The sequence below is a fragment of the Amblyomma maculatum genome, chromosome 5 (assembly GCF_055883805.1).
Source record: "Amblyomma maculatum isolate TAMU_Amacu chromosome 5, ASM5588380v1, whole genome shotgun sequence".
In the NCBI taxonomy this organism is placed as follows: Eukaryota; Metazoa; Arthropoda; class Arachnida; order Ixodida; family Ixodidae; genus Amblyomma; species Amblyomma maculatum.
The window spans coordinates 122686058-122830236 of NC_139348.1; the positions used below are offsets into that span (position 1 = coordinate 122686058).

General features: G+C 46.1%; 3 protein-coding genes across 3 annotated transcripts; 2 read left to right on the forward strand and 1 right to left on the reverse strand.

The window, feature by feature from the left end:
- Positions 1-13720: 13720 nt before the first annotated feature.
- On the forward strand, positions 13721-20544 carry LOC146189396 (pancreatic lipase-related protein 2-like). The gene is made up of 4 exons (XM_084605260.1): positions 13721-13960; positions 14521-14770; positions 17882-18073; positions 20273-20544. Exons 1-4 carry the CDS (start codon positions 13721-13723, stop codon positions 20542-20544), a joined length of 954 nt encoding a protein of 317 aa, XP_084461386.1.
- A 19377-nt stretch (positions 20545-39921) lies between these two features.
- Positions 39922-110759, forward strand: LOC146189397 (sodium-coupled monocarboxylate transporter 1-like). Its single transcript, XM_084605261.1, has 16 exons — positions 39922-40035; positions 48053-48316; positions 51677-51742; positions 56358-56409; positions 65569-65636; positions 74207-74364; positions 78586-78726; positions 78806-78935; positions 82543-82631; positions 92543-92652; positions 96362-96429; positions 99745-99831; positions 101999-102183; positions 103555-103655; positions 105962-106056; positions 110040-110759. The coding sequence occupies exons 1-16, from the start codon at positions 39922-39924 to the stop codon at positions 110199-110201; spliced, it is 1890 nt and encodes a 629-aa protein (XP_084461387.1). The 3' UTR covers positions 110202-110759.
- Positions 71669-73649, reverse strand: LOC146189398 (uncharacterized). The gene is made up of 2 exons (XM_084604228.1): positions 72065-73649; positions 71669-72000 (listed from the first exon to the last, which is right to left on the reverse strand). Exons 1-2 carry the CDS (start codon positions 72376-72378, stop codon positions 71709-71711), a joined length of 606 nt encoding a protein of 201 aa, XP_084460354.1. The 5' UTR covers positions 72379-73649; the 3' UTR covers positions 71669-71708.
- Positions 110760-144179: the final 33420 nt, after the last annotated feature.

Below are 144179 nucleotides of genomic sequence, written 5' to 3' on the forward strand. Positions count from 1 at the left end.
AGCAGCTGCGGCAGAACAGCACACCGAGGGCACCTCAAGCAAGGGGGTATTCACTGACGCGCTGTGCGCAGTGCATTGTGGGTAATTGAGGCGCAATCGGCCATTTTTGTGTCCACGGAATGAACAGGGCGAACGTACGTATCAAGAGCTGTCGTGCGGTTCTACAAGCAGTGGCATCCGCATTGAGCTATCGTGAGTGTAAACAACGGAAACTGAAGAGCTGCGCGAACGACCTCGGCATTTTGAGGTTCCGGAAGTACACAGAACAACTCCACTCGAACGAGACACCTCACCGAGATGCGACGTCACGTATGGCTGGGACGGCTCAACCGCACAAGTATCATGGGATATGAGAAATGTATTTCAAAATGGGCTGGACTGGAATCTTCCGGATGTGCCCTAGCAGCCAGCTCTTGTCACTATCCGGGTACGACTGTTCTTCACGCACTCGGAAGACACATTCCAAGAGCAGCGCGGCAATGTATCGCTTCTAGTCATGCGCATGCATGCAGCGCGCCGCCAACACCTCCTCGTCGTGTTTTGCTGCAATAATAGCCTTCAAAGAGGACTCGCTAAACTTCGTGTTTGCCGTACTTGCCTCATTCGATCAGAAGTCGGATGTTCGCGTGTCGGCTGCTAATCAAAGCAGACCGCATGGAGATTCGGCGAAGGAACGTAGGCGGGCAGAGTTGTTTTGCAGAGGGTTTGAAGAACTTTATAAACTTATTTATCTTTAATAACAAATCAAGTTTAGCTTGGCCAAAACTGCGCTGTATTTCCAGAGTTTTGTTGCAAAAAGTTATTTCGAGCCCGCAAGGCAACGAGGTGGCGCCACCGGTGTCATCCCTGTGGCCTGTGGCAGCGGTTTCTTTTGCTTCCTTACCCGCGACAGACGATGCAAACATCCGACTTCTTCGGACCGATTAAGGCAAGCGCATCAAACAAGTTTTGTATAAAAGATCCTGACTACCAAACGCCATTTATATGCAGAATATCAGCTACAAAAACTCAGTGGTTTAGTTGGTATAAACGTTGGACGGCACGCACGTAATTGCACAAAGAGCGAATTCGTCTGCTTCAACCACGGCTCTTAACCCAGCCGCTTGTAACGTAGTTGCGTTCTTCGAGTGGTCAGTAGGCTTCGATTGGTTTCTTGTGATGAAGCTCGTCCATAGGACAAGGAATTCATGAATGCCGCACATATTTATGCGTGGGCACAGGCCGACGCTTACCGTGCAGTGGCGCATATCGGCTGCACACGGGTTGATACCAAAGTTTTGTTTCGTACAGGTCTCTGTCCGCATCGCGCACACTTTGCCGATAAATCGAACTGTCACTCATGAAACTGATTGAGTTTTCATAACAACGGTGCTGGCATGAGGCAGAGTGACAGCGCAAACGGACACGCACGAACAGCTAAGCTAACCGCCGCCCCGTAAAAGTACTAGTCAGAACAGGACGAAAAGATGACGTCGGCTGTATACTGACGTCAGCTGTGACGTCACGTGAATACCCCCTATACCAGCCGACACATATTCGATATGGACGCGATACCCTGAATGGCGACTGTACTTGCCCGCGCCACATTTTCCTTAACTCCTGTGTGCTATCGCTGCGCCACATATCTCACGATCATGTTCTCGCCGCCAAGCATATTACGGCACCATGAACTATCCTAGGCAGCAGAATTACAACCCTGGCTGTTCTCGGCGTTCGGGCTACCCTCCTGATTGCGGGGACCTAGGGCAAGCACCTTTGCGGGAGCTTTCACCGGCCTCGAACAGAAGCATCACACCACCTCCAGCTTTCCGCGCACGCCGTTCTCCAATGAATCGCCCCGGCGCCGCTCACCGCCGCCGGTTAAAACTAGTCGGCGCGACCGATAGGGGGTGATATGGTCGTTGGACGTTCGCTTCTGATAGAGGTACCCTCGCCTGTGCTGATGTTACAAAACAATATCCAAGATGGTGTACCTGTGATGAGGGGGGGGGGGGGGGGGGGGGGGGGCTTTAGGCGGGGCCACCATATCCGTAATGAGTGCTGAATTTAAGCGTCGCCTCGGAAAAAGTGTTAAGTGGGATAAAAGTGTTCAGTTTTGTGGTGTGTGGCGAATCACATTGTTTGCTGTTGGAGTGTGCAGTGGTTAAAGTTTCTTTGATTGGTGAAGTGTTCCGTGCGGAAGTGGCTAGTGCTCGCCCTATCAACGCACGTCATCCTTGGGCTCAACTTTTTGAAGATGTGTGGCGCCAATGTCGACTGCCAAACTGGTGAGCTTATAGCGTCAGCAAATGCGTTACCGCTGTTTTGATGAAAGGCTCGTGTAGTGATGTATGTTTTGTGTTTCTGAAGATACCGTTGTTCCTCCTCCTTCGGCTGTATGTGTACAGGCTTCCTACAGGTACAGGTACTCATTTGTGAAGGGCGCCGGTTCGTCAACCAGTAACAGAGGCCTGATCATAAGCTGCGCTTGGTCGCGAACGACTCTAGGAGTACAGAGCTAGGGTCCCTAGTCGCGACGCACTGCAAAACTTGTGCAGCTCATCACGCACAGTGGAACGGACTGGAGTGGGTCAGTATTACGGCTGAATGCTGGGAGGGACTGCTAACTTAAGCGGCGAGGATAAATTGGTCGTATAACATCGGACCGCTGCTGAGCGACTTGCTCCATCGTGAACGCCTTCGTTAAGAGCTCAGCAACAGTGCCTGGTGGCTTACGCACGAGATCCGCAAGAAGGGTTCGCAAGAAGCTCTTCTTTAACGCCACGTATTAGGTGGGGCAGTTTTTTTCTTGCCTCCGACATGACCGGGTCAGGTCGCCAGGAGAGCTGTGTCATGTCTTCCAGATACGTTGCCATGGTTTCTTGACTGCACAGCCATATCAGCTCATTCTCGATGATCTGCGCTTATATGTGCTTCGATCAATCGACAGTGGAACTCGAACCATAATCTCGCGTCTTCGCGGTTCACGCAGCAAGTACGAGCATCGTCCTCATAGTTGAAGACGCCACCGTATCTTTCCGATGTTGTACCCATGAATGAACGCAGCGATGCGTTCATACTGAAGGAGCCAGTCCCGTACGTCCTCAAGCTAAGTACTGTGGAATGGCTTCGGTACTAGTGGGTTGGGGAGGTGCAACATCTAGAACCGTGTATGGCTAGTCGAGGCCCAGGCGCAGATAGATTCCAAAGGCAGTACTCAGGGGGCAAGCCGAGTTTTCCGCGACTCGCTCTCCTCCACCACCAAGAAATCTGTCATGGGACAGAAGAGGCGAGCGAACTGTCAGCGCCTTCCCAACTCCAAGAAGAGCTCGTGTATTTTTCTTCCTTAAAACGCCATTGTCTTTAGGTTCTCCTCATGAAATTAGGAGACGCCTGCTTTTGGGAAAGAGAGCAATGGTTAGCCTTGACCGCCTAGTAAAGAGCAGAGACATTAGTCTGCCAACCAAGATCCGTATAACTCGTGCTATGGTTTTTCCAGTTGTGATGTATGGATGCGAGAGTTTGACTGTGAAAAAGGCTGACCGCCGAAGAATTGACGCGTTTGAATTGTGGTGCTGGCGAAGACTCTTGAGAGTTCCTTGGACTGCCAGAAGATCAAATCAGTCGATATTGTCGACCATAAACCCTGACTGCTCATTGGAGGGTCAAATTCTAAAGTTAAAGCTCAGCTACTTTGGTCATCTGATGAGAAGAGAGGAGTCGCTGGAGAAAGATTTGATGTTGGGAAAAGTTGAGGGTCGCCGGAGAAGGGGTAGGCAGCGAACGCGATGGTTAGATGGCATCCTCGAGGCATTGCAGATGAAGCTATGTGATGTTAAGAAGATAGTGAGAGACCGGAAAGCGTGGCGTGACATGGTGCATAGGGTCACGAAGAGTCGGACACGACTGAACGCCTGAACTGAGCTGAACTGATGACACTAATTGGCAATATCTTGGCGTCGTGCAAGTGCGGCCTCCACCTCCCTTGAGGCGTTGTATCTGGATAAATAAATAAATGGACGGCGCCCAGTAAATCATCTTCACATTTTGTCTTTCTTATGCTGCTGTCGTAAAGGGATTTGGTGGTGCCATTGTTAGGTACTACGGGCACTGATTAAAAATGATTGACAGAAGATCCTTTTACAAAATCGGCCTTCACGAATGTCACTTCGTTAGAACTATAAGCTGCGAACAACAGATGAACTTAACGTAGTGTTCCCAGTCAAAAAAAGTCAATGGGCCCAATTGGAAATTTCCCAATTGAAATGAATTGGTCAAAAACCAATTGTGTTTTCGCCACCCATTGGGCCTGACCATTTGATATGAATTAGTGCTCCCCATTGGAAATAATTGGTCACCCATGAAGTCCTAATGGTTCACCAATTGAACTCAAATGGCATACCCATTAGCCCAAATTGTTTGAAATCACATAGCTGAAAAAAAGAGAATGGAGATGTAATTTCAATGTTTTGTGTCCAGAAGTTATAGGGGAGCCGACTTCTATACAAGTGGAATGAAATTACAATCTTTTATAGAAATTATATATGAGACAAGCAAGCATTACACACACGGAACTAACACAGATTCGATCTATATATCCACAGGCTGCAGACTTATATACTCCATTCTTTGAACAGTGCTGCTGGGACCAGTGACACATCTTTGTTATTCAGAGTTAACTTATTTAATTATGCCTGCACTTAGAGTGAACATGATATAATCAATTAATAAGATTAAGCGGTATAGACTTTTTATAAGAACTTAAATTTTTCACTGTTGTCTCTTTATAGAGGTATGTATATCTGTGCACATCTCAGTCAAGGATATCACTGACTTGACTTTCCCAATTGGGAATGTTTGCTTAGGACCAATTAGAACCAATGGGAAGCCCAGTTGGAAGCCCAATTCGTTACAAATGGGTGTCCCAATTGGGATGCCCCATTGGTTTCCACAGTCCCAATTGGGAGTCATGAAACCAACTGGCCGTCCCAATTGGGAGTGAAGAAACCAACTGGGCTTCTCAATTGGGAGTGGAGAGACCATTTGGGTTGGACAGTACCCATTGGACAAACCATTTGGGATTGGCAGAACCAATTCAATCTGACTGGTCTTCCCATTGGACCCATTGATTTTTTTTTTTTACTGGCTGCCAGTTTCTGCTGCGGATTATCTTTAGCCACCTTTTCCGGATGTAAGCCGTCAGGAACTTCGCGAAATGGAATTCGCTCACTGAACGTCCGAAAAGGAACGCAACAGCCGCGCCTTTAAATCGCTCGCTACTCCCTCCAGCAAGTGTAGTCATCGATACGCCAATAGTTCCATGGTTGCGCGCTAAACACATCACACACGCAATACCAAAAACAGCGCACCACAATGCAGTACTTTTCTCTGCAACGGCAGTCACAAGCGCCTTCTATACACCTGCATGTCGTCAGCTAGACGGTCATCTGGCAGCGCCGGCACATGACGAACAGAAACAAAACCCTAAGCCTGGAGGCATTTTCTTCAAGAGACATTCGCCAGAGTCACGTTCGGGATTTTTTGATCACAACACCAACAACAACCGACGCCGGATTCTTACCTTTATCGAAAGAGGAACCTACGCTGTTATCTAGACGTAAAGCTATGCTAACAAAATACTAAAAAAGGACAGCACAGGACACCAGCTCAAAACAACTCCACTAATTCATTTCCGTCTTCACCAACATCAACGATTATAAGATAAAAGGAAGACCAAGAAAGCAAAAAAAAAAAGTATTCAAATACAAAACATTAAAAAGCTTATGACAGTCTTCACATCACCCTCTCTTCTGTTTCGATAGGAACACTTTTTTTCTTTCGCACTCGACGCAAGTTAAGGATGGTGGTATGTAACACAAAATGTTCAGAAGTACATGATTTGCACTCAGAATGAAATCTCTTCTTTCCCAAAGGCAGTTACATCACAACTGCAGGCCTGCTTTTATTCTAAATTCTGGCGGCACTCGCTGTATCTCGGCATTTTCATGTACTCCTTTCAGACGCCTTTCGTTTCAAACTGCAGGGCGTGCAAGAGGGAATCTTGACTTTATTTTTGCAGCATGCTCTGGTGAACCCAGGACTCTTATTTCCTTTCTATTTCTCCCACTGAAAGGCTCCGCGTTCTTTACGCTCCTGCTGCCCCCCTCCCCGCCTTTCCCCCGAATGCCCACGAAGACCTTCACTGTTTCTCACAATAGGAGACATTATTTCTTCGTCGACACGTCAGATGCTGTATTCGAGTTCGTATATCCTAGCCCCACCGCCTTCTTCATTCCTCTTGCTGCCAGATATTTTGTACAACTCCCTTGTCCTTGCATGCGTGCATAAATGCCACTAACGAGCAAATTAACCCCTTGGTGTGGCTGCCTAACCATACCATGAGCAACCTTCCTCGCTTAAAGAGCGCGCACATGGCGTCCCCTTGTTGCTCCCAAGCCATAAATATCTCCATCGCGACGCAGGTGTTGAATAAAGACGTCAGAGTACTTTACGAGCAGTCGCACGCGACAACTTCGGCACTCAGCTGTCGCCCAGTCTCGCCAAAGCACGTTTCTTTCGCCCTCTTTTCCGTCTAGCTTCCGTCCCTTCATGGCCAAGATCATGGACTTTCACAATGGCCGATCCGCTTGTCACACCGTGATTGCGCAAGCCTCTCTTTTTTATCACCTGTTCCTTGTATTTTGTGGCCTAGTGAAGAGCCACTCCCTAAGGTCTAATCATGTGGGTCACCACGATGCCTCTTCATAAGAAAGCGGTACTAGCTATGGGACATGTATCAAGAGAAAGTGAACCGTGCTCCTAGCGTCACGGCTTCATACGTAGAGACAGGTGAGTGCTTGACTCTGTGAGATATGATTCAAGTCCGGAAATTTATTGATGTTTCTTAAGTTTCTTCGCCAGTACGGAATAACAGAAAATATTTTGATCGAAGCTGAGGGGTGCAACAGTTAAATATGCACATGAAATTGAATGGTTTTAGTGTGCTCATCCGCAACGGGACGAGTCCATGTCTGTTACGCATTCTTTTCATGAAAGAAGACGCGTGCTCCTCTCAGTTAATATTTTTAAAGTTAGGGGCTTATTCTGACGCGCACGATGAAGCCTGTTACATATGTACGCGTCACTGTAAAATATTTTGCATTTGCTGCTATTCGTTTCTCAATAGAAGCTACAAAGATAAAATATGTATGCTCTTACCTTCTCCCAGATGTCGAGTCGAATTATGTGAATTGCGTGATACTATTTACTTAAGACTCAGAAGCCATGATAAATGGGTCAAATTTTATAATTAAGCCCGTCACCTAACATAAGAGAGTTAACTGCGGGGCTGTAGTTGGTTGTCAGACATAATTACAGCATATTCAGCTCAACACCCATATGCTGGTGGTGTCCTCCTCCTTTTGTGTGTCTGTGTTGCACTGAATACTTTGTAATATATACCTAACATAAGTTTCGCCTTTGCTGCAATGACTTCGATAAAGAAGAAATTTCTGACATTTCATTGGTGCCTTAAGCAGCTCCTAAGATCTTTTAATGAGTCGTCTTATGAGTCTTTTTTTTTTCTTTTTGTAATCAAGCTTTTTCCGCTGATAATGAACCCGAAGGCGTGACGATGAAGATTTACCAAATGTGCTATATGCTTTGAATTTTCGTTCTTTGTCTAAAAAATTTAAAACGTAATCACTACAACACTGGCTGGTAGCGTATGCCACGTTTTGAAACGATTCATCGCAGTGATAAGGTATGAATGACGTATGAAATAACTTATGAGATTTGATTTTCGCGTTAACTTTATTACTGCTTTCAGAGAGGGAAACCTGAGAGCATATTTTAAGGGTTGCTTATGCGGGCGTTCCTTGGAGGTCTTCTATCACTTGTGACGTTCGTTGCGTGTAAGTAACGTTTAGTCGTTATGCTTTGAGTGATTAAAACAGACCGCAACAATGCTATCATGTACGAAAAAGGCACAACTTAATATCGGAGGCCTTCAGCAAAGAAAATGCTACGCAGTTCGTAGCTGCACTGCTATCTGAATAATGCTGCTACAGTTCTAACGTGCGATGTTCAAAACTAGCATCATATTGAGCGACAATGAAGGTCAGCCTGCATGCATATAGCTTTAAGGCTTGCCAAAAAATGCTTTAAAAGCTGAGGAAATTCCACGGAATTACACTGCCTGTATACGATAACATAGAAGAAGCTATAAGTTATAATCTCATAAAAATTGTTGCGCTTGTTCCTGGGTTCTCCACACACTAAAGGTACTCTTGTGGTTCAGGCTATATGAGTAATTATTGCTGTCTCCGAAGTTAGCTAATTCTCGGCTCTTCGCATCTTCAACGATGTATAACCTGTACACGATTGCTCAAATCTATCGACTGGTCACTGCTCAATAGCTTTCGATACATATATCCAGCCCTTTTGATTGAAGTTACAGATGAGACAAGCCTTTGCTTTCTTTCAGTGGAGTCACATCCAGCTTTGTGTGGAAAAGTTGGCCATGGCAGAGCAGGAAAATATGGTTTGCGTGACGCGGTTAGCGACATTCGGAGGCTTAATAAACAGAGAAATGGCAGCAACCGTACATCAGCGTCGACTGTGAAGACCCAACGGGTAATAAAAAATGTTTTCTCGCTATTCTATAGCATTACTGGCAGGCCGCTAAAGGAATATGATTAGGATACAGTCATTCCTTAGATGTATGAAGCAAGTGTGCACGTCCGCCTCCGTTCTCGTGTGTAGGCTGAGCAATCAGTACAGATAAGAGGAACGGCGCACTTTTCAACGATGCATCAGTGAAAAAACCTCTAGCCTGTGAACACCACTCAGTGGTCATTGAATAGAATTTTCAGCAACCAGAAAACCTTGAGAATAGGCTGCAGTTTAGATGCAGAAAAACACAGCCAGCTCTCAAAAGGAATACGTGCATAGTAAGCGGCTGAAAGAGCAGTCGAATGGGTCAGGGATCAAATGCTAGGTTATGATATCTTAGCGGGACTTAAAGATAATTTATTGGGACATTTATTTAGAACAACAGGTAACATTTTCTTCTTTGAGCCGAAGGAGTAGATTGAAATAGACGGCAAGCGAGGAGCGCTAGATAGTCAAATGGTTGGCTGTATTGAGAAAATATGCGGAGATGGGATGGATGCAGCTAGAAAATGACCGGATCTCTCCGGATAGTGTGGTAGAGGCCTTTGTCTTGCAGTGGTATACAGTCAGGCTCCACCTGCTGATGATGGTGGGATGTTGATAATGAACCCCAAAAAGTGCTGTCACGACGCAATCATCAATCTGAACGGCGGAGAATATCAATTAATGCTAACGGTGCGCAGAGACCTTTTGGCTCCAAAGCCGTACTGCTTATACAGTATTCTGCAGCTTTATCGGAACCGTTTTAAAGATTCTCCCGCCTCAACCGGACGCCCATGCATTTGCTGTAAAACCACGCAGAAAGATTGCGTAGTGTTGTCCCTTTTGCGTAGTAAGTGTTACAGTGGTGCTTACCTGATTTGGCCGCGCATGATGAGAAACCCCAGAATCGCCTGTGACGAAATTGAAGGAGCGGGAGATACGAACACCCATTTTCCGGTGAAGGGCAAGGGGGGGGGGGGGGGGGGGCGCTATCTAGCATCACTACAAAAACGTGCCACACTTGCCTGGGCGCTTTCGAACAACGGCACTTTCAGCGACGCCAGATGGAGCCACAGCTGCCTTTTTCTGGAAACTCGGCGTTGGCACCTTTTGTTCATCAATCTGGTAGCAGACGTTTCTTGTTTTTCGTCATGCGTGGCCAAACGAGGCAAGCGCACCATGGTCAAACATACTACGCAACAAAAGGGTCAACACCGCGCAAACTTTCTGCACGGTTTTACTGGAAACGTGCGTCCAGTTGAGGCGGGAGTACTATTTGAAAGTGCCCAAGAATAATTATAAATTAAATAAAACTTGTTTTCAGTGTAACATTACCGCATTCGAAATAACTGCGGAGTAGCAATGTATCTCTTAACTAGAGACAAACAGCGCGACGTATCAGTCCGTGCGTTGTTCATTTCATAATCTCTATTCTTTACGCTGCTGGATTGTTCCTGATCTTCTAGGACGTTCCATTCAAGCAAAGAACAATACGTATGTTCTTTTCTTTTCGCTGATTTGTTTGCGAGTTGGAATCCTGTAACATCACTGCATGCCTGGGCTCTCAATCGACTTTTCTTTGCTCAAAATGTCTCGTGATATCCTACATCTATTCTGGAAGCGATGACACATATTAAGTTACCTGCTTTCGGTTCTTTCAGAAGGCAGCCGATCGCACAGAAAGCGACGTGGACCTGTTTCATACACACCTGCTTTCACCGAGGACAAACACAAATAGCGCAGCGAAGAGACATTCCCGAGTGAGGCGGTTTGCTCCCATACGCTGGTTCTACAACAGAATGAAGTCTGCATTGATTACGGAGGTATCACATCGACATTACACTTTAGATGTGACACTGTGCCTTGTAGCTTTAGCCCTACGTTGCTGACAAAATCACATTTCGAAATGTGCGCAGCGGTCGCATTTCGACAGAGCTAAGATTCCGAGACACCCATTCTCTTGCTGATGTCTTTCATGGTTATGAACCCCAAGCGGTCGACATCAATAGAGAGATTTAGCACACCGTGATCCGCGACCCGCTACCGTGATCAGCCACCGCGCTTTCCATTGCCCCACGGCCGGTCTCGAGGGAGAGCGCGAGAAGAGAAGCGCGCTCTCCCTCGAAACCGGTCGTGACTGCGCATGCCCAGATCACTTTGATGCCGATATATGGCGCCACATATACATGATGTCGGCACATTGACCTGCCGCAACGGAACCAATCAGCTTGTGCGCCCCGCCCACGAGTGGTAGAGGGTCACGGTGGTGGATCGCGGATCATGGTATGCTAAATCTCTCTAATCAAAAGCCTTCCACTACGCTGTCTCTTTCTCTCTTCCTCGATTATCTTCCCTTCCTTTTCGTGGGACCTTACATAACCAAATATTTGGATGTCTTTTGGAGCATTATCTCTGGATATCTTGTTCCTCAGTTTCACGACGTTGTTGGCGTCCGCAATAAAGTGGCTGGTGTGACGGTGGGGAGGGAGCTATCCACTTCTAGGTGGCAGACAATGGATAACCTACAGGCTTAATTAGGAGGTTGAGGGGAGGAGGGAATATCCGAAAATTGGTTGCAATTGAAAAAAAAAACGAAATGTGGCCGCTATGCAGGGACGAGGTCTTTTTTTAGCGATGGGGCTTCTACAAAAAGCGCGGTACGCATGCTACTCAACGTAGCCAGTTCTATATACAGCAAAATTACTTCTGAAAAATGGTTAAATCAGATTATTAATTGCTAAAAATAGTGAAAACCTAATTAAATGACATTACTGAGTGCATATCCCAGAGAGTAGTGACATTGCATAAACGTACTTCACCATAGTATTGCAGTTACTCTTATGGGAAAAGAAAAAAGACGGGCTTACGCTCGAGCCGCATAACCAGCGCCTAGTACACGAGCGTGGTCGGTCTCGCTGATCTCAGGCTGCTGTTACGCTTGTTTCAGTTTGCAAGAATTTAGAAATAAACAACCACTTTATACAGAGCACCGGACGCGATATTCGGAGGTCGTGGGTTCGGTTCCCACCATCGGCACGTTGCTTTTTCTTCTACTTTGTGTTTATTTATCTTTCCCCTAAACAGATTACATTACCAATTTATGTGATTACCGAAGTAAAAAATTAAAAAAAAAAGACAAAGTACAATCCCCAATGCTTTCCTTGGCCTCGCCGACTGTTGGCTTCTTTCCTTCTTGTATCATAACGAGCACCCTCATTTTCCCTTCATTTATCTTCTTGCTTCCAGTCACGCATAAACTAAGTAAATATTGTAAACAAAAGAACCTCACTATGGACGTGATGTACCCATTATTTCGTGTTCCCGCCAATTATTCCGCCCCTGTGAACTGTTTCCTCCCCTTTCTTTCCTACATCACACACCTTTACAACATTAAAAAAAAAAAAAAAGAAACATAGGATACTGGCATCAAAACAAAGAAAGCACATTCGTTGCGCTCAAGGCAGAAACGAGCGGCGAACTTCGGGTCTCACTGGTACGGAGCTATCTCTACAGTTTGAAGCCCCCGAAGAAAGTTATCGCTTCGGTGGTCTCTGGAATCACCCACAGCAGTTTGAGTCTAGTAGCTTTTACACCAAGCTATTTCCGCCTGTTTCCCCTCGTCCCTTACCCCGTGGCGATGACTGTAACCATGCAACACTGTGCGCTAGCCAACGCAAAAGAAAATGATACTGCACGTTCTCGATTAGTTTTGAACTCAGTCTTGCCCCTCTGTCTTTTCGATGGCCCCTTGATGCCTTAAATCTTGCGCCCCACTGCAGCGACAGTAGTTAGGATGCTCGGCTGGTGTTCCCAAGGATCCGGGATCAAAACCCGGCCGCGGCGGGCACTTTTCTATGGAGGTGATGTCAGTGTATGTTAATGAACCCCAGATGATCAAAATTTACGGGGCTATCCGCTACAGCGTTTCTTATAGCCCGAGTTGCTCTTGGACATTAAATCACATGAACCAAGCACGGTTGAAAAAAGAGAGAACAAGACACATTGTGCTTCGATCATTATATGTATTGACATCACATTACTAGTCATAATTACACGACCTTATTTTTATAACGTCATACATGACTGAGTATTACACCATTATCGATGATATATGACTGACGAGACAAAAGGTCATGTGACAGACCATAACTTCCGGCGCACATTCTACTGGCGCATTCTGAGGACATATTTCGTTAATGAGTGCGACTGCACCATCAACATTGTGTTTGTTTATTTTAACAAAAAATTGGTTTGGTTTGGTTTGTGGGGTTTAACGTCCCAAAGCAACTCAGGCTATGAGAGACGCCGTAGTGGAGGACTCCGGAAATTTCGACCACCTGGGGTTCTTTAACGTGCACTGACATCGCACAGCACACGGGCGCCTTGCTTTTCGCCTCCATCGAAAAGCTGCCGCCGAGGCCGGGATTCGATCCCGCGTCCTCGGGAACAGTAGTCGAGCGCCGTAACCACTGCGCCACCCCGGCGGGACACAAAAAATTGCATACTGGGCATTTAGGGTATCTGAATAAATAAAAATAAATAAATAAATTTTAATGAAGGCTTTTCTCTTTCGTGAGACAAAGCCTTTAGCCTTGATGACCATTGAACCACCTCGGAAGATCTTATTTGTACAACTTCGTTTTCCGGATATTTATGCATTTGTTTATGTACGATCGTGGACGCCATTCGCCGGGTTAATGAAACATGATCTAAGCGCATAGATACCGTGTATACAAACTATCACCTCATTTTTCAACATTTTTTACGACACGTATAGTATAATTAGGTTTTATGAGCGTGTACGAGAGAGGAAGAAGGATCGGATTTTTCAGAGAACGCCGCAGAATTTGTCGATGTTTTCGTACTTCCATCGGCTGTTTTCCGATAATCGTTGTTATTCTTAAATTATAGGCAGCAGAAATAAATTGAATTTGCAGGGGTAGAAGGGAGGCATTTCTGTGATGACGGAATATTTGTATTGTCGCGTCCGTTTACGCAAATCTTCTAGGCCGGGCTCCAAAAGCGGAAGCTGGGCTCCGACGGTCTCTGCTATCGCGATCTGGGATGCTTCACGCTTCGCGACAGGATGCGACTGCCCTACGGCTTTCCACAGTCGCCTGAGAACGTCGACGCTCAATTTTGGATGTACTGCGCGCGGGATGTCAGTCGTCCTCTCAAGATCAAGGTCACGATGCCCTACTCGGCGTCCAACACAAATGGCTGCCCCGCAACCAGCGAGCAGCGCCTGGCAGTGATCATACACGGATTCAGCGAGAGCGCGGAGGCCCCATGGGTCATGGTCATGGCGAGAGCTCTAATGAAGGTGGTAAGTTTGGCAGGGAGCCAGGGTAGACATTTGCGGAAGCACCCCTTGAGGATAGGCAAGAGGAAAGGAGATGTGAGAGCATCACATTGGGAGGGACTATTGGGGTTGGGAAAGAGGAGGCGGAGATTTTGTGAGGAGGTTGCAGTGCAGCTTCTCATTGGACGTGTGTACTTAATGTACTACAAGGGCTTAACCGAATTTACTCCATCAGTTACATTTTGCAAGAAGATGCATCTAGGCTATAACATAGGTACCAATGAAGAGCTGCATTTCTTACAACATATTAAACTGGCCTACCATCCCACTTTCCTATCAGAAAGGCGGTACGAAGACGTCTTATTCGTTGTTCATCGAACTACGTAGCAGTAATAGGTTGGCTTGCCAAGGGCAAAGAGAATGCTGAAACAGTTATCTTAGACGCTGGCGTTTCCTTCGTTCCGTGGCTACCTAACTTCACTCTCAGTACCCGTGCTTTATCCCCGTAGTCCAGAACACAGAACTTTATTATCAAGACGGCCTTCTTTCACTCTCTCCTTACCTTCTGTTGCCGTAATTCTTAGGTGGGCGCGAACGTCCTGGTGGTGGACTGGCGCAAGGGAGCAGCACCGCCATTTTACTCCTTGGCCGCCGCAAATACGCCCATGGTGGGCGCCCAGCTGTCGGTGGTGCTGCAGCGGCTGATGAAGGCTGACGCCAGTTTGACGCCGGCGAAGGTCCACCTCGTGGGCTTCAGCCTTGGCGCGCACGTGGCGGGGTTCGCCGGCAGGCACTTCCTGATGCACACGGGCAACAGGGTCGGCCGGATAACAGGTGCATTTTGAGCGATCGCTTTTCCCACGGATTGATGAATGCATTCGGGGCTTCTTTGATTGTCTTCGTGATTTATGCCTTATCTCAGCTATTTATCGATGAACTGCGACTTTATGCCTGATACAAACATATAATAAACAAGAGGAGGGAAAGAAGCTGTATTCCACTAGAAAACGTCTCGACGAAATGCGTGTCTTCGTGTGGGCACAGAAGGGCCCTGAAGAAAATGAATACTTTGGTCGAAATGCTGACTAGTTTACTAAGGATATCTGCCTCCTGTCACTCATTTTGTGTTTTCCGAGAATCCAATCGTGCCTCTCTACAGTGACTGAGGGGGTGAGTGATCTCTCGTTCGTTAATCATGGACATTATGCTGGGTGAATGAAAAATTTAAGTAATAAATAATAATAGCAATAATAGTAATATTAATATTATTAGTAATGAATAATTCAGTTTATGTTTTATGTTATTCACATAGGACCACTCACACTGAATTCCTAGGAGGACAACTCGGAGCGTGATACGGCCCAGACGAATGCAACTGCATGCTTTATCGCCCATTGGCTCAAGCTCTTCCGATCTCAACGTGCAATGAATGGATAATGAAGTTCAATCCTTTGGCTTGCATAATCTGAATGCCTAAAGAACTTCATGTAGATATGTTGCTTGGCTTAAGATATCGCATGTATCAAGATAGAAAACTTTCTCGACTTGCTGTTCTTTATACTGTTTACTTATAATATTACTTCACTGAACAAGACGCAGCCAAAAAAAAAAAAAACATCGTTGGTGGGAGATCGACGGGCCGACATGAAAAGAAAAGCCTCTTATTAGATGTCTTCTTTATTGTGTGACACGAAACATTGTGCCCATTTTTTTAGATCCATCTTTACAGCAACTTAGTCGTTTCTGTACTTTTTTACATTTGTATGCTTCTACTTGTCTTTCCCTGGAGAGTGATATTTGCCTCCTAGCAGTGAAGCGTTTTTCTAAGACGTTGCTTTTCGGCTCACCGCACGTCTACGACGTTTTGTACGCCGCTCGTTGAAGGTGAGACCTATGCACAAGCCCCCGCAGCGCTGTTAGAATATCGAGAGAACCTCGGACATAACAACTCAGCAGACGCAGCTCTGATCTCTCCTCTCGATTTCTTTCAAAGATCACCCTTCACCTTCTCTGGTAGCCTCCTGCCAGAAATTTTTCTCACAGCCGCCACGTTGCGCCCTCTCGATTCTATCCTCTGAAGTGAAGAATTGAATCTCCATCTCTCTTTTCCCGTCACCTTTCAACCATGGCCGGCAGTTCCGGATACTTCAGAGAACGCCGGACGTCGGGAATTTTCTCTCGAGATGGGTTGTCTAAAGTTATCGTATTAATACCCCCCAGCGAAGGCTTGCGTGGGGCTGTTTATCCTTGCCTGATTAAAGGTATACTGAATAAATATCTAAGAATATTCAGAAAGCACCACAATTGCATTCTTAAGACACGATTTAACTAGTACAGACATAATTCGGGTTAGTTTTGACTGTATTTTTGACGTTTTCAGAGCAGTCGCCGGGTCAGAGGCAGCGCGCTCCCGACTGTGAGCCGGCGGGTGTGACGTCACAACTACCCTCAGCAACGTCATGGCCTCGCGATCTCGCTGCCGCCGCCGCCGCACCTGAAGTTGGTTGACCGGCTACACACAGTGTTGGTTCCCCCGCGTCGCGCCGTGCACAATGCTGCGAAGTGTGAAATGCTGCACACGAGAGAGGTCGAGGGGAACGCGTACGGAGGGTGCGTATTGCAAACAATTGTTTACGCGGTGAGAGGGAACTATGAAGTGTGCGCAGCAATATGAGCAGCAAAAAGAAAAAAAAAACGTCCGTCCCTGCGCTTTGTGAGGGCCACGGGAGAAATGAAAAATGAACAGGTGCGACCGGCCACGATGGGGGCAGTTGTGACGTGATATCCGGTTTTGTCAGAGCTTTCACAGGAGCCCGCTAGGTGCGGCGATTTGAAAAATATTCATTAAAATACTTACTTTCCGCTCATTTCTGTTCATAAAGTGGATTGTTTTGGTCACCCCCAAAGCGATAGCTACCACCTGCGCTGGAAATCTCGGCGGCAATTTTTTTATTTAGTATACCTTTGAAGCAGTCGCGTTATACACCGAAAGGCAAAGCTTAAGGGTCCCGGAACTTTTTCTGCGATTTATCTAGTTTGGACATATTCTTAAAGTTTTGCTTCCCAATTATCGATTGGCAGTATATGAGTATTGGCAGCAAAAGGGAGTTGTACAATAAGCTTTAATCGCGACAGACAAGAGGATGATTCTTTCCTCCTAATGACAACCACACATTTTACCGAAAAAAAATTATGTATATACTACTACTAGCTAGCAAGAGTTTTTTTTTTTTCTGTTTGTTTGAAATAAAACTGATTTAGTTCTCACAATGTATATTTCAAGTGATGCGTTTCTGCACATATTTTATTGAGTGTTTTGTTGGCACTTGTTAGTTACGGGTGCTGTGTCGCACTGTATGCACTATGTATGGTTTACGCCGTGAGCAATATGGTCACTTCATTTGCATAAAGTATACACTTAAATTAGAATACCACAGTCGATGGGCTATTCAACTTTTCAAGCCATTGGGTTAAATGCTATAACTGATTTGGTTCATACGGTTTAAGTTTCTAAAGCGTCAAGGGCTATGCGTAACGCCGTACTGTAGGGCTGCAGAACTTTCGACCACACAGGGTTCTTTACCATGACTAACATCGCACAGCACACGGATGCCTTCCGTTTCCTTACCATCGAAAAGCAGCTGCCGCGGCCGAGGTTCGATCCCGTGATTTCGATCTCAGCAGTCGAGCGCTTTAAGCATTGGCAACCATGGTGTATGGTACTGTTGTAAGTGATGATGCGGACGTCTAGTACCACAACTATCTTTATAAAGCTCGAATAGGTCGGAAAGAAGGATGGCCTGTCCTCTAGTAATATGCAGCATGGAGGATTCCACATGAGGCCCAATATGTGTTGTAGAAAGAAACTTTCGATCGCCTAAGAACTTCGAAACGGCGCGGTACGCCTTAAATGGCACCTGTTTGCTTCGCGACTCTATGGCTCAGCTCTGGATCCTGCTGGCCCTCTCTTCGAAGGCACCAACGTGACGGTGTCTAAGGGAGACGCCGACTTCGTGGACGTCATTCATACCAACATGGGTCAACTGGATGGCTTCCGGTTTGGCCTGGCCGCGTCGGTAGGTGACGTGGACTTCTTCCCGAACGGGGGATCCCTTCAGCCTGGATGTCAACGCATCGGTATGCCGTGTTCTTCCCCGTGACATTTCAGGCGCAAACATAAACAATAATGGTGCGAGTTTTCTTATTTTACCGATATGGTGGATGCGCCACACGCTTTGCCCCATAAAGCAATGGAGTCAGGGACCGCATAATGGGTCCGACAGTGGCGCCACAACTCTTACTTCATTAAGGCATAGGGAAAGGTAGCGACGAAAGGCAGCTAACGTATTCAATGTTATTTAGCTTTAATATACTCAAGTGTAGTTAAGAATATATGAATGGAAGGAATTTAATAAAATATTACCGGGAGACTGGCCACCATATGATGCCACAGTCGTGAGGATAACTTTGATTTACCCTCCGTAATTACTTTCATGCTTCGATTCTAAGCCTAGCCTTCACGCATGCGACAGTTAAGGTGAGCTGAGCAGAAGTGAACCGAAGTTGGACCTTTGCTGAGAGGATGCTAATGGAGGTGACTAAAGATGGAGGAGGCTGAGCGGAGCCTCATGGAGCAGCCCCCATCATGGTGGGCAATGATCCATGAGGGCTGATGGGTGGTGCTCCATGAGGCTTCACATTGCGTGATTACGTAGAACGCCGGCATTTTCTGAGTGTTACACTGGTATTGCTTTCGTTGTGTAAAACATCTGTTATATGTTGTTTAGAATTCTACTTCTACAATGAACGCTTATTGCTGAAGGTATTGTTAATTTGAGCCCAGGGAAGCCTGGGTGCTTTCCCAGAATTTGTGTATTAAGGTCGTGCTAAGAGCCTCATGCATATTTTAGGAGGGGTTGCATCAGATATAATTCTGCGCACACAAAATAGCAGGAATGCGGAGCAGAGGAGCAAGCAAAGTGCAAGAGAGCGAGTAATGCAAGTAATTTTCTGCCCCGTCTCGTACTGCGGGTTAGCGGTGATAATCGCATTGTGTTGAGCCCTTCTGAGCGTCCCTATCTCTTAAGGTTAGAGTGTGACAGAGATCCAGCTGATTTTGATAACAGTCATCCAGGCCCAAGGTTTGCAGATCTTTACTAGAAAAAGAGAATAACGACGAAAATAGAGAGAAAGAATAATGAAAACAGATGGAGGTTCACTATGCAATGCCTAGTTCAGATAGAGCAGTAATGTGGTAAAGCGAAAGAAATGGTACACATAAATTACAGATAGCTCAGCATGGAAGGTGCTCATTGTATAAACTGTTTCGAATATGTTCACTTTTCAAGCCGTCTGCCAGGATTATATTGTTACAGACTAGACGGACGACGAAGACGAGTGTAGTGTAGGGGGACGAAGAAGTGTGTGGGCGTTCGGGTGTATGTATGTATGTATGTATGTATGTATGTATGTATGTATGTATGTATGTATGTATGTATGTATGTATGTATGTATGTATGTATGTATGTATGTATGTATGTATGTATGTATGTATGCATGCATGCATGCATGCATGCATGCATGCACGCACGCACGTACGTACGTACGTACGTACGTACGTACGTACGCACGCATGCATGCATGTATGTATGTATGTATGTATGTATGTATGTATGTATGTATGTATGTATGTATGTATGTATGTATGTATGTATGTATGTATGTATGTATGTATGTATGTGTGTGCGCGTGCGTGCGAGAGCCAGAGAGCTGTGGGCATACGCGCAAGTACCCATACGTAAGGAAATGTTGTTTTACAAATACAGCGAGCACTCGGGTGCACTTGTTTTGTGCGAGTAACGTTGGTTTACGCAGTAACATTTATAGTGTTATACAATGTGTTAATAAAGAATGTTCGTGAATGAAGGAGCTAAGGATAAAAAAATAAACGTAAAGTCAGGCAACCGTACGTCCAATTAGTGCTCGGCCATATCAGCCGCCAGAAACCACCTGCCGCCGCCATGGACGTGATTTTTCGCTCACAACATCAGCCCCGAAGCTAGCCGTCGACGCCGAATTTTTGGTGAACAGGGCTTTTAAAGCTGTGTTAACTAAGCATTGCTTGTTACGGGGAATGCGTGTCTGAAAAGTGAAATTATGCCATGAGTGTTTTCAAAACACTAATCTGGGTTTTATATTCAGTTTCTCATCTGCCGTGCCTCCAAACTTTATCTTCTTTGTTTTTTCTCACAGCTTTGGTCTCACAGGAATCATCCGTTACTGTAATCGGCATGGTAGCAGTTGGGAACGCTAATCGCAACGTCTTATCTGATGCAGGTTGCAGCCACAGAAGAGCACATGCTCTGATGATCGAGTCCATCACCAACCACGAATGCGTCTTCGTGTCGCGTCCAATATCTGATCATAGCAGAGAAAGCAAGAACGGGATAAGTTCACGATCAATCACGCTTGACGACGTGAAGGCACGCGGGGCGATGGGCTACGACAGCGTCCGAGCCGAGGGCCGAGGCACTCAGTATCTCAAGACAAGAAGCAAACCGCCATTTTGTTCCAGTGAGTATGCAGAGCATAATTACATTATCCCATAGACATTTGAAGTCAAAAGATTGACGGAACACCGTCTGCTCGAGGTGGAACATCTCAAGAAATAAACGCCACCAACCAAAATGAGGGATGACACAGCTAAAAATACAGCAAGAACTTATTTCCCTCACTATTTAGGGATTCGAGACTGCTGACACCAATTTGGACGTCAGCTCTTGTTGCAGTATTTTTGTATCACCAGTCATTTACATAAACCTGACTTCCTCGTGCTGCCAGCAGCCGCGTGGTACTAGAGAATGTGCTGGTGTAAAAGGCGGCGCAACATAAATATTAGACACAACAAGTAGTCACTTCTGTCTTCAGTTGACTAATCTAAAAAGGGCTTATATGACTATTAAAGCTAGATTACAGTTCGATGAGATTAAACGGTTGGAACATGAGACGCTTGCTGATCAAGCGTGTGATCTATTAGGTGCTATATTATTTTAAAAGGCAAAGTAACACACGATGGCTTTCAGTCTTGTCCGCGGCGCACTCTGCCAGTCGGAGGCCTCGTGATGATGTCAATTGCGGCGGCAGAACGCTTTCTATTGAGAAACACTTGAGCTAGAAGAAACTCAAAGTCAGCGATGGCAAAGGGTCATACGCATTCTTTTAACGCCGTCCGATGAGGCACTGCAGGAGATATAAGCGGCAGCCCGCATTAGTATAGTGACTAGTTAATTCATAGCTTTTCAGCGGAGTAAGAATGAAGTTAAACTGTTACGACGGCTTAATTCTCATTCAGTCGTGTCTGTACGTGTGCTTTATGTATGTATGTATGTATGTATGTATGTATGTATGTATGTATGTATGTATGTATGTATGTATGTATGTATGTATGTATGTATGTATGTATGTATGTATGTATGTATGTATGTATGTATGTATGTATGTATGTATGTATGTATGCATGTATGTATGTATGTATGTATGCATGTATGTATGTATGTATGTATGTATGTATGTATGTATGTATGTCATCATCATCATCATCATCATCAGCCTGATTATACCCACTGCAGGGCGAAGGCCTCTCCCATATCTCTCCACTTAACCCGGTTCTGTGCTAGCTGCATCCACTTGACCCCTACGAACTTCTTAATCTCATCCGCCCACCTAACTTTCTGCCGCCCCCTGCTACGCTTTCCTTCCCTTGGAATCCAGTTTGTTACCCTCAGCGACCATCGGTTATCCTCTCTTCGCACTACATGTCCTGCCCATGTCCATTTCTTCTTCTTAATTTCCACTAGAATGTCGTTAACTTGAGTTATTTCTCTGACCCACTCTGCACGCTTTCTATCTCTTAATGTTACCCCTACCATTTTTCGTTCCATAGCCCTCTGGGTTGTCCTCAACTTAAGTAGAACTCTCTTGGTTAGCCTCCACGTTTCAGCCCCATAGGTGAGTACAGGCAAGATGCAACTGTTGTATACTTTCCTCTTGAGCGATACCGGTAAGCTGCTAGTCATAATCTGCGAGTGCTTGCCAAATGCGCTCCATCCCAATCTTATTCTTCTTGTTATTTCCTTTTCATGGTCCGGATCTGCGGTTACTACCTGTCCTAAGTAGATATATTCGCTTACTACTTCCAGTATTTCGCTACCTAATGTAAACTCCTGTTCCTTCCCGAGGCTGTTGAACATTACCTTAGTCTTCTGCATATTGATTTTCAAGCCTACCTTTCTACTTTTCCTGTCTAGGTCATCAATCATTATTTGCAGTTCATCTCCCGAGTTGCTTAGCAAGGCAATGTCATCAGCAAATCGCAGATTACTGAGGTATTCTCCATCTACCCTTATCCCTAACTGCTCCCATTCCAAGTCTCTGAATACTTCCTCTAAACAAGCTGTGAATAGTACTGGGGAGATTGTGTCTCCTTGCCTAACACCTTTCTTTATGGGAATTTTGTTACTTTCTTTATGCAGAACTATGGTTGCTGTGCAGCCACTATATATATCTTCCAGCACTTTCACGTACGGCTCGTCTACCCCCTGATTTCGCAATGCCTGCATCACCGCCGAGGTTTCAACTGAGTCAAATGCTTTTTCGTAATCAATGAATGCTATGTATAAGGGCTGGTTATATTCCGCGCATTTTTCTATCACCTGATTGATGGTATGGGTATGATCGATAGTAGAGTACCGTTTCCGAAACCCTGCTTGATCCTTTGCTTGATTGCAGTCTAAGGTTGTCCTGATTCTATTAGCGATTACCTTAGTAAATACCTTATACGTAACAGACAGTAAGCTGATTGGTCTGTAATTTGTAAGGTCCTTAGAGTCCCCTTTCTTGTGAATGAGGATAATGTTTGCATTCTTCCATGCTTCCGGTACCGTCGATGACACCAGGCACTGCGTATACAGGGTGGCCAGTTTTTCTAGCACGATATCCCCCCCGTCCTTCAGCAAATCTGTAGTTATCTGATCCTCTCCAGCTGATTTCCCCCTTTTCATAGTTTCTAGTGCTTTCTTGACCTCGTCCTTCATCACTGGTGGAACGTCTGACTGTTTTTCCCTGACGCCAATCTCATTACGGTCCTGACTACTTTGGCTACTGTAGAGATCTGTATAGAACTCCTCGGCTACTTTGACTATCTTGTCCATATTAGTGATGACGTTGCCCGCCTTGTCCCTTATCGCATACATCTGGTTTTTGCCTATGCCCAATTTCTTCTTTACCGCTTTAAGGCTTCCCCCGTTCTTTACAGCATGCTCAATTTTCTCCATGTTATACTTCCTTATATCGGCCACCTTGCGCTTATTGATTAGCTTTGATATCTCGGCCAATTCGATCTGGTCTGTTGGATTGGAAGCTTTCATACTCTGCCGTTTCTTAATCAAATCTTTCGTCTCCTTAGACAGCTTACCGGTATCCTCTCTAACTATCCTACCGCCTAATTCTACCGCGCACTCAGTAATGATATCTCTGAAATTATTGTTCCTTGCCTCTAGGGTAATGTCGCCATCCTCAGTTAGAGCTGAATACCTATTCTGTAGCGAGATCCTGAACTCTTCTGCCCTCCCCCTCACCGCTAATTCGTTGATGGGTTTCTTTCTTACTAATCTATTGCGTTCCTTCTTCAGATTTAGGCTAATTCGGGACCTCACCATCCTGTGGTCACTACATCGAACTTTCCCGATTACCTCTACATCCTGCACAATGGCGGGGGTTGAACACATTATGAAGTCGATTTCATTTTTAGTCTCTCCGTTAGGACTTTTCCATGTCCATTTTCGGTTCTTCCGTTTGCTGAAGAAGGTATTCATGATTCGCAAGTTATTGCGCTCTGCAAACTCAACTAGTAACTCCCCCCTGCTATTCCTAGAACCAATGCCATAGTCACCTACTGCCTTGCCTCCTGCCTGTTTTTTCCCTACCTTGGCGTTGAAGTCGCCCATTAGTACAGTATACTGCGTCTTTACTTTTCGCATTGCCGATTCTACATCTTCATAGAAGCTTTCAACTGCCTGGTCATCATAACTATACATGTAGGTGCATAGGCCTGTACAACCTTCAGTTTATACCGCTTATTAAGCCTAATTACGATGCCTGCAACCCTCTCATTAATACTATAGAATTCATCTATATTACCCGCTATATACTTATTGACAAGGAAACCTACTCCTAGTTGTCGCCTCTCTGGTAAACCTCGATAACACAGTACATGCCCATCCTTCAGTACAGTATATGCCTCATTCGGCCTCCTAACCTCACTAAGCCCTATGACATCCCATTTCATGCCCTCTAGTTCCTCTAACAGCACTGCTAAACTAGCTTCACTAGCTAGGGTTCTAGCATTAAACGTTGCCAGGGTCAGTTTCCAATGGCGGCCTGTCCAGCGGAGCCAGGCTTTCTTAGCACCCCCTGCTGCGTCACAGGTCTGACCGCCGCCGTGGTCAGTTGTTCCGCAGCCGCTGGTGACTGAGGGCCGAGGTTTTATGGAGCTTATCATAGGAGGTTGTGGCCAATTACTGCACCAGGGAGGCCAACTCCTGTTCTGGTGAGGGAGTGCGTTGCCGGAGGTGTTCAGCGGCATCAGGTCGCACCCCAAACCTGTATATGCAATTCCATCGATACGCGGATTTTTTTTTTTTTTTTTTTTTTTTGTCATCCGGTGGAGAATTGCGTGGCACCGGGATTTGAACCCCGGTCCTCTTGCATGCGAGGCGGATGTTCTACCGCTACGCCACCGCTGCACGTGTGTATGTATGTATGTATGTGTGTGTATGTATGTATGTATGCATGTATGTATGTGTGCATGTATGTATGTGTGTGTATGTATGTATGTATGTGTGTGTATGTATGTATGTATGTATGTATGTATGTATGTATGTATGCATGCATGCATGCATGCATGCATTCATGTATGTATGTATGTATGTATGTATGTATGTATGTATGTATGTATGTATGTATGTATGTATGTATGTATGTATGTATGTATGTATGTATGTATGTATGTATGTATGTGTGTATGATTGTATGTATGTATGTATGTATGTATGCATGCATGCATGTATGTATGTATGTATGTATGTATGTATGTATGTATGTATGTATGTATGTATGTATGTATGTATGTATGTATGTATGTATGTATGTATGCATGCATGTATGTATGTATGTATGTATGTATGTATGTATGTATGTATGTATGTATGTATGTATGTATGCATGCATGCATGTATGTATGTATGTGTGTGTGTATGTGTGTATGTATGTATGTATGTATGTATGTATGCATGCATGCATGCATGTATGTATGTATGTATGTATGTATGTATGTATGTATGTATGTGTGTATGTATGTATGTATGTATGTATGTGTGCGTGCGTGCGTGTGTGTGTGTGTGTGTGTGCGTGCGTGCGTGCGTGCGAGAGCCAGAGAGCTGTGGGCATACGCGCAAGTACCCATACGTAAGGAAAGGTTGCTTTCCAAAGCCACCTGCAGTTTCATTTCATCCAGCAGCTGCATTTACCACTGGTCTGAGTTTTTCTCTACTTCATAGAACACCTGTTCACAGCCACGGAATGTGCTCTCTTTTTTTTTTTTTTTTTTTTTTTTGCTTGCCGCGAAGAAACCGGGTTAGGAAGTCCCTGTCAACCACGCGATAATTTTTATTGGCACCAGAGCGGAACCTAAGCATGCTCTGTGTTTCTACAGAGCGCAATGTCAGTGTAACTTTACCGGGGCGAAGGCCTTATAAATTTTAACTGCTCCGATAAAAGAGAAAACGGGCTCCGCATGACCTTGGCAGAGCTTCAGCTCTGCAGTACTTTCATGCTTGGTGTTCAGGGCTGCTGTATGGCTCTTTACTGATCGTTGATGCTGACACCTTTTCTGCATGATGATATGGTAACTAATTTTCTTTTTTCAACTTTAGCTCAGCTCAGCGCAGGTGCTTCTTGAAGCGCGAGTGGCGGCAGCTGCCCTAGGGATTTCGCTTCAGAAGCGCACGCGGCGAAAACAGGGAAATCCCATCCCGCGGCAAGTGGTAAAAACTCGAATTCCCGACTCATCGCTTGTCGCAACTAAAATGAATGACCGAACGAAGAACGGGAGTGGTTCACCACCAGCCCGCTTTGCCAGAAGCACCGCCATTCTGGAACAGAATATTCCAAGTTGGTACTTTGACCACAGTCAGCATAAGCCAACAAGTCAACGAAAACAGAGAGAGTGGCTCTCCAGTGAAATAAAGAGTATGGTTATGAAAGCCAGGCCACTTTCGAAGTAAAGATGCATGCAGTGTGTTTAAAACGTTTGAAGTGTACGAGCAGCTGTATACAACAGTCGTTTTCATAAATGAGCAATGCGTTTCGTTAATGGGTTATGCGGCTATGCGTATACATAAGCGGTGACCATAAATACCATTGTAAACTTCACAGTTAAGCAAAATTTATTATTGAATTTATTCATCGCAGTTACCGTCCATGCTTATGTACAACTTAGAGGCACTAGCATTCTAATACTATTGTATAGTTCACAATGTTATTAACGTGTTTTCGTCTGAAGATGGCTGCGTCTTAATTTTGAACGCAGCCTGTCTGATTATGCGTACGAGACCGAAGCACTCGGCATGCAGTTAATGCCTAATGGGACGCGGCTGTTTGGTACAAATGGCGCTTTGGCTAGCGAGGATGTGGAGCCGCAGACGACAGTGATTGAGTTGAGTTGTATGCTACAGGTGGGATTAGCCTTGCTTATTCTGCCGGTAATTGCTCCACAGTAGCGTCACTTATGTGTTAAAATAAAGTTCTAATATTCACGAAATCTGCCCTACTACGCACACAGTCACTTATAATAATACATATTCCACTCCAGAAGTCACCATCTATGCACACATTCACTCACAGTATAACATGGTCCACTCCAGAAGTCACCATCTATGCACACAATCGCTCACAGTTAACCACACTACATTCAAGCTGCCACCATCTATACACACAATCACTCACATTATAACATAGTCCACTTCAGAAGTCACCATCTATGCACACATTCACTCACAGTAAAACACACTACATTCCAGCTGCCACCATCTATACACACATTCACTCACATTATAACATAGTACACTCCAGAAGTGACCATCTATGCACACAATCACTCACAGTAAAACACACTACACTCCATTCAGTCACATTATAACATAGTCCACTTCAGAAGTGACCATTTACGCACACATTCACTCACAGTAGAACATATAGTTCATTCCAGCTGTCACCACCTAGAGTCAGGATCAGTGTCCTGGAGATATCGTAAAAGAAGGCGTGAAGCCTCCCTTCTGCATGTCTGGCTTCCACTCGGGTAGACAATGTCCTGACATGCTTTGTGAAGGGCTCCTGTCGTCTCGAAGGAAGCGGGCATCGCACACCTTTCGGCGTTGTACTCTGGACGGCGATGACTTTCGTTCATGGCTACCGGTGTGGCATCTAGGCGCTTGGCGCGGTCTTAGCGGCACCATGTCATACCGCCCACTGTGCAAACAACCGCTTAGGGAACCAGCGATCGCGTCACGCCGTCGACACGGTGGTTGTACCAAGAAAATACGAATATTTGTGAGCGCTTCCTTGCCTCCTATATGCACGTGATTGTGTTCTATGCATTTCTCTGCCTCCTGATTGATGCGTGAATGTGTTCATTTGCTGAGTAATCTTTGCGAAACCGTGTTTTGGTTGACTAAAGTCTGCACTTGTCCTCGTCTTATAAGTGCTGACCCTGTCAAGCACCTTGCCAGCATATTTCAAGTCACTGAGCTGTCATTTCATATGGATCCACATGCCGCTAGCTATCTTATGTGGTTCTGTGACGGTGGAGGTCATGAAGCATTGCGTATGTAGTGTGGCTATATTTTTTTCTACCTAAATCTTTCCACCGTAATTCAAAAGGCGGAGAAAATAGAAACGCACACAGGGTCAAAAAGTTTCTTTTACAATGCTCTTTCATACTGTGTAGCTATCCTCTTTCGGCATTTCTACCTTGCAGCATTGGAGGCAGTTAAGAATCGTTGGCAGGATATTGAATAGCATTCGAGTTACCTCTATTTTATGTGCGTGTTTGCGTTTGTTTGGCTGCTGCAACCACCACCACATCCCCTTAAACCTTCCATCGTCCAGGTGAGACCCGAAAATATTCGTGTGGGCCAGAGGGTCATTTTTAAAAATGTGGCTACTGGGGATGGCTCTCTCTCATTGGATCTTCGTTCTAACGCAACCCTTATAAAGTCTGCGGTTTCGACCAGTCAGTAATAAACCAGCCAAAGTACGAGACACAGGAAAGAAGAGGACAGGACAAAACTGGTCCTCTTCTTTCCTGTGTCTCGTCCTTTGGCTGGTTAAGTATGAACCCCTACCAACGTGCCCAGTCGTCAACCTTGTTGAAACCAGTCAGTAAATTGCGCCTCTCATGACGGCAGGTTTTAGAGCACAGTTCTTGCCGCCCGTTGCTGGTTTGAGCGATGTAGCAGTAAGTATAGGTGTTGCCACCCGCGTACCAGTCGACATAACCGGTGAGTAGCAATAGATGGTTTGCACCGACGTCACATCCCGGAGCATTGGAATATCAATCGGCCATGTCGAAAAGCCATCGACTACATATATATAGATTCCCCATCGCCACCAGCCTGTCTACTGTGTTTAAGCCCGGCCGCCGCTTCAGATGGTTATGCGCGCCGTTTTTTTTTTGCTGCTGCAAGGGTACCGAGGTAACCGAGCGATAGAAGCCGACAAATACGAACTTGTCTCACATTTTGAAGATGCTGTAGATCAGTGCGAGCAGATACACTTACTTGTTCGCCTTGGTCGTGCGGGATCGCCTGCACGGCGGCAGCGGTTCCAAGTTCATCAGTTTGTTCGACGGGCCATTTCGAGCCATTTCAGCGCTGCGCAGCCCGTCTCCCAACTCTTTCTCCTGCCGTCGTATTACGATGCGTTGAATCCACGCGTGTAATTTTGTGTGTGCGTATGTTGGTGCGAACGCTTGTGAAGTGACTGAGTCACCGCTTCAAGCCAGAAGATGGAGCTGTATCAACCTCCGCGCTTTGTAAATCATACCCCCTTTCCTTCTGAACCCTCGGGCGTATAAAACCGTGGTCGCTCCCATCCGAGACTCGCTGTCGAAACAACTTGTGTGTAATCGTGCCTCCTTTCTCGTGTCTGTTTCTTTGGCCGTTGGTGCGGATGCAATATTAAACGTTGTTTTTGTTTGACGGTGCCTCGTCAGTTGCCGGATGCCGCAAGTAGAGCATATCTCCCTCGGTTTCTCTGACCTCATGGCTTCCTAAATTAAAGTAAAAAAAAAAAATGTTTGGTTGGTTTTGTGGGGTTTAACGTCCCAAAGCGACTAAGGCTATATGAAAGACGCCGTAGTGGAAGACTCCGGAAATTTCGACCACCTGGGGTTCTTTAACGTGCACTGAAATCGCACAGCACATGGACGCCACTCCGTTTCGCCTCCATCGAAACGCAGCCGCCGATGTCGGGTTCGAACCCAGGTACTCCGCCACAGTAGTCGGGCGTCTTACCACTGCACCACCCCGGCGGGGCCAAAGGAAAAAAAGATCAATGAAAGACTGGGGAATGAATGCAACTATAAAATATTAGTATGCAAATAAACTGTGCTCGGCAACTGTGCGTACCTGCACTACTCTCTACAATTGTTTGCCTTAGTAAAGCGCTCAAATTTCGAATTACCTAATATTACAGTTGGCGGATTTTTTGTTATTGTGATCATGATAACCTACAGATGTTGAGAGCATGAGCATCATTAAGTGGAAATACATGTAGGACTCTCAGCAGCTGCAAATTCTTTAGGAGTAGTTTATTGTCGGTTTTAAAGAAAAATAATATCGTGATAAAAATGCAGGACTATATAATTTTGCAACACTATCAAAGCTAACTTGTGAATTCAAAAGCGAGTTTCTGGCACTGCAAAATTCAGTGCGTATCTGATAACATGTTTTAAGATGCGCATCCTCCAAACGCCTTTTCACATTGGGCTTTAACGTACGCACACGTTACCTACGCTATTTCCAGAGTATAGCGTTCGAGCCTTTTTCCTATGTTAGAATACCTTTACCAATATGGCGGCGCGCTTCGAAGCAAAACTTCTCGTTTCGAAGTGAACTCATCATTGTTACTGGGGTTTTAAGTACGCTCATTGGTCATAAACAGCTTGTCGGGCTCATTGGTCTCATCTCACCAACGACAACTTCCATAAGCACAAAACGCCTTTAATTTTTTGGGTTGGCTATTGTGCCTCTCCTGGCCCTAAGGGATGAAAGCAGGTGGTAGTTGATAAGAATGAAAAACAAATGGCGCTGGACTGAAATTACCACCACGCGATAGAAGTTTTCGCCTCATCGCACTTTAGTGGTCAAAAGTGCACCCCTATGACATAAATAAAGCTGAAACCATAGAGTAAACTACTATGCGCAAAAGCCATGTCTTTACTTTCAAGTCGAACTTAAGCGTAGCTATGCAGACAGTTCTCGCTTAACTCCAGGTTTAACCACAAGCTAAACCGCAGCTATTTTTGCTCCTTTCCAAAATAATACGCCAAGAAAGCGTTGGTACGAAGGCAATTTTCGATACAACGGCTGCTGTAAAAAAAAAAAATGGATGTGTGTTGATACGCCCTGGTCCACCTGGCGAGGTAATAGTTCGATCCTTCCAGTGAGTGCAAAGGAGAAAGGTTCTCCCAACTCCGACTGAGTGTGGAGCGCCAAGCCGTTCAGTCTGCTTTGACAGTGTGATTGCGACCTGACCACTTGCCGATCGGCGCCTAACAGTGCCTCCTCCACAGAAACTAGGGACAGCACTCTCCCACCGACCATCCCCTCCACATACTGTGAAGCGGGCAGAGGTCTCCTTCAGTCACCCACACAGTCGGAACGGGATCGAAACACTAAGGCTGCACTCTCGTCGAACAGTTCGGCAGGCCTCTACGACACCTGAACCTCAGCACTAAGGCACAGCGCATGAACAGGCTTGAGGTATCGCGAAACTTTCGGGCGAACGCGGCCAAGGTCCTCTTTACGAAGGGAAGAGTCCATTGCTGCCGCGCCCACTTTTCGGCCCCCGATTTCGGCAAACCGATCTGGGCTACATTTTCCACCGGCAACTGGGTCATTGAGATCCAGCCGCCTTCCATAAGCATAAACCTCACACACTGCCTCGCCTACACAGGCCACCATGCTTCTGGTGCTTTGCTAAGGTTGACAGTGACCCTATATATGAGCAATTTCTGACGTTCAATTCTCTCTTGTCAACTCCTGTCTTTCCTGTTCAATTTTCTGAAGACATGTGGGATCAAAAAAGAACAATGTCCAAAGAAAAAGGCTATGGGTTGCATGATTGCACAATGGAGCAAGTTTATTGTTTCCACAGACTTGCTGAAGTTGGGTGCATTGAGTACTACCCGTAGCACTTGCGTGTTACGTGCTATTATTACGTCAAGAATGTGTAACTGAAAGTCGACGTCGAAACATTGACCTTGTTCTTTGTTGTCGGTACTATGCTGGACCACTGTGATATATCCTTGGGCCGATAGCGCTCTTGAATAAGAGAGCATGTTACGCGAAGTGTATATAGCTCGTTCGGCCGAAAAGCCACCGCCGTTACTGTAACCCAAATTCAGAAAAATGGATTCGGAGGAAACAAAATTGTGATGCAGCCGTACATTGGACCCAAGGATGGTGTCATGCCATTTCGCTTCCCATTTAGCATCCATCTTCTATAGTCTGAAGTTACTTGCAACATGAATTTAAACCGACGATACATGCACTTCTCACAAGGATGGCATATGGTTGAGGGCAGTTCGGACAGTCAGAACGCGCCCAGAAGAGGAATAACCGTTAAGAAGAGAGGAGTGGGTCGAGCTGATTTTTATACAGGACGTGGTTGTGAGCTATGGTGAGATGCGGGTGGGGAGAAGTGCCTGTGAGGATTCGCGCACGTGAGAGTAGTGCTGCGGGATTTGCTTCTTTTAGACCAAGTCTTCGCCGACTTGACCACGAGGTTGCAGAGTCCCGGTGTAGATTATCGCAAGCGAGCTCGTGTAGCAGCTCGTTAACTGTAATCAGAATGGTCAGGTGTTCATCTAATGATTTATATGACGGGTCTCAGGGAGAGAAGGGCGCCACAGAGTTCATGCTGGAGGCCTTTGGGGGAAGCGTGGAATTAGATAGCACTAACTGCAGTCATTGAGTCTGTGCATGATGTTTACAGGGGAGAGGAGGAATGTTGGGTCAATCAGATGACAGCGTGAGCGACAGGATGGCATGAAACGGTGTTTGAACGAGGGTAGTGCGTGGAACCGGCGTGGGGTGATAGGAGAAATGGAGTGGGGTTCGGAGATGCAGTACGCGGCTACTCCGATAGACTCTAGGAGATAGGCTGGCGTCCGCCTAAGCAGTGGCATGGGAGAGAGTAACGCCACGATAGCGTGACGCTCTGGCTCCTATAGGTAGGGGATTTGTTTCGTGGGATGGGGGCGAGGTGGACATTTTATGTGAGCGGGGACTACAAGGGGAACACGCAGCCAGCAACGTAGAGGTCCGCACCGCCGGAGGAAGCGTGAGAATCTGGTGTCGCTGCACGGGCGAGCTATCGCCTTTCTACAAGCTCGAAGATTATTTCTGTATTCCTGTCTAGGGCGATGGTTCATTTTCTTGTTCTGCGTTCTGGTGGGCCACTAAAACTCCTTTAGGCGAGCCTATACTTCGTTATTAACGTCCACGTCCCACTAAAAGGAGGAGATACTTTGGCCGCTTCACTTTCCTTAGTAACAAAATATAGCTCTCAGTTATACCTGCAGAAAATCATCATACATCTATGGTATTCTTCAGGTTTTCCATATATGCTTTTGTACCACCTGCGATAGGGTCATTAAATGGCTGTCTCTCATGTCAACCGATCTGCCGCCTCGCTTCGTTGGCTGAATTATTAGGCACGTGACTGTTGAACCTAAAGACGCGCATTCGATCCTGGTCGCGGTGGCCGCTTTTCAATAGAGGCTAAAAGAGAGGCGATAGTGACCTGTGCGCTGTCAGTGAACGTTAAAGAACCACAGATGGTCGAAATTTCCGGAGCCCTACACTACGGCGTCTGTCATAGCCTGGCCCTATAATGCAAACCCGGATAAAGTACTCAATTTCATCTGCACGCGGTTTGGATTTATCGGCTTTTATATAACCATGAATTACAATTAGCCTCTCATGGTAGGAAATAATACTACTCGTGATTAATCCTCCCTTCTCTGTTGATATCACATCCAGTCTTTCATATCAATCTCCAGATATTATGAAGTCAGTGTTGGAATAGGAAGCGGCGGTCGATTCCCAGTTGAGAAATGCCTCGCGTTTCACCTCACAATTTAGTATGTTCAAGCCTTTCTGCTCAACCATATGCTCCAAATGTTCCTGGTTCTGTCTCGGTGTCTGATTCTGCAATTATTGCAATTGAAATTACACCTCACCTTTGGTTAAGCACTAAAAGTTTTCTCGTCTTGCTGTTTTGCTTACCATCCATCAGCACGCTACTCTTAACAAAAAGGTTTTCTTTTTACCTCTGTTCCAAGCAGTTCGTTCACTACTTGCCAGGTAAGCCCAGCCCGCGCCTAATTAAAACGCCTACCCCATCCTTTTCCAGGCATCTTGCCTGAGTACTGATCATTTCAAAATATAGTTTTGCTTTATCGGAGCTTCTTTGACGTCCGAAGACACGACGCATGGAGAAAAGCGTATCAATATCACGGCCATTTTCACTCGCTCTCTGCCGCAGCCTATGTCCAGCTTTGACATTTCTCACGATTAGTGCTCGAATAGTGATCTATCGCGCAACGTAGTTTGGAAATTTCCTGTGAAAGACCTCACACTCACCTTGGCCAACATCGAGAACCTGAAAAACCGGAAGTTTCAGAGAACATTTTCATTTCCTCTTTCGGTTCTTGAACATATCCAAACTTCTGCTTCTACTGTATAAATTACATGTAGTTTCTACGTCGGAATTTGTCCCATAATGGTAATCAGTGCGAGCAATGGTTTATCACGGTAGAAAGAAAATTACACGTTTGTTCTCGCGTTTCGCGAAACTTGACTAACACCATGTCCTACATTTTGTATAAAGACACTTTTGCTATAGACCTCTGGATATGTGACAGACTCCTTTCCTTGGTGCTCTTTCTATCCTTTTTCTCCCTTTGTTCCCCTCTCCAAGTGTAGGGTAGCCTACTGGGCATCGCCTAGTTAACTTCCCTGCCTTTCTATTCTACTATTTTTCTCTTTATCTCTTCTTTGAACCTCTCATTTACCAGTAGCGCGGAAGCCTTACTCGTGTATCTCCGTTGAGACTTTCCAGTGCCTCGTTTGAACTTTATAGCTACCTCAATACAGGCTCATTAGGTCGCTACTCACTGCGTCGAAGGACAAACCGGCAGCAACTCCACTGCCAGGTGAAGTATAAAGGAGCGTTCTCATCGTTTCTTTACGATGCCTTTTTTTTTAAACAACTGGTGAGGCGGGCACCCCTCTTGTTCGGAAGTTGACTCAGTTTACGGTGGTGAGCGTGCTCGCCTGCAAAGTCGAATGCGCTTATTTTTTTTTTTTTTTAAAGAGAGGCCGCCAGAAAACGTGGGCCGTCTTCATCTCTAAGACATTTGCAAAAGAAGCTTTTGACAGTGTCTTCATTTTCTTTACTCACCGCCTTTTGAAGCACGGGGGGGAGACAATGCCGCATGAATTAGATTGTAACGGAATCATGGAAGAATGACGGCGTCATAAAGAATGGCACCTCGAGGGCTTGAAATATACCTACAAGGTACTTTCTAGGGCAGTCGCTAATAGACCCAGGACAACTGTAGTCTGCAATCAGCCAAAGGAACAAACACTTTTTGGTAAGACTACTACGCAAATGGACATATTCAGAAACCGAGTTACAAAAAACATCACTCATTAAAAAAAAAAAAAAACTTTGTGTGCTTCACTACGTATTTTCTAAATCCAGAAAATAAAATTTTGAACAGGTTGCATACACTTTTACTTTCAAAGTGGCCCAACTTTGCTCTTTATTTCACGCTCCAGGGGGTCCAGTCCTTAAATTTTGGTCTGTTTATGCACACAGTGGTCAAAGTAACTATAAATGACGTACTTTATCCCAGGATGGGCTGCTTCAGGCAAAGCGGGTGAATCATCCAAGGCCTTCGTTTGGTCATTCATTTCAGTTTCATCAAGCGAGTTGCACAGATGAGTCAGAAATTGTGATCTTTTACCAAATGTAGCGGGGTGGTATTTCGCTGTTTTGGTCGAGTGCAGTGCTGAGGCAAACCCTGCGCTGTGCTAAACTAAAACTGAATAAAAGAAAATGGGTTAGTTATTACGTCACGCAGAAAGGCGCCAACAAAAGCAGCTCTGAATGAAACATGCAAGTACTGTAGAGCAGAAGCTTTGCCAAGGTCATGCCACGCGAAACCCATGCCCTTTTCGATCAGAGCAGGTAAAATTTTAAAACTGCTGCGTACCGGTACAATTACACTAATATTCCGCTCCGCAGAAAGAGGGTGCATGCTTAGGCTCCTTAGCCTCCGCTCCATTGCCAATGAAATTTAGCATGTGGTTGAGAGAAATCTGTCAACCCTGTTTCTTTCTGCCACATAAATAAAGATGAACACATGGCGTGATGGTGAACAGGTGTTGTATAAACTGGGGAAGGGGGGGGGGGGGGGGGGGGAGTGGAATCAGATTAGTGGAGCTGCTGACTGAAATGAAACTGCAGGTGGTTTTGCAAATCAACCTTCCTCCTTGCGTGCGGATACGTGCAGACGGACGCAGAAACATTCACAGACCCTTTCTCACTCACTCTCTTTCTCTCTCTCTCTCTCTCTCACACACACACACACACACACACACACACACACACACACACACACACACACACACACACACACACACACACACACACACACACACACACACACACACACACACACACACACACACACACACACACACACAGACAGAGAGAGAGAGAGAGAGAGAGACAGACAGACAAATCCGGGGACGAAAATGCAGCCTTGTAACAGTTAAAGTTCTTTCTTACTCAGCCGAAAAGCTGTGGAAAAACATGTTCACTGTACTCAATGTGGCCTGACGGTTCTATTGTCTGCATTTCGCCTTCGGACGGCGTAAAAAAAAATGCTTAAGACGCTTCGCCATCGATAGCTTTGGTTTTCGTCTAACGCAAGTGTTTTTTTTTTTTTTTTAAAGCATCTCGCCACCGCAGATAGCACCTTCACGAGGTCTCCGACTGGCAAAGTACGCCGAGGCCAAAGCTGAGAGCTAAAGTGGCGTTATTCCGCCGTTGAAACGCTATAGGATAAAAGTTATTGCATTCTTTACCAGCCCGTATCGCGCGTTCTAACCATTTACTGTCATCGAACTGTTATACAACATCGGTAGCTATTTAAGCACTTTTTAGATTAGTTGACTGAAGACAGAAAGGAGGGCATGTTGATTCCAAATTCCGATATTTATTTTGCACTGTCTTTTACACCAGCATGTTATCCAGTACTGCGCGATTTAATGCTCACTTTATCTAAAGTTTGCGCATTTATCGTACGTAAATAGTCAAGAGCACTCCGTAACCTTTTTTATGCACTGGATACTTCGCTCCGAAAAACGGCCTACCTGCAGAGTTAAATTTGCTAAAATTGTCTGAAGCGAAGACATGAGTGTGAGTCAGGACATGCTGCGGAAAAAAATGGCGGCGAGTTTACAGTATACACAAATGCGCACAAAATGCTCCAAAATGTTTGCAAACGTTCTGTCCTGAACCTCCGTAGCCTGACCGGCGACGTGAGTCTCGCAGCAAAACATCGGATGATTTACGCCATTTCCCATAAAGGAAGGAAGATATAGCTATACCTACGTTCTGTATATGGCAATCCCCCATAATTTTGAACGTTTTTTGCGTGACTTCACAACACTCCAGTTGCTTTCCGTATATTTATCTTTGTCTCATTAGGGTAACATGAAATAAATAAGCATTACGCGCACAACAAGTTTTGAAATGTCAAAAAGCATACAGACTTTCCATGGGAAAGTACATCCGACATGCGGAAATTACACGAAAACACTGAAATTTTCTGTACCTTTTACGCATTGTGTACTAACTTTGCATCCGTCAAAATAACCCCCCCCCCCCCCCCCCCCCGCAAGACATCTAGAGCGAGAGGAGATAATTGATAACTGCCTATAGTTGTCAATTTTCTGGCCAGATTTACTACAAATCTACAAATGTAGTAGCCAAATGTCCTAAAAAGGAGAGCAAACGTAGCAGGAGGCTGCAGATGCATTAAGTTAGACAGTTTTCGGGAAATAGAAAAGCTGCCACTGGATCTGGAGAGAGTAAAAATCGAAGTTATATGGGAAAGGCTCTGCAGCTATGGCATAGATATAGGGCATCCGCTTCGTATACAAGAGGAGCGCGGCTTTAATCTCGGCGCCACGTAGTTCTCCACCGGATAAAAGAATATTCGCGCGTAATAGAAATAAAATAATCTCGGTCCGGCCAGTTTCCAGTACCCCCCCCCCCCCCCCCTCCCTGACAGCAACGCACTCCCTCGAAAGAACAGTATTCAGCCATGATGGACAGTAATATACGTGCGCAAAAAGACGAGACAAAGAGGAGAAGTGGACAACGACGGCGCAGTATTCAGCCACCCTGTAGTACTTGGCCCCAGCCTCCAATATGGATACTCAACTTTACCCCAAGCCGTCTGCAGTCCTCGATGGCTGCGGAGCAAATCACGAAGGTGGCACTCAGATGTGTGGTGCAATGCTGTGTGCTAAGAGTCTATGACTTTATTAATTAATTACGTTTATGAAGAGGTATAAATTGAAATGTCCTAAAGATCTCAATACTTCCAACTATGATGACCAGTTATCCAAAGCGTCTCTGATGATGTGCAATCGGCACTGAATAAAGTGTATACACAAATGATGTTCTAAAAATAGTTAAGCAGTAAGCGCTGAAAGCGAGATGGTCGAGAACATGGCCGTAGGTCTTCAAAATAGCGAGGAGAAGCTAAATGTAGAGGTTTCAAGACGAAGCGATTTATGAATCAAGAATGCATTGTTCCGCAAAAACAACAGCTGGTAGTAGACGTGGAAATTTCCAAATTGAGAGAATGAAAATGAAATACACTTCATACCTTTCGCTAATCCTGACGTGTGAAAGATGTCAGGATGAGTCGCTAGGCGAGGTGCTGTATAAAACCTGTCAATAGTAATGTCTCAGATTACGCTATACCTGATGAGGGAACGGAAGAAACTGGTCAGAAGCCGATCATCGATATAATAGTAAGACGGAAAGTAAGGGAAATGAGGATGTTCCCGAAAAAGGGATATTCGGCTCTAACCGAAGACGACGACCTTGCGGTTCAAGAAATGAAAGATAAGTTTGAAGATATCACTACGGTGTGTGCAGCATTAGGAGGCGGTGTACTGTTATGCAAGAGACCGGTGAGTTCTCTCAGGACACGAAAGGTCTGATTAAGAAACGCCAAAGCATGAAAGCCTCTATCCCATAAGACGTAACGTAACTGGCGTAGCGTACAAAGTTTATCAATAAGCTTGAGATGACCGACATAAGGAAGGAAGTGCAGTATGGAAAGGGCCGAGCATGCTCTCACTGTAACATGAGTTAAATACTAGTTTTTGCCCAACGGAAAGTTCCTACCAGGGACCGCTTTTTTTTTTCGATTTATTACTTGGCCGCAACCATTAGCCGTAATGCGTAGGTGCTCAAAACTTTCAGAGCATTGATCTTCATTATACTATTCTGGTCATTGACGTACGTCGTCACGTTTAGCGTCCCCGCGGCCTGTAGTGGATGTATGCAGCCATGACTTCCTGCGGCAAAAGGCAGTTGCACCTTTCTCCCACAGCTGCAGGCTAGGGCGAAATGAGTGTCTGCGCTCATTTTTCACCCTCATAACGTCAGTTAATGGGGGGTAACAGCGGATGGTGGGCGCCATTTTCTGTTTTTGGCCGCCTACACACAGCTTTTCTCGAAAGCGGCCACGCATCACAATGCAGAAGAGTCACATATATCGTTTCGCAATACAAAACGGCGCCAGATTACCTCCTGATTCGCCGGCGCTCATCTCGCGACGTCGCTGGCCTGACCTGGTTGCGTGCGCTACAGAAGCTCGTGGAAGACGTCCTGACAACGGTGGGAACGAATCAAGACCTTTCTGCTGTACGCTGCCTAAAGGTGACGAGCATTCGCCGGTATCGAGTCAGCCTTAGCTCACTGTCAATTGTCTCCGTCGCTAACTGCGCCCGACGCGAGAAGTGACTATACCCTTCGAAGTAAGGAGCCAATTGTGAAGCGTTGTTTCGTGTTCATACCATTGCGGGCAAGCGGAGTTCGCCAACCAACACCGCCGGGCCGAGATCAGTGCAAGTCATAACGCTCGCGTACAGCATCTGAGTTTTCAACAGCTTACTTAAATTCCGCGAAGAGACTTTATTTAAGAGAAGCTGGAAAGGCCAACTTGAACAAGGGAGAATTTAATTAAACGTTTCTGCAAGGAATATACCTGAGAAGATTAAAACAGTGCGGCGAAAACGGGAAGTCCAAAAAGCACGCTGATTTGTCGCCTGTGATTAATCTGGCATAATCGGCGAAGCAACAACCCGGAAAAGGGGAAAAAAAAAAAAAAAAAACTTCACGTCGACTAGGGAACGTTTTGAGTTGCCAACGATACTCCCATTATAGTTTCAAGCACAGCAAGAAAAAGTGTCCAAGTGCGAATTTTTAAAGGGTGCATTGAGCAACCAACGTCAGAAAGTCTTGTAGGAGTACAAGACCGGAGGAAGATGTCTTCACCACCCAAAAGTCTGGATGCCGCTGACTGCGCCGTGTTCGGCGTACTTACCATACTTGGGTACCTGGTCGGTCTCTACTTTTCCCTGGCTCGTCGACGCCGACAGGTACGTTTTAACATGAAAAAATTCCTATCGATCACAAAGTCAAATTATTAATTCAGTTTAGAAACCTGTACTTCTTCTCTGATAGTAAGCGCACGTTGTTTAACTTCATGTGGTTTCAATACAACGCAAGGCTATGTCATAACCATGGCGTCTACATTGTGTTTCTCTGCAATGTTAGCCCTTATGACAGTTTCTCTTGCCTAATCACGTTCCTTCAGCCGGAAATGTATAGACTGAAAGCGACAGTGCTGCCTTGCCTACGTATTCCGAGCGAAGATATCTTCGCGTACGAATTTCACGAAAAGCAAGAAGGCGGATATTTTATGTCGTGTACCCTCCGTTCATGTATCAATACAGCTTGCTGGTCAACGTAGTGCAGACTCACCAATATAAAAATTGTTCTGCTAGTTACGTCAATACAGCCTAGAGGGAGGGCGCTTTTTCGAGCACAGAATGTTTGTCTACCATTGCCAATTAAAAAAAAATAGACAGCAAAAGCAATGTTGTCATGTGTCAATGACCCAGTTTACAAAGTACTTTTTCTTCGAGTTACCAGGGGATGTACTTTTTGGTGTTGTTTGCCCTACTTCATTCTCCCTCCTGGGTTATTTCGGCCGTTTCTCTTCCCTCTCTTCAACCTTTTCATTATTCCACCTCTGCAAGGTCAGCCGTTCCTCGTCCCCTTTCTCAACTATTTCAATCCCTTACCTCTGCTAGTTTAACATCTCCTTTACACGTTTCACAGTTGGACTGTGAAGAAGGCTGACCGCCGAAGAATTGACGCGTTTGAATTGTGGTGCTGGCGGAGACTCTTGAGAGTTCCTTGGATGGCCAGAAGATCAAATCAGTCGATATCGTCGACCATAAACCCTGACTGCTCATTGGAGGGTCAAATTCTAAAGTTAAATCTCAGCTACTTTGGTCATCTGATGAGAAGAGAGGAGTCGCTGGAGAAAGATTTGATGTTGGGAAAGGTTGAGGGTCACCGGAGAAGGGGTAGGCAGCAAACGCAATGGTTAGATGGCATCCTCGAAGCGCTGCAGATGAAATTATGTGATGTTAGGAAGATAGTGAGTGCCCGAAAAGCGTGGCGTGATATGGTCCATAAGGTCACGAAGAGTCGGACACGACTGAACGACTGAACTGAACTGAACTTACACTCTTCCTTTTATACCCGAATTGAAAAATTGCCCTTCACGGGTGTCAGCCCTGTCGGCAGGTGTTATAGATATCCGTCAAGAAAAGCAAAATATTACTACAGGGTCTCTTAAGATATCTCTTAAGAGGTGAATGGCGAAACCATAGTAATAGCGGTAGTAGTAGTAGTAGTAATTAGTAGTCGTTTAGTAATTTCTATTCATTACTAAGCATTTGTAGTCATTCCTAGTCAAGTGTAGTCGCCACAAGTCGCGTTAGACATATTAGTTATTACAAGTTATTAGTAGTCATTGCAAGTCATTAGTAGGTCATTTAGTCATTATTACTCATTACTAAGCATTTTAGTCATTTATCGCTTTCCTTGCGCAACTTACTCCTCTCGCTCCGCCAGGAGCACCCAACTGAATTGTTCTTCTCTTCACTGCCGTAGTGTCAGAGTAGATATGATTTTTCTGTACAAACTCCTTCATGGCCACATTTTGTGCGCTCAGCTCTTAGAGTACATCCTATTGCGCGTTCCGCGTAATAACATGAGGGAATTCAGACCATTTCAAGTTTCTCTGTCTCTTCATTCCCATTCCCCTCTGGACAGAATACAGTGGTTGTGTGGTTGTTAAACTCTTTTTGTCCTCACCTTGGCATCTTCCAAAACTCGCTCTGTTCATTTATATTGGACGTCCGTAGCGTTGTATTCTAAACAGTACTTTATTACATATAACTTCCACTTTATAGCCTAAATATTGTATTTACTTCATCTTTTGCTTTTTCTCCTATTCGACGCTGTCTGTATCTTGAACTGCTTTTTATCCGTTTCTTATTTATATTTTAACTTCAAACTTTATATTCGAATCTTACTGTCCCGCGTTCAACTCTATTTCTTTATTGTATTTCCCTCTATTTCTAGCCCGTGTTTTAGACACCAAACACTTGTTGCGTCTCGAGTGGTTGTTTATTTTATGTATACTTCTTTATTACTATAGTCAATGATATTTATTTGGTTTTTTCTCTATGTATCGTTTTTTTTTTTTTTCATGATTTGCTCTACAATTCTCTCACAGTGTATACAAGACATGCTATTCATTGATTTCTTGCTCTCTGTGACTCATTCTGTCTTAGTTTCATTTCGTGTGATATTTGTTACTTCTTTCGTGTTCTATCTGTGCGTGTAAAACTTGTGTTTGCATTTTTTTTTGCACTGCAGCACGAAGACCACATGATTGTTCTTGCGCACATTAAATAAAGATTGATTATTATTATTATTATTATTATTATTATTATTATTATTATTATTATTATTATTATTATTATTATTATTATTATTATTATTATTATTATTATTATTATTATTATTATTATTATTATTATTATTATTATTATTCCAAGATGGCGCCCAGTAAGGACGCATGTGCGCTGTGCTCCCGCCCGTTTTTTGGCAAGCAGCAGTTTTTACGATGTGCCGACTGTGCGAAACGTGTTCACACGAAGTGCGTCACCTGGGCGGATGACGAGCTGCAACTTCTGAAGTCCGGCTCTCGGCCATTCTTGTGTAATTTGTGTGCGTCGTCGTCGTCTGACGGTGTTAGTCTTAGCGACGGTGGTGCTAGAGTCCCTGGTGCCCCGCTCCTGCCCAGCCACCCGACCGGTTTTCCCCCTTCAGCCGCGACCGGCGAACATGGCGGTGAGTTTGCCTCGCTACGGGCTCTCCTCCTCGACGCGCTTGAGGGAATCTCTTTTCTGAGCGATGAGGTTGCCCAGCTACGGGAAGAGAACGAGCGCCTTCGTGTAGAGAACTCGCGGGCTTTCGTACAACAAGCCGAGGTTATCGCCTCTTTACGTGCCGATGTTCGCGGCCTACGCCAGGAGCTTGTGCGGTGCGCTGCTTCGCAGTATGAGCGTCCTCTCGTCGAGCGTCCTCTCGTTGTCTCTGTGGGCAATCCTACCCGTGAGGAGCAGCCATCTGTGGACTACTCCGCCGCTCTTCATCGAGGGATGACTCCTGGAGATATTCCCTGTTCATCTTCTGCCTCTGCTCCTCGCCGTGCGGTTGACTTACCCAGTGAGATGAAGAAGCACCGAAGTCGAGCCATTACTGGCGCATCGAGCTCATCTGTCCTGAACGTTGCCATTTACCAAAAGAAGCGTCCGAAGACTATTTTCGTCTCTAAACTCAGTCCCGATACTACATCGGTAGACCTTACCAACCATCTAAAATCAGTGAATATTACTCCCATTTCCTGCCGGCAGCTGAAAACAAGGTACGACTCCTACTCGTCCTTCCATATTGAAGTTGATGAAGAATCCTACAGTAAGCTTGTTGAGCCTTCGATGTGGCCGATGGGTTGCATATACAAGGACTTTCGTGGGAAGCTTTACAACGATATGCTTCATCCCTCTGAACTGACGCAAAATTGCAGTGGCCCCTAATTTGGATATCTATTATCAAAACGCCCGAGGTCTTCGGACTAAGGGATCAGAATTTTTTTCTAGCGTCTTGTCCTCTTGTTATACCGCTGTTGTGGTTACCGAAACCTGGCTGTCAAGTGATATTCCTTCCAATGATTTCTTTCCAAATAATTACTCTGTTTTTCGTAGCGACCGCCCTGAAACAGGTCCCAAATCAAGAGGAGGTGGAGTGCTCATTGCTATTGACAGTTTCGTGAAGTGTGTTCGACGTTCCGATCTGGAAACTGTTGAAGAATGTGTGTGGCTCGAGCTCACTTTAAATCGACATGAAAAACTTTTACTTGCAGCTTTCTACATTCCTCCGAATCTACCTCCTTCAGCCTATGATGATGTTCTGCTCTCAATCGAACATGTTATAACCTGTCATAGCAAACACAAACTTCTTATTTTAGGTGATTTTAATACTCCTGGTATCAACTGGAACTCACTTATTTCTTCTCACAACAATCATTACATATTAAGTAAGTGTAACGCTCTACTTGATTTCATAGCCTTTAACTCTTTGCAGCAACACAATTTCATTGAAAACTGTTGCGGTAATATTCTTGACATCTGTCTATCGAATTTTGAAAGTGTTCGAGTCTCGAGTTCGGACATACCGCTGACTCGCTGTGACAAATTTCACCCTCCGCTTCTAGTTACTACTGCTGTCTCTGCCTCATCTTCTACTAACTCAGATCGGGTGGGGAATTCGCCCCGTTTCGCGTATGCACGTGGTGATTATGTCGGTCTTTTCAATTTCTTCTCTTCCGTCGACTGGTCCCTTTTAAATGACATTAATGATTCAGATGGACAAGTCAGTCGCTTTACAGAAATAGTTCTTGATGGTATGCGTCGGTACATACCTTTGCATACTCCTACGCGTAGGAAGTTCCCTTCCTGGTTTTCAAGGGAACTAAAAACGGCGTTAAAGCTCAAGGAACGGGCCCATCGTAAAGCGAAACGCCCTGGGTTTCACAATTGGGCAGATGAGTTTCGCCGTGTGCGTTCTCTTTGCAAACGCTTATACAAGCGGGACTACGACTCCTATCTTGAGTCTTTAGAGAGGTATGCCTCAAATCGTCCTAGTCAGTTCTGGCGTTACGTTCGCAAGCGTTCCATTAAATCAGATTTAAGTATCAGCTTAGTTGACTCTCAGGGTTCGGAAATTCGGGATGTTGCCGACAGTTTTGCACAACATTTTTCCTCCGTTTACAAACATCCACATTGTGATTCCGTTTGCCTCCCATCTGGTGCACTATCTAATTCCATTCTCTTTGACGAGGAGTTGATAACTGAGAGTCTTAAGCGTCTGAGACCATCTTTGTCTCCTGGACCTGATGGCATTCCAGCTGCCATAATAAAAGCCTTCAGTTATATCTTCGTACCAGTACTGACTGCCATATTTAATAACTGTTTAAAAAATGCTGCCTTTCCTCGCGTGTGGAAAATGGCACGCGTGTTTCCTGTCTTCAAGTCTGGAAACAAAACTGATGTTTCCAATTATCGTCCGATTTCTCTTCTATGTGCAACCTCTAAGCTTTTCGAATTAGCTTTGCACAGCGTACTTTCCTTCCATCTCAAACATATCATAGTACCGAATCAACATGGCTTCATGTCGGGTCGCTCTACTTCCACCAACCTAGTCACGTTTATGACGTATGCCTCTGCAGCAGTCCTTCAGAGGGGTCAGGTTGACACTGTGTACTGTGATATGAGCAAAGCTTTCGACGTTGTTACTCACTCACTACTTCTTGAAAAACTTCTACTCTCTGGCGTTGAAGTCTCTCTCGTAGCCCTCCTACGCAACTATCTCCTTGATCGCTTCTGCTTTGTCAGTGTCAATGGACAGACTTCTTTCGTTTACCCTGCAACGAGTGGAGTTCCTCAAGGTTCAGTACTAGGCCCGCTTCTCTTCTCCGTTTTTATTAATGATGTTTCCTCGGCGATAAAGAACTCCTCGTTTCTTCTTTATGCTGATGATATAAAAATATTCAAGGTAATACATTCTTTTCAAGATTGCGTGTTGTTGCAATCGGACATATCTGCTTTTTCTGATTGGTGTGCGATGAATCGACTTACCCTCAATTCTTCCAAAACTAGGGTTGTGTCCTTTACTCGTAAAACACATAGCTTTCTCTACCATTATTCTGTCAATTCTGTGCTGTTGGATAGGGTTGATGAAATTAATGACCTTGGTGTACTTTTTGACCGCACCCTCAGCTTCTCCTCTCACACTAAACGCATTGCTCAGCGGGCTATGCGCATACTCGGATTCGTTTGCAGACTTTCGAGAGAGTTCCATACTCCACTTCCGTTCCTAAAACTGTACCTGTCCATATGCCTCCCGGTCTTGGAGTATGCGTCGGTTGTTTGGAATGGCACTTGCAAATCGAACTTGGACAAGGTTGACAGAGTACAAAAAAAATTTTTACGGATATTTCATTATCGCTTTCCTTTCGCAACTTCCCCCTCTCGCTCCACCAGGAGCGCCCAACTGAATCTTCCTTCCCTTCACTGCCGTCGTATCAGACTTGATATCATATTTCTGTACAAACTCCTTCATGGCCACATTATGTGCCCTCAGCTCTTAGAGTACATCCTACTGCGCGTTCCGCGAAAGAGCATGAGGGAATTCAGACCATTTCAGGTTTCTCCTCTTCATTCCCACTCCCCTCTGGACAGGATGCAGTGGTTATTTAACTCTTTTTGTCCTCACCTTGACATCTTCCAAAACTCGCTCTGTTCATTTACATTGGATGTTCGTAGCGTTGTATTCTAAATAGTACTTTATCACATATAACTCCCACTTTCTAGCCTTAATATTGTATTTACTTTATTTTTTGGTTTTTCTCCTGTTCAATGCTGTCTGTATCTTGAACTACTTTTTATCCGTTTCTTACTTATATTTCAACTTTAAACTTTATATTAGAATCTTACTGTCCCTTGTTCAATTTTACTTCTTTATTGTATTATTCTGTATTTCTAGCCTGTGTTTTGAGTACCATGCACTTGTTGCGCCTGGAATGGTTGTTTATTTTATGTATATTTCTATATTACTATAATCAATGTCATAAAAGAGAAGAACCGAACAAGGGTAAGTAGGGTACGCCTCAGTTCGCAGATGAGCCAACGTTTCGACAAGTGGACTTGTCTTCGTCTGGGCATGCCCAGACGAAGACAAGTCCACTTGTCGAAACGTTGGCTCATCTGCGAACTGAGGCGTACCCTACTTACCCTTGTTCGGTTCTTCTTTTTTATACCGTGCAAACCATCTTCTTCCTTTCGTTCTATATGAATAATCAATGTCGGTTATTTGTTGTTTTTTTTTTTTTTTCTCTCTTCTATCTGGTGTGCTCAAAAATTCTCTAACTGTGTATATAAGTGATGCTACTCATTGATTGCTTACTTTCCGTGATACTTTTCGTCTCAGTTTCATTTCATGTATTATTTATTTATTTTTTTGTGTTCTCTCTGTGTGTGTAAACATGTTTATGCTTTTTCATTTTCCTTTCTTTTTTTTATTTGTGCTGCAGCACAAATACCACATGGTTGTTCCTGCGCACATTAAATAAAGATTGACTGACTGATTGATTGATTGATTGATTGATTGATTGATTGATTGATTTTAAATGTAATGTCAATACCGCAGCAAATTATAGCACGAAGGACACACGAGTAATACGTACAAACTGCAACGAAAAGTAAAATAATAAAATACCGGATACAAAGCCGTGTTAATTATGACACTTCAATATGAACATGAAGAGCGAATAATATCAACGATACCTATAAACTAAGTGCTAAAGGCCAGGTAACACAGAGTGAGATCTATGCAACAATTTTAAGCTTTTAGACAGATCGGAAAATAATACATTGTTTAATTTATAAGGGGTACAAGACTGCATTTAGAACAAAGTAAAGAAAAAGGCAAACAGTTAGCGAACAACATACACTTAGCACTAGAAACTCTTACAAACTAAGAACACGTCGAAGGCTTTAATTTTAATACAATACAACCACTCTACAGTACAATACAATGTTAAAGAATAAACAAATCATTGAAGTTTTCCTTATTAGAAACGCTACAGAGTACAAAAAATTCTAATCAATCTAAACAATTGTGTTCCCTTGAACGCATAAAAGTTCACTGGTGTTCTATAATCGATTTACAGGAAAGGAAATGCGCAGTATCTGTCCCTCGCGGAATCTCACCGACACATCTCGTGGCCAAATCTCGCCGAAGCGAGATTTTCGCCATGAGCCTAGAAATACTGCAGCACACGGATCCAAGATTCAGAAGCTGCACCCACCGCGACATTGCATGTGACGCGTGCGCATGGATACCACTGTATTGGCAATGTTCTTTTTAATCTGCAAGCACTGAACTTGAAATATGTCCTCCTTGTTTGTGTAGGTGGCTGACGGCGGAGCGAGCGGGAGCGATAGCGCCGTGGTAGATGCATTCCTCGGTGGGCGCAGCCTTCCCGAGGTTGCGCTCATCATCTCCGTCTTGGGCTCCGTGGTGAACGGGGTGTCCGTGGTGGGCTTCCTGGGCCACTTCTACGCTTACGGCTTCCACATCCTCTGGCCGCTGGCCTCGACACCGTTGGCTGTTGCGTTCACGTCAACGGTGCTGGTGCCTTTGCTGTACGACATGAGGGTGGCGTCCATATTCCAGGTAGCTCCTTCGGGAGAATATTGAAAAGTTCGTAGTGGATAATGAACAAAGAAAACTATTATCTGAACTATGTTTAGAACATTCGGCAAGAGCCGTTCTCCTTTTTTGCAATCTTCATTAACTAAAAAAAATCCATGAAGAGGTCTTACATGAGGGGTCAGCTATATACAGAATTCTATCCGATAGATATTGGCTCAGCTAAAGCTGTGATTATAGCGCATGGGTACATCCAAGCCAGTGGCGTTGCTTACTGCTAATAGCTGTAGAATGTCTATGCGGTTTAGATATAGTATTCAAACAGATTACTTCATATATCCTGTTCAAACGCTTTCGCCGCTTTACCCCAAATGGCGGATGATTTATCCCAAATGACCAGTGGCTGGCATTGCTGATTGACGGCTGCTTCTTGATTCATCCTGTGCTTACGACATATGCAATGTAGCGCACTGTTTCGAGCGCAACCTGCAGTTCACAGCAGACGGCTGGGAATTGGCTTCCAAGAGATAAGGTATGATATGATAAAGATAATAATATGATAATGTTAAGATAAATGTGATAATATGATAATGATAACATTGTGATAAGATATGATAATGATAAGATATACAGCTCTCGCTGCAAATCAGATATGCTAGCATACCTCCTCATAAGCGAATGCGCCTATGGAAGACATATTTGTGTTTAAATGATTTTAACTGGCATCATTTCTCTCCCTTATAATGCAGTAGGTATTGTCACGGTTCATTTCTCGTCTTCGCTCAACGCTGATCGCAAGCGCGTGTCGAGGCCTTACAGTGTGAACATATATGTAAGACCGGTTTTATATTTGTACAAGTCCTTTCATTGCAGTGGAAACGTCGCACACTTTATAAAATAGTGTATCATTCCTTACAGGTTGTGCGATTGTATTGCATTCAAACATGGTGTAAATATACGAATCACTTTCAAAAAGTCTCATTAGGTATGTTTCTGCAAAACAAGGCGTTTTCTCAGCTAACAGAGGAAAATGGGCTAACAAGCAGCTCGCGTTATCGTTACGTTAAATAAAAAAAATAATGAATTTAATACAACCCCACTGAAAAACTGTAAGGATCAATAACCTCACATTTTCTCACACAATCTCCCTCAATTCACATAAGAAATCACGTACAAGTCGCATATAATTGCATAGGTTCTCATAGTTTCTTGTACATTATCATAAATTATGTACGATATTTTATGATAATCATGTGCACCGTGTGAGACTCTATGCGATTAAATGAGATTTTATGAGGTTATTGCCCCATAGAACTTTTAGTTTTTCAGTAGGGAAATGATAACAATATGCAAACCATAGTCTTCAGCTGGAGTGAAGATTGCTGGAAAATGTATCAACAACCTTAGATATGCGGATGATACCACTTTAATGGCAGAAAGTGAAGCGGAACTCAAGAGACTTCTGATGCGCGTACAAGAAGAGAGTGAGAAGTTTGGGCTTAAACTGAACATTAAAAAGACAAAGATCATGGCGTCTTGCCCTATCAAGTCCTGGAGCATCAAGGGACAAGAGGTGGAAGCTGTGACAGATTTTCTTTTCTTGGGCTCCAAGATTACCTCGGAAGGAGACTGCAGCCATGAAATTAGGAGACGCCTGCTTCTGGGAAAGAGAGCAATGGTTAGCCTTGACCGCCTAGTAAAGAGCAGAGACATTAGTCTGCCAACCAAGATCCGTATAACTCGTGCTATGGTCTTTCCAGTTGTGATGTATGGATGCGAGAGTTGGACTGTGAAAAAGGCTGACCGCCGAAGAATTGACACGTTTGAATTGTGGTGCTGGCGAAGACTCTTGAGAGTCCCTTGGACTGCCAGAATATCAAATCAGTCAATATTGTCGGCCATAAACCCTGACTGATCATTGGAGGGTCAAATTCTAAAGTTAAAGCTCAGCTACTTTGGTCATCTGATGAGAAGAGAGGAGTCGCTGGAGAAAGATTTGATGTTGGGAAAGGTTGAGGGTCGCCGGAGAAGGGGTCGGCAGCGAACGCGATGGTTAGATGGCATCCTCGAGGCACTGCAGATGAAGTTATGTGATGTTAGGAAGATAGTGAGAGACCGGAAAGCGTGGCGTGACATGGTCAATAGGGTCACGAAGAGTCGGACACGACTGAACGACTAAACTGAAACCGTTAAACTGACCCAGTTAAAAAGTTCACAAAATCGGCTGCAAAGCACCAGGTCAGTAGTCGCGTGTCTTAACCATGGAGTCACTGCGATGGCGCTGTAAGAAAAAAGAATATGTTAAACGAATCAAACGTCTGGTCGTACGAAAAAGGTCGGATTCATTCTATGCGTTGCCCCAAATCAACCTTATATAGGTCTCGTCAGCAACTTCTATGGTAAGCCAGGCATACAGGCGGGAATTTTCTGGCACGGGCTGATTCTTCTTTTTGACGAGTTGGTTCCCTCCACCGAATTAAAGAGGTAAGGAGCCAAGACGTTAATCGGTGAATTGAATCAAGGAACGACCCACAAATTCGGCCCTGAGTACCACCGCTGTAAAACGTTAGTTTAGGGCACAAGCATTTTATGTTTCCAGTTTTAAATTCCATGAGAACAGAGAGGCAAACATCTTTTTACAGATATCTTGCCCCCTCGGCTCGTTCACTTATCATTTTGTGCAGTTCACAATTATTTATTATTTATTAATGCTATAAGCCTCCTTCTGGCTCGTACAAGAGTGAGTCAAGTCACTCGTACATAGCAACAGTACAAACATAAAGGAACACAATGGAACTGGAAATCACCGGTAGTCAAATAACATCTGTTTCATTGGTGAAAAAACTTTCAACGTTTTGGGAAAAGACATCAAGGTTAGCAATGCTAACAATTTCACTTGGTAACGCATTCCACATTTCGATTGCCTTAGGAAAAAAAAAAAAAAAACGAGTATTTAAACGTGTCACAACGCGCTAATTGATACTGCATAGCTTACTGAACCGCACGTGTAACAATTGCGAACATCAATAATGAAATGATGAGACGCACGCGAAAGCCACTCGCGCCCATTCCTGACAATTTTGTTAATAGCTTATTCGTTACCGCTTCAGTTTCATTTCATTATAAAAGACACCTTTCGAAGACCAGGGGTATAATCGAGGGAAAACATTTGCCATAACGGACTCACCGTAATGAGTGAAATTCGACGCAACTGATGCGTAAAAAGGAAAATGAAAATAAACTTTAAGCTACGCTAAAGCGATAGCACCATAACAGAGGAACATCTGCGGAACAGTATAAACATCGCCGTGCAGGTTTGCCACCACGCCATATCAGCTCATCGCTGCTTTCATTGCACTTTTTGCTCTTTTTCATGGCCCCAAGTACCTGCGAGTGCGGTTCGACAACAAGGTCGGCATCACCGCCTGCGTTGTCTACTTCGTCCTCAGTGTGAGTAAACAGCCAGATGCTTGCGTGGCGCAGACACCTGCGCGTCGATTCCGCCCTATTTCATGATCTTATTACTGTGTGACGGAAGGTGCCGTTAGTATGGTTGCACTTACGCGATGGCGTATTGGGCTCGTTCAGCCTCCATCGTTGTATCCCAGAATTGAGAGCTGTAATCCAGAAACGTGCCGGAAAAAAATAAACAGTATAAAATTCTGGGAGGCACTTAAGGTTCCCTAAGAACAATAAGGGCGAAAGCCTTAGGCACTATACTCCGTTTCATACATCAAGTGCAACACTGCCAAAGCTACAGCTCTTGCTTGCGCTCTCCGAATCCGCTATGAAAAATAGTGCCTAGTCTTTACGAGAGGAAATAATACTTATTTTGTCTGCAAGCTTAATACATCTTAAATTTGCCACAAATTTAATAAAAAGCACCTTTTTTAGGAAGAAGGGATCAGATTCGGTGAATTTGATTGTTCATCATGTCGTTTTCGTTCGTGTCGCGTTTTCGCTGCCCCGTAACCTTGCCAGCTGTGTCACTAGATGGCGCTGGCTGTGCCCTCCGCGCTGCGCATCTCTTTCTGAGCAAATGGTTCTTCGGTGCGCATTTTTTCTATAAGGTCCGCATTGCGAAGATGTCTAGGCATGCGAAGCAAGTTATTGCAAACGCGTATGCTCGGAATAGAGCCCGTTTCCGCAGGAACCACTCGGCCACAAAACGAGCGCTTAGTGATACGCCTCCTTTTTTCTTGTGGAATATTTGCGTAGCTTTCGCTGCGTTGCATCTGATGTATGAAACGGAGTATAGTCCTACTGTAATGTTTGTAGGACATAGCTCTTTATAGACACAATTTATTTATTCGTCTTGCAGTTGTCAGATAGGAAGAGGAGTTTTGCTCATGAAAGTGCCGCGTCCCAAGTCATACATAACCCATTTACCTATAATCATCCATTAGACGCCCCCGGCAAGGCCCCATTCCCCTTTCAGGAGGAGGGAAAGAGCTTTTTGTTCGGGGCGAGGGTCTAATCCGGACAAGGGCTGTGACGCGGCATGAAGGCGGTCACAGTCACGGGGCAGCTGCCCCGTCCTAGGAAGGGGAGATCAGTTCACGGCAATTGCAGCGAGGCGCTCCCGCAGATGACACACGCAGGGCAGGGAAGCGAATACTCCGATGGCGGATCAGAGGTGGGCAGCTCCACTGGAGGCGAGGGCGCGCGCTCGTTGCGCCACTTGGTCTACTAAGCTTCCGGCAGACGGCACACGGCATCGTCGATGCACGGCTATGGCCGACCAGACTTCCTCCTTCCCCGTCGTCCGCTGCTGCGTCCCTCTCTCTCCCTTATATCCATAGAGCTAATACACCGATTCTAGAGGGAAAGCTGAGCAGGGAAACGCGCTTCCCAATGGTTCGACGCCATCATCAAACTCATCATTGTTGCCAGTACAGTTTCTGCTCACCGCGTCAAAAATGAATAAAAGTTTGAACTAAAGTTTTAAAAACCGCTGCAGATAACACAACTGTAAAAAATTTTACACGTTGGTTTCAAGTTTCAAGCATATGATATTTTAGGCACCTTCTTGGTCGTAAAGGGATGATGTATAGAACCATTTGAAACCATGTTTGCGAGCAGACACACAAGGTAAATCAACAGTAAACGCATATGAGCACCCTCTGACATTTACTGTATGCAGCACTAGCCATCCCGGATAGACCAAGAAAGGCCGTTGCCGTGGAATTCGTTACTATTTTTTTAATATACTGTAAGCGTCGTCTTGCGCCAAAGCAAATTTCTGACGTGTTTTCAGGCGATCGGGCACAGAGGAGATGTACAGACGAAATGCACGCGAAGCGCGTAACATTCGCAGGGATAGCTGGCCTTATGATAACAACTCAGAAGAAGTGGGACACCTCTGTGATGTTACAGTAGGTACGCGACGCAACATACCACCAGAAATGATCTAGACGCGACGATTTTGCCGTTGGTTACAGCCCCTACTCTACAGTAGCCGCCGGTTAACTGCACGCCGCCATCTTCCCACGATCTATGCTGCCAGCTTCAGACCATCTTCATCGGCCAGATTTAGTAAGTAAAAATCATCTGGCAACAATCAAACAGTATGATGATGGCGGCAATCACGCGGTCACCACTCGAATGTATTAACTGCATGGGCAGCTTTCCATCTAAAGTAAAAATCATCTGGCAACAATCAAACAGTATGATGATGGCGGCAATCACGCGGTCACCACTCGAATGTATTAACTGCATGGGCAGCTTTCCCTCTAGAGTTTGTGTATTAGCTCTATGCTTATATCATCTGCCGAGGTACAGGGCTCCCCTACGTTACCATGGATACAGAAGGCTCGCGCCCGCTAGACAAAGAAAATTGCGATCTGTTTCACAGGAGCCCGCCGTGGAGTAGGGGTCTGCGCGCTCAGCTGGTGACTGATGTGGTAGTGGTTCAATTCCCGATGGATATATTTTTTATTGCGAAAGCAATACTACTTTCACTTTTCAGCCCTTCGCGTAGCGAGGCGGTAGCTACCATTGACCTTTAGCGTGACCTTTGGCGCGCCGCCAAGCACAGCTGCGCAGAAACAGGGGCCCCAACTCGCGCCTTCAACTCGCGAGGCGGTAGCTACCAACCGCGGCCTAACTCCCGCTCCCTACGTGAGGGAGCGCTACAGCCGGAGTGGCGTCATCCCATCTGCCGTAAAAACAGGGCCCCCAACTCGCGAGGGGGTAGCTATCAACCGCGGCCTAACTCCCCCTCCTACCGCAGCTACCACCGGGGGTGTAACGTTGGATACTATAGGAGGTGGCCTAGCGGCAGGTGGAACCAACGCAGTCTCCAGGGGTGCTTTCGTTTCTGCTGGCGTAAAGAATGCCGTTGCAGCCGATGCCGGAGCGGCAGTTGTACATTCTGCCTTAACCTCACCCACAACCAAGTATATCGTTGCAGCCACGGCACTCCTTGCCTCGCTACTAGTTATACATAGAATAACCAGGTAGCACCCCGCAATAAACAATAGTTGAACCATATGCCGTGGCCAGAGTGAATCACTGCATAACCATAGCATAACCATAGCATAACCATAAGCATAACCACAATTACCACAACGAGCTACACCACTATCTGAACCTAGGCGTAGCCATAGCTATTGCTTTCGCAATTACCAGGCTTAACCAAGTTAAGCCACTGCCAATTTTTTCTTTAAGGGCCACTACGGTGGACACTTTCTGTTCCCAGATTCTTATCACTCCACTCATGAGCCAAGAAAGGTATAATACATTTGTCGCTATTGAGGTTTCCAGCCCAAGCCATCTGTATGACAGGGCACGCAAAGCTTAGATACTGGTATTATAGCAATATAAAGTATTAAAATTGCCCAATAATTGCAATTCAAGCAACTTCGTCATCCAAGGCTGTATGCTGCGTATAGTGCACAAAAAGTACAGCCCGTGAAATATCGCAAAACTGTCACGCGATGGCGAGTAGTCCAAGAATATAACAAGAGTTGGGATAAATAACATTTATATAAAAGATCAAAACATTATTTATTTATTTATTTATTTATTTATTTATTTATTTATTTATTTATTTATTTATTTATTTATTTATCTATTTACTTATTTACAAAATACTGCGGACACTGAGTCCAAGCAGGGTGGGTGAACAAGTCAATCAAGGCACAAAAGAAAACGCAACACTTCAAAAAAGACAACACAGTATAGCAGCAATTGGTGCTATGGATGGTGCTATGGTGCTATGGAATGGGACAATGGATTAACTAGCTGATTCCAATCTGTTACTGTGCGTGGAAAGAACGAAAATTTGTGTCTGTTCTAGCGAATATAGGAATTAGGGAACTGGGATGGTGTTGAGGAGTTTGTCTGGTTGGTGCCGGCGTTAAGTATGATGACGGATTCAAACCGAGTTTGTTATGTAATAACTGATAAATAAACTTTAATCTAAGCTTTCTTCTTCGATGTTCAAGTAGTTCAATTTTATTTGTCTCCATTAATGTGGTTGGGGAGTCAGACCTTGCATATTTATTTAAAATAAACCTGACAGCTCTTCTCTGTATTCTTTCCAGATTCTTTTACGTTAGATTTAGTATACGGGTCCCACACTATGCATGCATATTCGAGTTTAGGTCTAATTAATGAAGAATAACAAAGTAGCTTAATGTTATAAGGAGCATTTTTTAGTTTATGTCTTAAGCAGCACAATTTTCTAAATGCAGCAGAGCAGATATTGTTTATGTGCAAGTTCCACGATCGATTGCTACTTATGGTTACTCCTAGGTATTTTTAGTTGGATACTTGTTGAAGAGGGAGAGAGCCTAATCTATATATGTGTAGCTATGACGTATGGTTTTTCGGGTTATCGGCATATAAACACTTTTATCAGCATTCAGAATCATACCCCATCGGTCGCACCATTCGCACCATTGATTGCACTGCTACATTTTGGAATCAATTTCATATAGCAGGATAAAATGCTAGTTATTTATGTGTAACATGTATAGCATAAATAATCGTCGATTGTTAAGGGAGCGCTGCCTTTCCTTGCTTCCAAACGGATGACTGTTTGCCACGCTTTGAAACGCAGCAAACGTTGGGTGCTGTGGGCATCTACAGCGCCGCCATTGGAATTTCAACGAGTACGTATTTCTGCCCATCTGTTCGCTCTTTTCAATGTTTCAATGTTGACTAAGATTGGCCAACCCGATTCGTTGAAATAGAACAACAGCCCAAGACGGACGACGTAGAAAGGAAGCGACGTACACCGGCAGTGCGCTTCTTTCCCCGTCCTGTGCTGTGCTCAATTACATTGTTTACGCTGAATTCCTAACTAGCCCAAACAGCTGTACTAGTTAGAGCGCATGCAGGTTAATATGACTGATTGTGTAAATCAAACGCTTATACAACGCACAAACAGAAAAAAATTCTAGAGGGCACTTTGGACCACTAAAGTGCGATGAGGCGAAAGCCATTATAGCACGGTGGATCGCAGCCCTCCACTGCGGCGCCTCTATTTCCTTCTGTTCTTTAACTCCCACCTTCCTCCCTTCATTTACGGCGTGGGTGCACATGTGTCCGCGAAGGGTGGTGACAGATAATGCGTCTTTTCTATTCTATAAATTCAAACACCGGGGTGGTGTAGTGGTAAGACGCCCGACTACTGTGTCGGAGTACCCGGACTCAATCCCGACCGCGGCGGCTGCGTTTCGATGGAGGTATGGTGTTTCGATGTAGCGCGCTCGCCGCTAGATGGAGGCGAAACAAAGTGGCGTCCGTGTGCTGTGCGATGTCAGCGCACATTAAAGATCCCCAGATGGTCGAAATTACTCCGTAGCCCTCCACTACGGCTCCTCTTTTTCTCTTTCTACTTTCACTGCCACCTTCCTCCCTTTCCTTACTGCCCGGTTCAGGTGTCCACAGAGCAAGTGCGCCAGATACTGCGCCTTTCCTTTCCCGTGAACCAATTATATATAACGCCGCTGACAGTGTTAGCTAGTCCCTTTGTAACGGGTGGACACCAGATTGGTGTAGCTGATGCCTGCTGTATTAACGCTTCCTAGATGATGGAAAAACTTTATTTTCGTCAGAGAGCATGTATGGATGAATCCGTGTTAGATGGCCATCAACCCATGGCTGACGGCGACCTGGGTGGCCCACTCCACCGCCCTGGTCTGGACGACCGGGTCTGAGCTGGCCAACACGGCCTCCCACTGCTCGAGGGAAGGATCACGCATAATATCCGCCGGTGACGGTGCTATGCTACAGCTCCATAATATATGGTCATAGGTTGCCAATTCCTGACACCATTTGCACTCCGGCTGAATGTCCGGGTAGATTTTGCTCAACACGTATGGGTTGAAGAAACATCTAGTCTGCAATCGTCGCCAGACGCATTCCTGCGCCTTCACCAATTGCTTGTCCGGGGGTGGGTAAATCCTCCGCTCAAGTTTGAAATGATTAGTAATGTCATGAAAGGATACCAGCCCATCTCTCGTGGACCTTCCCGGAACGTCCGGCTCACCTACTCGGCTGACGAAACCTCGAGCATTCATGTGAGCCGTCTCGTTCCCAGGATTCCCAGAGTGTGCTGGTACCCATACAATTTCCGCCTCCGTAGTCCCTCGCCCCGTGGCCCGATTCAGCAATCGCGCGAACAGTTGAAACTTTTATCTATATGCATGTTTATTCTGTCTGCGTTGAACATTTTTCCATAGCACTTAGTGGCGCGATATTCTGCCCCTCGCCAAATTTCGGATGGCTGTTTTGGAATCGCTGAAGATCAAGTCAGCATTACTACTAGTAATAGCTAGTGCTATCGCCGCTTCCTCTGCAGTTTCTGGGGAGCGGGTTTTGGCTGATCCGGGGGCGATCAAGCGTCCCCGCCCGTCCACCACCGCAACTGCAAATGCGTCCTTGTCCTTATACTCGGCGACATCTACATAGACTGCCCCGTTGTACTTCCCTACTTAACATGTAAAGCTTTGGCTCTTGCCTTCCTGCGGTCCTCGTGATGCATTGGATGCATGTTCTTGGGCAAAGGTTTTATGTACAAGCCCTTGTGCATTTCCCGCCTAATCTGAATTTTAGTGTCACCAGGTGGAGCGTCAACTCCAATGCCGATCCCTTCCAATATGTCCCTTCCTGCTTTTGTTTTTGAAAGCCTACCAAGCTGCATCACCAAGTGCGCCTCCCGTAGTTCTTCTAGGGTGTTGTGCACCCCTAATCCCAGCAGCCTTTCGGTAGAGGCATTGTGAGGCAACCCAAGGGCCGCTTTATACGCCTGCCTAATCATAGCCTCCACCTTGCCTTTTTCCGTCGCGTCCAACTTCAAATAAGGCGTCGCATACACTATTCTACTGAGCACAAACGCCTGCACCAGCTTACACAAGTCCTTTTCCTTAACACCTCTCTTACGATTGGCGATTTTCCTGATTAGCCTCACGGTAGCATTGACCGTATTTTTAAGCCTTTTCAAGGACTCGCTATTCTTCCTGTTAGTCTGCAGATACATACCCAGGATCCTGATCGTTTGGACCTCAGCGACCGGTACGCCCTCCACTTTGACCTCTAAAGGCGGTGGCGGCACATAGTGCCTCGCATATATCCCTCTTGGTTTGTCCCTCAGCACAAAAAGCTCGGACTTGGGCTGAGAGCACGAGAGTCCTGCTTCCCCTGCTAGCTCCTCAACAATATCCACTGCGTGCTGTAGAGTTTCTTCCAAATGTGCGTCACTGCCCCTTGTTACCCAAAGAGTAATGTCATCCGCATAAAATGTATGTTTAAGTCCCGATATCCCTTGCAGCCTGGGTGGTATCTTGATCAAGGCGAGATTAAACAGGAACGGCGATAATACCGACCCTTGCGGTGTCCCCCTGCCCCCCAATGGGAAGGGATCCAATTTCATTTCTCCGACTATAATCTCCGCAGTCCTACCCTCCAGAAACGATCTGATGTACCGGAAGGTTCTACCCCCCGGTCTTATGTCCGATAGGTTCCTCAATATTGCCTCATGGGTAACATTGTCAAAGGCCTTAGTTAGGTCGAGCCCCAAGATAGCCTTGGTGCCCGTGCCGTACCCAGGATCAACCACGTCTTTTTTGAGCTGTATCATGACGTCTTGCGTTGATAAATTAGCCCTGAAACCAATCATTGTTTCAGGTATCAACTCCTTGTCCTCTACATAACCCTGAAGCCTGTTCAGGACCACATGCTCCATCAATTTGGCTAAACACGACGTTAGCGAGATGGGACGCAGATTCTCAATGCAGAGCTTCTTCCCTGCTTTAGGAATAAATGTAATCCTAGCATGCTTCCACTCTGGCGAAATCTCCCCGGCCACCCAAAATTCATTCATCAAATTCGTGAGTGCCCCTACTGACTTGAAATCCAGGTTCCTCAGCATCTTATTAGTAACCCCGTCCGGACCCGCTGCTGACGTGGTACGAAGCTGACCCATTGCAAACTCCACCTCCGCCACCGTAAAGTCTGCATCTAATTCAAGGTTTTCCTCTCCCGAGTAATCCGGCAAGCAACCGCCCGCCTCTGCGTTTATGTAACGTCTTCGGAGTTCATGTATAAACTCCCCAGTCATGCCTTGATACCTATGCACTAACCTAGCCATTTGCCCCTTCTGCGCAGTTTTGTTTGCCGTCGGGTCTAAAAGGTGCCTCAACAACTGCCATGTTTTTTTGCATCCGAATTGCCCATTCATCCGGTCACAAATCTGCCCCCACTGTTTGCACTGCAACTCCAATGTGTACGTTTCGATTTCTCGTTCTAACTTGGCCATCTTTCTACGGAGCACACCATTATGCCTTTGTTTCCTCCACCTCCGAAGGAGACTCGCATGTGCTTCCCACATGTGTAACAATCTGGAGTCAGCCGTAGAGCCCTCCTCCTCCGCTGGAACCTCTTTTGTGGTACTCTTTACGGCCTGCTTGAGTGTCTCAACCCAGGCTCCTAAGTCCTCGATTTCCCCGGTCACTGTGTCATTCCTGACTTCCCGAAATCGGTCCCAGTCCGTCACTCGAGTTCCTTTCACCTTGTCTTTGTGCTTAGCAGCACTAAATATCGTGGAAAGGATATAGTGATCACTTCCCAGTGGCTGTCCCGTGTTTACCCACTTTGCATCCCTGATACCATTCACAAATGTGAGATCTGGAGAGGTGTCTATGCTCACGCTGTTGCCTATCCTCGTATGATCTAGCGGGTTGTTCATGATCGTCCATCGCAGGTCCTGGGCAACCTGCCAAAGTTTATTTCCCTTCGGGCTGGCTCGGATGTAGCCCCACTCCGGATGAGGCGCATTGAAATCCCCCACCACGATGAGTTGAGACCTAGCCGCTAGCCGTTGCGTCTTTATCAGGAGGTCTGGCAAGCCCACCCCCTTATCTTTTGGAGAAGAGTATACATTAAGAGCAAAGAGACTCTTATCGCCTTTTCTTTTGGGTAAAATCTCCAGCAGGACGTAGTCCTCCCTGCTGCTATCTATGGTATGCTGAATCACTGTGGTGTTACGATGGACTAGCATGGCCGTAAAGACGCTCGATACGCCCCCTCGATCAATCTCTGGTGGTGTAAATGTCTTAAATCCCGGTAATTTAACCGAGCCGCTAGCCTCCTGCAAAGCTATAATCTATCTAGATTTTGTATGTGCAACTGCAGGTTCCCCTGCTTGCGACGGAAGCCCCTGCAGTTCCACTGCCAAACCTCAATTTGCTGGCGAGAGGCCATGGTGAGGCACTAGGTTCACTAACATCGGCTCCTGGCCGACTACGGGAGGCAATCTAGCCTCTAGCATAGCATTTAGGTGTTTAAACATACCCATTACTTGGGTCTGGAAACCCTTTAAGTCATTGGTGAAGGCGTCAAGACGCTCCTCAATCTTGCCTAGTCTGGCTTCGATCTTGTCGATCCGACCTTCCAACCTATCCTGTCTTTTTCCTACTCTCTCCGCAAGGGTAAGCATGTCCCTCCTAAGGCTAGTGACTTTAACTACTGGCTGCGGCGTGTCCGCCGCCGAAGTTTCTACTATTCTCTTTGCATGAGCTCCCTCATCTGCTGGCGGCGGCCTTTTGACCGTCCCCCGATTCTCCACTTCCATAGCCGTACAGTTATCGTCCACGCTAGAAGCGTTCGCCTGCGCCGCTTTCTGTGGGGCCTGGGCCAGCGGCGTCTGTACCCTTTCTACTCTGCCGGTTTTAAGCGCGCGTTCCATCTGTGCCATCCTAGCTTCCATTTTTTTTTTTATAGTTTCGGCTTGCTGCAACACCTGCCTTTGCAGCTCCTTCTCTCGAGCAGTCTCATTTTGGGAGCCCGCGTTTGGCCAGCTCACCTTTTTCCTTGTGGCACTTGGACTTCTTCCATGACCGGAACCTTGCCCTCCTCCTTTGCCAGGCTCGGGTCCGGGCAGCGTATTTGGGTTTGCTCGGTACGGTGGCTCCGCAAGGGACAAAACGACAAAAGAGACGAAGAAAATGGGCTGTTCCGACTAGCATTTATCGCCCCCAGGAGCCAAGCAGCCTAGCGATTAGCGGCGCATGCTTTTTCAGTGGGAGTCTTGTTGGACGCAGCACTAGCTTGAGAGAGCCTATAATACAATTACTACTACTACTACTACTACTACTACTACTACTACTACTACTACTACTACAACTACTACTACTACTATTACTACTGCTACTACTAAATAATAATGATACACAGTAATATTTTCTGCTAATTATTATTATTATTATTATTATTATTATTATTATTATTATTATTATTATTATTATTATTATTATTATTATTATTATTATTATTATTATTATTATTATTATTATCATTAGTAGTAGTAGTAGTAGTAGTAGTAGTAGTATAGAGGAAAACTCGTTTCACGAAGTTGGCACTAAATTGTCTAGTTAACGGCCGAATGAACTGGATAAATATTATCTCCACAGTTTTAATTAATAATAATAATAATGATTGGTTCACAGGAAGGGAAAGGCGCAGTATCTGTCACACTTGTGTCTGTGGACACCAAGGGATGAAGGTGTCCACAGACACGCGTGTGACAGATACTGCGCCTTTCCCTTCCTGTGAACCAATTAATATTATTATCATTAATAATTAAAACTGGGAAGATAACATTTAGCCAGTTAATTTGGCCGTTACCTACAGACAATTCAGGGCCAACTTAGTGAAACGAGTCTTCCTCTATACCACTACTACTACTACTACTGATAATAATAATAATAATAATAATAATAATAATAATAATAATAATAATAATAATAATAATAATAATACTAGTAGTAGTAGTAGTAGTAGTAGTAGTAGTGGTAGTAGTAGTAGTAAGAGTAGTAGCAGTAGTATAGGCTTTCTCAAGCTAGTGCCGCGTCCAACATGATGCCCATTGAAAAAGCATGCGCCGCTAATCGCTAGGCTGCTCGGCTCCTGGGGGTGGTAGATGCTAGTCGGAACAGCCCGCTTTCTTCGTCTCTTCTGTCGTTTTGTCCCTTGCGGAGCCACCGTACCGAGCAAACCCAAATACGCGTCCGGGCAGTGACAGGAAGGAAGATGACCGGTCCCTTCTCTTGCTATCGCCTCTCGCACCACTAGATGACCGGTTCCTGGGCCTCGAACGCCGCTCTTTCTTGCCAGTTTGGCTCTTGTCCTCGTTGCTGTGCTGCGAACGCCGCTCTTCCTTGCCAGTTTGGCTCTTGTCCTCGTTGGCTTCCTAGACATCTGGGTCTGCTTCTATTTGCTGTGTGGTGCGGCATTCGAGGAAGCGGCAAATGAAAGGTGCCGCACGGACGCCTGGATCGGACGCCCGGCGGGGTCAGCTTCGTCTATGCATGAATCGCCTGGTGACGTCATGACCAGTCGTGACGGTACATGCTGTACAACCAGCATTCCATTGAACGCATCAACGTTCACCGGCGTTCTATAATTCGTTTACAGGAAATTAAAGGCGCAGTATCTGTCACTCGCGGAATCCCGCTATCCTTACGGTAGACAAGAGGAATCGTGATGAACGTTTCACGATCCGGAACGTTGCGCAGTTGGTAAAGCGCTCGGTTGGGGATCCAAGGGAAGGACGTTTGATTCCCAGTGGAGACAAGGTTTTTTTATTTATTTGTAACTATCTCCCTCGGAAGTGTGACACCCTCTGCCGACAGCCTCTGCGACAGCTCCTGTTGACAACGATGAGGCCTTAAATTCTTTCGCCTTAAAATGGTCAGCACCAACTGCAGCTGCGTCACGCAGTGCATATGTCTACAACAAGTTCTGGCTGTGAACAGTTCTGGACAGTTTCTGGCTGACGAAATTCGTGGTGCTCGCTTACAATGCGGCGCTTTAGCCAACACTTTTTAGAGGCAACATTAATAACGAATTGCAGGGCAATCCTGAACTACTCTTTAATAAAGCATGAATAGAGAAAAGATCAAAATGACGCAAAGGTTTATTTCCAGCGTCACCGTGTGTGGCGTGAACTGTAAGCGGAAACGCTGCTCGAAAAGCAGACTTTTGTTTTTCATCCTTCCATTACCGAAACAGTAACACCGATAAACCGGCCTGCATGGCAGGCTCGCATACATGTTGAGAATCGGTTAGCGCGGACGCATGCGCAATTGCCCGCATTGTCACCTTACTGAAGCGAAGTACTAACTGGATAGTTTTTGCAGCGCGTAGCCGGACAAGGACAAAGACGGAGGAACATGTAAGACGCACAGGCGCTGAACTGCAGCTTTTGCAGCGCCTGTGCGTCTTACATGTTCCTCCGTCTTTGTCCTTGTCCGGCTACGCGCTGCAAAAACTATGGAAAACCAACTAGCCCGACAGCTTGTCCTCTACTAAATAAAGTTTGATGAAATTGAGGGCTAGAGGGAAATTTGCCATCTGGTTGGGAATAATCATGAGTAAAAATTGCCTACAATCGCAAAAGGAAAAGTCTGAAGCCAAACACTTAAGACCGCTCACATGTTGCAAGGCGAAATTTTTGTAATGACTGTGTACATACTTTACACCTTACAGTACGTTACTTGTAAATTTGCGAACAATGCTACGTTACCCAGTACGGATTAGTCAGGACTGCATCAAACTTTACGTTTTGTTATTCAAGACTGTACGCTTGCAACCCTACGGAGGCTGATGACGCCCTGACACTCGTACATTCTACTCACGACGACAACATAACCGAAATTTGCACCAAATCCCAAGCTGCCTACCGCCTGTAGTTGCAAACACTAATACCTCAACCACTAGATTCATTCTCACATCAGGACAAGCATTTGCTCAAAAGATAACCCTGACGCAGATTCCCGGGCAGGCCTCGATCCCCGGTGATCAGCGCCTTCATGCGCAGGCCGCCAATTATCTCTCCGGGCCCTGGAAGAGCGGACACGCAAGAAGCATAAAAGGCTTTACTCACATACCAACAAATCAATTACAAACACAGCCGTCGTACCCTCCTGTCACCTCCCTTCACACTGAATCAAAAATACAGGGTTGTGTGGCGACAACTGCAGGCAAACTACTACATGACATTTGTCATGGATAGCTTACCGCCTCCACTGCTACCTTCTTGCTTTGATCCACCTTCTCCTCAACATGTAGGGCTGCTAAGACCACCCTTATCTATTACCTGTCAGAATGCCGCCAACCATTGGCTGTACCTCTATATCCAGCGTACACTTCCACTTCCTCATGGGAGCAGCTGAGCTCTTTACCTAACCAGCTAGGCAAAAATGACTGTTAGACAAAAAGCTGAGGCCCGCGGGATCCAGGACAAGTAGGAGCCTATCTTTGATAACGTTTCTTTTCGTTTGCTCCCTTTTATTTTCGTTTATATCCAAATAAATCTTACCACCACCAGCACCACCTGGATTTTGTGCCATGGACGCAGTAGCCGACTTTTGTGCTAATAGGACATGTAATGCTTTCGCTTAAGAAGAGTGGCTCCTCTGTGGGGGCTTTAATCGTTCAGCCGGACAACCGAGGCTCAACCCGAAAAGTGACGGCCACATTTTGGTACGAGTGAAGCGTAAAAGGCTCCCGTGTGTACTGTGCTATGACTCCGCCCGTACTAGACTCCTTCCTCAACCCCCCCCCCCCCCCCCTCTCCATTCTGGCCAGCTGAGGTAACTAGATGGAGCGTTCTCGCTATCTAATTGTTTAGAAGCACAAGGTTACCAGTAGAGCATCCTCTTTGCATGCCAAGCCGATTAATGCAACAACCACAAAGTTCATTCAGTGTAGATCTGGTAAAATCGAGTATTTTCCACCGTCATTCTAATTATTTCCTATTTTTTCAGTGTTTCCTGTGCCTCTGGTGTACTCAAGCATTGCTATCGGCTTGGCAGGAACAATCTACACAGCCATGGTAACTGACATTTTGCACTTGTTTTAAGGACTATACGCTTCCAATAGGACATGAAATACTAAATTTTTTTTCCGCTGTGCATATCAGACGCTATAAACTCCAATTGTCATAAATTGGACAAATTTTAGTGAGCGGCTTCTAGACTCATACTTGATAAATACCCGCATGTGCATTCTCCACCTGAACCATGTAGTCATGCAAACCTTACCCCTTTAGGACTCCGGACTAAGTATGACAGATTGAACGTTGTCATTATTATAACCAAGTTGAAATTAATTTATTCGAAAACTACATATCACCGGATCCACACTGCAGGCATGGACACAGTTTACAGGTTCAACCATCAGTTATGCCCAGCGATACGTTCATATACAGCTTTTCCTCTGAGAACAATTAATGAATGAAATTCATTACCAGAGTTAGCCATCACTTCTTTCTTCTTTAGTGTTTTTGCATAATGTTTGAAAAATCTTATTTTTATTGTAATCTTAGGGCGTATCTTTTTTTGTGAAGCGCATGAAGTGAGTGTTCCCACCGCATGACAACCTTTATTTATGAAAAAATATAATCATTGTACTGATTTCTTTTTGTTTTCCCGCGACATTACAGCACAATTTTGTATCTTTTTGTTCACCCACTCCTCTAATGGCCCATTCTAGTGCTTACAGTACAATAAACCAACCAACAAACAGACGTGTTTCTTGTCACGAAGCAAATCAAGCTTGTGCGGCGTTGACCGACGCCTAATTTGACAAGTGCTGAGGCTTTATTGCCTTGCGTAGCTGCAGAATAAAAGTCAATTTATTATTCTTTCTAATTTCCAACCTTTTAATTTAGGAATGAAATCGCTCGCTGCGCCACCGTGCGGATTCGTGTTTCACGCTAGCTTAAGCCGCGAGTTCGAATATATCGGTGTCAGACAGCATCGGAACACGAATAGCCCGGAGCTAACTTCCTGCGTTACCGTCTCGATGTGATGACCTGTAATCCGCCTTTTTCACAAAGCGGCTCTGCGCATGCGCGCCTCTCCCCTGGTTGAAAACAAACCACCAGCTGCACATGCGCAGTTCCTGGCCTCCGTGATCGACGCAGCCGTAACTTATCTCGGAGGTCATGTGTAGTTAATATTCTTGACAGGCGTATGCGACAGATGGCGGTAGCTGTCCAGAACACACACATCATTTCGCTGGCACCAAGGACGTTTTCAACCAGTAGCAGACGATTTTCAACCACTCCCAGACGGCGCCACATTTTGTGAAAAAGGCGGATTTCTCGGGAGTTCTTTAATTTTGCGTGAATATTGTTACAATATTATTCCAATGCACTGTGAGAAAAACATGGGTGCGACCTCTATGCTGCATCAGTAGAGGACCAAACTAGCGGAGCGCAACAAAGGTGGATACATAGGAACAGTAAGAGAGTGCTGAAGGTCAGTGTGTAACGGTAACTCCGAACCAGTGGCCAGCGCTCCTTGAACAGGCTCGTGGCACTGCAGCCGAGGGAATCCTTGATGTCCGAATTTGAACTTGAAAGTTGAAGGCTCCGCCTTCTAGAATACGGGTTCGCGAGCGATGGTCTCGCCCGACGAGTGAAAACCAAGTCTTTCTTAAAAACACCGGTTTATTCCGGATCAACAGAAAAGTATAAAATAGAAAAGAAACAGCATTGGTCAAAACTGCGCTGGAAACATGCCGTCGAAGTTCGCGACAATGGACTACGATGATAAAACGGAACAAGGGTCAGGGCTTCACCGCGACAACACAAAGCACACTGCGGCGCGATGGGCGAGTAATAGGGCCAAAGCGTTGATCACGGTACAAGAACATTGCTACTCGCGTGGCAGCACTCACGCTAACACTCCTAAGGCTTCCTTGAAGGCGCCGCTTCCGTCTTCGCCTCGCAGGACTCCGCTCCGTCGTCCGTGTACATCCCGCCGGCTTGGGACGCTGCCACGCCGCCCTTCTGTGGCCGGCCTCCCGGCGAAAAAGCCCCGAGCCTTGCTTCCAACGCGCTTATCTACCCTCTGTCTCGCGCCGATAACATGCCGCCCCCGCTCCGGGCAGCTCGCTCATGCGTACTCGCGCTGTCCGGGCGGACACCAACACAAACAGAAAAAAGCGCGCGCGGTTCGAAACGCTAAAAGGGGCTGTGGGGCCCCACACTCCCCCCCTCTCAAGACGGGACACCTCCCGACGTGTAAAACAACAATAACGCGGGATAAGGGTGGAACTGGTACTGCTGCTGGCGGGGCGCATGCTTGGAGGTATCCGCCGAGCGTGGGTAGCCGTAGTGCCTGGTAGGTCAAGTGGTTCTATGTGGCTAGTGGACGGCCGTGGTAAGCTCGGAGATCGGCCACGTTGACTGGTCCGGCTTCTCGACCACCCTGCACATGGCGAATAAAGTAAGAAAGCCGAGACGCGCGCTTTGTTATCGTGTAAGGGCCAGTCCATCGTGGAGCGAGAGAAGCAGCAAACCCTTTTGCTGCATCACTTAGTGGGTGCGTGCGGCGAAGGACTTTGTCGCCGACTGAATTCCAAAGGTCGCCTTCCCTTGTTGTACTGGTTACAGTGTTCCAGGCGGGCAAGGTCCAGGTTTTCCCTTGCCTCCTTCAGAGTCTCGGCCAAGCGGCTGGAAAGATCATGAGCAAATTTAGAATGGCTAAGACCCGGTAAATCAGAGCCATTCAGAGCATGCTCAATAGGGAACCTGAGCTCACGACCAAGGAGAATGGCCGCTGGCGTAAAACCTGTTGACCGGTTTACCGTGGTTCTTGTGGCGAAGGCCATCTCCTGGATACGAGCGTCCCAGTCCTTGTGTCGCTCCGTGAATGCCACCATCATAGTCTTGAGATTTCGATTCACTCGCTCTGTAATGTTTGCTTGAGGATGGTAGGGCGTAGTCTTTTTGTGCTGCACGCCAAGAACTTTGCAAGTGGCAGTGAATATCCTACCGGTGAAATACGTGGCATTATCAGTGATAAGCTGAGCTGGGAAACCAAAGCGAGTGAATGTTTCTAGTAGCTTATCCCAAATTATTTTCGAGTCTAGCCTACTCAGGGGATACAGTTCTACCCATTTCGAGAAATGATCAGTAATTACTAACAAGTAGCGATTCCCTTTCACTGATCTGGGATAGGGACCCATTATGTCGCAAGCTACAATTTCCCATGGGTATCGGCTCTCTACAGGTTGCATGAGGCCCGGTGGTTTTCCTCCCCTTGGCTTCGCGGTCTGGCAGGTATGACAAGTGCGGACGAATGTCAGGACATCCCTTCTCATGCGGGGCCATGTTGCAACGCGACACAATTTGTCATATGTTTTCTTGCCATCGCTGTGACCTGCGAGGCGTGTATCGTGGAAGTACTCTAGAAAATGCTTACGTAGGCCCTTAGGAACGACCACACGAAATGCGGACTCACCACTGTCGGTGTCCGCAGCAGGTATATACCGCAGGATCAAACCATCTTCTGCTTCCACGTAGCAGTCATAGCTTCCGTTAAGCTCCCGGCTCCCTGCAGGGCTGGCGCTGTTCAGGCTTTGGCGTATCTGGTTGCACTGGTCGTCTGAAAGCTGAGCGTCAAGGAGCTGTTGACGGGACACCAGTGTGCCCCAGGTGTCGGCAGGAGCTGTCACAGCATGGACCGCGGGTGCTCGCTCTCCCTCGCCCGGGAGTGGAGCTCGTGACAGGGCGTCGGCCACTTTGTTGAAAGTGCCTCTTCTGTATTCTATCCTGTAATTATACTTTTGGAGAGCGAGTGACCAGCGGGCCAGACGGCCAGCTGGATTTTGCAACCTCGAAAGCCACGATAGGGCCTGGTGGTCGGTCTGAATAGTGAATTCTGCACCATCCAAATACATGTCAAATTTCTTGAGGGCAAACACAATCGCGAGACACTCTTTCTCTGTCACAGTATAGTTCCTTTCCGGTGCCGTCAGTGTATGACTAGCAAATGCCAATGGGCAAAGCTTTCCTTGATGTTCTTGAAGCAATACCGCCCCAATTCCGTACTCACTTGCATCCGTTTGTACCGTGAATGGCCGGTTAAGGTCTGGAAGCCGCAGGCGTGCAGTATCCGCGATGGCTGCAGACAGTGAACGGAATGATCCCTGCTCGGCTTCTGTCCATGACCAGCGGGCACCCTTCCGGAGGAGCTGATGGAGGGGTCGCGCCAGGTCAGCGCAGTTCGGGATGAAGTGGCGGTAGAATCCCACCATGCCCAAGAAACGCTGGAGGCTCTTTATGTTGTTTGGTGGGGGGAGCTGCAGAATGGCTTGAAGCTTCTCTTCATCCGGGCGAACTGTGCCCTGTTCCACCATGAACCCAAGAAGATTGATTGTGCTTGTCACCAACTGAACCTTGCCGGGGTTAATGGTGATGCCCGCCTTCTGCATTCGTTGAAGGACATTCGTTAGATGACGGAGGTGCTCTTCTAAGCTTTCTGAGAACACTACTACGTCATCCATGTAGGCCATAGCGTAGTTAAATTTAGCGTCTCCAAGCACAATATCCATCACCCGTTGAAAAGTAGCAGGTGAATTGCACAACCCGAAAGGCAAGCGCACAAATTCGAACAGTCCCCGGTGGCAAGTGAAAGCCGTTTTCTCAATGTCGCAGTGGTCAATCGGGATTTGCAGAAATCCCCTACTGCAGTCGAGAGTTGTAAAAAATTTTGCTGACCCAAGTGAGTACATGACAGAGTCAACAGACGGGAAAGGGTAAGAGTCTCGCACTGTCACAGCATTCAGACGTCGATAATCGACACACAAACGTGCTGTTCCATCCTTCTTAGGCGCGAGAACAACAGGAAACGCCCAGGGGCTTTTTGATGGTCTCACCGCACCGGTAGCCACCATTTCGTCGAGAGCCCCATCCAGCAGCGCTCGCTTGTGGACACTCAAGGGCCTTGGATTGAATCTGATAGGACGAGCATCGCCGGTGTCAATCCTGTGGGTTAGTACGTTGGCCTTCCCCGGAGCCTCCGTGAACATTGCTGCAAAGGGCCTGAGCATTGTCTCGATTCTGCTTTTTTCCGCTGGTGACCCCGTGAAGGAATTCAAAACGGTTAGAATACCACAGCCTGTGATATTGGCCGAATGGCCGTTCGTGGCAAGCAACTGTGACTGTGGCTCAGCGGCCTTAGTCTTGAACTGAAATGCTTCTGTACCGGTGCCATACCGATAGGTTCCCTTACTGAGATCTATCACGATTCCTGCCTTCACTATGAAGTTACGGCCTAGTATGACTGGCCAGGATAGTCCGGGGAGGTGTAAGAAACACTGTCTAATCTTTCGACCATTTATAGCAACTGTTAGGCGGGCTGCTGAGGTTGCGGGTACTATGTGAGTCGACGCCATACGAAGGTTAGTGTTTACACTCCGCAACCGGACACATTTTGTCTCGCAGGAATTTTTCACCTGATCGCCGAAGACTGACACTGTAGACCCTGTGTCTAAAAGGGCTGGAAGCTCCAGTCCGGCCATTTTGACCAAGACCAGCGGGGTCTTGTCTGGTTGGCATTCCTCAAAAGAAGTTGACGGGACTGCACTCACCGAGTGTTTGTAGGGCTTCTCGGGGTCCGCCTCATGCGCAGGTGGTGACAATGGTACCTGTGTCGAAGACACCTGGGTCTGTGGCACCTGGTTCGATTCAGGCAGGAAAGGTAGCGACTGGATCAGCTCTCCCGGTGGTTGGCCACGTCTGTGCGGCCTGGCCGCTGGATGGTGCGATGACCAAAACACCCTCCCCTGTGTTGTCCTGGATCTGCGAATCGGAGGACAAGTTGTGCCCGGAGGCGACGCCCGCTTCTCACCTGATGGCGACACCGTTGCACCCGGTGGTGACACCCACGTTGCACCCGGTGGTGACACCCACGTTGCACCCGGTGGTGACACCCACGTTGCACCCGGTGGTGACACCCACGTTGCACCCGGTGGTGACACCCACGCTGCACCCGGTGGTGACACCCACGCTGCACCCGGTGGTGACACCCACGCTGCACCCGGTGGTGACGTCCACGTTGCACTGGTAGGAGACGTCCGCGTTGCACCCGGTGGTGACACCCACGCTGCACCCCTAGGTGACGTCCACGTTGCACCCGGTGGTGACACCCACGCTGCACCCGTAGGTGACGTCCACGTTGCACCCGGTGGTGACACCCACGCTGCACCCGTAGGTGACGTCCACGTTGCACCCGGTGGTGACACCCACGCTGCACCCGTAGGTGACGTCCACGTTGCACCCGATGGTGACACCCACGTTGCACCCGATGGTGAATGGTAGCCGGCAGCCGCTGTAGGAGATCTCCGGGATTTGCGCGCTCTGACGTGGGGTGTCCCAACTGCTGCCACACAAGGGGTACCCGCGCCTGCGTATGGCAAGAAGACACGGGGCCCCGTCTGACCTGTCGCCCCATGAAATCGGCTTGTCACCTGAGTAGACGCTTCAGGGCTTGTGACTCCGTGCAAGTCGCCAGCCTCCGTACGGCAGCCTGGCGTCTCCAGGCTGCGTGCTGCCGATGATCCAGGCCACGCACAGGACGGCTCAAGGCAAGTCTCTGCAGGGGGAGGTGGTTTGTACTGGAGCTCCGCCAGGAAAGATGCCTCGATGCGGGATGCTTCTCTAGCCATGTCATCGAAGTCCGCGAACTGGCGACGCCGGAGATATGGCTGGTACCTTGGATGGCACCGATGTATAGCATGAGCCACCTTCTCTGGTTCCGGAACTGCAGGATCTGCCCGCTCATGCAGCTCTTGAAAACTGCGCAAAAACTCTAGCAAACCCTCGCTTTCGCCTTGCGTCCTGGTGCAAAGCTCGTCTTTCATACGGATGTCATAGTCAGGCGGCAAAAACTCTTCTCGAAAACGGTCTATAAAATCCTGCTTTGTTGCGAACGGCCGCTGTCTACGCCTCCAGGTTGCTGCGGAACCTACCAAAGCTACGGGAAGCACACGCGTGACCAGAGCGCTGTCCGAAATTGCCATTGCCATCTGATAATCGTCGATTTCATAGAGAAAATCGCACACAGATTTCTTATCGGCGTATCCTTCAAACCTTGGCACGGCCAAATTCAGCCGCAGCTGATTATCGCGATACAAGGGAGTGGGCGTTAACGAAACTGCCTCGCTTCCTACCATTTCTCTGAAATGTGCCTTTGATTCCAGTAGCTCGTTCAGGAGGCCAAGAATTCCGCTACAAATGTCCGACGGTTTGCTTTTCCTGTCTTCTGAGTGCTCATGCTCGGAACCCGCCCGTGTGGGAGGCCGAACTGTCTCCGTTAACTGGGCGCTTGCACACGGTAAGTCCGACATCGCTACGCACGAAACTGCATGAACCTCAAATTGGTACACTCGCGGGGCAAGCCAAAGCTCGAGTAGAAATCACGTTGGGCGCCAAATGAAGGCTCCGCCTTCTAGAATACGGGTTCGCGAGCGATGGTCTCGCCCGACGAGTGAAAACCAAGTCTTTCTTAAAAACACCGGTTTATTCCGGATCAACAGAAAAGTATAAAATAGAAAAGAAACAGCATTGGTCAAAACTGCGCTGGAAACATGCCGTCGAAGTTCGCGACAATGGACTACGATGATAAAACGGAACAAGGGTCAGGGCTTCACCGCGACAACACAAAGCACACTGCGGCGCGATGGGCGAGTAATAGGGCCAAAGCGTTGATCACGGTACAAGAACATTGCTACTCGCGTGGCAGCACTCACGCTAACACTCCTAAGGCTTCCTTGAAGGCGCCGCTTCCGTCTTCGCCTCGCAGGACTCCGCTCCGTCGTCCGTGTACATCCCGCCGGCTTGGGACGCTGCCACGCCGCCCTTCTGTGGCCGGCCTCCCGGCGAAAAAGCCCCGAGCCTTGCTTCCAACGCGCTTATCTACCCTCTGTCTCGCGCCGATAACATGCCGCCCCCGCTCCGGGCAGCTCGCTCATGCGTACTCGCGCTGCCCGGGCGGACACCAACACAAACAGAAAAAAGCGCGCGCGGTTCGAAACGCTAAAAGGGGCTGTGGGGCCCCACAAAGTCTAAGGGCGAAAGTATGCAAATTTATCTGTACGTCTCCTAGCTAAACGATGCATTTTCAGTGCAACAAATAAACAGACAGCTGAAGTTATACAGCTCGAACAAAGCAGCGCTGGCAAGCAAGCGAGTCGACTTGAGTAAATAGTCGGATTTTCTGTGACGTCACTTTAGTGCAGTGTACCCGTAATCTCCCCAACGGGATCTCGTTCCAGTTTTAGTGTCAACTAAGGTACTTCATTTTGCTGCGTTTGTACACTTCTCTATACAATAATCGCACACATACACTATATAATTTTTATATGCGCACTCGCCTTCCAGGAAGTCTCATCAAATGCAGCAATAGGAGATTCCAACTGCGCGCGGCCTGAGCATGTCCTAGTCCCTTTCCTCTGCGTCCGGCCTTCCTTGTCCTTACGCATTTGCTCCTTGCGTCAGTACGCCAAATAGAACGCAGTACTGGTCAGGCTGGCAGAAGCGTTGCATGGATGAGTGCCCCAGGCCTCAGCAGTTCTCTCCCACATTCTAATGTCTTTGTTTCTTCGCCGAAGGGTGGACTCCGTAGCGTCGTGTGGGCGGATTGCGTCCAAGCTCTGGTGATGTTGTCCATGCCCGCAATCATCATCGGAAAAGTCATCTACGACTCAAGCAGCGCTAGCCCACCCTTGAGGCCTTTGAGTGATTTCAACGTCACTGAGTACATCCTGCGGTAAGAATGCGGCAAAAGAGCGTTTTCATTGTCATGCCGATAATAATACAGCTGGTAGCGGGAGTTTAACGTATAATAACACAGTTCTTCTACTCCGTACAGTATGGCGGCGAAGCAGTATTATTCCCCTATTCCTTATAAATGTCCCTATAATGGTCCCCTTTAAAGAGGCCCTGAGAAGAACTTCATTTGGCTTTGGTTCCCGTCAAAAATTTATTCTAGCTTCTTATGGATGTGTTAGTGTTTTTCCGGCAGCAGAAGTCTCGTTTAGTGCCGACAAAATGGCACTTAATGATTTTCCCACCACTCATTTTATGTCCCCTTATATGGAGGCATATACCAAGGCAATATTTATCTCCCTCCTATTTCTTCCCCCTTCTTGAGGCAATGGGAAGCTGCGCTAACAATTCTGTACCTAGAGGACCAGTTATGACCGGAGCCAAAAGGCAAAGGCTGGCACTGTAGCCAATGACAGCGGTTTCTACCTTCTTCAGGATACATTACTCTTTTATGCAAATAAACTTTTACTACTAGCCGTAAAAATGAGAAGGATTCAACGCTGCTGAACCGAATGTGGAGCGAAAGCATTAGCTGTGGGTGACCGAGCGTTCTTGTGCCTCTTCGCCTTCTTCTTCGCGTTCTTTTTCTTCTTCGTCGTCTTGTTCTTCTTCGTCTCCGTCCTCTTTTCGTCGTCCCTTTTTCTTCTTGTTCTTTTTTTTCCTCATACCTACGCCTCTTCACTACGTAGCTGCGGCCACCCGAGGTCTCGCTTTGGCGGTCGTAGTGCTATCTAGAACTCGGATTATTATTTTGATGCACGACATTAGGGGTGTTGGCCACATGACTGTTCTAGTCCATCTGAGGCCGCCGAGCAACGACCAAAGCAAACGAAAATGAAATATACGCGCAGACAACAGTATCTGAAGTCGCGACGTCTGGGCTGTGAACTTTTCACGCATCCTACTAAGTAACCAAAGCAGACGTCGTGAGAACAGGAACGGGATGCTTCTGCGTGTGTGATGAAGTTATGTATAACCGTGGGGGTACAGCGAAAGCTGCGTCAAAGAGAGCGAAGTGAGCGGACCACAAGCCACGCGCTTGAACGAAAGGAAGTACCAAAGAAATGCAAACAGATCAATGTAAATAAGCCTATGTGGCAACCTCTGCAGTGACAAAGAGTCATGCTCACTCATTGACGTCGTACGAACCGGTTGCTTGCCTGTTAATATTTTTGCCGCTCATTCTTGACAGCTTTTGTTTTGTAATCCTGTCTTTTATTTTTAAAGTTTTGTATTCCTATGTTCGAAACTCTCCATACATTCTGTTTTCTGTTTTTAAATGCAAGAATATTCTGGAGACTCGTCCACATTTACAGCAGAAGTGCTCCGAACCCTAGGTGGAACTGGCGGACAGTTGACAGACGCGTCAGCGACGCATGGCAGCCATATGACCGTTCTCGCTGGTAGCATTGCCAATCTTATCGTCTTCCAAACGCTGGCACGTATGGTTGCTTTACAGGCCTCGTCTTGGGAACATTTAGTTGATAAAAAGAAAAACAACTGAACAGACACAAAGTAATGCGGGCTTGAAATTATAGGAACGCTTCAAGGGAATGCAGTGCGATAGCACAGAAGCAATAGCACTGCTACTTGTTTCTGTCATTCATACGTGATCGTTACCACGTTTTATTGTTTGCTTTACTTTTAGCCCCGACAGGAGGCTGTCTCTCCAACCTACCGCCACCACTCTTCTTCGCTATGTCACGTGGTCCCATGACTAGCAAATAACTGCAAGGCAGATGAGAGGCTTCGTAATCATACACATAAACCAGGATCCAACCGCCACTGACGGAAGGGATATATTTTTGTATTAATAAATACGAAACGTTAATGTAATCGCAGAGATATTAGGAAGTAGAAGAGGAAAATTTGTAGAGCTAAGCGTATTGGCTGAGCGCGTCAATGAACGTGAGCTGATAGCGAGCCTCCATGTTGATATGCTGCGACACCGACGGTAAAGCGACAACTAGATGTCGACACTTGCTGGCTGGATGCACGCACCGAGCCCCGACGCGCTATTGTGACAGACCTTTGGCAACATTGCGAGGTACAGCTGTCATTCCAAACGGCGGACGATGCTGCTTTTCGTTTTTCGCCGTTGCGGCCACGCTGTAAATGCGACTTGGCCGTTCTGCGCGTATCGTACGGCGAGCCTCCGGGCGGTGCCATAAATTAGCAGTTGACATAGCCTCGACGAAGCCACGCGTTTGTGTGGTCGTAGGGAAAAGCCCTTCCCCGTCCTCCCCCGCTTTGCGATTGCGGGTTCGGGAGAGCAGGCACACTCGTCAAGTAGCACAGGGCTCGTTATTTGTGGTGCTACCTGTCCGCGGGCAGTGTTACGCGAGTAACCCACAGAAGCTGTGGGGAGGGAGGGGGGTGGGGGGAGGGGCGAAGGAACATAGAGCGTGTAGCGTGAACCAGCGTGAACCAGTGTGAACCAGTGTGAACAGCTCCGGGTGTGGATTTCTGGCGAAGCGGAAGCAACAAAATTTCCGCCTGCCCCGCTGTTTCGGTTGGCGAGGCGATTTTACGTACTAACTATTTATTCCCCGCGCCAAAGGTTAGAAAATACCGTCCATCTCCATATGCCTTGATTAATGAGGTGTTCCCACTCTCGCTCAGTAGTGACTTCGTGGCTACTTTCCTTCATTTCCTATTGCCTCACTGGCGTCCCTAGAAAACCCCTTTAAACCTTAAAAGATGCAGCTCAGGCTGGCCCACAACCTACGATTGGGCCAGAGCAGGGTGTCACTCGCGTACGAAGGGGCCACGCTCTGGAGCTCTGGCAAACCGACCTGACAAGAGAAGTGAATCGCCATAGCTGGACATGGCCTATCGCGACGTGACCATGGAAAAGCACGGCTACGGGTGATATACCGACTTGGTTGCTCGCGGGGGCTGGTCCTGAAAGTCTGTGGTTAACCAACCTAAAGTCGTCCATATTTGGAAGCGTCAGTGCGGAAGGGAAACCTTAAACTTCGTTGTTTTTTGCTTATCCTGACGTAACACACACGTACAGAAAAGTTTGATGACAGGCATTAAATACTTCGACTCTTATTAACAAAAGGCGCATTTAACAGACTTAACCTTGATGTGTTTCATTAATTGTGAAACCTCAGTGTCTTTTTGACCACAAAAAATCTACAAAAAAATTGAACATACGCTCATTCTCGCCACGATAAGGAGAGAGTTAGAGCGACTTCTTCGTCGCCTGTGTGCTGGAATGCACCCGAAAATTTGTTCTATACCCTGCCCGTTAAGAATGCCATTACGCAGGGTCTGCTCTTCTGGCACACGTGAACCCGAAACGTCGGACGCTGTGATCACCTGCCCCTTATGTTACGGTGCTGGCGTCCCTTCGCGCCCACTCAGGTGCATTTGTATTTCATTTTATTGCGACTCGAATTGTTCTGGTCGCTTCATTGTCAGGCGATTCAAAAACGACAATGCGCTGAAAATGACCTGTGTCATTTTCTGCAGTAAATATCCGGGAAAAGTTACTTACTTACCGGATGGTACTGAATGAGACAATTTCAGAAGCAGCTGAGAGTAAATGCACCTTACCATTCGTGGGATTCAAACAGATTATTTCGTGATTTGAATTATTATACACCAGTAGCGTCACCCATGGAGCGAAGTTATCTTCGTTTCGTGAAGTAACTGCACCCTCAGCAGTGCCCCTAAATTTATATTGTTAACCCTATGAAGCTGCCCCAGCTACATATGAAATACATATTGTCTATACAAGTGTACGTCAACTGTTCTACAAAGCAGTTAGGAGACCATTCCTAATGTATCTGTCAGTGTCGTCCATCACATGACTACGACATCACCCTGTTACGTTCATGTGGCCAGGTCACTAACGTGTCACACTCGAGCCACGTGACCGTATGCAAATGAAGCCTTCCGGCGGATAGTACTCAGTGCTCACATGATCTCTGTGCCATACGTCACAGCTGCAGTCAAGAAGCAATTGCCTATTCACAAATCCGACTGTTCGAGATCGCAAAAGTAAAAAACAGCTGCCTGTATGAAAAGCATTATTGAGAAGCATAATTGTCCTAACTTTGTTTAATCCATCCACTGGATCGTATGACATGATTGCGTTGATAGCTCCTCTCACTACGTAAACCTGCCAGCGAATGTCTCCTCCTATATGCAGAACTGATTTCGACGTGAATACCGACGAGAACCTCTGGAGTGGTCTGGTGGGAGGACTGTCCTTCACCATAGTGCGAACAGGATTCGACCAGATGGCAGTGCAAAGATTCGTTGCTGCCAGGACACTGAGAGAAGCTAAAAGGTGGGCACATTTCCCCTTTGTGCTATAAGCGAAAGTGTTGCACAGCCCATAAGCATTATTTGTATTCCTTCTGTTCCAGGATTGCTGTCATCGGCGGTCTGGCTGTCGTGTCATTCTTCCTGGTGGCAACGTGCGGAGCCTTATCCATCATCTACTGGTACAGGGATTGTGACCTAATGCTGTCCGGGACAATCAACACTTACGACCAGGTGATTTCTATCCCACCGCTTTTCATGCTGCCATTAAAGCAGGGCACATGCTTCGTTATGGCACCGGCACCGGCACCGGGACCGGGAAGCGAATGAAACCCAGAAACGAATAGGCACTGTCATTATGCTGATTCCGATTAAAGTATTATCATAAAATACCGCCGCATTACATCGTGTCCGGAGCAGCCACCTCGCATGCAGGTGGTACAGGGTTCAGTCCACGTGCCTCCAGGTATCACCGTATTTTCCGGCGGACACAAGCTTTTTTCTCCCATAATTCTGATATTCACCCTGGTAGGAGGATGATTTCTTCATATTGCAGGCCCTCTTATAGGCAGGAGATAAAAGAAGAAAAATGGTGAGAAATTGCCTGGCCCAGCATACATATGCTTGGCTGCCCTACTGAAAAACCAGAAGTTCTACCTCATAAAATCTCATCTAATCGCATAGACTCTGATACGGTGCACATCATTATTATAAAATATCGTACATAATTTATGATAATGTACAAGAAACTATGAGACCGCATGCAATTATATGCGACTTGTGTGTGATTTGTGACGTGAATTGAGTGAGATTGTGTGAGGAAATGTGAGGTCATTGCCTCGTGCAATTTTTTCAGTAGGGTGGCATTGCAGCGGGCATGCGAACATAGGCAAAATATCTGAAGGTTCCTGGAAGAGAGTAAAACATATTGGCTGTTTGCAATTCTTTTTCAAAGGTAGAAAAATTGCATAGATATTTAGGCTTAGCCTTTAGGCACATGGCGCGACAGCGCTCATGGCTCCCACCTATAGCTCCTTATGGTAATTCTCGTTTGCGTGCATACGCTTTGATACTTGCTTAATCAATATAACCAATTTATTATGTGGTTATGTTATCACACACACACAAACACACGCACGCACACGCACACACACAAACACACACGCGCGCGCGCGCGTGTGTGTGTGTGTGTGTGTGTGTGTGTGTGTGTGTGTGTGTGTGTGTGTGTGTGTGTGTGTGTGTGTGTGTGTGTGTGTGTGTGTGTGTGTGTGTGTGTGTGTGTGTGTGTGTGTGCGTGTGTGTGTGTGTGTGTGTGTGCGTGTGTGCGTGCGTGCGTGTGTGTGTGTGTGTGTTGCTTGGATGTCTGCTAACTAATCGAGGAAACCAATCGTTGTGTTTTTGTTGAGATGCGTTGCCAGCACTAGAGCTTGTTCATTTCGGAAATGGGCGATGCCTCTTGCGATGTCCAGTCCTCGATCCAGAAGCGACTGTGCGCTTCCCTCGGTGGCGCTATCGGTGTTTTCGGCATCTCCGGTGTCTACGATGACTATATACGACGCTTGATTGTGGCGGTGCGCTCAATATTCTTCGTCAAGAATGTTTAGAACAAGGTGATTCACCGAACTTGCCGCAGCAGCTATGGCGTTATCTGTGGAAGGTTTGGTGAGTTTTGAGCGAAGGTGAATTATCGCAAGATGTTCATTAAGAAAGTCCATGCCCAAAATCACGTCACGCGAACAATGATGTAGGACCACGAAGCTCTTAGGGTAAGTCCATTTATGGTTACTCTGACAGTGCATCACCCTGACACCATATTAAGGTTACCACTAGAGGTGCGAATCAGCGGGCCATCCCAAGCGGTCGTTATATTCTTGAGCTGGGTGGCGAACGGTCTACTGATGACTGAGTAGCCGGCTCCTATGTCCACTAAAGCGGTAACTATGCGATTGCCGAAAACTGCAAGGCCACTTATTCGTGTCCTCGCATTGCATGTTGGCTTCGGTGTTCTATCTGCTTCGTCATGTACTGAGGTAGAGACCAGGGTACACCTGTGTCACTTCAATAGTGGGCAGTGCTCATTTGAAGTCTGGTCGGCGTCATTAAAGCTCTTGAGATGGTCACAAAACTCACCAGCGATGGCAAGAAAAATTAGATGACGTCATCAAGCGGCTGTACTAAGTGCACACCAAGCCGAGCATCACCGGTGCATCACTGCCGTATCCAGCGACCCATCCGTGACTGACGTCACCATCTTTAGCAATCGTACACCTGTCGTACTCAGTACTCACTATACTCAGCACTGGCCGACCTCCACGTGGCTCCAATTTTCTTAATATTACGACGCGACTATTGGCCATACTGAGCCTCAGGCGGTGTTACACGATTTCTCGTTGCATAAGCATATGTTCGCTGGTCACGCTGGAGGAGAGCTTGCAAAGAGCATTAGAAACAACTAAATATCTAACCACAATTTCGTGCTTTCAGACCGAGGTTTCAGATACAGCTGATAGATGTCGCGTCAAGCAGAGAAAATCACTTAGAACACACACACATAGCGAATACTAGCAGAAAAGTTTTGATACTATTTGTCAAAGCCCTCACACAAGAGCATCTCACCAGCGGGGCCGTAACGCTCTCGCTTTTATATCAGTTATGAGCAGGCTTTCTCGACCAGGAATGTATCAGGTTTTAACAGGTAGTTTATTAGCTTGCTTAAGTGCTTTTTGATTCAGCCACGGTTCACGACATAGGTTTACTGCTAGAGTTTTTGCTATCCCAATTGATTTCATATTTTACACCCAAGCTGATTATGACTAGTTGTCTCAAGAGCTGTCGCACTGAATCTTCAAAACATACCTTTTAAATTTTCATTTTATATTTCAAGGTCAATACATCAAGCGACCACTTAGACAGTCTAATTTTTGAGACTACCCGCAGAGAAACTGATAAAAATTCAGGGAGTCGAAATATCGGACGGGGAACAGTCAATGCTTTAATTGCGTCCGTCGCTCTACATGTAACGCGTGGACCTAGTTCGCAGCGACAAGACGAAAAAGAGCACGAATCACAAATAAAAGGTTGGCACCCAGCAACCCCTAGGAACACCGGAAGACAATAAGCTCGGGGAAGGCATACGAATGCACAGCCGAAATTCATCATCCTCACCGGCCGGCGTCCTTTCGGTACATAGTTTTCACGAACATCACATGTGAGGGCTTCCTGGATACATGCAGCCATTTTCAGGTGCTAAGCGAGCCGACGAGAGCAGAGTTAGAAGGGATATGGTAAGGCATCACCACCGCGAAGGCTGTATAAGCTACCGTTCGCTAGTTTAAGCGCGGCGTCACTGTACCGATATGTGATATATATACAGGAGACTAACACTGATCCGAGAACAATTTACCCCAGGTGGTCACCCCGCAGTGCGAGCACAAGAAGCTGCTTTCCGAGAAGCGTCGAAGCGCTAACAGTGATCAACAGTAAGGACTTGAATGACCTTTACAACGGCCATGTATAAATATGATTGGCACTTCAACGCAAGTCAGAGTAAACTGCATTGGCTGATATGAAACCATTGTTCTCAAAAACGTTTACCTCGGCAGCTGTAGCTGCCGATGTATCTGTAAATAAAATGACAAGAAAATCTGTAAATTTAAAAAATCATTTATAGATTTTTGTTCTTGAAATAAATAAATCTGGTTCTGGTGTCTGGTTTGCATTGACTCTAATAGCTCGTACAAATCTAATGGTTTATTTAAAAATATATATTCAGTTCAAATTTGGTCACCCTCTATATATACCAGGAGGATTTTGTGTAACCATGAACATCTTTCCTTTTCAGGTTGTTCCGTACTTCATGAAGGAAAGGCTGTATGATGTTCCAATGCTGCGAGGCTTGTTCCTCGCTGGTCTTCTCAGCGCCTCCACAAGGTGAGATGAATAGCTGACACTGTCTTCTCACAGGAAAATTTTAGCCTGCTGAGTTTGTTATTGAAAGACAGCGCGTGCGAGCTAAGTTCTTTAACTATGTACAATGCACTGGAGCAAAATAACAAGCATTGCTTGCACGCACCTGAGTACAAACCTTTGAGCCGTTATAATATGAAGGTTCTATCCCAAGTCTGTTATGTTTTTATACTTCCGTATTTATATCACTGGAGCGGTCGCGACGCCAAACTTTAAGGATATAAAATGACAGGTATTGTCTTTATTTGTACATAAGGTCTCCCATAAGAATTATTGGGCTCAGGAGATGCTCACAAGACATTTTAATTTCAATTTCACTTATATGGCGTCCTTGAGCGTTTTTTTTTTTTCGTCATCGACGTCCATTGCTACCACGATAAAAATGGCGATGACGTGTAACCTACAGACTACCTGTTCTATGCACCCTATCCGCATTACAGATAAGTGAAGCGAGTGACTACATCTTGATTTAGTTTATTGAGTTTGGCCTTCACCATCGTTGACAAGGTCAGTGCTCACCAGCAGCTTTCATCACGACAGCCAAATAGGAGATTGAAGGTAATCTAACATGTGGGGTTATAATAGGATAATACATACGTTTTCACCGCTTAGTCGCGGCTGACAGTCAAAAACCGCAGACCCCACCCCGCGCGCTAGTGAGCATACGCCGACCACAGTGGGCCGTACTCTTGGGAACGATGGAACGCATGCTGACAACAACTAGGCCTTTATTGTTGCAATAACAACGTCAGTGTAATCGCTAAAGAGGTAAGTATAAAACAGCTGCATCTTACCTGTACTCACCTATGGGGCTGAAACGCGGAGGCTAACCAAGAGAGTTCTACTTAAGTTGAAGACAACCCAGAGGGCTATAGAACGAAAAATGGTAGGGGTAACATTAAGAGATAGGAAGCGTGCAGAGTGTTAGAGAAATAACTCAAGTTACCGACATTTTAGTGGAAATTAAGAGGAAAAAATGGGCATGGGCAGGACATGTAGTGCGAAGAGAGGATAACCGATGGTCGCTTAGGGTAACAAACTGGATTCCAAGGCAAGGAAAGCGTAGCAGGAGGCGGCAGAAAGTTAGGTGGGCGGATGCGGTTAAGAAGTTCGCAGGAGTCAAGTGGATGCAGCTAGCACATAACCAGGTTAAGTGGGGAAACATGGCAGAGGCCTTCGCCCTACAGTAGGTAAAGTCAGGCTGCTGCTGCTGATGGTGATGATGAACAACGTCAGTTAGTAATAAAACACGCTAATGAACCTAGATCATCCGATTCACCAGCAAGGTTACAGGCAAATGTTCGCCCACTCCTGGGAAGGGGTTATCTCCGTGGCTGGACGAGACGAGCAGACGGGAAAAGTTCTCGCGAGCCTCGTCTTGCGGAGTGCCCATGAGGATGCATTCGCTCGCGTCAAGTTCCCTGTGCCGAATCATCTCGTCAACTCTCGCGTGCACCGCGACGAAGCCGTAGGTGGCACTGGTGTTGTCTAGAGAGCCTATATAGTAACTCTAGTGTTGCCTAAAGTCCCTTGATAATTTGAAAGTAGCGACACTCTCCTCCGCGCCGCGCTTTCCTCCTCGATTCTCCTCGCGCGGCGGCGGCGAGCGCTGCGCACGACACGCTTTTTCCCCCTGACGCCCGCCGGCCGGCCGCAGCAGTGAGTGAAGCGCGAGCTTTTGGGCCAGGTCTGCGCTCCAGGAGTGCACAAAATTTTTGAAAAGTTGCGAGAAAAGCATTGAGAATGTCGATAGTAAAGTTCATGAATTGATTGGTTTCTTCTTAGAACTGTTTGAATGGGGAATACTGATAAACAAAGCTTTCAGGCGAGTTCTGTGCTACAGACACTTTTTAAGTCTCATGATAAGGTTTTACTTTGTGCACTTAATCTAGTACTGCCTCTGACTTTGTGTTTGTTTTTTTTAGAGCGTGAAATCTGTCACCGCGGTAAAACTTCAGAAAACGATCCAGGCTGGTGCTTTGAACTTCAAGATTAGAGAAGGTTAAAGCAGGACTTAGTCTATTTCGCTACTGTCAAGCTATCTCTCTAAGCATAGTATATGTCACGTGATCAACCATAAGATTGGATTATTGGTTAATTGTACATGTATTTCAATCAGTTACTGGGCCAAATTATTTGATATTTAGTAAATTGCAATTAAAATCTAAATTTTAGCTGCAACACCGAACCGTATACCGTTGGAAAGCTTAGGCCAAGTGTAATGACACTGTGCTAGTTAGCGATCCGCGATAATCTGCGTTCATTAGTTAATTTTCTATAAAATCAAATTTTGAGCTGTTCCTTGCTGCTTCGAGGAAAGGAACAGGTTTGCCACGGCAGTCTTGATATGATGCTGATGGAGGAATTAAATAATTTTATGAGTACGTGGCCCCTCACTGACTTCGCGTGTGGTTAAAAGACAGCAGGGTACACTAGGAGAAGTGGTGGGCCCTATTGCCGATACACTGAAATTCTGGGGCAAGCATGCTGTGGTCTCATGCGCTGTGTAAAAGAGCTTGATTTCATTGAACGCAACAATCAAATAAAAAAATTACAAGGTGCACATAGGTCTTCAACGTGCGGAAATGAGAAAGCGTATAACTGCCAATTCATTAACTATCGCTATCCTATCTATCACTATATCTACTAATGCCAGAGACCTATCGTAACTGTCACTATCCGCAACGAACACTATCACCTCACTATCCGGGCCTATTACTATAATTTACTATTATTATCCGTAACAGTCACCATCATTACCTATCACTATTCATAACCATCACTATTTAATCTGATGCCGTCCCATGACCCATTGATATACTTCAATTTTCATTGACTTACGTTGTCAGTCATATCTCTGTTATCTCATAATATCTGACGAGACAACTATACATTGACTTTTAATTCTTTACTTTCTTGTTTTCTCATAAATGGAGGTGGGAAAAGAGCAAGCCACAGAAATAACTGACTACTATCAGCGCGAGGTTCATGTCTCTGTCGAGGAGGCTTCCTTTACTTCAGGACAGGTCGGTGAGAGAAAATTGATGGAACTGCGTTTGGTCTGTTTTTTTTTTTGTTTTTCGAGTTCGTGTAATATTGGCGGCTCAAACTGGTCTTCAGTGAAATGTAGCTAGAACATAGAGCGATGAGATAATTACTCAGGCTAGGTGAAAAAAAAAAATTCTTGCATACAATTGAAATGAGTAATATGTTACAGTGTTAAGAATTGTTGCTCGCAAAATGTTCCCCTATTTTTACATAATAACTATAATCATCATTGATTGTTTAAGTTTCGTAAACACAGAAAATTGATGCAATGATTCCGGCTGATTTGACATCGATGGGATAACTTTTCTCGCAATAAATGAATACGCGGAATCGCGCTTTTAGAGCTCCAGCTTTCAAAGCGAAGGTAACCTGCCAACGCCTAGTAGTCATGGTCAAAGTGAAGCGTGTGTGATCATATGAACACCTCCTGCACATTGGCCGTATCCCTGATAAAACGAACGCATATTTTTTAACCCACGCGTGCGTCGAAGCATGGCAAGACACATTCAAGAATTGAAAAAAAAAGAAAAAATGCCATACGACCTAACTAGTGCAGATTACCCGCAATACCTCGGGTTTACTTGCCAAAGAGTTTTTCAGGGCCAGCATTCATTGCTCCCGAGTAACCGACGCACACTACAAGTAAAAGCTGGAAAGGCTAGCTCCTCTACAAGCCCGAATTTTGATTTTTAGTGAAGGAGGCCAGGGATCCTAGCATAATCGCGACAAATGCAATCGAGAGACTGTAATTTTCCAGTTATTTCTGACAGCAAAAAGCAGATTATAGCGCCCTGTTTCTGACTGTACAGAAGTCGAAGCGTGTTAAATGATGGAGCCTTGGAGCCTCGCAGAATATTCAGCATGCTGCAGAGGACAACCTTATTTTTATACAATGAACATGCTGCCGCCGCAAAAATATTGAGCAGCAAGCAGGAATAAAAAACGCAGCGTCAGGTGACGCGTTATTACGGGGAGTGAGAAAGGCACTCGACGTCGCAAACAACTCTTGTTTCTAGGAATAAACGTCTTTCGACTAATCTTGTGAATCCATTGACTCGTGCGCAAGCCGTCACGCTTGCCTTGAGATATCATGAATACCGCATAACCATCTTCAAGTCGCTTGCTGCAGTTGTACGCGCAACAGCACGGCATAGAGCTTGCACGCTGCAATAAAAGCACAGCGCGCAATATTCGCTCGCAGAGACTAGGGGAAAAATGGCGCGAAGGAAAAAGAAAACACAAGGAAAACGCCGGACGCGCGTCGGTTTCCAATGACAACGGCAGGGAGACCAATCGTCGCTCAGGAAATCGGGCGGAGAGCCGGCCTTCAGCGAAGGGGCGCGCAAGGGGCGAGGAGGAGGCGAGGAGGTAGCGCGGCGGCGGCAAAGTTCAATCGTTGGCGTAACTTTCAAAGTATCAAGGGGTTTTAGTGTTGCCGTGATGCTGGTGCCATCTCTCGATAGTTAATGTTAAAGCCCCTTGATACTTTGAAAGTTACGCCAACGATTGAACTTTGCCGCCGCCGCGCTACCTCCTCGCCTCCTCCTCGCCCCTTGCGCGCCCCTTCGCTGAAGGCCGGCTCTCCGCCCGATTTCCTGAGCGACGATTGGTCTCCCTGCCGTTGTCATTGGAAACCGACGCGCGTCCGGCGTTTTCCTTGTGTTTTCTTTTTCCTTCGCGCCATTTTTCCCCTAGTCTCTGCGAGCGAATATTGCGCGCTGTGCTTTTATTGCAGCGTGCAAGCTCTATGCCGTGCTGTTGCGCGTACAACTGCAGCAAGCGACAAGATGGTTATGCGGTATTCATGATATCTCAAGGCAAGCGTGACGGCTTGCGCACGAGTCAATGGATTCACAAGATTAGTCGAAAGACGTTTATTCCTAGAAACAAGAGTTGTTTGCGACGTCGAGTGCCTTTCTCACTCCCCGTAATAACGCGTCACCTGACGCTGCGTTTTTTATTCCTGCTTGCTGCTCAATATTTTTGCGGCGGCAGCATGTTCATTGTATAAAAATAAGGTTGTCCTCTGCAGCATGCTGAATATTCTGCGAGGCTCCAAGGCTCCATCATTTAACACGCTTCGACTTCTGTACAGTCAGAAACAGGGCGCTATAATCTGCTTTTTGCTGTCAGAAATAACTGGAAAATTACAGTCTCTCGATTGCATTTGTCGCGATTATGCTAGGATCCCTGGCCTCCTTCACTAAAAATCAAAATTCGGGCTTGTAGAGGAGCTAGCCTTTCCAGCTTTTACTTGTAGTGTGCGTCGGTTACTCGGGAGCAACGAATGCTGGCCCTGAAAAACTCTTTGGCAAGTAAACCCGAGGTATTGCGGGTAATCTGCACTAGTTAGGTCGTATGGCATTTTTTCTTTTTTTCAATTCTTGAATGTGTCTTGCCATGCTTCGACGCACGCGTGGGTTAAAAAATATGCGTTCGTTTTATCAGGGATACGGCCAATGTGCAAGAGGTGTTCATATGATCACACACGCTTCACTTTGACCATGACTACTAGGCGTTGGCAGGTTACCTTCGCTTTGAAAGCTGGAGCTCTAAAAGCGCGATTCCGCGTATTCATTTATTGCGAGAAAAGTTATCCCATCGATGTCAAATCAGCCGGAATCATTGCATCAATTTTCTGTATTTACGAAACTTAAACAATCAATGATGATTATAGTTATTATGTAAAAATAGGGGAACATTTTGCGAGCAACAATTCTTAACACTGTAACATATTACTCATTTCAATTGTATGCAAGAATTTTTTTTTTCACCTAGCCTGAGTAATTATCTCATCGCTCTATGTTCTAGCTACATTTCACTGAAGACCAGTTTGAGCCGCCAATATTACACGAACTCGAAAAACAAAAAAAAAAACAGACCAAACGCAGTTCCATCAATTTTCTCTCACCGACCTGTCCTGAAGTAAAGGAAGCCTCCTCGACAGAGACATGAACCTCGCGCTGATAGTAGTCAGTTATTTCTGTGGCTTGCTCTTTTCCCACCTCCATTTATGAGAAAACAAGAAAGTAAAGAATTAAAAGTCAATGTATAGTTGTCTCGTCAGATATTATGAGATAACAGAGATATGATTGACAACGTAAGTCAATGAAAATTGAAGTATATCAATGGGTCATGGGACGGCATCAGATTAAATAGTGATGGTTATGAATAGTGATAGGTAATGATGGTGACTGTTACGGATAATAATAGTAAATTATAGTAATAGGCCCGGATAGTGAGGTGATAGTGTTCGTTGCGGATAGTGACAGTTACGATAGGTCTCTGGCATTAGTAGATATAGTGATAGATAGGATAGCGATAGTTAATGAATTGGCAGTTATACGCTTTCTCATTTCCGCACGTTGAAGACCTATGTGCACCTTGTAATTTTTTTATTTGATTGTTGCGTTCAATGAAATCAAGCTCTTTTACACAGCGCATGAGACCACAGCATGCTTGCCCCAGAATTTCAGTGTATCGGCAATAGGGCCCACCACTTCTCCCAGTGTACCCTGCTGTCTTTTAACCACACGCGAAGTCAGTGAGGGGCCACGTACTCATAAAATTATTTAATTCCTCCATCAGCATCATATCAAGACTGCCGTGGCAAACCTGTTCCTTTCCTCGAAGCAGCAAGGAACAGCTCAAAATTTGATTTTATAGAAAATTAACTAATGAACGCAGATTATCGCGGATCGCTAACTAGCACAGTGTCATTACACTTGGCCTAAGCTTTCCAACGGTATACGGTTCGGTGTTGCAGCTAAAATTTAGATTTTAATTGCAATTTACTAAATATCAAATAATTTGGCCCAGTAACTGATTGAAATACATGTACAATTAACCAATAATCCAATCTTATGGTTGATCACGTGACATATACTATGCTTAGAGAGATAGCTTGACAGTAGCGAAATAGACTAAGTCCTGCTTTAACCTTCTCTAATCTTGAAGTTCAAAGCACCAGCCTGGATCGTTTTCTGAAGTTTTACCGCGGTGACAGATTTCACGCTCTAAAAAAAACAAACACAAAGTCAGAGGCAGTACTAGATTAAGTGCACAAAGTAAAACCTTATCATGAGACTTAAAAAGTGTCTGTAGCACAGAACTCGCCTGAAAGCTTTGTTTATCAGTATTCCCCATTCAAACAGTTCTAAGAAGAAACCAATCAATTCATGAACTTTACTATCGACATTCTCAATGCTTTTCTCGCAATTTTTCAAAAATTTTGTGCACTCCTGGAGCGCAGACCTGGCCCAAAAGCTCGCGCTTCACTCACTGCTGCGGCCGGCCGGCGGGCGTCAGGGGGAAAAAGCGTGTCGTGCGCAGCGCTCGCCGCCGCCGCGCGAGGAGAATCGAGGAGGAAAGCGCGGCGCGGAGGAGAGTGTCGCTACTTTCAAATTATCAAGGGACTTTAGTTAATGTTAGCTACTGACGCTGGCGCCATCTCGTGAGAGATAGAGCAACTACACCGGGGGAAAGCCGACGTTCTATTGATCTTCTCGATCAATGAAGTTTCTCCAATCCAATCCAGTAGACATTAAAGGGAACTATGGTTGGTTGGTTGGCTTGTGGGTTTAACGTCCCAAAGCGACTCAGACTATGAGAGACGCCGTAGTGGAGGACTCCGGAAATTTCGACCACCTGGGGTTCTTTAACGTGCACTGACATCGCACAGCACACGGGCGCCTTGCTTTTGAGATTGTCTTCGACAAATGGAGCTGTAAGCACGGATGTCGCGAGATGTCCCCTTGTCACTTTACTCACTTTACTCTTGCATGTGCATTCATTTTCTGAACCCTTATAACTCGACTTACGCTGCTGGAAAAGAGAACCGAACATCGCTGTGATGGTTTGACTCCAGGGCCAAACGACACACGGGCTATGGGGACTTCTTAATGGAAAGCTCAGGATTATTTTCGACACCATCGTGACGATTTACGTGCGCAGAGCTCGGGAAGCACAGGGGGTTCTTTCTGCATGCCGTTTCCATCGGAACGGGGCGCCGCAGCGAGAATCTGAACCGCGTTCTTTGTCTCAGCAGCCCAGCGCCCTAAACGCAATGAGCCAACGCGACTGGGAATATATTTAATATGGCCACAGTTCAATACTCACCAGCGATAAAACAAAATATTATTCAGATTGAATTTAGTCGACATGGGCCTCCGACATTTAGTAGTAACTCTTGATGTCGGAAATTCTGGAGGGCCAATATGCAAGTTTTAGCAAATGTGAATGGTCACAGAGTATATTTTTTAACCTGAAGTGACCCGAAGCGAAATATTTCTTGCTGCTCAGGACTCACAGTCGATTAGCGAGAGGCGTCGCTGCTGTAGACGGTTATGACCGCGTTATGACGCCCGGTAGGAGTCGTCGGTGTCACCTGTGAGCACTAAACTAGGCCATTTTGTTCAATGAAGGCGGGAACAAATTTAACTCAAGTACAGGGAACATCTGGAAAAGCAGATGAACTCAGTCACACAGTTAGCTCAGCTATCAAGCGGGTCAAAGGCTGGCGCTCGCGTTAAGCAGCGCTTGTGGCAGATTGAGTTATTATATTGTGCAAACTAGTTAAAGCGGTGCAGAAAAAAAACGGCTGTGTGTTTAGCACGGGAGTGAGAGAGGCGCCCTCAAAATGCCAATGACACTGACGGTAGCAGTAGCGGAGTAGCGTGTCTACAGCTGCATTTTTTAAGTGGAGCGGAGCTTGTGCTTCAGGCCGAAAGCACGCACAGTTGCGCTGTGCATGTGTAGAGTATAGGTCGGGGCAGAATGAGATTAAAATTTTCCAAATTAACGCTATTTCTTGTCATTTGTTGCAATCAAGAACAAGCAGTACAGAAGCGTTTCTTAACTTCTTGGCTGAGCTGTTAGTGAAATCGACACGTTTAATACCATTATAACTATATGAATGTTTCCCAATTGTAAAAACATCGCATTTTTGTTTCTATATTTGCCCCAACACCTCAGGCAAAACGGGACGTTCTGTTCGAATGAAAGACTTTCACTTCTTCCACTGGGAGCGCTATAAGTGCATTGTATGTGCTTCTCCGCGAGTCTACTCGTGGCACATCGTGCGTTATATCCGCCCAGAAAGAAGCCCTGTGTTACTCCACACTTTTTGTGCATAAGGCGCTCCCTGGTGGTAGCCTGAATGCGGTGACGCGGAGATTGTTACGGGACGTTCCCGAGACTCCCTTCAAAGTAAGGAGCACCTCCCAGACAGCAGTGTACATCAACACAACCGCTTCAGGTTCAGCGTCGCCATTCTTCCACTTAGCTTCCAAACATCCTCGTCATGTTATGGGCTACACCTGTAGCCATATTGGTCATAGACAAACATCAGAAGTATCTCTACCGGTATCTCTCAGGAGGAAAGTATACAACATTTGCGCACTCTCGTCATTTGCTGATTTGGAAATCTTTAAACAGGAACTAGGTTCGTTAAAAATATATATTGACTTGATATTAAGTCATTTCGCATAAAACTTAAGGGGCAGAAATTCAACAGCATTGCCCCGCCGGGGTGGCGCAGTGCATGGTTACGGCGCTCGACTACTGTTCCCAAGGACGCGGTATCGAATCCCGGCCTCGGCGGCCGCTTTTCGATGGAGGCGAAAAGCAAGGCGCCCGTGTGCTGTGCAATGTCAGTGCACGTTAAAGAACCCCAGGTGGTCGAAATTTCCGGAATCCTCCACTACGGCGTCTCTCATAGCCTGAGTCGCTTTGGGACGTTAAACCCCACAACCCGCCCACCCGCTTTCCTTAAGTATTTACGACACTTCCGTTATGACATTTCTCTCTCTCTCTCTCTCATTCTCCAGTACAGTATCATCGGTCGTCAACTCTAATGCCGCCACCTTCTACATCGACATCGTCGCACCGTACGCCAAGATGAGTGAGCGGACAGCCGTCCACGTGATGCGTATTCTAGGTAAAGAACGAACCAACATACGTATGTCCTAAGTCCTTGTGCTGTGCGATGTTAGCGCACGTTAAGAACCCTGGGAGGTCGAAATTTTTGGAGTCCCCTTCTACGGCGTCTCTCACTGCTTGGGTCGCTATGGGACGTTAAACCATATAAACCACCTAGATGATTCATTTGTGGGCATCCTTTATGTTTTATAGGTTGTGGCATTACAAGACATATCGTTGACAAAGCCTCGGCATCCGCTGCATTGGCCAAGTTTGATGTGGGTACAGGACTATCCAGTTTGAAGGAAAACAAAGTCGGAGCATTCAGACTATCGTTATTCCGTAACTATGTGTGAAAAGAGCACTTTTCGGTTCTGCAGCCATTTTTTTTTTCTCTCCTCGTATAATATCTAAAATAGTTTGCAGCTTTAGTACCCAGATAACCAAAACTTCAGTCTTTCTGTGCGAACTTTTTGTTCCCTTTCTTCTAGGGGAGGCCTGCACGCAAGCTCCCATCGCTATTTATTTTCCCAATGATTCGACATTATTACTTCATGTATTTGTCCCCAGCTGCTGGCTAATGGGTCACGATGACGTCAGCAGACTGATGGTAGAACATTAGTTTAACATCCACCAGCAGCAGTGGATCAGTGGTTAGGGTGCTTCACTCCTGGCTATAGGTCGCGGGTTCAAACCAGGGCGTGGCGGCCGCTTCTCTATGAAGGCTAGAAGCAAGTGGGCCGTGTACTGTGTGACGTCTATACACGTTAAAGATTACCAGATGCTCGAAATTTCTGGAGTCCTCGGCTACGGTGTTCTTCATGGTCTGAGTCTCTTTGACATATTAAACCTTTAAGAAACACTGCATTAAAACTATAAAACAATATCATAAGTAATATGTTTCAGGAATCTTTAAATAGTAGTACTTTCCAACAAACCCCTTAAATTATGCCCGCCTTGGACCGTATGCCCAGTCACACTATTTTGTTAGAAAACTGAGATGTTAACCATTTGGCACTTTAGAAGATATCAGGTTCAATAATGACTATAGATACATACCAAAGGTGTCAACCACGTGCATGAATTCCAGTCGGAAAAAAAAACGACAAAAAAATATGTTTTTACAATAGAATTTCTGCGTGGTTCTTGGCAGAGAACCTGTTTTGAATACAAAAAATAATTGTATTTAGTAATACCAAAACTTTGTGTAGTTACCACAGAAAAGTGCTGGAGAGCCATAGAAAACTACTGCAGAAGAAACTACAGAACTGTAAAAAGGTACCACACAACTACAATAAAATCCGTTGCTACAATAAACCTACAAAATACTTTGCATATTTATGGCGCTGTTCTGTAGTTTTCTTTTCCGACAGGGTTGCCATTCTTTTTTTTTTTCTTTTTTTTTTTTTGCTGCGTATTGTGTAAAATCACTCAAAATTAAAGAGGAAGTTCAGTTTGCACAAAACTACTAATTTATTCGCTTTTCCTCTGCGAAACATGAATATTACTTTTGGATATTATGCGACAAGAGAAACTTTATTTAGCAAAAGAGCAGAAATGCGCTTGTCACAAATAATTGCGGGGTAAAAATAATTGAAGGCTCAAAAATGGTCGTTTGCTTAATGAGTGACCCAGCAGAACTCATGCGTCACCCTCGGTGATGGCATTAATGGTATTTATACCATCCCGAATCGCAGGCCTGTACCATTTTAGAAAAACCTGATTTATTGTTGTTTAAATATATTATTTCCATTTGGGTCAACGTAATTCTAACGTTCATCTGAAACTTTTCAATCGCTGAAAAGTAGGAAATTATGAAGAATTTATTAATGTCCATTCAAATGAAAAGATAACATTTTTGTAACTATTCAACACTACCTGGTTCTCAATGACGGGCGCATTCCCCAACGAATGTCATTTACACTCCACGACGTGCCTTGATGATTTAAATGAGTCATACTCCCACAGAAAAATTTAGGGGAAACCTCCTCACTCTCATGAGCTCATTAGAATACCCAAAGAACAAGAAAACAGGCAACACAGTACTAGTTGTCGACTCTGTAGAAGCGCCCAGGGCTGGACAACCTGTACTGCTTTCGGCCAAGTTTGCGAAAAACTTATAATTTGCGAAGCTAGTCGTCGGACTTTCTTTGAAAGGCCACTTTTATAAAGTAGAAAGGACAATAAGACGAAAATAGTTTCCATCGGCCACACCTCTCGCCAATCAACCCTTACCCATTTAAGAGAAATCCCCCTAGGGGGAGTAGATTTGTAGAAAGGGAGTAATTACTTATTGACATCCACCTAAGCGTAGCCATACGGCTACAAAGGAAAGCTATACAGGTTTCTCAGAAACTTCATAGTTAAAGAAAATTTCGTCCTGGTCCGGGGATTGAACCCGGGACAATCGCCTGCAAATGGAGTATCTTAATGAAGTAATTGCTCGTGGCGAGGACCATGTGGGTTTGTTAGTCCAACTTCACCCCATTTTACGGCTAAAATTTCTTACTTTAAAAGTACCCCTGAGGCTAGCGTTGACAGCTAAAGGTACCCACAGGTGATCCATGAAGGTACGTATAAAGGCAATCTGATCTATATGCACAGGCTGTCGCTGTTCTACTACTGGCGATAAATTTCGTTTCCTTCATAGCTTCTCTCCCAACAAAAAGCCCCTTCAAGTTCTCTCCGGCATTGATAAACGCTTCTCGAGTTCAAACTAAATATTGCTTCTCGTATCCCTTTCGCATTTGCGCCTGTACCAGCTCAATGACAAATTCTAAGAACATCTACTGTTATAACCAAAAAGTAAGCCTGTTAAAGCTGTCAAGAGCTTTTGCAGATCGCGCCTTGTATTTACTACCTATGGTCCACACGCCATGCTTCGTTCAAAAACCGTCAAACTTTAAAGTGCCGCGTATATCACGGAAACAATGAGCTTGCAGCGTTTTTATAGGCGGGAAAAAGTTCATTTTTCATGGACAGATCCGAACATTTAGTTACGATATATAATGTGTATGTTTACGCTTTATTTTGGGTAAATGGCAACTCCTCCGTTCTGCGCTATACACTTCCACAAGTACATTTCTTATTGGCGTGAAAAGTGATGCCCCTGACTCACGCGGAAGAGAGTAAAACAATCCGAAAACAGTCGTATAGGCGTGGGGAGTAGAAGCACGTCATTTAAGCAGGTGTTTCTCCACGTCTACACAAATAAACGTGCGGCACCAAGAAATCAGTGTCCCTGTAAAACAAAGGGGACTGACGATAAGAAGATGAAGCCAGACTATGGATTCGGACTTGAACGTGTATTTTATCTCGGGCCGGGGGAAGCTTCGCACGAAGTCGCCATCGTATATATATTAATCCACAAAACCCTAAATTAGCTGCCCTTTAATTAGGTAGCCCAAGTTTTCTTTCGAATCTGCTTTGTCGGAGAAGGTAGATTATCTTACCTTCCGATATAGAGTACGTTACCAAAAGTGAACACAATTGTCCTGTGAACTCGGTGGCTCGGGTGTGGCAGCTATAGTCAGCAGAGATGTTACTGAATTTCATTTATGGAGCTTGAGTTACAGCGTTTAAGGCATCATAGAACTGCAGACATGCCAATTTCATCGAGTACGATACTCACTGAACATTAATGTCGACATAAAATGTAATCAAAGTAAACTGTAAGGAACTGCTTTCCTCATTGTCAAAGTGTACTAACGTGTGCAAATTACTTTCAGCCTTAGCAAGCGGCACCATAATGACTGTCTATGCCATTGCAGTACCACTTATGGGCACAGCTACTAGGGTGCGTACTGATTTTTCACTCAAATACTGAGGGAGTTTATTGCATATCGAATTATGTTTTGGGCGTCAAAAAAAAAAAAAAAAAGCAAGCATGTGCAAAGTGTTCATGAATGCCTGTCCAACCCCAGGAAATGGCAATACCATATGCATTTTACATATGCAGTTGCATGGTGAGCATGAAATTATTAAGCTTGGGGACGAAAACTGCGCCGAAACAACGACGTGACGACATAACACTTAGACTGCATCTTCACGTCGTTGCTTCAGCGGTGTTTTTGCCTCCATTCATTCTTCAATGCAGCAATTAGCCCACCAAAATGCTTTCCTGGAAATTAGTGATACCGAAACATCACAAGACGTCCATGATTGATAGCCGAAAATGTCCCCACAAACTTAAAGCAATGTATGCTCCTGTGGTTGCAACAACCTTTAATAGTTACATCTTTGGTCCTGTTCTGGCCGTACTAAGTCTACTTTAGATCCCTGGAAGATGAGATCGTTAATACGCTCATATTTACTGGCGTTTTTAACGCATGCTTTTGAAGGCCTTGGCTTTTCAATAAAGCACGGTTGCTTGTAGCCTCGTATCTTCTCTGTCCCTCGTGTCTTGATTGAAAAAAGAAATGCACTGCGCTAAATAAGATGACGCCTACACACGTAAAGAACAGCGGTTCCGCGCAGGTGCACCTGTTTGTTAGTCCGTATATATTTTGTCTGTTTGTTAAAATAAACTTAGTTGTGAGTCTTCGCTTGTCCTGTTCTTTACGTGTGTAGTCGTCTTTTTTTAGCGCAGTGCATTTTTTTTTTCAATCATGTCTATTTACCAACTCGCCCAACTTTCTACCTTACTTCGTCTCTTGACTGTTCTATTTATTCAGGAGTGTTAATTAGTGCCTTTATTACGTCACACATATTCATCAGCATGTGATCGTAAGCGACCCAGTTATGTTAAAAACCACCTGACATAGACAATAGGTACCCATAAACTCTTGTTTTAATCACGCCGCACGAGCGTGCCTGTGTAGCCTAGCAGTATAGACACTTGCTTTTGGGCTAGTTATTCTTCAGTGACTTTGGATGCACCAAAGGGAAAACAGTCAACGTGCTGAATAAAGGAGGGCAACATGGACAGCGGCGCTTCTGTCTGCATCGTATACATTCATTTTAGTCCGTTTTGTTTTTGTTTTTTTCTCGTTTTCTTTTTTTTTTTTTTTGGGGGGGGGGGGGGGGGGGGGCTGGTTCATCACTACATCTAATAATAGTGCTGGTTCATCACTAAATCTAATACTCTAATACTAGTGTGTCTCACCCCTCCCTTAAGAGTCCTGTAAGGTTAGATTGCCGTTTAACCCTCCCATCGCATAAAAAAAGCCGAAGTTCACAGCGCCTACATGCCATGTGCTCCCAGGAAGTTATCCAATCCGATGACAATTGACGATTGACTATCTGGCCCATCACGTATACCAGCTGCTAGTTCCGTGCCGAGACGTTAGCGCTTTCTCCTCAAAAGCAAACTATGGGATATTGGACACCGAAGTTGATATAGACACGCCAATATAAAAACAGGATCAGCTGAAGTGGAGGGATCCGTTCAATTACCGCATACACGAGTTGGACGAGAAAAAATGGGCAGAGGATGAAACCTTATTTCATTGCATCCATGTAGCTGTAGGGATTTTTTATATGGTCAATGAATAAAGCAATAAAATATTTGCTAAGGAAGGACGGGCCGAACCCTGATTATAAGGAAGGGTAGAAGAGGAAGTTATGGGGCAATAAGAAAATGGGTCCTCAGGGATCTTAAATCTTATGTTTTTGTTTAGTTGACAATTACTTTAATGCACTAATTCAGTTTGTGTAGGATATTTGGCAGTCCACACTGAACCCTGGCCAATCCCCCTTCGCGGGTATGTGCCATATATCAAGGCAGAAGAAGAAGAAGAAATCGCCTTCCTATACAAATATGTTGGTGTCTCTGCTGCCAAATCTTTAAAACCAGCGATGTTGACATGAGTCAGACATCTGCAGTGTTCGGGATGGGCTAATGAACGTTCGAGATTTCTTGGGTAGTTGGTAGAACATTCCTGTTTGGCAGCGACGTCCTCTGTAAGAACTGTCTTCTCCCGAACCAGGAATACCTTGGAAATTATGCCTTGTTCCCTTCAGATGGTGTGTATCGGGTTATTGTGTAGTGGGTGGATCGAGTTCCACCATTTTTTCATGCGTGTTTGTTTGGTGTTATCTTACGGAAGTGGCATACGCTAGACATATGTCTCTGAAGCAGGTTATGCTGCTGTGCGTGAGAACGGCGCAGTACGACCCAAGTCGTTGATGATTACGATGATTACGCTGTTTTCCAGCCGATATGTCACTTTATTTGTAGGGGTGTCTCGATGACCTGTAGCACCATTCGATGTTATTTGGCAAGACAGAATGTTCTACAAGCTGGATCATCTAGAGTGCAAAATCTGGCACGGAACAGAAAACTGGGACAAGGAAAGGCATTCATTTAATGCTGTGAAGGAAAACAAAGCAACGTCCAGAATATGCTTGCAGAAAGGTACTAGAGCCACTGGGTTTGGTAAATATCCAAGCGGAGCTTTGTTGAAGTGCTGTGCTTATGAAAGGTAAAGCTACTGTCCAAAATATCGTTCTCTTTCTGAGGGCGTAAATTCGAACGGAGCAATGTTCCCTCAAAAGACACTCCATCATTCTTTGTCTAAGCAAAGACGGCCGCAAAAATGCACATTTTATCGTAAATGTTCACTTTGGAGACACCCATCATGCATACCTGTGTCAGGTAACTAGTAGACCATCAATTAACTGCGCAGTTAACTATGGGCGGCGTAGTGTCATTTTATTATCTCTTTTAGTAATTTCATTTCACTGACACCTGTCGCGATATAATAGCAAGATTTAAATTTTCGGCAGTTTGCATTTGGGGTCTCGAAAAACGGCTTGCTTCATTAGAGAAGGTTTGTGCTGGTCTGATAAGAAGCTCGATATGAACTTGCCAACCAGTGCCGGGATGAACTAGAAGTATAGTTGCACTAACAGGATTGACGAAAGTCGCCCGTAAGCGAACGTGATGTACTGAGCCTGACAAACGTCAGGTGCTTTAGCTAGTGCTAGTTATCGCTACGTAATAAGTGGACTATAACACCGCGGCTATGCAGGACATAAGTGAAGTTAGCTTTCAGGAACAGCACTCGCCGGGCTTCTCAGTACAGTCTTTCACGACGCTCGCAAAGCGTCTCTGGCGAGTCGCCGCAGCCGACATGATTCTGCTTCTTCACACATCTGATTCCGTCCACAGCTGTTCGTGTCACTGTATTCGTCAGCTTCGGGTCCGTTCATCGGTCTCATCCTCCTAGCCGTTTCTTCACCTTGGGTCAATGCAAAGGTTTGTATCACAACACCCTTCTCTGTAAGGCCTGCCGTTGTGGAGCAGTGGTTCGTACGCTCGACTACTGTGCCCTAGGATGCGGATTCGAATCCCGGCCGTGGCGGCCGATCTTCGATGGAGGCGAAAAGTGCCCGTGTGCTGTACGATGTCATTGCACGTTAAAGAGCCCAAGGTGGACGAAATTTCCGGAGGCCTCCGCTATGGCGTCTCTCATAGCCTCAGTCGCTTTAGGACGTTAAACCCTATAAACTAAACCAATCATCTTTCACAAGGGCACGCACTGGCCACCATGCAGGCCGCAATGCCCCGACTTACTTTTCTTTCCAGACCTATATTGATATAGCCAGTGGCATATATTACATCTCTCCTATCAAGGTGCTTTCGGAGAAAATGCAGCGATAAAAAGAAACTGAGCTTAAGCCAGCTGGTAGCAGGCCGTACGTCCATTTTATTTGAGGTGCTCCTCTTGTGCGTTCAGCTCACGCGTGCCCCTCGCTCCATGGCACTCTAAGCGTTTTTATCGGAACGAGCTGCTTAGTAAATAACCAGTTTTCTAGTTCAGAGCGAAGCGAAGGCACCTTAGCATTTCTGGTTTCTGACCCTACTATGTAACTGCCATTGTGGGGTAACAAATCAAGCGAGCAGTGAATACCATTATGTGCAGAGCACATAAAGATCAAGAAAAGAAAGGCTCCTTCTGACATACGTATAGAACAATCCAACAGACATCATAACCAATCAAAACGAAATAGGGTGTTTTTGTATACATCCTTTTTTTTTTGTCACTTGGAGTGTTGATCAATGAGAAAATTATTGTGTAACAACCTTATGGCTGAAAGACAATAGTTTATAAAGTAGAAGGAAATGAACCACACAACACAGCGCCCATCAGTCCAGAACTGCGGCTTTCGAATTTCGCGTGCGGCTTTCCACCTACTGAGCTATATACGGCTGCGCTTATTCAATTTTACTCTCGTGTCTATGTTTCGTCTAACAATTTTGGGAGTGTTCACTTGCGTCACGCTCGTTTATAGCGGCGGAAGTAGTACGTTCAGTAATAACTTAGCGCCCCGCGAAGCGTTATCGAAAGCGGAGGGCGGAAGCTACGCGACAATCCTCTTATCCTCCCTCTGGAATCAATACTGTCAAAGCCGAAACCCTCGTTAAGCTATTCAGACAGGAAAGCAGAGAAAGTAGGAACATACCTCGACGCTTTGCTTGGTTTCGATGACTGTTGGCTTCCTTCATATTTACGTTTATAGAAAAAGACAGAAGTTTAGGAGAAGCCCCCAGGGTGGCTCAGATAGTAACAGCCTTATGGCTGCGCTTGGGTAGACGACGCCGGTGATTACTCCCAGTTACATATTAAGGCGAAAGCCTTACTAGGATATGCCCTGTCTCCAAAATCTGCCATCAAAATGCGTTCCCTCCAACTGATGTTTAAGACAAAAATTGTTCCACTAATAGGAGTCGAACCACCACCCAATTCCAGCCAAATCCGAATCCGAATCCTAACCGAGCGTGCTAACCACTTTTCTACGCCGGGCGTTTTTCATTATATTGCCAACTTTCACATAAACAAAATGATAGGCGACAAACGCAGAGCATGGGCTCACACAGACAAAGGTGAAGGTGGCGATGTTTTTCAACCTCTACTCTACGCCAGGCTCGTGGGCGCAGTTTATTAAAATCTCCCTCGTCTAGTGTATGGACATCATTTGGCACTGAGGGAAGCAACAGTGGAACTAAGTAAAAGTAAAAAGATTAAAATGAGCAAAAATTTCAAAAAGCTGCTCCCGAGTATAAGTTGACGTCAGTAGTTTCATGACGCCACTGAGACATAATCATAGTCATGAGCCATGTGACGTCATAAGTTGTTAAGTTGTGTGACGTCATGGAGACAGCGAATAAGAAGACTGCGTCAAACTCTACCTTGAATGCCGGAGATACCACCGTGTGACGCCAAGAAATTACATTGTCAATAGCATCTGATGTCGAAGAGAGGCGGTAGTATTTTAGCGGAGTCGGTAATTAGATGCAAAAAGTCGTTGATTAGGGGTCAACAGCGTCGCGGAAGCGAATTTTTTTGCATTAACCTGATGCATGCAGTTTCTGCAGTGGCCTCTAAGTGTATACATATAACAAGTCCCTGTCTCGTGTGCAGGGTGCCGCCTGGGCCAGCCTACTGGTATGCTCGCTGCAGCTGTGGCACGCTGTGGGCAGAGGCCTGTCGGCAGTTCCCCTGCCACCCGTGATCACTGGGACTCTGGAGAGGTGCCCCCAGACCAACGACTCAACAGCGCCAGCCGCCACTGTAGCATTTCCAGTGGACCCGTTATCGAACCACAGGCATGCAACTTTCCTCTTCAAGCACGTAATCTGTAATGTCTGGGACACAGCGAATGTGAACCAGAAGATTTAAAAGGTTTTTTTGAGACACCGATATTGCTTTATTGGGGCTTCAATACCGGGGTTGGCTGAAATCAGAAAACAGGTGCACCGCGGTAACTTAAACTAGTCAGGTGGATGAATAAATTCTAATAGTTTACCTTCAACTGTTGCATGTAGGTACTTACTGAGGGATTATGTGTGTGTGTGTGTGTGTGTGTGTGTGTGTGTGTGTGTGTGTGTGTGTGTGTGTGTGTGTGTGTGTGTGTGTGTGTGTGTGTGTGTGTGTGTGTGTGTGTGTGTGTGTGCGCGTGCGCGTGCGCGTGCGCGTGCGCGTGTGTGTGTGTGTGTGTGTGTGTGTGTGTGTGTGTGTGTGTGTGTGTGTGTGTGTGTGTGTGTGTGTGTGTGTGTGTGTGTGTGTGTGTGTGTGTGTGTGTGTGTGTGTGTGTGTGTGTGTGTGTGTGTGTGTGTGTGTGTGTGTGTGTGTTTCGACACTGCCCGCTGCTGATGTTATCTTCTCTTGTGTACATAAGGGAAGAAGTGGTGTAGACAGCAGCGCTCACGCTAGGCCCGCTCCCATTATTAAAAATCATCTCATCATCGATCATGTCCGTCTTCATTTGCTTGCCGACCCGGAACATTTCGGCGGAGGGGCGGGCAGAATGACTGGTCCGAGATGAATGGGGTGTTGTGACGTCGCTAGCAGTTTCAACATAAAAAGGATAATAAAGAATGAGCCCCACTATTTTACGCCTTGTTGCCAGTTGGGAAGGTTAGTATTATATTTTAGCGCTGTAAGATTAGTATAAAGAATAGCATGGAATGTAATAAAGCGGCAAGGATGAAGTTCTCCTGCGTGGCGCTCTATGCACAAGTACTTCATCCTCGTCGCTGGTCTTATCTGTGGCAATATTATTTTCCTTAACATATCTGGTGGAGGTGCGGATTTCCCCTATGCCTACCGAAGACTGAGCTCCGCAGCAGACGCGTGCTCCCCTCGCTCATGACCCACAGCAAGCACCTGAGCGTACAACGCCATCGATCAATAAACTTTCCCACCGTCGTGACCGTGGGACAATTTCCGGCACCGTCAAATGGACGCAGAAAGGTGCCTGCATATGCAGGCAGCACTCCACTCGTATGTTCGCAGATGTGATCTCCTCTTTGAAAGAGGGGGGAATTAAGTGACTAGTATTTATGTAAATAGGAAAGGGAAGGGCTTGTGCGCCGAAGATCCGCCAGCAGAATTAGCGAATGGAAGCTAATTAACACTGACGCATTGTATACCTTTAAAGGCGATGCCTATTTTCGGTCCCTTTATTTCTGGCGCAGCCCATACGTGTTCCCACTGTACCGACTGTCCTTCTACTGGATCGCCTTCTTCGGAATTGTTCTCACGGTCACATTGGGCACTGCACTGAGTTTGACCACAGGTCAGTATATACGTGACTCGTTTCGTATTCACGGCGTGCAGTATTGGAATAACCATAGGAGCACTAGCTACAGTGCCTGTGAAACCTAAGAACTATGCACGAAATGGCGACACCATTATTACGAGTCACGTAATCATTGGTGTTTATTGCAACAACAATTACCCTTATCATGCCAGTAGGATGTACACAGCATTGGTGCAGTACAAAATATGAAAGCTATAGACAGAACAACTTCTGCGGTGAGAATTCAAGTTCGATAGAAGACAGCTAGAAAGTGGGTAAGACGAAAGTATTGTTGAACCAACAGGAACCTTTGCACAACTTCCTCAACAAACCAGAGGCATTGGTATTTTAAGATGACGCAACGAAGTAAGGGTAGATCTGGCCACTCGAGCTTTCGCGGAAGGCCCTCAAAAATATCGACTCAAGTATACGAGTCTTTACATGAAATGACTCGCTTTGGATCGCCCGCCTCATGTCATATGGCCCACATGAGCCCCGACACGTTTCTTTTCTCGTAGATACACACGCAGTCATCCACTTTGTAACCTTGCGGTTTGCACAGCATACGTGCTGATTCCACAGTAAACAAATCAGAATGTAATTGTCAAAACCGCAATAATCCTCCCATTGCATCCGACCTCAAGCAGCTAGCTCCCTTTTGCTTCCGCACCAGCGAATACTGCCAACAGCAGCTATGCGCATGCGCGGGAAGATTATATATGTGACGTCTACTCGGCTGTTAATTTCGGTAAGATTTTCTTCTCTGTTTTCATGCTACTATAAGTCCCTAAATGAGAAGTTGAGCTCCAAAAACTGACAACTAAAGAACTTTTTGACACAATTAAGTAAGAAAAAAAAACTAAGTTCACAGAGGGGAACGTCATCCTGTCTTTGACTTTCTTTTCTTTTTGGTCTCTGCTCCACTGATGCCCCCTCACTTGCGTCACTCGGAAGTCATAAGACAACATAAACTTCTCTGCCATCCCTAGCAATGAAAGATAACTTCATGTTTTCGTGAAAAAATATCCTCCAAAAAAGCGCATCGCTTCTTGGTAATCAAAAGCTGCGCAGCACAAGGGGGTAAAGTATAGGCCTGAAAAATGGTGCACGCGAGGGCGCTGACCTTTTATAGCTCGATGTACCGGAATATCAGTTCTTTAGTACAGTGCACCCCAACTCTCGCTATGGCCGGGAACGTCTTCTTCACAACTGTCAGAATTTACACGTTGCTGAAAACACCGTGCCGAAAATGAACCTAGAAAAATGCCTGATTGTTACACACATAGAAAGCAACTTTATAGTGTATGTCCAAGATACTGTATGAAATAGGTTTCTAGCTCGATTAAGTACATAGCCACCGACATATCAGGAGATAGCCTAATCGCTCATATGAGAGCGAACATGCACAATGCTGCAGCACGAAAGGTCATAGTATTTTCATAATGATTTAGCAAAGGTCTTTGGTTATATAAATACCATTTTTTTTTTTTCCTTTGCTGTTCTTCTACATGCCGAAAAAATACTGTGCTAGCGTTGTATAGTATTGTACGATTTTTTTGTGCCGTTTTTGTTTGTGGTGTTACATTCTTTTTCTATGCCTGAATGCGTTTTTAATGGTTTATTGTTCTTGCTTATTGTATAATCATGTTGTATTGTATACTAGCAAGTGATTTATTTGTTTTGTGCCTACAATAACGCCCATTGGTCAAGGCAGGAATGTGAATAAATAAATAAATTAAACCGCAGAGCAAAACATCACACGGCACAAAAAATGCTACTTACAACTGGTTTATTTATCTCTGCAAGGTGAACTTATAAAGACAATCACATCTCATACGCACAATATGTCTACCCTAGAACTGCTGTAGAATTTCATTCTAAACACACTTCTGAAAAGCAGATTTTGAGGCGAGTTTTTATCTCAACAACACTTCAAGTGTTACAGTACCCTTCAAAACTGCGTAGCTGGGTCTCTAAAGCTATTAAAATTAACATGTGGGAAAATGCAAGGCAGCTATAGCTACCATGCGTATGCTTCACTTGGTATAAGATACATCACAAGAGAGAAAATGGGACCGGGTGTGATGTTCAACACGTTTTGCTTCTACTACCAAAGAGGTATATACATAAGTAACAGCCACACAAGACAAGGGCGTTTTTTTTCTTTATTTTTCACTTCTTCAATAACACTTTCCATGCTTCTTAACGCGTATAAACCACGAAGAAGCCAAATTACTCTGCGTACAAAAAGAACGACTGGATTTAGTTATTTTTTTCTGTTTTTAATTCTGGCTTTCTTTCAGGCGGAGTACAGAGAGCCCGCAAAAATATTCATCTCACATGTCCAGTGTTTGTTCATCTATGGAGGCGCTTCAAGGTCTTTCGACAAGTACTTCAGGTCAGTATAAAACGCTCAGCTCGAAATATAAAGGGCAACCGCCCACGAGCAAAACCCTCTAATGCATGACTCAATTATCATGCAAAACAGGCAATGTACCTAGCCTGGCATAGCTGTTGTATAAGGTGATTATTTATCAACTACGCATTTTAACGTCTGTCCACTTTCACTCCCACCTTCCTCCCTTCCCTTACGGCGAGGTTCAGGTGTTCACAGAAACAAGTGTGACAGGTACCTTTCTCTTCCTGTGAACCAATTATTATTATTATTATTATTATTATTATTATTATTATTATTATTATTATTATTATTATTATTATTATTATTATTATTATTATTATTATTATTATTATTATTATTATTATTATTATTACTTTAACGTCATGCATATTGGCTTGATTCTATGCTACACGCGCTTAATTGTTTCCTATATCGCACAGCCATTCTTGCCTCCTTCTTGCCTTTCCTGTCCCTGTGATTGGGGGGCAATTATTTTTCAATGATGGTGTCTAGGTCACCTTTTACCTTTCGCTTTGTAGCTCCCTTCAACACATTTTCTGTTCCAAAGGCTGACAGGCAAGCTGAAGAAGATTCAACTACTCGAGTATTTTCCATGTTAAGTTGTCACGCTTCTGCTTGCTTGAATCTATTTTGCCTTTCGTTAAGCAGATAGGTCGACTTAGAGCTTTACGGTTAGGTTCACTTCTCAGCTACGCGTTATGCAGCGCGTCCCTACGCTTGTTTAGTGTGGTGCTACAACAGTCACTTAGCTGCCGTGTTCACAACATTTTACCCAGAAATGTGGCGCAACAAACACAATCACATGAGTAGAACACACAACACAGGCGCACACTACCAACTGTAATATGGAACTGAACACACATTTCCCCTTCACCAATCAGTTACAACATCCTCTTCTACATCCAAGTACATCTTCCCAAACCTCTTCTTTGCCAAGCAGATAGTAACACAATCATCCCAGTAGAATACAAACAACGTCCAATCATGACAGTCACCAATTCTACAAGAAAGTACATCTCCACACACCTCTTCTTCACCGAGCAATTAGCAGCACAATAGTCCCAGTACCACAACCATCGTCCAAGCATGACAGTCACAAAGTCCATCACATAGACACGGACTAGCAAAAAACCACCACACCAGGTCCATCCAAAGCACCACACCTGTGCAGTAGGACAGGTCCATCCAAAGTACCTCTAATTAACCCTTACATAGCCACAAAAACACTGTTGTCTGGCCACTAGATGCCACATCTTCTTTACCTTTTTTCCATCAACCCACGCAGGGTGTAATGCATAACATAGTTGAATCCCGCCACAACGAAATTTCCGCGACAACGAATAATTTTTTATTCCCCGCGAGTATCCTATAAGAATTAATGGCCTAAATTTCTCTGCACAACGAACCATTTTTGCAGAGCGTTTCCGCTTCAACGAAATTTTCGCGTTCAAAATCGAAACCGAAACTAGTTTTATTGGCGAGAAGTCCAAGTCAAATCCAAAGCCACATTAAGCATGAAATCACGTGATTGCAGTTCCGCCATTTTGGCTTTGTGTCGTGGTCGCGTTGTTCACTCGCTGCCTTTCTCTTCGACAACGACGAGTTTTCATCCGCAGGACACGATGGCAACGCAAGTGAAAAAACGCAAAACTATTTCCCTTGAGCAAAAAGCTCAAATAATCGCCCAAGCAGAAAGCGGAAGGAAGAAAGCGGCAATTGCTGAAGACTTCGGAATTCCTGCAAGTTCGCTGTCAACGATTCTAGGCAATAAGGACAGCGTGAGAATGGCACTTGCTTCAGGCACATCCTCGAAGCACAAAAAGGTGACGCGGCCCCTCCATGAAGAGTTGGACAAAGCAGTGCATGCGTGGTTTGTGGAAGCACGAGCCAGCAACGTCCCCCTGTCCGGAAGCATCGTCCAGCAGAAAGCCTTGAACTATGCATGCCTACTTGGCATTGATGATTTTAAAGCCAGCATTGGCTGGCTAAACCGTTTCAAGGCCCGCCATAACATCGTTGGAAAAGTGTTGTGCGGCGAGTCAATGTCAGCAGACGTGGACGGAGCAGCTGCTTGGAAGGCGAGTAACATGGCCGGAATTTTAAGCAACTTCGCGCCTGCAGACATTTACAACGCCGACGAGACCGGGCTATTCTACGAGATGTTGCCGGCTAGGACGCTCGACTTCAAGGGGCAGCGCTGTCACGGCGGCAAACACAGCAAAAAACGCATCACAGTGCTGCTTTGCACAAACATGGATGGCTCGGACAAGCGTCCGCCGTTAGTCATAGGCAAAAGTGTCAAGCCGCGCTGTTTTAAGGGAACTCGTAGCCTACCTGTGCAGTACAAGGCGAACAACAAGTCATGGATGACCCGCGCTATTTTCACCGAGTGGATGATGGCATTCGACCGCGACATGAAGCGGCAGGGCCGTAAAGTTTGCTTGCTTTTGAACAATTGTTCAGCGCATCACTCCGACGAAGTCAAGCTCACTAACACGGAGCTGAGGTTTTTCCCTCCCAATTGCACGTCTGTCTTACAGCCTCTCGATCAGGGCGTGATTCTTAGCCTGAAGCGCGCTTACCGCGGGAGGTTAATTCAGCGGCTGCTTTTTAACACTGAAACCGGCCGAGACACGAAGGTGGACTTGTACGTGGCACTGCAGATTATGTCTGCTGCCTGGAGCACACTGGGGCGCTCAGTAATTGTGAACTGTTTCAGGCACGCCGGATTTGCCGAAGGTCGACCCGTACACTCTGCTGGCCTAACACCAGGCGTTACAGACGACGACGAAGAGGCGTCACCGGCTCCGGGGATCGCGGCCGCCTGGAAAACGCTGGGAGAAATAGAAACCGTGCCGCCTAATCTCGAGCTCGACGAATACATCGGCGCTGACGCTTGTGTTGTTGTTCACGAAGATGTGAGTGATGAGCAGATCATAAAAGCTGCCCGGAATGATAAGGACTCTTCCGATGAAGAAGACGACGACGTACAGGAAGCGCCGGCTGCGGCAACCGCCGTACAGGTGATGGACGCTTTTGATGTCATCAGGAATTTCGTTGCTGTCCGAGACGACGATGTTGCAATGGGTTTGCTGACCGAGTGCGAAAATCGCGTGACGGCGTTGCTCGCCGTGAAGCGTAAGCAAACCAAGCTTACAGATTTTTGGCATTAAACGCCTTTGCTGCTGCTTGGGCAATTCTTTCTGCGTTTCACGTCAAATTTTTGCGATAACGAAGTTCCGCGAGAACGAATTTTTTTTCGTGCACCGTGAATTTCGTTATAGCGGGATTCAACTGTATACCACGAAATCAGTCTTTAAACATCCGAATTTGCCTCCAAAGCTCTGACACCCTCTTGACATGACCAACAGACACCTTGATGACACCAAAACCACTCAGTTCTGCAGGAACCAGTCCCTACGTAAACAGAAAGAAATGCATCTTGTCCGGTAAGTCTAAGAAGCGATACGAGCAATGAGCACATGTACTTGAGGGTAAGTAGGATCAAAAAACAACATGGCCGCAATACAAGAAAGATGTCTTAGAATAACAACTTCAAGGGCGATAATAAACTCAAATCTTTCCATTACTTAGGCAGATTCCTCAATAAAAGTAAATTCTTTCCTGCGTAAACACAGCGAGGCTTCACTAACACATGTGTATGTTATTAGGCTTTGCTTCACCAATTTATTCATTATGGTCATTATTTCACCATTATGAAAGAGTACAGACTAGTTGCATCAATTTCTTTGGTCACGTCTCCACTAAAGCTTAAAATGTGTTTTGGGTGTATATTATATGCGCCAAAAAGTGGTTAGAAAACTGCAAAACATGTGCTTTCGCATAAAGTTAGTATGAATTATGAGAACTATAGTAATAGTCTAGGTCTCACTTTTTTTCCAGTGATGTGGACCTTTAATAGAACGAGCATCTTAAATATCTTCGTGTATTTCTCCTGACAGATAGAGCAGTCACCACCAAGCGACGGAACAAAAGAGACCATGGTTCTGCGCGACGAATATGAACGCGTAGCACTCGACACCGAATTGGCTTCGCACACTGAAGCGCGAGGACTAATTAAAGGGGCCAGGGGAGAAGGCGATGACTGCAGCGCCTTACGATAGCTCGGAAACGCTGAAGGTTATTATTTTTTCATTGTTTCCCAGTTCTTTCCGAGAAGGTAAGGGAAAAACGAACACCTATTTCTACTTAAATGTTTATTTATGACAGTTAAAGGTGGTCAGATATATCCTTCCACTTGGCAACATTTACAGGCCATTGCATCGCCCTTATTCAAGCTGCACCGAAGGACCATCAATAAAAATCAAATTTTGATAGTCGAACACTGCTAGGCCTTGCTTTCTGGGAAGTACGGCAACAACTTAATGTAGGCTGCTGTGATTCGTCATTCCCCTCGCCATCTCGATGCGGCGACCACACTCCCTATCTCCGTAGTGAGCAGCCTTCACCCTTCTCCTCCTGGTCGTCTTCTTGCGGAGAGGGCGGCAGGGGTATGATAGGTCAGTCCCCTTCTCTTCCCACTCGCACGGCCTCTCACTGGAGGCCCACTTGAGCTGCTGGAGCTTCCAATTAGGCGGCCGTGCCTCTTGCCTCCACTGGCGGCGCTGTATCGTTCAGGAGAGACGACACGGAGACATCGGAAAGCGCGTATGCTGCGAGGAAGCGACAATACACTGAGAACTCCTAATAAACAGTTCGGCCTGCTGACTGTGTCTCGATGTCTCTTACTTCGCGGCCTGGTCCGAGTTATAGAGGCGTGGCGTTGGGCTTTCAGAGTACAGCCCGAGCCCCGTAGAATTGCCACAAGGCATGCTGTACGCGCCGACCAGCAATAGACGCTACGGCTTACAGACACAACGTTTATCTTACACCAGCTACTTCTTATTCCTCCAAAAGGTGTGCGGTAAGCTTTGGCGCACCTTTGCTAAATGAAGATTCTGAAAGCTAACAGTTGTAGCAGTAACCGAAGCGGAGAAGGCGCACGCTATCTGCAGGTCGATGTAAACCAATGAGCGGTAGGAAATCGGTGCGCGTTGGAAATTTTATAGGGCGCACTACGCTGTTCGGTGAAGCTATACCCACATTGAAAAAATGTACTCAACAGGGAAATGTCCGTCAAGCCTCCTCCGATTTGCTTTCCTCAGCAAGCCTTTCGCGCCATCCCTACTTACGCTTGATTGCCGGAGGCACCGGATCGCTGTCAATCAGCATCATATCGTAACATGATATAGTGCTTAGACAAACAATCAAAGACGCTGGTATTTCACTCAAGTAACCTTTTTATTGGGCTGTCCTGATGCCGCAAAAGGGCTAAGCAATTCGGCGGCGGCGATAGCGGGACTTGTCGGCCGTCGAAGTACGAAGTAGTACACCTGTCCTTTGTCGCTGTACATATGGCTGTGCTTGGATGGATATTAATTAGTAATTACTTCCTTACTACAAATCTACTCCACCTTGGGGGATTCCCCTAAATATTCGGCCAGCATGAATGCTTGTTGCACTCGTCAGTGCTCAATTTTAAAGTCGTTGCAGAAGCATCTGGATAAAGACTCAAAAGGTGACTAGCACAACCTAGAACATTGTAGAAACGGACGCGAGTGGCTTAAACCATTCAGGATACATACCTCGGCGCATCTTGCGTGATAAAAATCTTGCGTGACCGTGGCTGTTGCTTTCTGGCTCGTATAGTCGACGAGATCCTACGGCTGTGCAACGTTCGTCATTCTTTCACGACTGCCTACCATCCACAGACGAACGGGCTTACCGAACGCCTTAACCGGACACTGACTGACATGTTGTCTATGTACGTTTCTGATGACCACCATGACTAGGACATAACGCTGCCATTTGTGACATTCGCTTACAATTCGTCGCGTCACGACACTACCTGCTACTCCCCCTTCTATCTTCTATACGGCCGTGAACCTCTGCTTCCTTTTGACAGCCTGCTCCCGTCTGTCACCACTGCCAGCTCATATGCTCGTGACGCCATAGCCCGAGCTGATGCTGCCCGCGTTGTTGCTCGCAACCGACTCGCAGCCTCTCAGCACTCCCAGAAACGTCGCTATGATTCCTGTCATCGCAACACCGAGTATTCTTGCGGCTCTCTCGTGCTGCTTTGGACTCCAGCTCGCCGCGTTGGCCTCTCGGAAAAACTTTTGCCCCGTTATACAGGACCCTACCGTATATTACGACAAGTGACACCAGTGACATACGAAATTGCGCCCTTGCATCCCGTCCGCCATGCCTCTACACCACGCACCGAGACGGTCCATGTTGCACGCCTAAAGCCGTACTACATGGACCCTGGTTTGGACGCTAGTACGCACCGGGACGATGCTTTTCAGCCGGCGGGGTAGTGTCACATTAGGCGATGCATACGCATAAGGAAAGAAGAAGAAAACTCTCGTGAGTTTGAGAGAAGACGACGTTCAACAGCGTCGGCTGGTGCCTGCAGAGAACGTCTGTTTGAAAGCCTTGTCTTCGGTGTCCGCACTCTGCTACAAGCTGAGCTACCCCGTAACAATATTATAAAAGCCACATATCGGCGGCACTGAGCGTAATCAAACAAATAATCCCAAGATCTTTATGCGCTGTACATGTAAAGTGAAAAGGCTGCACGCAGGCTGCTGCCAGTAGCAATAAATAAAGATTTGATGGCTCATGGCAACATATATATGCCTCCCTCGTTTCAGTTCCTAGCACCTTGACATCACTCGGTCCTGATGCTTGGCGGCGTCCTACAAAACATTGAAGATCATGTTAAATTATGTTCCACTTAATGCTTACGATTAGAGCTCACTAGAAGGCGCATCCTTGCGCCACGAAACCGAAAAATTTAATGCGCAAAACTTCGAGGGCTCGCAGACAGCTTAAACATCTTGTGCCCTAAAACTTTTTAGCTTGCATGTGACTGCTGGAGGCAAGAACGATAAACGCGCGCACCTGCATGAAGTAGACACGAATAAGCGGAGCGCGGATCAAAAGAAAGATCGTGATATTGCTTAGTCGCGCCACGCAAGAAACAGACGAAAAACACCGTCTGGCCCACGGAATTAAACGCGACGGCGGCCATCTGTACACGGGAGGGGTGGCGTGGCGGTGTGCACTGTCACTGCCGCGGCCAGCGCCAAATGTCGGCCACTGATAACACAGAAGAGACAGATATCCTTAAAAAGATAGAAAAAGACATGTCTGAATCTGTCTGCGACAGTAACACGCATGCGCAAGTGGTCGGACGTGGCGGGTGAAAAGACAGCATTCCCAGCATTCCCGTTCAGAAGCCGCGCTGATCATTGCGGTGCCGGACAACGTGCCAGGAGAACTGATTATCGCCGTACTAGCGGCAGCGCGCCAGGAGTAGGCTACTGCGCACTTTGAGACTGGAGCGGAACTTACGTTCAGAAATAATTATTTACTTTGCGTATGCATGCAGTGCCAGCCCCTGCGGAGATTTTTGAATTGCCGGAGAGACCAGGAAACGACGCTGCACTGTTTTCGCAGCAGTTGGTTCGAAGCTGGAGTATTTTTCTTCGCCTTTGGACACCGCTGCCCTAAAAACAATAAGCTCCAATCGGCCTTCTTTCGGCCGCTATGAGAGGACTTTGCACTGCCCTTTGAATTAACTGGACAGTGGTTATATACATGAAAGTTTCCGACCGGTGACTGCTTCTGTACCTTTGTGGTGGTGATGTGCCGAACTTTGTAGTGTAATACCTAATGTGGTGGTGAACCTAACTTTGTGGCCGTGTTCCCGAGTCCCCTAAACGCCTTTTCACCCATGACTGACGGACGGAGCTGCGACTACCGAGGAATATCTGCTAGCCAGGGTCGTCGGCATCGAAGGTGAGCGCGAGGCGAGGGTGACTTGTGTTCGTGGAAACCTCTTTTCGGCTATTGGTGCAAATTTAGCTCAATTTACTCGAGCATTGCATAAAAGTCAACAAGTAACAACACGCAGAGGTTTCTTGGACCATCGCCATCGGGATTTTTTCTCCGTGACGGAAGCGCGGTGAGCAAGCATACTTGGCGCGCAATATATTGCTTTAGGCCTAGCTCGCACTGTAGGCAGATGCTGTAGGTATTGAGCCAGCTAGCAAAATGGGACCTGTAGTGACTTTGGCATTAATCCAAAAGTACGAAATTCGGTTAAAGCTGAGCTGAACTAGCTTATTCTCTCCTTACACGACTCCCCGAATGACGTTCTCAGGTGCGCCGCATGTGTGTTGACTTTGCAACTGCTTCCTGTGCCAATTCTTGTATTTGCTTCACGACCGTCGCTGTATCTGATCAGGGTTAGTCTCCATTTTTTTCTCCTGAGTCTTGGATTGCTTTATCCATTACCACCATTGAGTATTGGCTTAGCTTCAAACCCTGCTTGGACGTCGTGATGAATTTATTGTCGCTCTTTGGTAGAGGAGGATTTATTTTTTCCTCGGCCTTCCTGCTGTCTTCTTGGTCCAGATCCATGGTGCGACCTTTTCCGAGCTATCACCCCTCTGGCTTCGGCGGCTGTCAGCTTAGCTATTCTGGTCTTTTGGACATTTTTCTTTTTTACTGGTATCCAGTTGTCAAAGCTTCGACTGCCTAGGTCTTTGTTCTTTCCCTCGGGCCGCATCCCTGCTTTTTGTCATTTGCGGCGATGAAGTCGTCACAGTCTCCACAATCATCGTTTTGATTTTCAAATCCTCATTTGATCCCGCTTGGATAGTGTTTTCACTCCCGTTAGGACTTGCGAGCAATTCCTCAGTCGGTTTAACCTCGGCCTGGCAGCTAACGCCTCCGCGTTCATTGCCCTTCCTGGCTTTTAAAGCCATCCTCTAGTCTCCCCACTTCGTAGCGGCGTGGTTGCTCCGGAACTCGGTAATAGGTCGAAGAATTGGCCTACCGTTGAAGATTGTGTAGCATCCAGATGTGACGGTCGTTGAATTGTTCATAAAACTTGCCAAAATTTCGAGATGACGTTCCATGCTGCGAACGCTATGGAACACTGTCTAGCACCCTGCCTAGATGGGAGGACCAATCGAGTTCCTCAAAGTGGCATTGTTGTCGGTTACCGCCAGCTCTTGGCGAATCTGGGGAAAGGCTTCAGAGTAGGTGTTTGCCATATTTTGTCTAATGTCTTCCTCCTAGGAGGCACGTTTTAGCTGCCACATCACGCAGCGCATCATCCTCGTAGGCCTTTTCCATTTCATTGTCATGATTTTGGGTACAGCTGACATGTTGAAAACAGTGCATACTCTTGAGTGGATTTACAGTCTATGTTTTGGGGGGCTGGTACCTTTTACATGTCGTGATAAATAGGCTGCCAGGCTGTTTTTTCCTATTATGAGCTCCACTTTGTAGGTAGTCTAACTGATAGTTTTTCACTGTGGTTTTGGAGGGTGGAGATGAGCGTTTTACGGTCCCTCTCAAATGTTAAAGATCCTTCAGCCGGGTACAGGAAAAAAAATGCTCCGGCGCCAATACCGTGGCCAGCATTTACTTACCACTTTGAGGATAGCACCTTTCTGTAGGAGTCAACGCTCTACTATAACATAACAGTATACTACGTTTTTTTGTTTTTGTTTTTTTTACTCGTTTGAATCAGCACTGCACCTATTATTCTGGCTGTGCATCTTTGACGAGGCAGGTTTCTTTGTCGCAGTAGTTGAGAGAATGGCTGGCAGCCAGTTCTTGCTTGACATTATTCAAAGCCCCATCTTTTTTGCTGGTCCATTGAAATGTATTATTTTCTTGAGTGAGCTCCCGAAGTGGTTCCACGATCTGATCCAACTATGGGATGGATCGGCCACAGTAGTTCACCATCCCCAAGCTTCGAATTTCCGAGTGACTTTTTGAACCAATGATGCGCTTGACTACTTCCTCCACCTAATGAAGGCCTGGTGTTGGTGCCTCGCTCGAACAATGTGGGTTCGAAGCACTTTACTCTATAGTTGAAGCGATCGCCCATTTGTTCAAGGTCAGGCTGGCTTCTTTCAATGATATTAGCACAAGTGCTCTTCGATAGAACGTCCGGACACTAAAGTATCATCCCTTATATTGTTGATCCCCTCTTCGTCAGGGGGAATTTGTCGGTGGCGTCTGCGAACATTTCTGCTGCTGCATTTACTTCAATGGGAACTCTCGCATCTAATCAGTTTGCAGTGAGTTCCGAACGCTGTTATCTGTCACGATGTCTCGTGAAGCTCTAGCTGATGGTTGCCCTTATTCGGCCGTGCCTTCCGATACACTTCGCATCATAGAGGGTACTGATGTATTCCGCCGTCGGCGTGACGCGTCTTTCTCGTTTTATGACAACCGTTTGGCTCCAGCATGTCCATGCACATCCTAACTGCACCCGTATCACTTTGTTTTGAGACTACCACTATTGGAGAAACACACGTGGTCGGTCCTGTTGCTGAGTTATGTCGAGTTGTTCTAGCCTCTAGACCTTTTTTCACTCAATTTCGCAATTTGAAATGGACGCTTCTGTGTGGGAGGTGGGCTACTGGTCTCAAGCCTGCCTCGATTTGGAGCTTAATGCGTCTTTAGTTTCTCCGACACCTTGAAGAGGTTTGGGAATTATTTCTCAGGGTTCACATGAGAGTTGTTGACAACTCCGTTTAAGACTTGTATGAAACTGGGCCTATGATGTTTCGTAGCTCACCGCTCGCTCCCTTTGGATGACGTAAAGGTTTATTTCAACCGGCCTCTCTCGGGCTTTCATATTTGCTCTGAAGACTTCTAGCACCGTAAGGCCTGCACTTACTCTGCATGACAGGAGGTGTATGCTCGTTTCTTGCAAGGGTGCTTTCAGGAGGTCCCTCCAAGCATCCCCGCCAATCACACCAACTCCGGCTCCCGAGTCTAGACAGAATTCCACCTTGACTCCATCCAGTCTTATGTTGTACTGTAGCAGGGAACTTGCATTACTTGCCCTTTATGTAATGGGTCTCGTTTTCAGGTCTGTTGTCTGCTCCAGTTATTGCAGGCTCCACTCTATAACCTTTGCGATATGCACAATTGAGCACAATGAATTTTCTTCCAATGTTGGTAAGCGGGTCTCCATGCTGGACACTTCTATTTTACTCCAGCACGTGACCACTGTCCTCTACGTCACGACCCGGGTTTGTTCTGTGCATTTCCTTTTTCTGCCGGTGGTTGTGCCAGCTGTTTCTTATTTGGAAACACCTTTCTTACCGCTACTGTCGTACGTTTCTCTGTAACGGTAGCTTTTCGTTTGGCATTCTCTAGGCTACTTCCCTTGCTAAGCAAAGCGGTTCAGTGTGAGTCTCCTGCTCTCCAAGGGTGATTCTCCTTATCCTCAAACATGCGGTACCTCCTCTCATTTCTGATAGACTTTCTACATCCTGCTCAACGAAACAGCAAGTTGCTGCCAGCTGCCCTACACGTACGTGAAACTGATCGATTGTTTCGTTTTCCTCCTTCGCTTATTGGAAGACTATGCTATGAGTGCAATGTTGCTGCTTCTTGCCGGAAATATTTTCTACATCTTTCTGTCGCTCTAAGACACGAGTATTTCGTACGAAACTGCCGTTCAAAGACTAAACGATCATTTTTCACCAGAGAACATATTCTTCTCTGGTCTTGTAATGCTTGTAATGCTTGGTCTTGTAATGCTCTTAATTGTCCTTTTGATTCTTTTATCGCTCTTAATGCCCCTTTTGTGTTTTTTATCGCTCTTAATGCCCCCTTTGGCTTTTATCGCTCTTAATGCCCCTTTTGGCCTTTTTTCGATTTTAGTTTATGTATCTTCGGATTGTGCGATCTTTAACTGTTTTTACCTACATGCCTCCCCGTTTTTCGCTTCTTTATTTTTTATAGCCCTGCTGTTCTGCCTTGCTTTGACCTATATTGTTATCGTGCGCCTTTTAACTTTGCGTTCGGTGTTTTACGCCACGTGCAAACTGAGCAGTTATCAATTCTTTCACGCCCACTTTTCGTACATATATATTGTGTCACTCTCTAATAAAAACCAGTTAAGTCAGCGCTGTGTTGTCGTTCTCTTCCTGTGTCTTTGTTTTGAAGTGCGCTAGTTTGATTTCAAGATGATTTACCAACTAGCCCGTTCTTCCATCCTTGCAAGATCCAGGAGCCATCGACTTCTCCATAATTTTGCCTGCTCGTGCCGCCTTTGTCCAAAAACCGGATGCGAAGAATGGTCGCTGAACAACACTCTGGAATGCGGGGATGACTTGCTAATGACGGCTACGCGGACGCTGTTGCGAGGATGGCGAGGGTTCTGAAAACGGGAAGAAAGGACCCGAGGTGACGAGGAAAGCGGCAGGACAGCGGAGCGGAGAGTAACCAGGGACGCACTAGAACAGGTCGACCCAGCCTCGTCTCCCGAGGGACGACTGCCTGAAAATACGAAGTCGGCTTGCTAGTCCTGCCGGCGTGTATGTTGGGCTCGCCGTGTATACCGTCATCATCAGCGCTGCCTGCAGCTATGATCATCACCTCCCACCTCAAGCACCGGATCCCCGCAGTGTACTGTTGTGGCTTTAGGAAGAAGGAAAAGAAAATGCACGGGCCTGCTACTGGCTCTGTAGCTGAGCCACATCCGCTGCCTCGTGCAGACAGAAGAGAAAATAGAGAAGAAAGAAAAGTAAGTGGGAGAGAAAGACGCGCGCCGCAACAACAGCCGTCATCCTCCACCGAAGCGGTGGCGGGTGCAATGACGGCCTACAACAGATAAAAATTCGGTGGCAGGCAAGTCCCCGCCAAAAGCAGCGATGACCTACCTGTCCCAGCTCCATCAGGGGAGTGTCCCCCCGCAGTGGCATCCAGACGCAGCCTCAAGGTCGTCGGGTGAGCGGGGGGATCCAGCTCTGATTGATTCTGTTACTGGCCCTATTTCGTGTGTGATTCCTGCTCTTCACCCCGAAAAGAGCCCTATAACGAGACATCACACTGGTACCTGTTTAGTTCGTTTATTTCTGGTTTACCATTGCCCCACCGCGGTGGTGCAGTGGTTAAGATGCTCGAGTACAGTGCTGGAGTACCTAGGTTCGATCCAGACCGCCGGCGGTGGCGTTTGGATGGAGACGAAACGAAGTGCGTCCGTGTACTGTGCGATGTCAGCGCATGTTAACGATCGAAATTACGCCATAGCCTACCACTAGGGCTCCTCTTTCTCTCTTTCCATCTTCATTCCAATCGACCTCCCTTACGGCGAGATTTCATCATCAGCAGCAGCGTGACTATACCCACTGCAGGGCGAAGGCCTCTCTCATATTTCTCCAATTAACCCGGTTCTGTGCTAGCTGCATCCGCTTGACCCCTGCGAACTTCTTAACCTCATCCGCCCACCTAACTTTCTGCCGCCCCCTGCTACGCTTTCCTTTCCTTGGAATCCAGTTTTTCACCCTAAGCGACCATCGGTTATCCTCTCTTCGCACTACGTGTCCCGCCCATGCCCATTTCTTCCTGATTTCCACTAGAATGTCAGTAACTTGAGTTATCTGATTCAATCTGCACGCTTCCTATCTCTTAATGTTACTCCTACCATTTTTCGTTCCATAGACATCTGAGTTGTCCTCAACTTAAGTAGAACCCTTTTGGTTAGCCTCCACGTTTCAGCCCCATGAGTGGCGTTCGACTACTGTTCCCAAGGACGCGGGATCGAATCCCGGCCTCGGCGGCAGCTTTTCGATGGAGGCGAAAAGCAAGACGCCCGTGTGCTGTGCGATGTCAGTGCACGTTAAAGAACCCCAGGTGGTCGAAAATACCGGAGTCCTCCACTACGGCGTCTCTCATAGCCTGAGTCGCTTTGGGACGTTAAACCCCACAAACCATCAGCCCCATGAGTGAGTACAGGTAAGATGCAACCGTTGTATACTTTCCTCTTCAGCGGTACCGGTAAGCTGCTAGTCATAATCTCGCGAGTGCTTGCCAAGTGCGTTCCAGGTTTAGGTGTCTACAGAAACTACGCCTTTTCCATCCTGTGAACTAATTGTTATTAATTTCAAAGCGATTCCGGCTATTAGGGATGCTGTAGTGGAGGGCCGCGGATAATTTCGACCATCTGGGGTTTTTTAACGGGCATTGACATCGCAGAGTACACGATCCTCTGCCATCTTGCCTGCATCGAAATGACATTGCTGCGGCTGGTATCATACACGCTTAATTCCGGTCAGCAGACCAGTACCATACTCACTGAGCAACCATGATGGTCGCAGTTCATTTCTTTCTTTTTACGCATTAATTTTCCTGCCTTCACTTACAAGATTTTAAAGTATGGGGGTTAATGTCTCCCAGAGGCAGATGCACTATGAGGTATGCAGTAGTAGTGGGCTCGGGATTAATTTACGCCATTGTGTTTTTTAACATGCGCCAACAGTGGCGTAGGTAGATGCACGAAGATGCTTTTGACTTGTAACGAGCTGTTTGGAGGGCACTTTCGACTTGTCACTGCGCAGTGGCTATGCGAACTGGTGCAATGGCAGCTCAATGTAATTGCAATAGGTCAATATGTTAAAGAACCCCAGGTGGTCGAAATTTCCGGAGTCCTCCACTACGGCGTCTCTCATAGTCTGAGTCGCTTTGTTAAACCCCACAAACCAACCAATATAATTTATAATGACCTGGTTAGGCGCTGGTGTCCACGTTGTGTCCTCCTCTTGTTTTGTGCCCTCCTCACCTACCATGACATCAACCTCCCCTACCGCAACTCCCGATTATCCCTCCCTCCCCCTCACAAGTCCCTATCTAAAATCGAACATAGGGTGCCTCGATGTAGCGCGCCGCCGTACAGGGTGGAGACACCGCCTTCGACGGCGCCATGTTGGGGCAAGACCAGATACGGCGGGCTATGGAGCCGCGGCCCGATTTCTTATTCAGCACGCGCTTGCGCTAGCAGGCTCGGCTGTGTACCGTTTTTACACACATACTCGCAATCCTGAGCGCTTTTCTGCTCGAAAAAAAAAATGTGAAAGCAACTACTGCTTGCTAGCATGCGTAGTTTAAGAGGAAATGATCAAATTGCAGATGGTAAGCATTTACTCTTTCGCCGTCTCGGATGTTCAAATGCGGCTATTTTGACGACTGGCTGTTTTATAAAGCAATGCATTTTGCACTGCCAGACATGAATGAGTTTATGAGGTGCATAACATTCAGTTGCGTCTATTGCTATAGATCAACAACCATGTGTACGTTTCGGGGAGCCGTATATCGAAAATAATTTGTATCGCAATGGTCCATCGTAAACCGTAGAAAAGAGACGGCAAAAAAAAAAAAAAAACGATGCGTAAATCAATCTTTGACACGTGTCGCATGCTGATGCACAAGGCATTTTATTCCAAAACAATCCTCTTTAAGAGTTTGAAGCTGATTTTGGATGCATGCCTAGGAGACAGCTTTTTAATAAAAGTTGGCGCCAGCTACAGTTTTGCTGCCGTACCCATCATTCGATTTTTCTGGCTGACTTAGCCAACTGAAGTAAATGCTCAAGCGCATCGTTCCAAACCGCTCTAACAGTCTGTCCATAAGCTTGGGGTATTCCGCGTAATTAACCACTGGAATCGGAACGGCTTGTTCGATAAAGCATTATAGGATTTTACTCGACTCTTCAAATGGAAGATGTCGTTTTGTTCCGATAAATTTTTACACGCAATCAAACAATGTAGGGACAGCTGTTGACTTGAGGAGCCACCGTCCATACAGTGTGTTTGCCCTCGAACTGGCGCTGAAATGAGATAGGCGACGAAACAGTCATTTTGCGTATTTTTTAGTGTGAGCGCGCAAATGAATGAAATCATAAAAACATTATGGAAGCAATGTGATATTTACATGTACGATCGCAAAACTTTTCCATGGATGCCAAACAAGCGACAGCACTAATTCGGGTGTCAGGCGGTCAAATTTAGCTTCACCTAAATTTGGCTTAACCTCAGACGAGTACTTGCGGGGACAACAGGGTGTGAACATCGCTTCGCGATGCGTAATTATTATACAGGGAAGGAAAAGCTGCATTCGGGATGAACTTTTGTACTGCGCAAGAACCTTGCTTCCTCACGACCGCTTTCACAAGATGATGATGCCGCTACACTTTCCAGCTCACGAGAACAGTTTCTTTGAGGCTTGTCGAGCTGCCAATCATATGCTTAAAACGAATTAACTCTCATGAGAACCCAACTTTTTATATTATTGCGAACGTCAAAAGCCTCGCGTAAAACTGCTGCTGTGTATAATTAAAAAAGAACAGCTTCAGAGAACCTGTTATCTGTTTCGCGAAATGTTGTACTAGCGATACGCCCACTTGCCAAATTCCAGCGCGGCCAACTCACGGGGTGTTTTTTTCTTTTTGCGACCAAAATAATTGTTACAAACTGCGTTTCACTTCCTACTCTGTCGCGAGATGACACGTCATCCGTCGCTCTCCATTGTATTATTTCCCGAGAAGGACAGAGGGAATGTAATCTGTGTGAATCTGTAGCCTCGGCGGTTGCCACCAGCTTTCAAGATCGAGTGTAAAGGGGAGCGATCGAAAGGGCACAATGGTGCATTCCTTTGACAAATACCAGGCTCGACCTTCTCCACATGTTCTTGGTGCGGCTATGAACACAGAAAGGCAGATCCTCAACAACAGATATTATTGTGTGACAATACGCGAATGATACTAAAGTCGAGTGTCACTCACTGAAAGTTACACTAAATTTCCCCGAGTGACTACAACATAGCAGACGCAATTGTCCATATATTTAATTTTAAAGCCCTCACATACGCTGAAAATTCAAAATTGACACTTAAAAAACACAGTGCGCTACTGCCGATGCCAGGAAATGCGATGCTTCGACCCGCTTCAACGTTGAAGAAGGCAGACCAAAATCTGTTGCGCGCAATGCAAGATGGGGAAGCCAAAAACCGCACAAAGTTCGTGATTACAAGCAGATGGGTGAAGCGGCGTGAGATAATGTCATTCCAAACAGAAGTGCGTAACTGCGTTAGACGAGTACAAAAATATATTTTAAAACGCTTTCGTATAAACAGACACAGACCGCAAGAAAGACGACACGCGCACGTACTCAAGCGCTTGTGTGTGTTTGTCTTCTTTCTAGTGGTCTGTGTCTGTGCTAGACCTTTTTACAGGATTGAAATGCACCTATTCACTCAAAAAAAATTTATGAATGCATAAAAGAAGCACAGATATTGTGGCTTACTTCGCAGTCTTCACGTTCCATTTTCGCGTCCCATACATTTTTCAGTCTCTTATCCCATGGAGAACGAAAACATCTGGCTCCTTTTTTTTTTTCCTGAGCCTGCACACAATGGAACACAACAGCCTGGCATGCTAATTTTCGCAACTGAACACAGTTCAATCGCCCAGCACCCAGCGCAACCGCTTCGGACACTGTGCAGCAACGGCCCGAAGCGACTTGCCCCAAGATGGCGAGCGCGGCGAAAGCGGCGGCGCGAGGCATGCCAAAGGGTGTCACCACCCTGTACGGCGGCGCTGGTATCGAGGCACCCTAATCGAACAGAATACGTGGCGCCATTTACAGGCCCACACTTTCCTCTCCCCTGCACGCCTTGCCCTTATTCACCCCAGTGCCTTAATTCTCGCCCCAATGCACGCTTTGCAGCTCTCCCCGAGCAGACTATGCTCACATTCTTTACTTTTGTCCGGCCCCCCGTCTCCTGGCAAATAAACAGCCCGCAGCTGTGGGAGGCTGCTTTGGCCAGCTCGGGGCCGCATATTCAACAGCGGCTTACGACCTGGGCTGCGGAAGTTGCCGTCAGGCTTGACCTGGAGGCCACGACCAGCAGCCGGAAGGCCACCCACGGAACGGCGGCAACATAGTTTTATTTATTTTTTTGGCCTTCATTGAATAAAGTTTTTACCACCACCACCGCCATTCGTTGGTGTCCTCCCAAATGTAGAAGAGCCTCCCTTCCCCCAAAACCTAATACAACGAAAAAATGTTGCTCCGCCGCGGTTACGTAGTGGGCAAGATGCCTGAATACTGTGCCCCAGTACCCTGATTCGATCCCGACTGCCGGCGGCTGCGTTTTGCTGGAGGCAATACGACGAGGCGTCCTTGTATGCTGTGCGATGTCAACGCACGTTAAAGATCCCCAGGTGGTCGAAATTACTCCGTAGCCCTCCACTACGGCTCCTCTTTCTCTCCACTTTCACTCCCACCTTCCTCCCTTCCCTTACGGCGTGGTTAAAGTGTCCACAGAAAACAAGTGAGACTGTTACCGCACCTTGCCCTTCCTATAAATCAATCAATCAGTTTTGTGCTGTGCGATGCCAGTGTTGTTGTAGCTGTAGGAAGAAGGGAAAGAAAATGCACGGGCCTGCTACTGGCTCTGTAGCTGAGCCACCTCCGCTGCCTCGTTCGGACAGCAGGGAAACTGATTGATTTATAGGAAGGGAAAGGCGCGGTAACTGTCTCACTTGTTTTCTGTGGACGCCTCAACCACGCCGTAAGGGAAGGGATGAAGGTGGGGGTGAAAGTGTAAAGCAAGGGGAGCCGTAGTGGAGGGGCTACGGAGTAATTTCGACCACCTGGGGATATTTAACGTGCGCTTACATCGCACAGCACACGGACACCTCTTCGTTTCGCCCCCATCGAAACGTAGCCGCCGCGGTCGGGTTCGAACCCGGGTACTCCGGCACAGTAGTCGGGCGTCTTACCACTGCACCAGCCCGGCGGGGCGACAGGAAAGAAAATAGAGAAGGAAAAATAAGAGGGAGAGAGACGTGCGCCTTAAGAGCCGTCGTCCATCACCGAAGCAGTGGCGGGTGCGCGATGACGGCCTACAACAGATAAAAATCGGTGACTGGTTAGCCCCCGCCGCAAGCGGCGCCGACCCACCATCCCAGCCCCACAGGGCCAGGAACTGCCACCCTTCCGCGATGCCAATTGTTGTTGCTGTGGCTGTAGGAATAAGGAAAAGAAAACGCACGGGCCTGCTACTGGCTCTGTAGCTGAGCCACCTCCGCTGCCTCATGCGGACAGAAGAAAATAGAGGACAGAAAAAGAAGAGGGAGAGAAAGATGCGCGCCCCAATAGCCGTCGTCCACCACCTAAGCGGTGGCGGGTGCAAATGACGGCCCAGAACAGATACAAATTCGGTGGCTGGCTAGCCCCCGCCGCAAGCGGCGTTGACCTACCATCCGAGCCCCGTAACCAGGAACTGCCACCATTCACCACCTCCTCGATGCCAGTGCACATTAAGATCCCCATGTCTTCGAAATTACTTCGAAGCCCTCCATCACGCGACCGCTTTCGCTTTTTACGATTTCACTCCCACCTTCCTCCCTTCCTCTACGGCGTGATTGATTTATAGGAAGGGAAATGCGCGGTAACTGTCTCACTTGTTTTCTGTGGACACCTCAACCGCGCCGTAAGGGAAGGAAGGAAGGTGGGAGTGAAAGTGGAAAGAGATGGGGGAGCCGTAGTGGAGGGCCACGGAGTAATTTCGACCACCTGGGGATCTTTAACGTGCGCTGATATCGCACAGCACACGGACTCCTCTTCGTTTCGCCTCCATTCCTTTACGGCGTGGTCCAGATAATACTAATAGCAACAATAGTTGGTTCACAGGAAAGGAAAGGCGCCGTATCTGTCACACATTCTGTGGACGCCTGAATTGCACCGTAAGGAAAGGGAGGAAGGTGGAAGCGAAAGCGGGGAGAGAAAGGGCTGCCATATTGGAGGACTCCGGAGTAATAGATCGTGCAGACATTGCATAGCGTGCGGACGCTTCCTTCCGTATTTTCCTTCGCTTACGAGAAGATAAGGATCGCAGCTCATATTCTATGAAGTGAAGCTGAAAAGGCTGCCGTCCAGTGAAACCATTCCTTTGCCATGCAGACGGCGCGAAGCTATTGAGCCTGCTACCACGCCACCGCCATCTGGCGACGGAGCTGAAAAGTGCCATTTTCTATGCACGGCTCGAATAGGGAGTTTGAACACTAACCGAGTCTAGTAGCATTGGCTTTGGCTGAGTGTCCGCTCTTTACCAGTCTCTTCCTCTATGGTTCAAGCCCGAGCGCCGAGTTTGCTGAGATGGCGCCATCTGACGCCACCACCGCGATTTTTGTTTGAACGGCTGTGTACCACGTGGTGGCGGCAATCCTTTACGCCGGGCACACACGCTAGAACTCTCCCACACTAAAAACCTTGTGCTTTCGCAACGTAATTATTGTACGTATTATAAAAAACAGTTCGCAGTTAGTACTGCGTTACATGATAATATTTGAAGTAATACTTATCACAATTTAAAACCAGTCAAAAGACGCAACACAAAGAAAACATGAGCAAAGGCGAGACTGTGCTCACCTCTTCTTTGTGTTGTGTCTTTTAACTGGTTTTACGATGAACCAATCCAAACTCACCCAGTCGTCAACCTTATTGAAATTCATTACTTATTAAACAACACGAAGAGTTTTAAAACACCTCTGAGCCTCAGTAAGGCAACTGTGGATGTCCTGTCCTGTAGCTTTGGGTGTACGGAACTGAGACGGACAATGGGAGTTGAGAATGTAGCCGTTAAATGCATTTCTGCATTACAACAATACATTTGGCCCTCGTTCAGACCGGTAGTTCGCAACAAGTTCTTTCGGCATTTTTTTTTCGGGATCCCGTGTGTTTGTTTTGGAGCGAATTACAGAGGAAACGTGGAACAAAGGATCAAGTTCTGATCCTTCTGTATAGCTGCTCAGCCTCGGAACATGCTCATATATAAGATCCTTTAAAGCTTAATACAGCACCAGAAGCATCTTGGCCCGATAATAGTGGAGTGTATGCTTATGGGAGGCGGCGGGTTCAACGACCCAGTTGCCGGTGGCATATGCAGCCCAGGTCGATAAGAAGTTATTTGCCGCTACGCGCACTTTTCGCGGCTCCAGTTTCGGAACCGCGAAAGTGCGCGTAGCGGCATAGAACTTCCTTCGCACGAAGGAGCGTGGGAAGGCATCAGCTGAAGGCACCGCGGGAGAGTAAGGCCTCATTCTCACAGCCGGTTTTTCTCGCCTCCGTCGCCTCCGTCGCCTCGGCGCTCGCCCGAGAAGAGGAGTGAATGGTGCCAGTACTCCCCGAAATCGGGTGGCCGGCGCCGTGGGGTTTCGCTCCAAGGCGCCGCCGGTCCGGCGAGCGGCGGACTCCGCCCCACGAAAGACGGACCAGTGAGCGCGCTCGCTTTTCTCACGTGACTCAACGTCATGGCTTGCGTGTCGCGACCGAGCGAGCGCCGGCGGAGCGGCCGCGCTATGCCGCGCGGCCATCGCGGGCTCGCATGCAGACGGCGGTGCGCGAGCACAGAGAAAAAAAAAAAAAGCGGGGGTTGCCCTCCTGTTTGGCTCCCCGCGAAGCGCGCGCTGACAAGAAGACAACAGCTGCCGTTTCTTTTTTTTTTTTTTGATGCACCGGGTGTCGCAGCTAAACATGACCTCCTGCAAAACTTAACGATATTTCAGTTGTATGTTTGAATGGGTGTATCAAAAGAAATTTTGCAAGTTCTGGCGACTCATTCCTTTATTGATGACAGAGTTATTATATATATTCCTATAGATTTCTTCGATTTCGCTGACTGCCATGAGTAATAATATAGATGTGCGCATTCATGCTGAGCTTGGATACTGGCTTGATATATATCGGTACCTATTTGTTGTTCCGTAGTACGTGCGGTGTTTGTACTGAGGCTGACATAAAAAGGCATTCCAACTCTGAACTGCTGCGAGAAGCCGCGACACTAAAAGCGGAATATAAGAGACGGGTAATTTTTTTTTTTTATCTGAGATGCTGAGGTAACACTATTTTCAAGTAGCATAATTGGAATTTCACTCCCTTTCATTTTGGAGCTACGCAAACGGTACCTCGTTGCAAATAGTTAATCTGGTAGTTTTTCTCACCAACCTAAGTCAATCCAAACGCAGAACAGGTTCTTGACAAATTGAAATCATGTAAAGCATGCGGCTCACAAGTTAAGCTAAGAGCCATTATATAGACACAGCCAGAACCAAAAACAAGTACGGAGTGGCAAACAAGGTTCGAGGCAGTAAAGAAGAAATCAAAACGACTGCCACACAGGTGAATAAGGGAAAGGAAGAGGTAATGGGCGAGGTGAGGAAAGGAGCAGAGGACAAAACTGAACAAAGAAAAGAGAGAGAGAGAGAAAAAATGCAAACAGCGGGTAAATGGCGCGGCAAGAAAACTTCGCCAAGGGGAGGAGGTCTAAGAAAGCAAGTAAAGAAAAAGCATATCAATGGGGAAAAGAAATGCAAGAAAAGGTCGCAATCTCCCCGCAAGACAGAGAACCCTTTAAAAAAAAAAAAAAAAAAAAAAGCTGTGACGAAATTGCGTTTCAAGAGGAAGCCACCGCTTTTGAAGCCGCGCATTGCTTGCACTTGCAGGCGATAGCGAAATATTAAGCGCTACCTTAATATCACGAATGGTGATATCGACAGGAACGTTTCATTGCTGGTGAACAATGCTTATATTGATAGCATTCTTGAGTTGCGTGGAGTTGCGTACAGCTATTGAAGCACCAAAGCACAAGAGGCTAACAAAAAATGCCGATTTTATTTAATTTTGCAATATGCAGGACGTCACAGCTAACCTCGACTTCCGACAGATTTGCGTGAAATATTTCAGTCGGCGCCATTCTAAGTTGATTTTTTAATACTTGTATCAAAACCATCTTGCCATGTTGTCGCGAACAATTCTTTTATTGATAGAATAGTTCATTACGCTTTCTGTGATTGTGCTGATTGCGAAGAATAATTTTATTGGAGTGAGCATAACTTTCTGCGGTTTAATACATGCTTGCTATAATTATACTCATTTGTTTTGGCACAGTACGCGTGGTGTTTGTACCGTTACCAAAGCTGAGATGAAAACGCTTTCTAGCTCCAAACTGCTGCTAGAGCACGTGAGACAGCACGCTTCTTTTTTTTTTTTTTTTCCCGTACAGACGCAGAGTACACAACTTCCACCGCTGCAGGGAGGGCAGCCGCCCTTCGTATTTTTTTTTTCTTGCAGGAGAAAAAAAAAGCGCTCTGACGTAGAGTCACGTGGGAGCGGCGAAGCCCCGCCCGAACAGGTTTGACGGCGTCCGGCGGCCCTTTCTGTTTGAACATCGCGCCGCTCCATCCGTCGTGCGGTGTCCCCCGCCGGTGCCGCCGCGACGGAGAGGAGCACCGGCTGTGAGAATGAGGCCTAAGAGGGCGCGACGCGCATGTCGTGTTCGTCCAAAGTTTGCGCGATACCTCAGGCCTGTTCTGCCTAATCATGGCACTGTGCCTTTGAGTTAAGGTGCAGGTTTCGTGGAGGCCTACTGGGCTGTTAAACGCGGCTACCACCTTAGTGTGTCGACCCCGTTCGGATGGTTCCAGTGGCAGGAGCAGACCTCTGCACACTTTACAGTATGCGGAGGCAGATAGTCGGTGACACAGTGCCGTCCCTAGTTTCTGCGGAGGAGACCCTGTTGGGCGCCGACCGGCGGGTGGCGATGTCACAATCGCACTGCCGACTGAGCCTCAACGGTGCGTCGCTCCGCAACCAGTCAGAGTTGAAAGATCCTACCTTCCCTATCGCTCATCTCTAAGTGGCCAGCTCTGAGTGGAAGGTGGGCCAGGGCATACTGACGCACAGTCATCTATTTTTTTTTAATTCAGTAGCTGTAAAAATAGCACTTCAGCCCCCAACGATAACTCTGTATACTATCCCGGAAAAGATAACTACAGGCCACCTATGCAACCCGATTGTTGTGAATCTGCATCTAGGTCACAGTTAAGGTCCTTGTAAGGCTTGGAGTCGAATGCTGTAAGGCTCTTTACGAGGGAACTCGATAGCGTGTGAGTTCTCAGCTGCATTAACAAGTGTTAAATGCCCCGTTCCCTATAAAATCCGGAGTTTCCGTTGTAAGCGACAAATTACATGCATGGCTCTGCAGGTTGAAGTTGGCAGATGACATGGCCAGGCACTGGTCATGGGGTGTGTGAGAGGTGACGAGTCCACAAGGCATAGGTGAGCTGGGAGGCGCTGTCAACTCACACTTCGCCCTTTAGATGGGATGGTGAGATCAGAATGAAGACTTCCAGGGCCCTAGAATCCCGAGTTATACAAGTTGCCAGGCCCCCCAGGAACGTTCTTGCGGCTTGGGTGCTGCGCGCTTTTGTATCTATATCGGATGGTTTTTCACGTAAGATGGTGTCCTACGACTCTATTCTAATGAATTTGTATTAAATAAAATTTTGAACGCTTAAGATCTGCCTTTAAAAGCATGACGCGATAGCGTGAAACTCACGCGGGTCGCCTCAAGAATCGTCGTTCGCGTCAGTGCGTTTTCCCAGCTTCGTAATCACTGATCATTTCAGACATGCCTCAGGTCGTCTTTCATATAATTTGGTAGCTTGAGATACTATGCTAATATTCATCCGCATTCAGTCTCAAAAGCCCGCCCAGTCGAAAAAAACTACAAAACCATGTCAAAAATATTACAAAATAGTGTGTAGTGCTGTCGTAAATGTCAGATTTTTCTGTAATACTTTTCTGTAGTTTTTCTGTAGTGTATTTCTGTTGTCTGTAGTTCTGTAGCATTTTCTGTTGTAACCACAGAAATGTCTGATACTACAGAACGTTCTGTTGTCACAGCATGTTTACCGTCAAAAACCGCACAGAAATTCTGTCGTAACAACAGAAAATTTTCTGTAGTTTTTTCCGACTGGGCGATTATGGGAAATCCATGTGATGTAGACACCTATAAAGTCCTACTTTGAGCAAGCCGTACGAACGTGCCTGTGTAGCCTAAGAATGACGCCCGAAGGTCTGGAAGGATCGATTCTCGTCTCGCTTTCCCATTTAAAGTTAAATGCGAGCAGGCAGCAACTGCCATGCCGAGGTATCGTGATATAGCTCAGTATCCAGCCATGTAACCTGCCAACTAGCATCTGCCAAAGCGCCCTGGTTTTTCGTCATAGCACCGACTGCGAGGACAATTAACCAAAAGTTTTGCGCAGAGCGGGACCTTTAGAGCTATCACGTTGATATAGAGGCACGAAAAACTTCGAGACACTTAAAACCGCCTACGTACGTGTACAAAGGAGAAAGTTCACTCGCGCAGCGAAGCCCGATTAGAAAACACCCAGGTCACGTGGTGTAGTGAGGTGTTTGGAGCATACATTTGCAGGCGCACAATTCGCGGTCCGAATCCCTATCGGTTAAGTAGACTAGTAGATGCATGCCAATAAGGCAGCGTATGACACCTCCGCAACGCTGCACGAAAAGCATTTGCGTCACAATTTCGCTAAAAATGAAGACAAGTCTCACTCCACACGAAGGTGATGCCTTAAGAGGAAGTGGCGCGACAGGAACGATATGAGGAAAGAACCCTGGCACAGGAGCATCGGTTCATGCCGTTATCCCGCTCACTGTTTCGGTTACTCGGCAAAGGCTGTGGCGCGAGCGAGGGACTTGAACCCACGACCATCTCCAAGACTCGAACCCGAAATTCTAGCCGCGGTTCAAACACCGGACCTTAAAGGAGTATAGACACCATTTTTTCAAGCGTCGGAAGGAATACGATTGCTTTCCTGGTTATACAGAGATGCTCCCCAAGCAATCCCAACCTCGCACGTTTCCGCGAGGATATTTTAATTTGATTTTAAAAACAAGCCAGGCAAGTACTCCGTTTTTCAAAACCCATTGGCATCGACATCTCTGTGACGAAAACGTGTACATAGGTAAACAACATGACGTCATCAAACAACTGTGACGTGGAGTCGGCAAAGCAAAGAGCAGTGACGACACATGGCCAGACTCGAACAGCGCCGCCGCCGCTTCCGGCCGTGCCCTGAGAAAGAACTCCGCTTCTGCTCGCTTTACTCGATGGCTTCTCACCGTACCTCACCGGTACCTCCACCGGTGAGGTACCTACGTACCTCACCGGTGTACGTATGGAGACTGCCTGCTAAACTCAGGCCCCAACAGCATGCCTGCACAAGTGCAGGGCTTACGGCAACGGTGCCTGTCGATGGCGCGCCGGGAACATACTGCGCCGCTCCCCGCCTACCCTAGACTATAGTGCCTAGAATATACTTCTAGGCACTATACCTAGACGTCGCTAGCCCTAGCTGGTTTCACATCGAAGCGCCAGCGAAAGGCGCTTCGGAACGAGCTAACGCTGTAAAAAACGTCGGAGTTTAGCGTCGCTTTACTGGCAAGCCCATCTCGTAAAATAATTTCTTGCTTTGCGCGACGCCTTCAGCAGCGGAGCTAGCTGACATCAGGTGCGTCGCACCGGGCAGCAGCTGTCGGAAAAAAAAAAAGTTCGCTTGTATCACTGTAAATATTTCTACCAGGACCTCCGTACTGGCCGAATAATCCTCGCAATTTAATCATTTCATTTTCATTTTATTTTATTTTGAAATGAAATGAGATCGTGACTGATAGTCCTTTGTACAAATAGCTATGTAAGCGAATGAACAGCGATCTGCGATAGCTAGATTACCGATAGCGGATGCTCGGGCAGCTATGACTTGGGAGCCGATCGCGGCGGCCACGGCTTTAAGCACCCAGATTGCCTTGACTGCGCCAGATGGCGCCACATGCTTGGACGGCGGCACGCAGGCCTGCCGCGACGGGACCAATCAGCGCGTGAACAGGCGTGAGCACGGGAGCCATCGGGAAAACTTACGGGTTACGGTGGCTGATCGCATCATTACTAAAACATTTTTTTTAGAACAGCTTGGCTCACAGTTGGCCAACCGGACTGATAAAGCAGCATCTTCACGGTTCCTTTGTTCAACAGTTGCATTTCCTGCGCGTCAACCCACCAAGCTTTCGCGGCTGCTGCTGATTCCTGCTTCGTCGCATATGAGTCACAAGCGAGCGGGTCAGGATTTAAGTGCCCGGCAATGTTAGTAACATCCACGCTACTGGGCAAAACAACGTCGCAGTACTAATTATGCTACGCTGAAGCGCTGCTCGACGACGATAGTTTCGTGCTCGTGCGACAGCAAGCAGACGAAAAACGCGACCCGAATGCGTCATCAGATTTTGTGTTTACGCGATCACCAACCTTGCCAGTAGGGGGCGCTCGTGTGGCGTTCTCGTATCTTTGACGTCATCGCGCGCTCGTGTCCTGAGAGATCGAAACCGAAACTGGCCCTGATAAATGCACTGATAACAAATTAATCGATATGTGCTGGGGCTTTTTGGGTCGCAGTCCCTCTGTTTTGGACCACTGTGGATCGATTAAAGCAAAAATACCAGAACAGAAAATGTACGTGTCTATACTCCTTTAATTTATAGGGCTCGGATGGGGCTCGAACCCTCTGCCCTCTCTGTCTAAACAAATGACACGTTAATACGTCACGCTACTTCCGATATCACTTCATCCGGACAACTTCCGTGAAGGGTTCTGAGGTGAAGCATTCGTCTGATGAGCCATAGTTAAGGTTTTCGCCTTAATAATAAGGATACTGATTAACTCAGTACAAAAGTGCACATGAAATAATGCGAACCGGGAGCCGGCAAACCGGAGCCATGAACGCTGTCCCCGCAATTCCTCCATATATCCGCAAGGTCTAACGCAAAACCACAGAACCTGCCTCATCCCGAACACGTATACGAGCACAGACAAGCGGCACTGTCCAGCAAGGTCTTGGCCGTCCAGCAAAAGATAGACAGATATAGATGGATTTATTGAGGAAAAGGCAGAGAGGTTGGGCGGAATAATTCAAATCTGGCCTGCTACTCTGCACTGGGGAAGGGGAAGGAGAGAAGAACCATGCACCTGGTTCGTGAGATAACAAACGCCAGAGGAGCGCTTTATTAAGAAAGCTGACCAAACTGCTCGTCACTTTCTGTCCTTCGTCCCGCTTTTTAATGTCATGGCATTTCTTGGCTCATGGGTAGCATGGACAGTGCGTGTCTGCACGAGCTGTCAATCATCAATTGCACAAGTAACTAACAACATTTCATTAAGGACATACGTGAATAGTAAGCATTATTAAATCAGTGAAACGTTTAAATTATTGGTTAATTATTTGAACGAAGGCTGTAGCTTTCGCGGGAACTGTTAGCTGTCCGCCCAAATGTCATTCGAGTATGGCCAACTCTATGGTGGCGTCCAAATTTATGGACCCCCCCCCCCCCCTTTTCCAACAAAAAAAATTGATCTAGCCGCAATTGGACCAAACCTGAACTGACATCTAGTCTAAATCGATTGACTATGTCGAATTAAGTGTAGACCTCCAAATTGGGATCAGGAACTTCAAAAGCGTCCCGTGGGTGCGGCCGCGCTACGCTGAAGGCTCGAAATCTAGAGTAGTATTGCTTTCGCAATAAAAACTGGCATCTAACCTAATTTGAATATTGCCAACCAGACCTTAATTTAGGGTTAAAACCTTTGATCATACTCTGGGACTCGAACCCTCTGCCTTTTCTTTCTAAAAAATGACACTACTAGTCACGCTACTTTCGATACCGCTTCATCTCGCAAATTCTGGTGTGTCATCTCTAAAATGTGACCCCCTGAATGCTCGAAATTTTACTTCGTCCTAATTTAACCAAAGTTGATGTCTATATACCTAACTTTAGTTTGGGAAACTGCAAATTTCAGGGTGCCACACCCAAAATTGCCTCCGTTGACCTCAAAATTTTCACAACGTCCGAATTTTGCGAATAGGAACGGCAACAAATCAAGGAAAAACGCAACTCGACGGAACTATATTCAAGGAACTCGCAATACTCTCGCATTTCAGCACGTAAGCAGACTTACGTGCGCCGCTACAGTTGTTTCCTCAACAACGTTTTATCTCACTTCACCTAGCCCAGTCTGCAAGTAGGAAGACATTATTTGGGACAGTTAAGCATCTTGAGAAAATCCGCGAAATATGCAAAAAAAAAAAAAATCTGATCCCTCCCTTTACGCAAGCGCACTGTATCGCTGCAAAAAGTGTTTTTAATTACGAAGTGTCTAAAGGTACGTCCGACGTATCCATTCGATTCTCGTAAAGATACGGCGGACGTCGATATACAGGCTCATGGCTATATGCACGTCGAACGCGGCCACATTCCGCTTGCTACGCGTGAATGGATCTCATCCTCTATGACTCTCGATGAGGTGCTACGAAGAGTGCATCCGTTCTAACATAGATCACGGTCTTCACTTAGGGTTGTGTACGGCAAACATCGCTGTCAAGCACATAGCCGCAGGCGATATGCTACGTACTGCACCAGCTCCATTAGCTGGCATCGAGATACGCACATTCACGAGCAGCTTTCGCTTCGCACTAAACTATCACCTCGATCTGCCCGTAATGCGAGCGAGCTATTCCTAGCATTTACGCTGTCTTAGGTCCTGCATCGACCTCCGAAGATCTAGCGCCGGCACAACACACACACACCTCGCCGTGCAGCTGAACATTCGGCAGTCCAAAGTATGTATGTGAAATGGCATTGTGCTCGTTCCTCACATGCAGACCGAGGAAACAGGATGTTTTTAGCTAAATTCTTCGTTCAAATTCTACCTCAGAGCCGTGGCAGAAGACATATGCCGAATGTACTAGAGGCCTGCACATCGACTCGTCGAGGCGAAGACCTACTGCACCGCACCGCAAGAGTGCACAACCGGAAAGCCGGAAGCGTGAATGATCCGAATTCCATGTGAACAGCAATGTTCTTTGGTATATAGGGGAAGACTAGACTAAAGTGCTTAGGCTGCATCTTTTTCTTGTCGTTGAAGTTTGCGTACATGTAGTTTAAACCCCCGCATGCTCGAGGTTAGCGTGACCCGACTGAACGGCCGCGCAGCTTTGAAACGATCGGGATGGATATGCATGCATCGCCGGACTTAGGTACGCGGTAGAAAATGTGCGCTGCACATTTCGTTGAAGAAGCTGACTCTTGGAATTTTGCAGAGTGTGCCATGCAAGTGATCGTTGCTACAACCACGCATCCATGTTCCCACGGCTGGCCTACCCCGAGGCGCATAAATGTTCAACCGTGGACGTATCAATGATCGAAGAGAGGACAGATTTTCACAATATTGGGCGTGAAATCGATAGCTACCAGTGCTCAGTGTTCGAGAAATTCTGCCTTGATCATGCGCAATTCAGTGTTTCAGGTGTGGTCAGTAGCTATATAAGTTTGAACAGTTCGCCTTTCAAGTCAGCGGCGCCAGCGATGGATCGGCGGAGCGATTTTCCACGCTACACCGCTGTCTTGCTAGAAAGTCTATCTAGGCGGCGTTTGACATTTACCTGCTTTTTGTTGGCCCCGTAATTGAAAGCAACGCCTTCAGAAACGCGTTAAATGTTCAAAAATGTATTCTCTTCAACAGTTTCACTCCAGGCTGTCAAAGCAGGCGGACGTTGATAAAACAGTTGAGCACTCCAGTCTTTAGAAATCTGTACAATCACCTTCAGTTTGTAAAATTATTGGAATAGGTCACTTTCCGATCGCTACGACATAGACCCTCATGACAGCGCTGTCACGTGAATAAGGACCACACCAGGCCGAGAGCTTGTCTCATATAACATAGCTAACCAAGGTATACCTTACAGCATTGTGTTGATTTTTATGGTGTCTAAGCGACTAATGCTGCCATGCACCAAGAACAAGGTTTAATGTATTTATTTTGTGTGTAATGACAAATGTTCTTTGGGATGTAGCTTGTTTAGGAACATTTTAGGAAACCAAAAATGCAGGAAATTTGCACGTCTCTCCTAGCATCATGCTGGGATGGAAAGCGATCTGTTGCAAATTGTACAAAATGTTTCCTCTTTTCTCGACTCTGGCGCACGTGTAAGATATGCTTTATTGTTAGTTCATCTCCACACTCCTTGCATATTGGTTTGTCCTCTTTCATAAGTATGAAGCTGTGTGTGAGGTTTGGGTATGTGTTTTGTGAAGATGACCTAAAATGTCCTCCATATTGTGTTTTTGATTACTGCATGATTTCCATTCCTTAATGACAGGTTTGACAAGTATAGTTTGTAGTTTATTTCAATGTTTCAAAAATCCTGCCATTTCACTCTCACTTTTCTTTGTACAAGCTTCTTGGTATCTTCATGCAGCATATTCACCCTCTGTAATTTAGCATTGCGTCAAGGTAACCTGGTTATTTCTTTTCATCACCTTTCAAGACTACTGTCCCGATTTCATAAAGTTTCTGACGACAGGAACTCCTTGGAAGTCATAGAAATAAATGAGATCCACAATCATGAGCTATCTAGGGTATGCATATACATGTCCATCGCTCAGTGGAATGGCGTCAGTATGCTGTTAGAACAGGTCTTGAGATAACAACAACCATTGTCTGAGGTGGTCCTTTAATGGGCATTGAAATGCTATGTAACTACAGGTACTGATAGAACTCTTGACCATGTTATGTGATGATGCGATCCTTGCATGAATATAGGTATACATTTCAGAATCTGCAGTGCACCACTTGACCATTTGCCACCAGTTTGTGTGAAAATGTATTTTTCATGCATGTTAACCAGTATTTAACAGATGACCCCTGTGCACAAGCCAAAAGTGCCACGAGCCAAATGTCACGAGGCCACACGACATGGCAGGAGCTGTTAAGCCAAGCTTAAAAAGTTATATTTGAAATATTTCAGCTTCAACGTTTCAGCTCCAATTAAGAAAGGTTGAGGCTTACAGAAGTCTATGCCAGGCTGTCTATCACCTAACAGGGCAGCCTACGACCGTATGCTAATGAGTATATCTGAGATAACAGAGACATGAATTAAGGAATTAGTAATAATGTTTGTAGCAAAGGGCATGTAAATTAACGAGAATCCACAGTGGGATCTGCAGACAAGAACCATTAACGCTGGCACACCATACCCTTACAGGTGGAGATTAGGAGTCTCCCTAATTTTTTGTCTGCTCCTTCCTTTCTTCCTTCGTTCTTCCAGATGAGGAAGATGTGAAAATGATAGCATCCAAAATGCCAGAGACCATCGTTAACAAGGATGCTGATCCCAACAGCGTAAAAAGGAATTTCAGAAAAGATGGGTGACTAGTAATGCTGGCAACAGTTGAAACTAAGTGGAAAGGCATGAAATTGAAATGCAACATATGCAGAGATATGTTGCGAGACGACCAGTCTGTGGTGTGCGACATCTGTCTCCGTTAGTTTCATCAAGTGATTGGCCAAAGCAGATGGGGCTTGTGGTTTTGTGATAAGTGCAGTGTGGTAGCATAGATACAACCTTGCCCATTAATAATTCGAGTGAAGTAAGTGCATTGTTTTGTTTTGTTCATGGTTTCCATGAAAACATTATGAGAAATTTTTTCCTAGAGAATGTTTGCTGAAATGTGAATATAATGTGCAATAAAACTAGTGTTTTCTTGCTGTTTACTTTTCCTTGTATACATTAGTTCTGTGAAGAAAACCACAGGCTAGAAAGAAATGTAATGGCATAAATTTTGATACTTGGCCCCGTTGTGCTGGCTCAGTAGTTAGAGTGCTTGGCTGCTGAACCCAAAGATGCAGATTTGGTTCCAGCCACAGCAGGGGCATTTCAATAGAGGCGAAACAATAGGCCGTCATGCACCGTGAGGTGTCAGTGCATGTAAAAGGACCCCGGATGGTCGAAATTATACCGGAGCCCTCAACTATTGTGTTCCTCATAGCCGTAGTTATTTTGGGATGCTAAACCAGATATATATCACATCATACTCTGAGTAAGATGCTATTCATGGTCAGTTAATCATACACTAAATGATCAATTTTTTTCTGCATGGTACAGCAGCTGTTGTACAATTTTACTTTAGCCTTCATGAAGAATATCACACTGGCTCCACATGGCCTTCTGTTGACCCTTGATATGCGTCACAATCACACACCCGAGTATGTATTTGTCTAAAGGCACCTATGCATGCAAGGAGGGGACCGTTACTTTCCACTTGTCAGAACTGAAATGCATGATCCACATCATTTCTGTAATTCAACTACTTGCTATCTGAACTGTCCAGCATTGATGCAAGTTTCAAAGAACTGCAATTAGCAAATTAATCTACGAAGTGTCTAAAGGTACGTCCGACGTATCCATTCGGTTCTCGTTAAAGAAACGGCGGACGTCGATATACAGGCTCATGGCAATATGCACGTCGAACGCGGTCACATATGCTACGCTAGCGTGAATGAATCTTATCCTCTATATCAGCTAGCCGCCACTCTCGATGAGGTGCTACGAAGAGTGCATCCGTTCTAACATAGATCACGGTCTTCACTTGGGGTTGTGTACGGCAAGCATCGCTGTCACGCATATAGCTGCAGGCGATGCTGCGTACTGCACCAGCTCCACCAGCTGGCATCGAGATACGCACATTCACGAGCAGCTTTCGCTTCGCACTAAGCTATCACCTCGATCTGCCCGTAATGCGAGCGAGCTATTCCTAGCATTTACGCTGTCTTAGGTCCTGCATCGACCTCCGAAGATCTAGCGCCGGCACAACACACACACACCTCGCTGTGCAGAACATTCGGCAGTCCAAAGTATGTATGTGAAATGGCATTATGCTCGTTCCTCACATGCAGACCGAGGAAACAGGATGTTTCTAGCTAAATTCTTCGTTTAAATTCTACCTCAGAGCCGTGGCAGAAGACATGCCGAATCTACTAGAGGCCTGCGCTGCTACTGCGGCGAGCTGCACATCGACTCGTCGGGGCGAAGACCTACTGCACCGCACCGCAAGAGTGCACAACCGGAAAGCCGGAAGCGCGAATGATCCGAATTTCCTGTGAACAGCAATGTTCTTTGGTATTTAGGGGAAGACTAGACTAAAGTGCTTAGCCTGCGTCTTTTTCTCGTCGTTGAATTTTGCGTACATGTAGTTTAAACACCCCCATGCTCGAGGTTAGCGTGACCCGACTGAACGGCCGCGCAGCTTTGAAACGATCGGGGTCGATATGCATGCATCGCCGGATTTAGGTACGCGGTAGAAAATGTGCGCTGCACATTTCGTTGCAGAAACTGACTCTTGGAATTTTGCAGAGTGTGCCATGCAAGTGATCATTGCTACAACCACACATCCATGTTCCAACGGCTGGCCTACCCCGAGGCGCATAAATGTTCAACCGTGGACGTATCAATGATCGAAGAGAGGACAGATTTTCACAATATTGAGCGCGAAATCGATAGCTACCAGTGCTCAGTGTTAGAGAAATTCTGCCTTGATCATTCACAATTCAGTGTTTCAGGTGTGCTCAGTAGCTATAAGTTTGAACAGTTCGCCTTTCAAGACAGCTGCGCTAGCGATGGACCGGCGGAGCGATTTTCCACGCTACACCGCTGTCTTGCTAGAAAGCCTACCTAGGCGGCGTTTGACATTCAGCTGCTTTTTGTGGGCCCCGTAATTGAAAGCAACGCCTTCAGAAACGCGTTAAATGTTCAAAAATGTATTCTCTTCAACAGTTTCACTCCAGGCTGTCAAAGCAGGCGGACGTTGATAAAACATTTGAGCACTCCAGTCTTTAGAAATCTGTAGAATCGCCTTCAGTTTGTAAAATTATTGGAATAGGTCACTTTCCGATCGTTGGGATCCTTATGACAGCGCTGTCACGTGAATAAGGACCACACCAGACCGAAAGCTTGTCTCATATAACATAGCTAACCAAGATATACCTTACAGCATTGTGTTGATTTTTATGGTGCATAAGTGACTAATGCTGCCATGCACCAAGAACAAGGTTTAATGTATTTATTTTGTGTGTAATGACTAAAATGTTCTTTAGGATGTAGCTTGTTTAGGAACATTTTAGGAAACCAAAAATGCAGGAAATTTGCACGTCTCTCCTAGGATCATGCTGGGATGGGGATCTGTTGCAAGATTGTACAAAATGTTTCCTCTTATTTTCTCGACTTTGGCGCACGTGTAAGATATGGTTTATTGTTAGTTCATCTCCACACTCCTTGCATATTGATTTGTCCTCTTTCATAAGTATGAAGCTGTGTGTGAGGTGTGGGTATGTGCTTTGTGAAGATGACCTAAAATGGCCTCCATGTTGTGTTTTTGATTACTGCATGATTTCCATTCCTTGATGACAGGTTTGACAAGTATAGTTTGTAGTTTATTTCAATGTTTCAAAAATTCTGCCATTTCACTCTCACTTTTCTTTGTACAAGCTTCTTGGTATCTTCATGCAGCATATTCACCCTCTGTAATTTAGCATTGCATCAAGGTAACCTGGTTATTTCTTTTCATCACCTTTCAAGACAACTGTCCCGATTTCATAAAGTGTAGGGTTTCTGACGACAGGAACTCCTTGGAAGTCATAGAAATAAATGAGATCCACAATCATGAGCTATCTAGGGTATGCATATACATGTCCATCGCTCAGTGGAATGGTGTCAGTACGCTGTTAGAACAGGTCTTGTGGTAACAACAACCATTGTCTGAGGTGGTCCTTTAATGGGCATTGAAATGCTCTGTAACTACAGGTACTGATAGAACTCATGATCATGTTATGTGATGATGCGATCCTTGCATGCATATAGGTATACATTTCAGAATCTGCAGTGCACCACTTGACCATTTGCCACCAGTTTGTGTGAAAATGTATTTTTCATGCATGTTAACCAGTATTTAACAGATGACCCCTGTGCACAAGCCAAAAGTGCCACGAGCCAAATGTCATGAGGCCACACGACATGGCAGGAGCTGTTAAGTCAAGCTTACAAAGTTATATTTGAAATATGTTCTGGGAGGTCTCAGCTCCAATTAAGAAAGGTTGAGGCTTACAGAGGTCTATGCCAGGTTGTCTATCACCTAACAGGGCAGCCTATGACCGTATGCTAATGAGTATATCTGAGATAAGAGACATGAATTAAGGAATTAGTAATTATGTTTGTAGCAAAGGGCATGTAAATTAATGGGAATCCACAGTGGGATCTGCAGACAAGAACCATTAACGCTGGCACACCATACCCTTACAGGTGGAGATTAGGAGTCTCCCTAATTTTTTTTCTGCTCAAAGCTTGTCATTTCCTTCGTTCTTCCAGATGAGGAAGATGCGAAAATGATAGCATCGAAAATTCCAGAGACCATCGTTAACAAGGATGCTGATCCCAACAGTGTAAAAAGGAACTTCAGAAAAGATGGGTGACTAGTAATGCTGGAAACAGTTGAAGCTAAGTGGAAAGGCATGAAATTGAAATGCAACATATGCAGAGATATGTTGCGAGACGACCAGTCTGTGGTGTGCGATATCTGTCTCCGTTAGTTTCATCAAGTGATTGGCCAAAGCAGATGGGGCTTGTGGTTTTGTGATAAGTGCAGTGCATTAGCATAGATGCAACCTTGCCCATTAATAAGTGGAGTGGAGTAAGTGCATTGTTTTGTTTTTGTAAGATGTTCATGGTTTCAATGCAAACATTATGAGAAATTTTTTCCTAGAGAATGTTTGCTGAAATGTGAATATAATATGCAATAAAACTAGTGTTTTCTAGCTATTTACTTTTTCTTGTATACATTAATTCTGTGAAGAAAACCACCGGCTAGAAGGAAATGTAATGGCATGCATTTTGATACTTGGCCCCGTTGTGCTGGCTCAGTAGTTAGAGTGCATGGCTGCTGAACCGAACCGAAAGATGCAGATTTGATTCCAGCCACAGCAGGGGCATTTCAAGAGGCGAAACAATAGGCCGTCATGCACCGTGCGGTGTCAGTGCATGTAAAAGAACTCCAGGTGGTCGAAATTATACCAGAGCCCTCAACTTTGTGTTCCTCATAGCCATAGTTATTTTGGGATGCTAAACCAGATATATATCACATCATACTCTGGGTAAGATGCTATTCATGGTCAGTTAATCATACACTAAATGATCAATTTTTTTCTGCATGGTACAGCAGCTGTTGTACAATTTTACTTTAGCCTTCATTAAGAATATCACACTGGCTCCACATGGCCTTCTGTTGACCCTTGATATGCATCACAATCACACACCCGAGTATGTATTTGTCTAAGGGCACCTATGCATGCAAGGAGGGGACCGTTACTTTCCATTTGTCAGAACTGAAATGCACGATCCACATTATTTCTGTAATTCAACTGCCTGCTATTTGAACTGTCCAGCATTGATGCAAGTTTCAAAGAACTGCAATTAGCAAATTAATCCAAGCAGGAAACCATGCCAAGAACTGCTTTGGTTTCATCTTTAACAACTGTTTGAGAACTAAAATTAGCCAAATGTTGCAAAACATAGATGAGAGGTTACAAAATCTAAAAAACAATGCAGCCTACCTGTGGCATGTAGGGTTTCACATCCTAAAGTGATATATGTAGCTATGAAAAATACCGTAGTGGAGAGCTCCAGACTAATTTGACTGCCCGGGCTTTGTACTTTGCGTTGACATCTTGCAGGAAACAGAAGCATTTGCATTTCACCTGCACCAAAGTGCGACTGCCATCACTGGCATTAAACATCACGACCTTGGGGCAAGTAGCCGAACGTGCCACTAAGATGTCGCAGCGTCTACGTACATGCTATACACGTCAACCTTTCCAGCATTAAAGCTGTCACATGCATGGCAGATATTCATGTTCAGCATTGGACTGACAAGTTTAAAAGTATACCATTTGTGTTTGTCTAGCATGAAAAACAAAGGAAACTAAGAAAAAACGAAAACAAAATGAGCATAATATATTGAAAAAGCACTCTCATTAACACATAAAGCATATTCGTTCCTTTATTAATGATAAAGTGGCCTTCACAAAGCCTGTACAAAGCCTGTACATTTAGGAAGGTGCTGTGCCAGGCAGCTATTTTACAGAAACCTGAACCATTTCACCCGTAGTAATGCGCACCTCGGCGGTGTGGGCTGGGCACTTATTTTTCGGTCCACTCCAACATGCGAAAACTGCATCACGTGCATTCCCATTTTCCGAGTTTTGAGCTCTGTAGTGCAGTCTGATAACAAATTGTCGATGACTTATTTTCGTCTGACTGTTGCACAGCGCGTGTAAATAAATTACCACTGCATCTAGTAAACACTGACATGCACGTGGAACATCGCCGATCATAAACGAACACACTGATGTCCGTCCGGATATTGACGCACTCATCACAGCACTCTCGTAGGACGTAATCCGTACATCACAGCATC

Coding starts and splice junctions, on each gene's coding strand:
- LOC146189396 (XM_084605260.1), top strand. CDS start 13,721: ATGCGACTGCCCTACGGCTTTCCACAGTCGCCTGAGAACGTCGACGCT. Junction 14,771..17,881: donor CAGGGTCGGCCGGATAACAG/GTGCATTTTGAG, acceptor TCTATGGCTCAG/CTCTGGATCCTGCTGGCCCT. Junction 18,074..20,272: donor GCCTGGATGTCAACGCATCG/GTATGCCGTGTT, acceptor TATCTGATGCAG/GTTGCAGCCACAGAAGAGCA.
- LOC146189397 (XM_084605261.1), top strand. CDS start 39,922: ATGTCTTCACCACCCAAAAGTCTGGATGCCGCTGACTGCGCCGTGTTC. Junction 48,317..51,676: donor GGGTGGCGTCCATATTCCAG/GTAGCTCCTTCG, acceptor CATGGCCCCAAG/TACCTGCGAGTGCGGTTCGA. Junction 106,057..110,039: donor TCTTTCGACAAGTACTTCAG/GTCAGTATAAAA, acceptor TTCTCCTGACAG/ATAGAGCAGTCACCACCAAG.
- LOC146189398 (XM_084604228.1), bottom strand. CDS start 72,378: ATGAGCGGGCAGATCCTGCAGTTCCGGAACCAGAGAAGGTGGCTCATG. Junction 72,001..72,064: donor GCCCTGAAGCGTCTACTCAG/GTGACAAGCCGA, acceptor TGCCATACGCAG/GCGCGGGTACCCCTTGTGTG.